Here is a 144179-nt window from a genome sequence, read left to right as displayed (position 1 = left end):
TACACAAACCGAGGAAAGTGTACACTTGATGGACAAACTGAAGCATATTGATGAATGAATGCAGTGGTTGCAGTGGCATACATCGTCAAAGCAGAGCTAACATGTTAACGGCTCAGCGTCTAAGTGAAATAAAATCCTGAGTCACTTTTCCATAAATCAAATCCAACTTAGAAATGGAGGCTTTCATCAGTGACAATCAGCCAAATTTTTTTTTTTTTTTTCCTTTTCCAAATATTTTAATAAATCTTGACCAATGGTTGTTGTGAATTAAACTGTCAGCCTTCAGCTTTCAACAAACTGTTAGAACACCAACATTTGCTCCTTTATAATAGACGAGAGCTTAGAAAAGAGTGGGTTTAGTCAAGTAATCTTTTTATACACATGCATTGCCACAGACATAAGCTGTGACTAATGTTTCTGTTTGTTTACAGTGTACTTGACTGTCACATGCCACCAATGGTTTACTTAAATCACAAAGTGCATATGTGGTATTGAGAAAATCTGAGATTCCCTCATTGTACTCCACTGAAGTTGGCAACCTTAACTTCAACAATGTGCACTGAAATAATTTTGTGACCATTTCAAACATTTCAAGTGGCAAACAAGAAACAAGTGGAGTCTTTGATGCTAATGCTAACCATGCACTAGTCAATAGGCCTCCAACATTTGTAAACACCATTTGATGTTCTGAGCAAAGAGAAATGTAGGGTTATTCCAATGTTTTTGAGACCTTGGTGCTATGTTGTTCCTGGTCTTTGTCAGTGAAGGAGACGCATCCCCTCCTTTCACAAAGCATACAGACACATTTAATGGCCAGCCATAACACAATTCATGCATCTAGAGTCCCACGGCTCAGTAAATGTTAAACAAACTGAGGAATGTGTACACTTGATGGACAAACTGAAGCGAATTTGATGGATGAATGAAAAAGCTTGTGGAAAAAACTACTACAGCTGCAGTGGCGTCCATCGTCAAAACAGTGCTAACATGCTTTATCGCTAATGACCTGAAAATGCTGATACAATCAGGCATCTGCGCCTCAGCGTCTAAATGAAATAAAATCCTGAGTCACTTTTCCATAAATCAAATCCAGCTTAGAAAGGGAGGCTTTCATCAGTGACGATCAGCCAGGCAGAAACAGAATGTAGACATCACTGACAGCTAAACATCTCACTGCCTGCTTTTATAAAGCTGATGTATCCTATAATGTTGTTCTTACTCAACAATAGTGGCCCCCAAGTGGCACGGGCTGTTCAACCAGCCTATGCCTTTCAGTGATTCAGGTCCCATAGCGGGCGTGAAATTCCCCATTACTGTGCCTCTTTCACTGGCCATAGTCAAGCCTGTCTGCTGCATGACTTCCAACCCTCTCCTGCGGACAAAATCAACATTGTGCTCTGTGTGGGACAGTCTTTATGGAGTCCCTCAACCCAGACTCACACGCAGAGAATGAGATTAAGATGGACCCGCATTTAGAGCAAAGGCTGAAGGGAAATCAGCATCACATGACAAGCTGACACCAGGGCTTTAGGAATTATCCTACTTGATTTAAAGAAAGGCAGAGCTTGGTAAATAAGCATTAGGATCGACATTTACTGCTTGCTATGCTGATGAAATGGTTTCTGCTTGGTCTTTGTTTTTTGTTTTACCACCCTGTTACCATTGTTTTTCGATTTCCTAAAATCAGACTTTCTAAAATTTGTGCTGTCAGAGTACAATTCAATAATTGAAATCTTATTCTAAAAAGTATATACTGTACATTTAATCATGTTCGAGGCGTATGTCATAATAAATGTCAGACTAGATAGAGAAGTTCATAAAGCGAGCGGTTCATTCATAAATTTGTATGACCTTACGCTCACGCTGTTATAATACAAACAGAATACCAAAAAAACAACAAATGGAATGCTGAAAAGGGGCGGAGCTACATAAGGTCCATAACTTTCATTAATGTTTGATATATGGGTTCTGATATCTGCCTTCTCTGATCCGCAGTCACAGGACATGTTTTATGATGTTTTTTGTACACAAATGTTCTAAGGAATGCTTTTTGTAACCTTTAAATTTATAAAGTTATAATACTGTTATAATCACAGTAAGAATTGGGACATTTTAATTTTCTTTTCAGAGCTGTTCACTGAAAGGCAAACCAAAAATTATACTATGGCATCACTGCAAAACCCAACTTTGGAACTTTTGTTTTTAAGAGTGTTAATACTGAAATTAAGGGTTACTGTGTTTTTGAGCAAAGGGCACTTGTTAACATTTAATGTTCAGCTATGTTGGAGATTTAGAAGTCTTTTTGTTATGTTAGAGTTTGTTGTTACCAATGTGGTGAAGAATGGTGTTTGTGTTTATGTGTGACTAGACTACAATAGATGTGCTAATATTGGGGCAGTGACAACGTTTACAGTCTACATCTTGGATGGCCTGAGCACATATTAAAAATATTTTTTCAATATTGGGTGAACTATCCCTTTAACTACAATTCTTTGAATTTATTAGTCGAATTAGTTTATTAAATTACAATAGAGGGGACATTTCTAGTTGACACAGAATGTTAGAAAATACGTAACATGCATGAACAAACTCAAAAATTTAGTAGGAAGGGGGCATATAAATCGCCATTCAATAAATCATTGTTTTTATACAGTATGTGCGTTTTTTTTTTTTTTTTTTTTTTTTAATACAGCTTTTCCCAGCTGTGTCTCCCATTGTGGAAACCCCCACCCACTTTCCACTCAGCCTCTTGGGAGCTTTGTATGATAGAGCTGCATTCTTGAGCCTGAGCTGAAGGATTGTTTCCCATAGCAGTGAGTGTTGTGCGCTGTGTTTCTGGCTGGTGTGATTGGGCATGATGGATGAGGTCCTGAAAGCTCTCGCCCTGCTGTGCGTTGGGGCCAGTTAGACGCAGGACTCTCGCTCTCATGCACTCGCGCTCCCCTCCACAGCTGGGCCTGGTTGTAGCGCTCACCAATAGCCATTATTCACAGAGCTAGAGTAATGGCTTCTGTCAGCACTGCCAGCCTGCTCCCACATCACTATCCACAGACTCAGTTACAAACATTTGCATCCTATCAGCTATGCCAGCTTTTCCATACACGCGCATGTGTGTTTGCTGGGATAATGTTGCGTGGAAGGCATGCCACATCACTTGACTTGTTCTCTGGACCAGCGTGATTCCAGAACAAGCAAATGGAAAGGAATCAATTATTGACCCAAGGTGCAATTTGGCTGCTTTGCTTCACTGGCCGCCACGCTCTTTCAGTTCCTGCCTCTGGTTAGTGTCGATGGTGAAAGCTGCCTTTTTCAAATCTATTTACTTTTTTAATTTATTTTTTATTTTTTTGCTGGAAGAGGTGAAAAACCTCCTCTCACGTTCTCTCTCGCTTTCTTTCTTTTCTATGTTTCACGCTTTCCCTCGCGCTCTCTCTCCGGTACGGTCCTAGAAATGTGACTCCATGTACTCCATCCAGTGAAATGAGGTGTTGTTAGCATGCTGTTGCTAGGGAGCCAGCGTTTGAGAGGGAATGTTTTGGAGCTCAACCACAAGGATTCGGAGGATTACTGAGGATTACCCTCACACTGTAAACTCTGCTACCAGGGTTAATCTTGTCTTTTATATATTTTCAGACAGTGAACCTACAACACAGTCTGAGCAATATCTGAGAAGTTCAAAGCCGCACCTAACACACAGCATGTGGCTGTATTAAGCAAACACTGCGTTCTGCCCTTGGGCTAGTAAGGCCCAGATGTGCCTGAATGACTGTTTAATGATGAATGTGGTACTGCTATGAATGTACACAAAAAAAGTTAAAACGGATCATCAGGAGATTTTTGTAATATGAATAATTATGTTGTTAATAATAATAATAATAATAATAATAATAATAATAATAATAATAATATACAAATAAAACATTTATTAATTATTGCATTTAATAATGACAAAATATAAATAAAATAACCTCAAACTACCTTTCCTCAGAACATTTTTGTAATAATAGATTAACATCACCATCATTTTTATTTATTATTATTGTTATTATTACTAATTATTATTATTATTATTATTATTATTATCAGAAGTAGATGTAGTATTTTCCTTTGATGTTCTGTAAATTATTTTTGAGTGTGAAGACTTTTGGCCTTTCTAAAATTGGTTTCAGATTTATTCTTGAATGTTATGTATTAACAAACATATAAATATCCTCTTAATGAATATATAAATATGAATATATTCTTTTCAGTCATGTTTCTATTGTGAAGGACATCATGACATTGTATAGTGTTCAGCTTCATCAAAACTGCTGGAATGATTATGTACAATATATATATATATATATACACTGTAAAAAATAAGTGTAATTTTAACTGTAAAATTTTGTAAAAACGCTACGGAAAAAAACTGATAATAGGTTAATAGTAAGTTCTCGTACTATATACAGGGAAAAACTGTAAAAGATCTAACAAAGCATTTAATGTAAATTTACAGTAAAATTATGTTAATTATACAGCTTTTAGAAGTAAAAAAAGAACAAATCAATGTATAATTTACAGTCTAAAACTGTAAACTGATATTCCCAGAATTCCCTGCGTGACACTCCACGTTTGAAAGTATTTTGTTTAAATAATCATGTTTTTAAATAGTTCTTGTTATCAGTTATGTACATTTGAGCTTTATGTTACATCTTCTGTTGCTTAATGAAAGTTTTTTGCATTATTTAAGTATCACGTGTGTTACCATGATGGTGTTTTGTGTTTCCATAAATGTGCACCTTCTATATGTTAATATATACTTCTGCTTGTGGTGAAGCTACTTGTGATGAGCTTTGATACTTCATGTTGCTTTCTCTTATACAGTACCATCTTTATTATTATGGTGGTTGTCAGTATTTTCAAGGTACAAAACAGATTTAATTTTGTGTGTTGTTGAATTTACTGGTTTATATTCACATTTTCTTGTTTGTAAATTACAGCTTTATATTGTAAAATTAACAGTTTTTGACGTAAATGTGTTTACAGTTTTCTGTATTTTTACAAAATTATTCTGGCAACCACAGCTGCCAAAAAGTTTTTGTAAAAACAACAAGAAATTTTTTACAGTGTATATATACAGTATTGTTCAAAATAATAGCAGTACAATGTGACTAACCAGAATAATCAAGGTTTTTCGTATATTTTTTTATTGCTACGTGGCAAACAAGTTACCAGTAGGTTCAGTAGATTCTCAGAAAACAAATGAGACCCAGCATTCATGATATGCACGCTCTTAAGGCTGTGCAATTGGGCAATTAGTTGAATTAGTTGAAAGGGATGTGTTCAAAAAAATAGCAGTGTGGCATTCAATCACTGAAGTCATCAATTTTGTAAAGAAACAGGTGTGAATCAGGTGGCCCCTATTTAAGGATGAAGCCAACACTTGTTGAACATGCATTTGAAAGCTGAGGAAAATGGGTCGTTCAAGACATTGTTCAGAAGAACAGCGTACTTTGATTAAAAAGTTGATTAGAGAGGGGAAAACCTATAAAGAGGTGCAAAAAATGATAGGCTGTTCAGCTAAAATGATCTCCAATGCCTTAAAATGGAGAGCAAAACCAGAGAGACGTGGAAGAAAACGGAAGACAACCATCAAAATGGATAGAAGAATAACCAGAATGGCAAAGGCTCAGCCAATGATCACCTCCAGGATGATCAAAGACAGTCTGGAGTTACCTGTAAGTACTGTGACAGTTAGAAGACGTCTGTGTGAAGCTAATCTATTTTCAAGAATCCCCCGCAAAGTCCCTCTGTTAAAAAAAAGGCATGTGCAGAAGAGGTTACAATTTGCCAAAGAACACATCAACTGGCCTAAAGAGAAATGGAGGAACATTTTGTGGACTGATGAGAGTAAAATTGTTCTTTTTGGGTCCAAGGGCCACAGGCAGTTTGTGAGACGACCCCCAAACTCTGAATTCAAGCCACAGTACACAGTGAAGACAGTGAAGCATGGAGGTGCAAGCATCATGATATGGGCATGTTTCTCCTACTATGGTGTTGGGCCTATTTATCGCATACCAGGGATCATGGATCAGTTTGCATATGTTAAAATACTTGAAGAGGTCATGTTGCCCTATGCTGAAGAGGACATGCCCTTGAAATGGTTGTTTCAACAAGACAATGACCCAAAACACACTAGTAAACGGGCAAAGTCTTGGTTCCAAACCAACAAAATTAATGTTATGGAGTGGCCAGCCCAATCTCCAGACCTTAATCCAATTGAGAACTTGTGGGGTGATATCAAAAATGCTGTTTCTGAAGCAAAACCAAGAAATGTGAATGAATTGTGGAATGTTGTTAAAGAATCATGGAGTGGAATAACAGCTGAGAGGTGCCACAAGTTGGTTGACTCCATGCCACACAGATGTCAAGCAGTTTTAAAAAACTGTGGTCATACAACTAAACATTAGTTTAGTGATTCACAGGATTGCTAAATCCCAGAAAAAAAAAAAAAAAATGTTTGTACAAAATAGTTTTGAGTTTGTACAGTCAAAGGTAGACACTGCTATTTTTTTGAACACACCCCTTTCAACTAATTCAACTAATTGCCCAATTGCACAGCCTTAAGAGCGTGCATATCATGAATGCTGGGTCTTGTTTGTTTTCTGAGAATCTACTGAACCTACTGGTAACTTGTTTGCCAAGTAGCAATAAAAAATATACTAAAAACCTTGATTATTCTGGCTAGTCACATTGTACTGATATTATTTTGAACAATACTGTATATATATATATATATATATATATATATATATATATATATATATATATATATATATATATATATATATATGTGTGTATATATATATATATATATATATATATATATATATATATATATATATATATATATATATATATATATGTGTGTATATATATATATATATATATATATATATATATATATATATATATATATATATATATATATATATATATATATATATATATATGTGTATATATATATATATATATATATATATATATATATATATATATATATATATATATATATATATATATATATATACAAATGTTGTGGAAATATTTATAATCCAGCACTTATGAGATCTAGAGAATGAAGAAAGAAAACAGGAAATGGGATTGAAAAGGGGACAAAGGGAACAAAGATTATATGGGTAAGATCCTGAAAAGATTCAAAGACTGAAGATAGCATCACTGGCAATGTTTAGACTGTCTGGACTCAAATAAGCTGAAAATATGTTTGCTTTTTCTTACAAACAAGCCCAGTGGACATTTGTATATATCTGCATCTAAAGGGAACATCTATTTGATGCCAATGTCTAAAAACAGACATGAAAGCATTTACAAAAAAAAAAAAAAAAAAACAGAACATCTTGCCTCTACAATCATGTAATGCACTGCATTATGTAGATGGACTAGAAGAAAATAAGGCACAAAGAAGAAAGAAAAGAGCCTGGAGAAGGGAGAATAAATCAGAGCGGGAAGAGGAGACGTGTTAGCAGGAGGGATGATTCTCATTAAGCCGAGCTGAGAAGCTTCATGAATGATGAATGGGCTGAAGAAAGCTTTCTTTTCATCAGGCCTGTCAGATGACTGCTGAGGCTCCTCGAGAGATCACTGTTAAAGTCAGGATCAATCTGGAGAAATTCACTGCCTTCAGGGCTCTCAAACCCATCCTGGAATGGGTGAAGATCTCGGCTGAAAAGCCTCAGAAGGAATGATCAATAAATTATTACCATTGTGTGCTTGAGTAAGACATGTAGCTCCAGGACAGCTGTTGCTTTACAAGTGCTTTAGATAAAAGTGTCACCTAAATGACAAATAAGTTAGTCGTTAGTCATTAGTAATTCTGTCACTTTCATGTTGTTCCAAACCTTTATGAATTTATGTATTTATTTATTTTCTGCAAAAACAGTTTTTAAATCCTATTATTATTTTTATTATTATTATTATTATAATTATTTTATTAAATTATTATTTGAATAGATTTTATGCTTATTAAATAAACGTAGCCTTAAGAAGCTTAAGAGACTTTTTTCAAAAACCTTATAAAATATTATTATTAATAATATAAATATTATTCGCCCTTCCACACGTTCCACACATTCAGAATTGTGAATGTCCTCTAATCCTGCCCTTTGCTGTAATTTCATGAACTGTTTAACACACTGAAGTGTCATCATGTACAGCTTGATTTATGCATGCAAGTTAAAAAAGGAGACACAGGAAATGAGGTCAGCAGCTCTGCCCAGTGACCTCTGGCTAATGTGCTCTCTAATCACCACTAAAACAGAGGCAGTCTGGACAATCTCTGTTCTCCTGCAGTTCTCACTTTCTCAGCACCAAGACATCCTGTCTACAGCCGCAGATGAGACTGCACGAGTAGCACTGATGTATGAGCTGGATGTGTATAGAGAGAGTGCAGTCCATATAAGCTCTGCATACCTGAGCCATTCGGGATGAGTGCAGATTTCATTATTAATTGTGACATTATTATAAACATCCTTGTCATTTAATTTAAAAGTATTCAATGTGTATGGACTAAAATGTTGGAAATATGTATGTTGCTCAAATCATTCCATTGACAAATCAAAAACCAGTCAGTATCTTGTGTGACCGGCATTTTCCTCACAAAGTGCAACACATCTCCTTCGCATATGTTGATCAGATTGTTGATTGTGGCCTGTGGAGTGTTGGTCAACTCCTCTTCAATGGCTGTGTGAAGTTGCTGGATATTGGCAGGAACTGGAACATGCTGTCGTACACGCCAATCCAGAGCATCCTAAACATGCTCAATGGGTGACATGTCCGATGAGTATGCTGGCCATGCAAGAACTGGGATGTTTTGAGCTTTCAAGAATTGTGTACAGATCCTTGCAACATGAGGTGATGGTTCTGGATGAAGGGCACAACAATGGGTCTCAGGATCTTGTCACAGTATTTCTGTGCATTCAAAATGCCATCAATAAAATGAACCTGTGTTCGTTGTCCATGACATATGCCTGACCATACCATAACCCCACTGCCACCAAGAGCCACTTGATCCAACTCGTTGACATCAGCAAACCGCTCACCCACATGACACCATACACACTGTACAGTGAAAACCGGGATTCATCCATGAAGAGAACACCTCGCCAAAATGCCAGATCAAAAACAAAAGTGTTGCATTTATAATTTTGTTCAGTGTATATAGTTGGATATAATGGCCCTCAATCAAGTTGATAATCTCTGATTTCAACATGAAATCTTTGCTAAAGAGAAATCAAAAAATCAAATCCAGCCATTTTGAAATCTGACCAATAATTCTTTACAGTGAAATGTCTATTTAAGAAGCAAGCATTCCCCAGCATTCAACCACCTGTTACAATATACATCTGACAAATGCAAATACTGAATAAGTTCTGTATCAGTTAAAAAAATATTATTACTTACCTTTAAGACCCTAAATGGTTTAGCTCCTGCATACTTAACTATCCTTCTACCATGCTACAATCCATCACGCTCCCTAATTTCACAAAAGGCTGCACTTTTGGTAGTTCGTAGGATAGCACAACAGATATGAATTTATAATAACTTACATTAACAATAACAAACATTACATTATGTAAAGCTTAACAGTTCATTAGATCACTAGTTACATTGTGTTTATACACTGTGTCTGTGTTTGTTTGCACAAGTGTCTATACTGTCAATGCTCTGCAACCTGACCCTCGTCATAAGCCTTTCAATGTGCCGTGAACACTGTGTAAGCATGCAACTGACAAATAAACAAACAAGAGGTGACTAGACTTGACTTGAATACACCGTCCTGCCTTCTCAAACTCACACATGTTTCATTTCATTTGACTTTATGTCCTGTTAAGCACTCTGGGTATGTGAGAGAACCTGACACCGCGCGTGATGACATGGGCTCTGAAGCACAGTTGGCCAGGCAGCGGGCCAGAGTCCCTCCACCCCTGAGCTGGCACCGGCACGACTTGTTAGCAGACAGCAGAGGACAAGCTGGGTTCTGGCCTGACACTCCAACTCAAAGGCTATATGGAGACTTGTGCCGGTATTTGCACACATAACACATGGCATTCAAGCACAGCCACGGATCTCCTCATATTAAATTTAACCAAGACCTAAAAGCATAGTAAACGAATCAAACGAAATTCCTTTGTCTGTGACTATGTTGGATTTCTTTGATATATTTGGATTTCACTTCTTTTCCAATTCATCATGTGAAGCATGTGGACAGTTCAGTTCAAATTCACACATGAACTAAAAGTGATTAATTGTGTATTGTACTGTAAAGATTTCAACATTTTCCTCCAAGACATGAATGCATGACAGAAGACTGATAGCAGTGTTAGGATGGTGAGATTTTAATGGGGTAAGGTTTAGCTACAGCACTCCAGAAGCTAAAGTAGAACACGGGAGACAAACCAGCGAGGATTGATTTATAGCACTGAAGTGAGCAGCCTGGCCAGGTTCTTCTCCAGCAGTACGGAAAAGGCAATCTGCAACAAGCCTGCATAAATCACACCCCAAACAGGGAGCAGCTGTCCTCAAGTGCGGCCCACACCCCACTGCACACCACAGGGTCACTGACCTACTGCACACCCATCCAAAAGCACCCACTTCAGGCTTCATGCAAACACTCACACTGACAGGAAGAAAATTTCACAAGGTATTACAAGATAATGTGGTAATAATGTATGACCCTCTTATGTCTCCTCTTGGCAGTACCGGGTAGATTTCTTACAAATTGTAGTCCGTAACTGATTACATTGCCAAGTTACAGTGCATGACAAAAATTACAGTTAGTAACATAATCCATAACATTACACATATTAGCTAATATTGGTTACACTTTATTTTACAGTATGTGCACTTATATGTACTTACAGTGTACTTAAAGTGTACCTATCTAATATAAGGTAACTACAGTCCATGGGGTAGGGTTAGGTTTATGGGTAGGTTCAGGGTAAGTACCTAGTTATTAACTATTTATTGTAATTACTATAATAAGTACATAGTATGTACACGAGTAATGGGACTGTAAAATAAAGTGCTACCCTAATATTATCAGACTACTTTCTAATTACTTTAGGATTACTTTTTAGCATTAGTGAGCATTTGAATATTTTGTAATAGTTGCAAATTTGACTGAGTAGTTGAGTCCCTCTGTTACGTTTAATCGAAGCAGAGGAGTTAAATGCAGCTAACCATTTATTAAAGCTATAAACAGCTATACAGGAACAAAACTAGACAAAGAACTAGGCAAATACAATGGAATACACATGATATATCAAGGTATCAAGGGGGAGGAAGGAGACGGAGGCAGAGCAAGAGGCCAGGGTAGAGTAAACAACTGCTCTATGTGAAATCACGCACCTGATGGAATTAACCGCTGATTAGATAACCGGCTTTACTGACGAGATGCGCTTAACGATCCGCTGATCGTGATTGGAGCACCCCTAATGAAGCATAGGCAGGTGGTAGACTGACCAAGGCAGAGCCGGAGGGACGAGGGAGCCCGGCGGAGCTGGTAGGCTGATGGGCCATGGTGGAGACAAGGGAACTAGGAGCCATGGTGGAACCAATGGGTCGAAGGGCTGAGGTTGGAGTCCGGGATTAAGAGGCAGAGACCAGGGATCCTCTAACCATGATGTAGCTGGAGACTGGAAGTCAAGTAGAAAATCCAAAAAGAGAGAGTGTGCTCCAGCCCAGTCAGAGCTGGACACAGACAGCCACAGTAAAAAAAAAAAAAAAAAAAAAAAACGAGATTATTTCTGGATCATAAATGTCTATTTAAAAAAAAAATGACTGAGGAAAGATCAAGAGCTTCGGAGATGATGATTTAATAAGTTATAGTGTTGTCTCTCTTGGATAGAGAGGGACATCTTGTATTTTACAAGCCCTGCTCAGTTCAAACAGAAAACTTTTACAGGCCTGTTGTACTGGGCCGAAATCAAAACCAGGAGTGACAGTATTCCTTCTCTATCATATAAAACAGGATTTATGTGAGCTGGGATTCTTAGTGAAGTCTTTATTCTCTGGTATTCTGCAAAATATGTTGAAATTTGATTGTTTGTCCTAGTGCACTCTTTGTGTCCATGTGCATAATAGGTAACACTTTATTTTATTGTGTTCCTGTTACACATTACATGTATTGCTTTTACATATATATTGCATATATATTTAGCAATAACAGTATGATTATATATAACTAACCCTAAACCAAACTCAAATCCTAAGCCAATTCCTAATTAAATGTTGATAATTAATATAATGTAGTACTTAACCTTCAGGAGCTCTTCAGTCATTTTTGAAAAATAAATAAATAAATTAATAATAATAATACATTTAAATAATAATAATAATAATAATAATAATAATAATAATAATAATAATAATAATATATAATATATATATAATATAATATAATATAACTTCATTGGAATGGTAAGAAACTTGGTAAAAGTCTTGACACACACACACACACACACACACACAGCAGGTTTCATCCACATCCATTTAAATGTCAAAATCTGCCAAAAATCTACCAAGTGTTTTCATTTAAAAGAGGCCAAAGCATTCAAGATTTACGATAGTTGAAGCTGTACATTTCAATTTCTGGTCTATGCTTTAAAAAAAAAAAGGTGTTTTCTCAGTTTTTTATTTTCTATTGCTTTGGCTCATTTCTTGATTCAGGCTCTTTTTTTATTGAAACAATAAGTTCGGATCCCTGAACAAGTAGCTTTTTTTCACATCAGACTTGAATTTTTTATTGATTTAAGCAAATTGCATGTGTTTTGGCAATTTTCAACAATTTGCACAATAACTAAAAGCATTTGGCTTGTTGATCAAAACTGATTAGCTGATTCTTAGTAAAACTGTCAATCTCTTCAAAACTTCTAAACATTCTTTCAATGTCTGAGCCATCACATACAAAAGGATCCATTCATTTCACAAAATCTGTCAGGCATGCATGTACTGAGTTATCCCATGAATATCTGTGAAATGGAAAGTTTGAAAAAATCTGCTAAATTGGCCAATGGCCTGCCTTTTGCAACAAGCTAAATCACTAGAATTTTTGAGAATGCAAGGTGCTGGTGTTAGAGGAAGAAAGAATAGAGGGAGAGCTAGAATGAGAAGAGAGTCCCTGATGAAAAAAAGAGCCACACTTGTGGACCACATCATCAACCATGGTCTTACCGGAAGAGGATGGTCGATGAATACAGCCTACAGTAATGTAAACAGGGCCACAGTTTAATCAATTGTGCAAACATTTCACAGGGGAAAAAAGTAAAGATGTACTCATTCTTAAGTTTTGCACAAACTTTGCATATGACAACAGTTTCCACGATTAACTGTGATGGTGAAAAAAACTATGAATAAGCAATGGTGTATTTTCAGTGTACATGCAACTGTCCAGCCACGCACAACTGGATTTCCGGTTCCAGTCCATTGACAGAGCAGACTTCCTTCCTCCAGGCCTTATTTGTTACGTAAGACAGAAACAGGATGTAAATGCAAAGCGTAGTTTATTATATTTCAGCACAAAGATCATATGTGACGAAGCACAGGCGGGCAGACACAAGGCAGGGTGGAATGGTGACGCAGGGACTTCGGTGGACAACAGATGGTGGTGCTCAGTCCAGTGATGATCCCTCTAATGATTCCCGGTAAGTGAATAATCCTCGTGATGGTGCTTGGTGATCCAGTGCTGATTGGAGATCCAGGGAAGAACGACGACAACACGGGGACTCCAGCTGACTAATAAGACACGGGAACAGGTACAGGAACACACTGGGAAGAACAACGATCTGACAACATGAAACACTGGTTACTGAACGAATAAAGGGAACAAACAATTGAAACCAGCTGAGCTGCTGATCATCGCTGATCAGTGACCACGGCCACAGAAACACACACACACAACAGCACGCTAGACGAGAGAGAGAGAGATTGTAATCATCGATCAGAGAGTGATCCAGAATGTCTCTAGCAGGAACTCAACTTCTCTCCTCTGGACCGTAACCTTCCCAGTCCAACAGGTACTGGAATTCGCGTCCCCTCCTTCTCGAGTCCAGAATACGATTTACCAAATAAGTTGGTTCCCCATCTACGAGACGCAACCGGGGGGATGGGGGTGGGGGGTACCGGGACTGGCGGATTAATGCGCGCCCCCACCTTGAGAAGAGTCTCACGGCTCTAGTCCAAGTGTGGTGACACCTCTGGACGAAGGGCGTGAGCGGAGGGGACCACGACTTCGGACTCCTTACTAGCAAAAGCTGGTGACTACATTCCAACGGAGTAAGGCCCATGGATGACACTGGTAATGAATTGTGGGCGTACTCCACCATAGAAAGTTGTTGGCTCCAAGAGGAAGGATTCTTGGGAACCAAACATCACAACACTCTCTCCAGATCTTGGTTGGCCCTCTCAGTTTGACCATTGCTTTGGGGATGAAACCCCGAAGAGAGACTGACAGTCGCCCCCAATAATCTAAAAAATTCTTGCCAAAATTTGGACACAAATTGGGGACCCCTGTTGGAAACCATGTCCATCGGGAGGCCATGTAAACGAAAGACGTGATCTACGACAGCAACCGCTGTTTCCTTGGCTGAAAGTAATTTGGGCAAGGCGATAAAATGAGCCGCCTTCGAGAACCGGTCCACGACAGTCAAAAGGACAGTCTTGCCCTGGGGGGGCGGTAATAAAATCTAGCACAATGTGGGACCAGGGTCTCGAAGGGACTGACAGCGGTTGTAGTAACCCATCAGGGGGTCGGTTGGAAGTCTTACCACTGGCACAAACCAAACAAGCCAAAACAAAACTGCGGATGTCTCGAGCCATTAAAGGCCACCAGAATCGTTGCTTAACCAAAAAACTGGTGCGATTTACTCCTGGATGACACGCTATACTGGAGTAATGATCCCACTGAATGACTTCAGACCGATACTCCTCAGGCACGAATAACCGGTTCTGTGGGCAATCGGGTGGAGGCGTTACCCCTACTAAGGCCTTTGTGACCTTCGATTCGACCTCCCATCTGAGAGTGGAGACCACTAATGTCTCGGGTAAAGTACACTTGGGAGTGGACGGGCATTCGGAATGGTCAAAAATACGAGATAAAGAATCGGGTTTGATGTTTTTGGACCCCGGTGGTACGAAAGAGAACAGTTAAAACGTCCGAAAAAAAGTGCCAACCGAGCCTGCCTAGAGTTGAGTCTTTTAGCGTTTCTAATATATTCTAGGTTCTTTTGATCGGTCCAAACGATAAAAGGTACCCCTGACCCTTCTAACCAGTGACGCCATTCCTCCAGTGCTAACTTGACTGCCAACAAACTCTCTTTTACCAATGTCATAATAACGTTCAGCAGGTGATAAACGATGAGAAAAAAACGTGCAAGGGTGAATCTTATCGTCTGTGGCAGAACGGGAAAGAACCCCCACCTCTGACGCGTCGACCTCCACCACAAACTGACGTGATGGATCAGGGGCAACGAGGATGGGAGCCGAAACGAAGCAGCTCTTAAGTTTGGCAAATACAGCCTCCGCTGTATCAGACCACCTGAAAGTCGTTCGGGGGGAGGTCAAGGCAGTCAGAGGCGCAACTAGTTGGCTGAAGTTACGAATAAAACGTCGATAAAAATTGGGAAACGATCTGCAAATCCCAGAAACCTCTGTAGGGCCTTACGGGAATCTGGACTTGGCAAAACTATTACAGCCTTAACTTTGTCAGGATCCATACACACTGCCTCAGATGAGACGATGTACCCTAGAAAGGGAATGGACTGTGCATGAAAAACGCATTTCTCCGCCTTGACAAAAAGCCCATTCTCTAGCAACCTCGGAAGCACTTGTCTGACGTGCTGAACGTGTTCCTGGAGAGAAGAGTAAAAGATCAATATGTCATCCAGGTAAACATATATGAATTGATTGACCATATCTCTCAGCACGTCATTGACGAGTGCTTGGAAGACCGCGGGCGAGTTGGATAGCCCGAAGGGCATAACCAAGTATTCAAAGTGCCCCCTGGGGGTATTCAATCAGGTCTTCCATTCATCCCCCCCTCCTTATGCGAACCAAATGATAAGCGTTATGTAAATCCAATTTTGTGAAGATGGATGCTCCCTGTAATCGTTCGAAAGCTGAAGACATCAACGGCAAAGGATAAGTATTCTTTACCGTGATGTTCTTCAACCCTCGATAATCAATGCACGGTCACATAGACCCATCCTTCCTCCCCACAAAAAAGAACCCCGCCCCCGCTGGAGATGAGGAAGGTCTAATGAATTTGGATGCTAGAGAATCAGAAATATATTTCTCCATAGCCTCCCTCTCTGGAACAGAAAGTGGATATAACTTGCCCTTAGGCGGAGACTCACCTGGTACTAAGTCTATGGCACAGTCATAGGGACGATGTGGAGGACGAGAAGCAGCACGAGACTTACTGAACACTTCTCTCAGGTCCTGGTACTCTTTGGGCACATTAGATAAATTAGACAAACACGCAGACACTAGACATGACTCATGACACGTATTACTCCACATGGACACAGAATTGTGCCCCCAATCGACTCTAGGATTGTGCTGAGTTAACCAAGGATGACAAAGTATGATAGGTGCCAGGGGTGAGTTCATGAGGAGGAATGTTATAGTCTCGGTGTGGTTGCCAGACGTGATGAGAGAAATGGGTTCTGTGGCGTGTGAAATGCTGGGAAGCTGTTGTCCATTAAGAGCATGGACAGTTATCTTGTATGTGAGGGGGGTGGTAGGAATGTGAAGATGGTGAGCCAGTTCTAAATCCATGAAGTTAACTTCTGCCCCCGATGGTGAGGATGAGGTCTTCTCAGTGGAGATCCCACCCGATAGTAGCCTCATAGTTACTACCGGGCTTGATCTTTTAACAGGCACGAGTGGATGAAGTGGCCCGCCCTCCCGCAGTAAAGGCACAATCCTTGGGATCTCCGCCGTTCTCTCTCCTCCCGGGAAAGCCGAGCTCTACCCAGCTGCATGGGCTCAGGGTCGTAGAATATTCCGACACCGAACCGTGACCTTGGCGGAGATCGGCGAGTAGTCTAGCCGCCTCCCTACCCGCCACCGCCCGATCGAAAACCCTCTTCATCTCCTCGGAGAGTGCCTGGAACGAGGCGCAGCATGGGTCTTGATTCTCCCACACCGCCGTTCCCAAGAGAGCCGCCCTGCCGGATAGCAGCATCAGCACAAACGCCACTTTGGATCGTTCCTGATTAAACGTCTGAGGCTGTAATGCAAAGTGCATAGAACATCTGGTCAGAAAAGCTCTGCAAAACTCTTTTTCACCTGAATATCCTTCTGGTGTCGGCAGTCTCTGTTCTCGCCGCGGCCTCGGCTCTGGTAGAGGGTGCGGAGTTGGCGGTGTGGGTGGCGCAGTGGAAACTCTTAGCTGTTGTATCTGTTGGGTGAGCTCGGACACCTGCGTCACAAGCGCTTGGACCGCCCTTCCTGTGAGAGAGATGTTCTCCTCTTGGGTGTCCATTCTATAGCGATGCTTCGAGCCGCAAACTCGTCCCACGTGGTAGCGCCTGCTACATCCATGATTGGGTCAGATCATTCTGTTACGTAAGACAGAAACAGGATGTAAATGCAAAGCGTAGTTAATTATATTTCAGCACAAAGATCAGATATGACGAAGTAACACAGCAGCACAGGCGGGCGGACACAAGGCAGGGTGGAATGGTGACGCAGGGACTTCGGTGGACAGTTATGGTGATGATCACCATATGAACGGATGGTTGTGCTCAGTCCAGTGATGATCCCTCGAATGATTCCCGGTGAGAGAATAATCCTCATGACGGTGCTCGGTGATCCAGTGCTGAGTGGAGATCCAGGGAAGAAGGACGACAACACGGGGACTCCAGCTGACTAATAAGACACGGGAACAGGTACAGTAACACACCGGGAAGAACAACGATCTGACAACATGAAACACAGGTTACTGAACTTATAAAGGGAACAAACAATTGAAACCAGCTGGTGCTGCTGATCATCGCTGATCAGTGACCACGGCCACAGAAACACACACACACAACAGCACGCTAGACGAGAGAGAGAGAGTGAATTCATGAACCTTGACATTATTGTTACGTGAGCTGTACCCTGACAGATGGACTGACACAGTTACCAAATTTACCATATGTTTTTTTAATCTCAATTCAGTTTTCAGGATTTGGCAATAAAATACTCTTTTGTGCTTCTATAAACCACAGATTAAATATATTTCCTATGGAAACAGCCCAAACTGGAATAGTTCATTCAACAGAACTATATATTTACCATCATTATAAAATTAGTTGACCACAAAAGGCTCAAAATGACCAATAAAAAGAGTATTATATTATATTATATTATATTATATTATAAAATTACTAAATAAGAGGCACTATATAAGAGGTACTATAGTGTCGAAAACAATCTATTTTTGAATATCATTGTGGTCTCATGTTGGAGCATCAGCGTCTGGTCTTTCTCACATTTAGCAGGTTTCATCCAAATCCATTTAAACGTCAAATTCTGCCAAAAATCTACCAAGTGTTTTCATTTAAAAGAGACCAAAGCATTCAAGATTTACAATAGTTGAAGCTGGACATTTCAATTTCTGGTCTATATTTTTGAATATCATTGTGGTCTCATGTTGGAGCATCAGCGTCTGGTCTTTCTCACATTTATACAAGTCATTTAGTTATCTGGCTTTCAACCCTTTTGACAGATGATAGATATTATCACACACACCTGGGGCAGGACACTGGTCTCATAGGGCTTTTGCTCCTTGAGGCCTTCCATAGTTTAGGGCTCTGTTCACTGTAAGGGTAAAAAGCACTGACATCCCATTAGCCTTTGCTCTGGTTACAAAGATAGTGGAGGGGGCAAAGAGAGCAGGAGCACGCGAGAGACTTTTTCAGCACATGGGGTCTGTGCTGTGTCCGGTCAGGCTGAGAGAGCCAACACACTTGCAGGACTGAGGAGCTTCACAAACCAAGATAATCACGAGTTCAAGCGGGAACTACAGTCAAGCTAACATTTTGAAAAAGCAACACTACAAGCTACTAACAAAAATGAGCAGTAAGCATATTAAAGCTCTGTATAAGTTTTTTAAATATATGAGTATATTTAAATATACTCACATTTATTTTACGGTATGTTGTTGTAGCAATCTCACACAATGAAAGTGTAACAAAAATAGACTTTAATTCATTTTGAACAAAGGACAGGAGAATAACCTGGAGAACAAATCCACATCAACAGAAACGAAGAAACTTAGGAGAACACAGGGAGAACACAGGGCTTGGTCAATACTGAACCAAACGAGGGACTAATGAGTAAATTAACAAAGAACTAAGAGGCAACTAACTAATAACGAGAACAGGAACAGAACCAAATGAGGGCAAACAGGAACTAAACAGAAACTACATGTGAAAACATGTAATTTCATCACTTAGTCAACACATCAAAATATCAAAATAAATATCAATCATAAAGATTTAAATTGTATACTTTAATGTAAAACTTTGAATTGAACATTTAAAAAGGTGTCCTTAGTATACTTAAGTCTGTCTCTGAACTCTCTTTAATGATACTTACTCAAGTGGCATATATTTTGAAGTACACTACAAGTGTACATTTAATACAATTAAGCAATGTTTTGGGGTGGACTTGGCACACCTAATTGTGCCCTTCACTCCAGAACCCATACTAAAGCATGCATACCAAACCAACTGATAAATTATGCAAGATGAAACATAAGAACCATGGTACTGAATGTGTAATTAATGAATCATTGGGGAAGTGAACTAACAGCCTCACCCGTGTGCTGGTGGCGCGGTATGCAGACTGCAGTGCTGTGAACAGGGTACATTTCCATGCTCTTGCACTCCTTCAGTTGGACAGTCCGGTACTGTTGCCCCTCTGACAGCTGGAGGAAGAACAGACATGAGCCGCAGAACGCTGCCCTGCCCAACTCAAAACACAGAGACATTAGAGCCCCAGGCAGAGAACCACACAGCTCAATAAATAAGGAGTTATGTGGCAAATATGGGCACGTGTGGACTTTTATAAAATAAACTGTCTTAAAATACACTTATCACAATCATTATTTAACGAGGTTCATTTGATTTGTACAAAGTGCATATATATGAACCAAAGGCAAATTTTGTCATTCTCTAAACGTTCTAAACTTATCTAAACTTTCATCAACCACTTACTTTGGGTCAAAATAGTAATGGTGAAATTACATTTGAAACATTTTAGGTTTAGTCAATTTTATGATATGATAAATGATGTTTACCTTGGTTGCGGAGAATTATAGAGAGCAAACAAGGAAAGAGTAAGACAACATTAATGAAAAAAAGATTGGGTTTTAGAGAGAAAAAGTGATAGAAACAAGGAGGCAGGAGGTGGAGGGTGGGGAATTATCAATGAGATCTCTTTAAAATCTCTGACTTCAGTGAGATTCAATGGACAGCATATGCTTTTTTTTTCCAGCTTATCAGATACTTTTTAGGAGAATTTTCTTTTTACACCCCTCACTAGACATTTAATTTCTGAACTGCTGCAGTCTGAAAAAAAAAAAAATTCTCGAATTGACTTTGAGATGAAGCAGGTCTGGGCAGACATTGGGATGTGGTCGCTACGGCAACTGCCGAACACTTCAAAGAATGAGTCAGCTTGAGACGGTGAAGTTGTCCCTCTCAGCTACTGCTGGCACATCATCCATCACTCACTGAGGCTGATTTAGACCTGCAGCTCAGCTTAGAAACCGGCCTTCGAAGATCAGAGGCTTTGTGCAACCATGGAAACAGAGTGTGTGCTCAGATTAAGGAGCGAATTTGATGTTTACAGTCAGGGCATGACGCATGTTTAATGGGCAGACATGAGGCAGCTATGAACCAAATATATAAACAAAAATAATCTGTGTTGTATTTGTAGGCTGATATGCTAACATTGATTTTGAATTGTATATGTGCATTCCCCAGCATAAATACTACTGTAATCATAGGAAATGCCTCTTTGCACATTTGTCCCAGTGGAACAAGGCCAGAGAACAAAAACCTCTTAATGCATAAATCAGCTTTACAGAAAACTTGTCTTAAAGGGATAACCATGTGACAAAGAAAGTATTGAACTTGCACTCGTAGTGTACTTCAAATTTTCGAAGCATAATATATATATATATATTAATTATAATAAAAACTACTTGTTAAAATATAATATTTAATGGATTTCACTTTTCTTAAATCACTCCCCATTTTTACTTTATGTACATTATAAACCATTATATTTAATAATCTAGTATAATGCTTTAAAGGTGTATACATATTCTGATGGTGACTAAAATACTCGTGAAGTACTTGATTATAATTTTATTATAGAAACAATATATTTATATACATGGAATACAAGTTTAGATAGAAATATCATTAAAGTGTACTTTAGATTTTACTTGAAGTAAATGAAGCCATCCCAGCTAATAGGGAACATTCTCACAACTTTCAGTGATGTTATTCAAAATATATATAAATGTTAGAACCAAACATTCTTAAAGTAATGTTTATGGAACGTTCATATCACTATTAATATTTGATATGCATTGTCATACCATTGAGATAAAACAGTAGAACATTCTAAAAACGTCCCTGTGATGTTGTTATTATGAATGTTCTTATAAGTTGAGAGAAAAGGTTCTTAGAATATTAAAAATAATATCTCAATTTTGGGTGAAAATAAAATTACGTTTCAGGAACATTTCAATAACTTTCTGATCACGACAAGAAAATTTGGACATTGTAATATTCTTGGAATATTAAAGATGAACATATAACATTTGAGGTGAAAACAAAATGTAATAGAATGTTGTGAGAAACGTTTTTGTAACCTTTAAATAACATAATAATAATAATAATAATAATAATATCTAAAATACCTGACAGGTTTTGCAAGATTTACCCATTTACTTCAGCCCCACACTGGTTGATTACATTGCAACATTCAACAATCAAACAAATCAACCATTGTGCACATCCCATAAGCCTTTTGCATTGGAAGGCATGGTATACAAGACTCTAAAATGGGCCTGATTTCTGTACAAGATCCTCTCCAAATAATGACTTCTGACCTGGGCTCTTTCCAATAAGTAGTGTTCCAGATTCACTGTAGGATCACGGACTGTCATTAAAAGGAATTCAAACAAGAACTGACATGGAGTGGTATAGAGAAAGAGAGAGACAGAGGTAGGCAGATGTAGCCGCATTGGTTGTCTTATGGAAACGCCGGGAATAGCATTGTTGCACATCGCCTCTGCCACGCTCGAACATAGAACATCTGTCAGAAATATTCCTCTGCAATGTGGCGTGAAAGAGCGTTAAGGAGGGGGAAGAACGAGGTGGGTTAGCACAATCATCTCAAATGCTTTACAGTACAGTAATCAAATAAATGTGTTTTAAAATTCAATGAGAACATTGGTGAAGAAATGACTCACTGTTTATGGACACAATGGATAAGGATTTAATTAATTTCAACCCTAATTGGGTTTATGTAATCCAGTCACATGTCACGCTGACAGAGCATACTGCTTTTGATGACGCCAATGTCAGAGTAGGTAAACCTATCCCATAATCCTTAGCAAACTATTAGTAATTCTCAGTATCCACATTTTTCTTGTGGTGTCAGTCAAGGTTCCAAAAAAGGTTTTGACAGCAATGCCATAGATTAGGAGAACCAGTTTCGGTTCCAGAATTGTTCATCATTCTGAAAATAAATAAAATGAACCTGAACATACAGTAGATAAATAACAGATGGTCATAGAGGAGAGCTACACCTGAGTCTGTCTGACTGTGAAAGCAATTTCTTTGTTCTCTGTGAAATGTGGTCATCATATAATGTGCTTTTAATCCCCTCAATCTGCTACATATCTGTGTGTGGAGCGTCATGGACTATAAACCCACTGTGAGTATCATATACAATGCAGGACAGAACAAAGCTACATGATATACTACTGGAAAATAAAATAGCTTAACCTAGATTAAGTAATCTCGTGACTCATGAAGGGTTTTATATTTTCTGAAGTAAATGGATTTGTGGGTGGTTGCTAGGGCAGTGCTATGAGGTTTTCTGTAATATTGCTATATTTTTGCTTTTTGTTAGGCCCATGTCTGTTAACTCTACATCCAAGTGTTGTACAGTATACTACTTTTAAAAATTGTCCATGATCTTTAGCAGATAAACAATTTAAACTCTAAAATATTGATGAATCCTAATATCATTCGTGTTTTATACACACATATATATATATATATATATATATATATATATATATATATATATATATATATATATATATATATATATATATTGAATGTAGACCAATTAGAAAACGGCTCCTTTTTAATTATTATTATTTTTTCATAAACTGAAAATCAAAAATTCTGCTTATTAAAATAAAGAAAAAAGGGTAAACAGCTTGAATATTTGATTTCTACATGTGGGCGGGAATTAAACACCCCTTTCTGCTGATTGGTCAGCTGAAGTCAAGCCGTGCCGGTCAAGTGTCCTGGGGGTTGAAAAAAGGAAAAAAGGACATTTTCACATTTTTCTACTTTCAAAATTAAATAAAACCAATGAACGAATGATACATGGATTTAATCATATTGCTCTATACAGATTTTGTTGTTGTTCAGTCAAATACAAGTAGCAAGTAGCAAGTAGCAAATCATGATTGATGGCTGTGACACAACTAAACTTAAAAGTAAGGCTCCTTTGCTAAATCCCACCCAAACTACCTGTTTCAAAAGGAAAAACATCACCTCCTGAAAGAAGAGTTCATTTGTCAATTCTACACATTTTTAAGTGTTATTATTTATAATTAAAGGGATTTTTTTACCCCCCCCCCCCCCAATTTAATTATGTCATAATTTATATTTTATTCACAAATAATGAAATGTGCTTAAAATTAAAAGAACATCCAGCCAACATTTTCGCACATCATAAAGTACAAAAATAAATTGTCAAAGTAATCCATACAGTACAGTATGTATAAAGCAGTTTCATCCAAGTCCTCAGAAGAGATTGATTGAGACATGATTGCTTAATATGATATATATACTTTTTATTTTATGTTTTTCCACATACAAACACTAATCAACACACATATACTGTAGAGCACATCAAATACTGTAAAATGCTGAAACTCAGCTGTGTTTGACTGACACACACACATACACACATGCACACTTTTTTATTATTTTTTTAAATACATGCAGCCTGTGTATTTTTTTTACAACTGGACTCATCCAATCAGAATTTGCAGTTTTATAAAAAATAATCATGTGGTCTGAGTCAGTGGGCTGTCAGAGCTGATCAGCTCAGTTAAGGCTGTTGAGAGAACATGCATTGGTTTATGGGTTCATGCCCATATGTTTGGTTCATTTGGAGTAGACGACAGATAGTGGTACGGATCGTAACTTTGCTCCTAACTCAACACTTATGCTTAACAGGAATTTATCCAACCCTGCTTATGATGCTGCTAAAAGGCAAAGGATCTGCATGCAGGAACAACAACAAGCATGTCGAGATGTTTGCCTACATTTATATACTGTAGATAGCCTGTGAGGTCAGGTTCCCTTTACCAAAATCTTACACTTCTGTACAATGCCCTCATTTTGCTCACAGTCCTGAAATCTGTGCTAAAGAACAACACAGTGGAGAGAATTGAAATGCTCAGTTTGGTTTACAATCATTTTTATTACTGACCTCAGGGAACAGGTTATTATGAAACTATTCCGTCATTCAGTATTTTATGGTTCAGTATCATTGAAATCTCTCTTTTTTGTCTCATTTTGATTTGAAACAGATTTGTTGCACATTGCCCTGCCCAAGGCAACTCGTGTATAATGCAGTGTGTACACTTTGACAGTGATGTATGAGTCTCCGGTGTTCAGGCATATGTTCGTACACACTGCTGCATGTGTGAGTCTGGAATACAAAACACACTCTCACATTGGCTCCCTGGAATTCAACACATCGCTGCTGAGGTATCGTTGACAGCAGATTTTCACATTTCTTCCAATAAACACATAATCACTGTACATAGGTAGCATTTTAAAGGGATATTTCATTCATAAATTAAATATCTCTCATCATAGAATAATAATCCATCTCTGTTAGTCCACATAATGCAACTGAATAGGTTTCAAAATGTTTTATTTTAAGTATAAACCATCTGTTATGTGCACGCTCACAAAACTAGAAGTATTGTGAAGCGCAGCATGACAGTTCAATCCTAATATTTTACACAGATTATACATTTTATGGCCTTAAATTGGACTTTTTAGGGAGTGACGAGAACCCTGGATATGCATATGTTGCGTCATTGACTTACAAACTAACACCAAGCGCTGAAAGTAATTGTGAGTCAAGCCATACATATGGCATGATGAGTGCTAAATGTGTAACACAGACTTTCTGCCAGTGTAGAGCTGCTCATATGAGTCACTTACGACGATCCATTTCTGTTAGTGTGCTGTCTTGGAAATAGAAAGCAAGGCAGCTCAAGTTTTTGAAACTGAGCCAATCGGAGCAGCAGATGTTGAGACCAACCCAATGATAAGAGAGTATATGTGGACGCTGAAGCTTCTATATACTCTAGTGGTTGAAGAGATTGGAAAGACCACATGAAAGATGCTAGAGCAGTTGAAGCCAGTGTTTGGCAGAAAAAAATAATAAATTACTTTCTAAATGTCTAAATGACTAAATGTCGCACTTTTTTTCATAGTTTGACTGGTCCTGCGACTTATAGTCAGGTGCGACTTATTTATCAAAATAAATTTGATATGAACCGAGAGAAATTAACCAAGAGAAATTAACCAAGAGAAAACATTACCGCCTCCAGCCGCGAGAGGGCGCTCTATGCTGCTCAGTTCTCCTGTAGTCTACACTGAAGACATAGAGCGCCCTCTCGTTGCTGTAGACGGTAATGTTCTCTTGGTTCTTGGTTCTAAATAAATGCGACCTATAGTCCAGTGCGAGTATACATGTTTTTTTCCTCATCATGATGTATTTTTGGACTGATGCAACTTATACTCAGGTGCGACTTATAGTCCGAAAAATACGGTATATCTCAGTACTATCCGACTTTTACTAATTACAACCATGTTGTGTTTGAAGACAAACTCGACTTCTCTTCACTGTGTGTCACTATAATAGATGAGACCAACAGACACGAAAACTCATATATGCAGTGAAGCCAGCTGAAATAATACAGCAGAAATACTGACCCTACACAAGAGCCTGAGAGAGTGCCACTTTTCAGAAAAAAAGGAAAAAAATGCTAGAAGCTAGAAGTTGCAGGTTGTATTTTCTGTGTTGATCCATCAATTTTTGAAGCAAGAGTTTAAGATGTCTTGTCATTTCATGCGAGCCGTCAGGGAAGCCACAGAGAACAGCCACATGGCTTGATGTTTCCAAATGCAGCCCTCATAAAACCAGCAGTACAATACTCCAGAAGGACAGGCCTAATTAACGAAATCTGCCAAGGAATCATGTTTACAGGCAATACTGGTTAGTGTAGAGCCTAAAAATATCAGTGCTGTTTTTTTTAAAAAGTATGTTGATTAGTAGACTGTTTGCTTAATATCTGCTAACTCTTTATTCTAATGGTCTCCCAGCAGATATTCAACTGACTAGGTATTTATCAACTTATTCTAACCCTTACCCTACTGGTCTACTAATACTCTACTCTACTGAGAGTTAGTAGACATGTAGGTGCAATGTAACTTATTGTCAACAGAATGTGTTAAAGGGACCATCAAAATAAAGTGAAACCCATTTCCCATTTGTCTGTGATAAATGAACATATAAAATAGAAACTGCAAGAAAATAACATTTGGTGAAGCACGAGGGAGAGAAGAAAAAAAAAACATCTTTGAGAAAAGAAAGGAAGCGCAGTGAAAAAGAAAAAAAAAACAATGCCAGGAGCCTAGGTTTATGGGGTTTGCTTACTTCCTCTTTTTATTTCTGTTCCATTCTTAAATGACAGACTTCAGCTTGCCTGCACCGCAAGCGCAAAATGCTTTTGTGTCCAAAAAATGCACAGCGATAACACTCATGATGCATTGTGGGATGTTACATAAAACTTTTAATGCCTGCTATAGAGCAAGCGCCGCCCGCTGTATAGAGGGAGGAAGAGAGAGATGAGGTATAAGGACAGGAGACGTGTTTAAGATCCTCTCAGTGTAAACCTGTCAGACTTCGTGCTTCCTGCTGATCAATTCTGCAGTCTGTGGCATAAATGTTTAAAGGCAGGTATTTAAAATGTCACATTTTGAAATCTGTGTGTTCTCCCTTGTGTTTTTTAACTGTCAAACATTAAATTCAAGGTGCCCAGCTTTAGGTGTAGCCAACTCTTCTCTTTTCCACAATGTTTTATGCAGTGAAATTTCATATTTCGAGTATGCATTATCTGTTTTATATTCCTTGCTGTGAGGAGGTTATTCTGGCAGGACCTCAGATGTAAAGAGAGCAGCTGAGAAGAGACTTGGCTTGAAGAGAAGACTCGCTGTCGTTAACCCAACCACACCTAGGACAATCTTAAATATCCAGAACATTCCCAGACATATATAGTCAGTCAATTTCACAGTGGCTCACGGTCAGACCTTTCAAAGCCTTCAGAGAAGGGGTGACAACAATATGGATTGCAAAAAGACTGATTCGCCCATTTTCACTATTTCAATGTAGCATATAAAATGCAGTTAATTGCCCTGAATAGCACAAAGTTTATGAAGAAGTGATTTGCTTCAACAATGTCTGTTTTTGCTCAATTTTGCCAACAAAAATATTACATACAGCCATAATTGAACTGTTGTGCTTCTCTTAACAAGACAGCTGTGATTCATTTCTGAATGAATCTGTGTTTTAAATGATTCGGGTGAACCAATGATTCAATGGCACATTCATAAAGAGAGCCGTTTACTTCGAATCAGCCGTTTGAACAAATCGAATGAATGAATGACTCAATGAATTACTCAGAAAGATATCTACCGCCACCTACTCGTAGTCTTATTAAGATTTTGATGTTTGATCTATTATAAAAACTTAATGTAACAGTCAAAAATCTAAACTAGTGAATGTCTTAAGCGCAGGCAAAGGCATCTTTCTCTAATAAAGGCCTTTTAAAAGTAGCTCTGTATACTGACAGAATAAGATTTCTTCTTTTTTTTTTTTTTTTTTATTGTTAAACTTCATTTTTATTGTCCACTTAAAAAATCTACAAACTAAAGTAACTTTGGAAATACGTTAGGATATTCGGCTGATCACTTTGGGTTAGGGTTGGAGTTAGTAGAATAGGTTGACATTTACTTATAAAGTTACTTACATTCAGTAGAATGTCTGTTGAGGGAAAATGTGGATCTGTTTACATTTTGTCCTTCTGAATAAACAAAATGCCCATTCTTAATGTAGACCAACATTCACAATTAAGGACATTCAAAAAGCAAAGCCAATGGAAAGGTATAAACTTTTTTCAGAGAAACCAAAACACAATTTGTTAGCTGTTGTGGAAGCAGCCAGTGCCCATGAGACATCATTCATTACCTGTTACATATCTGCATGGATGTCTAGATTGTAATTTTTGCAAATGATTATGTGCATTATTTTAGCTCTTTTTTTTTTTTGTTACTGCATATGCAAGATTGCTCCAGAAATGTTCAGCCAAGAGCCATCACAGACAGTTATACCCCAACACACTGCAGATGCAAAGAGTCGCAGCCAGACGCTGTCACACTGTGTTCTGCTAAGGTTGGTTGCTCAGATCACTGTAGCAAATGTGATCAACATCTTCGATATGATACTATATGCTCGGTTTTTACACACAACTGGATTTGACTTTAAGTTGACTGTTTATGGTAAGGCAGCCAAATCATTTGCGGATTTGGGCCGATCTCTTTCCACTCCTGCCTTTGGTGGTCTGTGTAATGATGAAGAAAAATGTAACGGTAGTTCTGGTCCTATTACTGGAAACCTGATCAACATCAGATGCCAAACTCACAATTCTTCTCTCCTGACTCCCCTGTTCTTGCTCTCTTTGGGATGTCGTCGGCGCTAAGTTTGCCTAAACTCGTGCACAGCCTGTGGAGGGGGAATGTAAACATGCATACGTCTCAAGACTTCCTGTTAAAACTGCGATCTTGAACTGTTGCTTTAAATAAAGCAATCAAGAGACACTATCAACATCTTAGTGTTACAATATCAACACACCATTGAGGTGACATTGTTATTACGTCAGACCATATGTGAAGCTGACCTGCTAATGTTTGGGTATTGTCCTCCAACGAGACCCTACATGGGTGTTTACAATAAAACAGCCATCCTTCAGTGAGAGAAATGGAAAATAATGCAGTGTTTTCACATTAGCCAGCTTTCCTGTTTATGTTGGGGCACTCTGTGACTGTGAGCAGGGTAAGGATAAGGCTTTGATCAGGGCTTTTGCAGGGATTGGGGTGATAGATGGGGACATTGAAGGGGATCGGGCCCTTGAGGGCCCCACAGTGCAGCTCAAAATCCCTCAGAATTTGGATCATGTTTTGGCCAACATCCTACTGCGTCTTCATTTCCTTTAATGAGAATTTAATTGACTATAAAAGGTATTATAATAATTATGTAATAATTTGTTAAATTTAATTGTGTGTTTAATAGGCTCAATGTTAATTTTGCTCATAATGTTTAGTTCCAAAGATGATGAAGAAGGCTCCAAACGTGCATAAAATAACTAACAGTTATTATTAAAGAAATAACAGAAGGTAATCCAAACAGCAGAAAATTTGGATTTTAAATAAAAAAAAAAATTTCTTCAATTCATCATCTATAATGTTTTTATATTTGGTATATATATATATATATATATATATATATATATATATATATATACCAAATACACTCCTTACTTTATGACCTATAATATGAACTTAATTTGCACTGAAAATAAAAACTAAATGATATGATTAGCCATTCACAGAAGCAAAAAGACACTTGGCTCATTGTGGGAAATATTAATTTAACTGCCATATGGTCAAAAGCAAAAGTCAAGGCATCCTAGATAAATGTAGGATGGCAGTTCTTCCCCTGAGGTAAAGGATATATCAGGCGACAGATGTTTTCTTTTGTAGATGTTAGATGTCTTTGATCTGAAACGCATGCATTGCTAATTACATCACAATGTCAGACTGTCATCCTTTCAGCGTTACTACAAAATAATGTTTATTCATTTTAAACATTATGTTGCAGTTCCCAACAAAGTTCCCGGGCCAATTGGATTGGGACATGTTAATTCTGAACCCTGCATGCACTTTACTGTGATTTCTCTTCTCTCCTCTTCTTTTAAGGGTCACATCTTTAATGTATAAACAGGCCTGCTAGCTTTTTTTCTTCCATTCACCCACTTGTCAAAACTAAAGCCTTGCTGCATAGTGCAATGTGCAAACCAGCTGGGAACAGTTAAATCTAGACATGTTTGTGGTGAAAATTTACACTTTCAAGTTTAAAACAAGGAATAAAATGTTGGCACTGACGTTTGAATTGCCTGGCAGAGGTATGATTGGTTTTTTGGGTGTGTGTGCATTTTTGTGAGAGAAAGTAAAGGCGGAAAAGTATCTGGGAAATGATGAATGACAGCAGTGGTGGTCTATGAAATCTCTTTTAAAAAGCAGAACTTGCTATTAGCATTTTCAAAAACATTATCAATCAGTTTTTTTTTTTTTTTTTTTTTTTCAGATAGCAAACTAATACTGACTTGCAGAGGTTCCTTAACAGAAAATAAACAACTTCCGCCACCTAGTGGCAGCATCTAGCAACAACATGCTATCCGTTTTATCTCTTCACACTAGGTCTGGTTTCTTTCATGTAAAGGAAGGTTGAGGGGGGAGAAAGGCATCCACTTTGGTATGTTCCATTGCATATATCCCAAAAATATTTAGAAGAAAATCATCTATGCCATAGTCAAGAAAGCACCAGAGCTCCCCATGCACCTCTTGCTTCTGCTTCACTTGATAATGAAGATCATCAGGTGGGTCTATTGTTCTGTTTTTTTTTTTGTTTTTTTTTTAATCAGGGATATTACTTTTTACATACCACTGAGCTCCCAGGACGACTGTCTATGGTGTTTTGCCAACTCAAGAGTGGAGAAACCATTTCAAGTGAGCAAACATGTCTCTTTTTAAAGTCACTGACCAGGTCTCAACAATGTGTGAGAGAGTTTCTGTCACGCTGTCTGGCCTCTGTTTCCCTGGGTGTCCACTAGTGGTCTCACTTCCCCATAGGCACCTCACCGCAGGCACTACTAAACACACAAGCCTTGTCCCTTCATCACAGTAATTGCACTCCTGTTAATTGCACTCAGGTGTCTCCACTTGATAGTCATTACCCTGCCTATATATATCTGGTCTGTTTCCATTTGTCTGCATGGAGTCCTTACTTTCCGTCACCAAGTTTCCTTGTGTGCCTAGTTTCGTGTTCCTGTTCCTGTTTGTTTATTTGTTTGTTTCTGTTTGGACTGATGTTTGATTATGACCTCGGCTTGTTTTGACTCTGATTTTGGATAACCCTATTAAACCTACACTGCACTTGGATCTTCCGTCTCCTGTGTTCCCGTACGTGACCGAAGGACTCCATCATGCTAAGATCCATCGGTGTGGGATTTCGTATACGTTCCCCAGGCACCATAGAGGAGCGGATGGGCCCAAGATGCCCACCGGCCCAGCGCCACTGACCAAGATGGCTGTTGCCCCTTCAGAGTCAAGTCAGGTTCCCATTGACCCCCCAGAGTCGGGGCAGGTTCCTAACATTAATATGACATTATCTAGAAGTACAGTTTTTATGAAACACACAAGTGCACATTCAGTACAACTCAGCACACTCCTTTTTCACAAGGACACAATTTTTCCAAGGTTTTTCCAAGTACTGGCACTAAAAGCACTTTTCCTTAATCATAAAAGTAACACCCACTCACATTATTGATATAACTCTTTGAGACAAAAACCGCAGGCCTTGACGTTCCAGAAGCCCTTTGAGGCAGCTTTCTCCCCTTTGTGGCTTTGAGTCCTGAGCTAACAGAAGGTTTCAGCGCTGGTGGTGTTTGATGAAAGCAAGCGTGTGCAGACAGGGAGCGGATTGTTCATTCATATGAGGAGCAGTTGTGTTAAACGCGTGGGCGCCCTGTGAAGCCCACACATTCTTCTACCTTCTCCATAATTCAGAATCCCTCCATCAACACGTCCTTAATGACTCCGCTCTGCCTCGTACCCGTTTATCTGCCCTCCATCTCTGCACCAGCTTATACAGCTCGCATGAAAAGGGTGGGAGCATTTAATACTGGGGGAAGTGGGAGAGATGTGCCAGAGGTTGATTTTTTTTTTGTAAACAAATTGTAAAAAAAATTGCATCATAATAATTGAATCAAATTTATGAATTGATTCATGCAAATCTGAGCTCTTACATGTACAAATAAAAGTGCTTTAAGGAAAAATAACACTTTTTGAACACTAACCAACCTATTATCAAAAGCTATTGTATCTTCACTAATTTATAATATGTGGCCTGAGGACATCCAGTATTTGTCAGTAGGGGTGTTTGAACATTTGGGTCGCTCCTACAGTAAGGAATCCCATCTTACAGAGTTCCCAGAAGGTAATGACAGCATGTAAAATGATTTTACCCCATCACCACAAATGAACACTGATTAGCGTAAAACATAGCAAAGAATTGCTTTTTAATGGGTTTATGAAAACATGGCTAATGAGACCACCATTATACACATTTGTCTGTCAGCACCAGCACACAGATGGTTTACAGCTCCCCAGTGATCCTCTCACCATCACCATACCGAGAGCACCATTAATCAGCTGTCTGCATCAATAAACCACTAACCCAGGCTTGATATTACAGTTTAAGTGGAGGGCAACGGCGCTCAGTGACTGGTGCCACGTTTAGTCTACAGAATTCCTTGAATGTGTGCTGCAAACATCAGCTGCAGACATTGTGGACAGTTGCACTGAAGTCTCACTGTAATGTAACGTCTCACTGCAGCCACTAGAGGGAGGCATTGCAGAGTTAAAAATGGGGGCCAGTGGTTAATAGAAATAATAATAACGGAATGGCCTTTCATGACGTTTTAAAAGTTTCTTAAAAAACAAAAAAGTGTATTTAATAGCATCTATTGTTATATGAAAAACCAATAACATCCATGGAACTTTTCGATTGAAAATTCTTTATAGTGAAAGAAGGTTCTGTAGATTATTAAAATGTTCTTCACACTAAAAAACATCATTCTTATAAAAAGTGTTCATTAAAAGCTTCGTTTTGGCTAAGCAAAACGGTTCTGTAGCATCAAAAATCCCTGCTTGGATCAAAAATATAATATTTATTTTAAGACTGTACATTGTTTGTTTGTGTATTTCTTCAAAGAAAGAAGCATTGTGTCCATGAAATACTTGCTTCGTTAAGTTTAACGCTTGTTTTATTTGTTCTATAAATTAGGCTATGTTGTTTTTCCGTTTCAAAGTATTTTATTATTATTATAAACAAAGTATAGTCTATATATAGTAGTGTTTTGATAGTGATATTCTTTATTTATCTTTATTTTGTGTTTCATATTATTTATATATATATAAAAAAGTAGTTTTTCCGGTTTATTCACGTGAGTCTGCTTTGAAACCATTTCTGTTCTATAAAGCAGTATATAAATAAAGGTGACGTGACTTCATATTTAGTTGATATTAAGAAACACCAAGTAAATAACAGAGCCCTCTGGTGGCTATAATTTACATTACGTCTTAAATTACTTACCAATCCAAGTTTAATTAATTTCTAATGAGAGAAAATAATTACTGAAGGCATTATTCAATATTTACTTGGTTATGGCTAAAGATAATGTAACTATGTCTATTAAATAAATAGTTATATGGATTGAGAACTGAGGGACTATAAGCAAATGTCATTTAATATTTTATAATGCTTAAATTGTTCAATAATTGCTATTATGTTTATATGAGAAATATTATTATTATTTATACACAAGTAATCTTTAATTAATTTATTCAATTACTTTTTTTTTACCTTTTTTATATTATTATACCTGGTGTCTTTTTAATGTACACTATTTAATGTACATTATCATTTAATTTAATTGAAAAAATATTGCTTAAATGTAATCAGTTTGAGTATAACAGATAATTGGTGAATGGATGATGACCTTATGCATCTGTACTCTAGTAGTGGATTGTTAAAATATGTTAAATATTCTATTTAGTATCTCTGACAGAGGAAGCGTATATGTAATTGTTCTTGGATTCATTTGTATTCCCAGCAAAGGTTAAGGTGGGATTTAAACTGGCTTAGGCATGGCCAAACAATGCATTGTTCACATCTGGATAGGGCCATTTGAGAAGTGTGTCAATCTCCCAAAAAGAGACTTGGAAATAATGTCAGGCGGCATCAAGAAGCCGTAATGTATGGGATGACTCACTGCAAGTGTTTAACACTCAATACACTCCTATAGTCATCTGATGAATTAATAATGTCCCGCATATTGGCTGGAGTTTGAGTGATTCATCATCCTTAAAGAGGAGGAAAAACAGCTACTGCACAGAATGAGACCACGGCTTTGGCTTGTGTGTCATGCTCTTCTCTAGCCCAGAAAGAGAGGGAAAACAAAGAGAACGATTTCTCCAGTCCGTATTTCATATTCCCCCAACACCCCCACCCCCTTCAGGAGTGAAAAATAAAGACATCTTTGTCTGCTTTTCTCTTTTTTTTCTGTCTGGAGTGAGAGGTCAGACATTGCCAGGAAGTCATCGTGTGGAGCTATAATGCTGACATTACAGCTCAGCCCCAGATGAACACGTCTCTTTCCCATACACACAATGATAATCTCTCGGAGAAGATTCCAGCATGCTGATTCAAGGGTCCGTCTGGAGGACAATCTTGTCTCTGTCCCGATTCAGTCTGTGACAACGAGTCCTCATATTTACAAAGACAGCAGCAGCAGTCCCACACAGACAGCATCTGTTTGCTCAGCACAATAGTCTGAAACTTTGACATTTCACTGCTTCACCAAAACACTTTTCTGTTTTCTTCTAATTGGTCCAGTGCTGAGTGGCCAGACGACTTGATATTCCAGGCATTGTTACTGGCGCCTTCCATATTTGCTTAATCAAATGAGGAAAATTCTCACATTCCACTTCAGAAGCATTCATAGCTGAAAGAATCTCTCTTGAATCAATGGAATTGTCCATGTGAAATATTTCTTAGCATGTAGAATTTGCAGTCACACTATGACAGTTTAACTATCCATGGTGTAGATTTTCATTAATGCATTGGACCCTGACGCAATGTGCTAAAAACTATAACAGCGGGCACCTGTGGGGCAGATGTCCTTCGACCCCATTTTAATTCTTCCTCTCTGTCTTACAAAACAGCACGGAGTAAGGTCATAATATCATAGTAATCGATAAACACTCTAGCTTAATTTGGTCACTTACAGTATGATCATGCATGTAGTGCATGTACTATGGCAGTATCAGGATGCTTTTCTTGAAAGCATTAATTTTCCATGCTACATACCAAAAATATAATCGTGTTTTTACCACAGTACCTACATTTATTTTGTTTACATACAGTACTGTTTTTGAATTTGAGTTTTTCAAAGAATAACATGACATCTCTATTCACATGGAACAATAATTCCAGGTGGTAATAACATTTCACCGAATGATTTCTATATTCATAAACTGTAGTGTTTACACAACAATGCAAGGTACTTAAAAAGAACATCATAGTATTATGCAAGAAGAAGAAGAAACCAACTGATACATTTACTTCAATTCACTCAAAGTTTTCTCGAATGTATCTTTGCTTTGGTATGACAACTGTATACTTTCCTTGTTTTATTTACTATTTAACTAGACTATAATCTTGGTATCCTATAAGATTAGTATTCAGGTACTTCAGAAGAGAACAATGATATTTGGCAGGATATGAAGATGGTACGATCTATAAACGTTTAGATTTATAAATGCACGTGCAAGGAACAGCATGTCAAATGGGACCTGCAGAAGTGAATACACATTTGTATAAACAAACACAAAAACAAACGAAGACACCTGTTTCATGCGGACAGCAGTGCGCACTGGAGTACTAGATCAGCTGCTGTGTGTGTGAGGTCAGAGCGTGGCCGAGCGTGGCGCAGTGGGTCTCGCGCAGCGGCGAGCGCGGCTCTGCGTCTGAAGGGAAGCTCGCCGTGCCAAAGCAGGCGGAGTCGGAAACGCGAAAGCCCAGCGCTCATTATACTCCCTCCCCCGCCGGAGGTGTAAACGATCGTGGTGGAGCAGCTCAGGGAGCCGCCGTGATCGACTGCCCCAGAAAAGCGCTGCGTTAACCGGACGGAGAATCAGCCGCCAGTCGGTCGCCCGTTGTTCTTGCATTGAAGCGCATTCAGGGGGAGCAGGCGTGACATTACACGAGCTCTTCTCTTTCTTCTTCTCGAACAGAGGACGAATTCCCTCGGTCGCCCCAGGAATAGGCTATTTCCCTGGATATCTACCCCAGAAATGGACGGTTTCGCCGGTAGTTTAGGTGAGTGCGTCTGTCTGTGTGCTGAAATGCTGACTATTAATAGATGCGTCTTCTGCAGACAGGGCGAATATAGACGCAAGAGTGGAATGTGTGTGTGTGTGTGTGTGTGTGCGCGCGCGCGCGCTGGCTCACTGTACATTCGTGTCAGCTGTATAGCCACGCTCCTCTGACACTGCATTCGTGGGCAGAAAGCTATAATGAGAGCAGCGCTGTGTCAAGAAACTCATTCCACGATTCACGATGGCTGTATATCATATCCCTGGTGTTTCTCTCCGTTGTTAAACTCTGCTGTGATTGCTCTGAACACACACCACACCACACCGCACCTCACGCTGGACACCAGATCTGCACTTCTCAGGGAAATAGCAACCAGTGCTTGCTTGCAATGAAGCAAAAGGATAGGGTTAACCTTACAGGTATGCTTAAATGTTCTGGGTCAGAGTGTCTTAACACTCAGCTTGCGTCTTATGCTCTTTTGTCAGTGCACTAGAATCGCATTATTGGCTTGTGCGGCCTTTTGCAATAATGTAACGCCGCATGCATGCATGCTACCATAGTTAATGCATAGCTATAAGACCAGGCCAGTCATAATAGGAAGTCACAATTAAAATGCAAATAAATTCAAGAAGAGACCAATCGCAAGTTTTAATAGTGACGCAGTCGACTGGGTTAGACTCAAACTTTAATCTTAAACAATTTCTTCAAAATTATATGGTTTATAAAACCAACATAGCACACCGAAGCTTAAATTAAGAAAACAAAACATGAAAGTTATATTAACCACAGACCTTGATTTACTAATAATTCAAAAGGGATAATTATAAAAACACAGTGAATTCACAAGGAAACCAGCAGTGAACTGGGTTCCCTTTTAAGTCAATGTCATGATTCAGCTGCACAGAAGTTGTGTTGTACAGAAGAAGAAGAAAAACCCCATCTATGAATAATGAATAGAGCGGCAGTGGAGGCTGTGTGATGGTGGTGGTGGTGGTTTTACAGCTCTGGCTGTCAGTGGAGATTATTTGGTCAGATAACAGTCCATGCCAGAGGCACATGAGGCAGCAGGAATGTATATTGTGTTTATGAAGGGTCCACTCGTGGTTTGTTAATGTGCAGATCTGTTGATGTACTGAGTCAGTCAGACATGTCAGATGGGTTACTGGAGGTAAATCGGTCCGGTCTCTCAGACAGACAAGTGTAATTGCATAATGGACTGAATGTGCTGTAACACAGAGAATGACATGACCAGCTTTTATTGCTCCTCATAAACCACTTGCATGTTTGCTGAAGCAATCTATTTGTGTCACAAGATATTACAAGGCCTTTTCTGTTGCTCAGTTCAGTATGGACTCTTTCACATTTCCGGGTTTGGCAGAAGCAGAAAGTGGGGTCAAATGTATATAGTTGCGAATGGTAGACTGCATCAGGTATGTTTTTTGCATTCCCCTTTGATTATATAGCAAAGAAAAAAAAAAAAAACACTTTACAAGAGTGTTTTCACAACCTTCACAAAGAGGACAAATAGAGAGGGATTGATACTGGCACTTTTTTCTTTTCTTGATTCAAAGGTAATGTAATGCAAAGTATAGTGTTATAAATGTACATGCATTATATATATATATATATATATATATATATATATATATAATAAAATATATATATATATTATAAAATATATATATATATATATATATATATATATATATATATATTATAAAATATATATATATATTATAAAATATATATATATATATTATAAAATATATATATATATTATAAAAAATGTGTATATATATATATATATATATATATATATATATATATATATATATATATATATATATATATATATATATATATGAATTAAATGCTTAATTTTTTATATTTTATTTTATATATTTACTTGTATTTTATTAAATGAAATGAATACAAGCAGATGTATAATAATAAATAAAATCCTGTAATCAACTACTTTTTTTTTTTTGTGTTTTGACCTAACACAGTGTTTTAGTAATTAACAGATAACATAGTTGAAATTGAACTTAAATAAATATTTAAGCAAATCTTAAAAAGTCATATATACTTAGAAGTATTAAAATATGATTTAATTCATGTTTCAAATTCATTGTTTTCTGACGCTGGAGTGCTTCATTTGAATGTAACAGTGTCAGCTTGTGTGGGATTTGCCCTGTAATAGTTTATCTGTTTGAATATCCTGTCATGTAACGGCTGATCAATGAAATTCTGTGCTGATTATATAACTTGATTCTGTTGCTTGGTTACGCTCGGAGGAGGCTTGAGCACTCAATTGGTCCTGCTCTGAGTTACCTTGGTGATGTTGCATTCTCTGGCAGGGATGCGGTATAAAGTAAAGGGCCAGTGACCGACAGAGAGAAAAGATTCAGACTTTTCTGCAGGTGTAGCCTATATGATGGAAAACTTTATTTTGGGCCTGTTTTGAAATGGCAGTACAGTTTTATGCATATGGAGATTATGTGGTGGTCTGAATTATTGGACATGACTGCTGCTGAACTGCAATGTGTGTGTGTGTGTGTGTGTGTGTGTGTTAAAGTCTCTGCAATATCTTACATAGCTCAGCAAAACCCCCCTTCAACTTTTACCAATAATTTCAAATTTCTCCTTTTTCCCCCTAAATAAACTATTTATTTTTTTAGCTATAAATAAGCTAATTGTTATCAAAGCACATCATCTAAATGTATTTAATTATTCCGTTGAGTTATCAGTCAAATAGTAAGCTTCCTTTATTTTGTACCGGCTTTGATTTCCCCGAAACTGCTTTTCTAATGCGAGAGGTAAAGGTTTCACACACAGAAGTGCACCAAGTGTGTAGAAAGCCAGATCTAGTGTCAGTTTTGCACGACAGGTACATCCGTCAGAGAACGACCGCACGCAACCCTGGCATAAACCCTGGCGCTTACCCTCTTGTCACCTCCGTGTCTGCGTCACACATGGCACCGGCCGAGATTAAACCCACTCTTTCAAAGTTTTCAGTATGACGTGCAGGTCCGTTTGACTCACTTTAGTTCTTGGAAGATCTGAATGTGGTTTTTGACAATGTATGATGTGGTTTTGGTCATGACGACAGAAAAGCAAAACTTGCACAGCTAAACTCAAAAGATGTGTGCATGTAGCGGACTGATTGCCTTTCATGACACCTGTGATATGGGTGTGATAAAAGGAAAATTCTTTAAAAAAAAATCTGTTTTGTAATGCAAGTTCATAGAAATGTACTTTGTATTAATGTTGGTTTTGGAAAACTTGTTGAAAACCATTTTCAAGAAAAGTTTATTTTAGTGACCCTAAAAATGTGCTGTGACCCTCAAGTAGAAAACATAAATTATTCAATTCAAGTTTATTTTTATAGCACTTTTCATGATACAAATCGTTGCAAAGCAACTTTACAGAAAATTCAGTTTCTACAATATTTAGTATTTAGTAGTAGCTTATCAGTGGTGACTGTCACAAATGATGATATTTCAGTTATGATCCAACAGAACTTGAATTTGGCTGTGTGTTGTTTATTGTTATTGATTAACAGTGAAGCTGATTAAATAATAATAATAATAATAATACTTAATAATAATAAATACCAAAAGTTGTTTGTCAAGATTTTATTTTTTTTCATAAAAAAATTGATCATTATTTATTTTATTTAAATTATGATCAAACATAACTTTCACTTTTTTTATTGTCATTAATCAACAGTGGAACACAAAATAAAGAAAAAAATAAAATATTGATACCAAAATAAGTTGTTTGTCAATTATTTTTTATATTTTAATGCATTTTTCCTTGATATTATGTTTTTTTTTTTCTTTTAGAAATTTGAAGCGTACTTCGAGAAGAGCTGTATTTTAGTCATTGTATTACTGAAACACATATTTAGTGAATTTTTGAATAAATAAATAGAAACAATTTATTTACCCTTGTGTTTTCGATCCTTGCCCCTTAACTGCTTCAGAACCCAGATTTTAGATCAGTGTTGGACTTAACTTGTTAAGATTAAAAGATTATTGTTAGTTATTTGCAGGTCATTTATTACTATTATTATTATTATCTTGCAGTTTTCGTTGTATTCAGCTGTACACAATCAAAACGGACATGAATCACAATTTTGAGCTGTGACCCAGTAGTTGAGAACTAGTGTCGTCGAGCGTGCTTCTTAGGGCTCTGAGGAATGTGCTCTTATGAGTGTATGTCAGAAGGTTAGCCTGTGAATGGGGTGCTGTCTTTTAAGGCATGTGCGTGTGTTATGCTGATTTGTAAAAGGCGCTGAAGCAGGGTGCCTGATGGAGGTTTAGGGTCTTGCTCATGGCTCCACCTTTTAAAGGTCTCCATGTAGGCTTCAAGCGTTCAGTGTGCTGAGATGGCCTCAGTTTTTGCTCTGCACCCAGTTAGCCACCTAACTGTCACACTCAACATAAAAATAGCTGCCGCCCCCGCTCTTTCCACCTCCAGGTGCATTCCCCACCTCCATTCAGTCCCAAGCTTCTGTGGGGCCGTGTGTGGGTTACTCCACTGTACCAGGCCGGTGTGACCATAAGCTCAGGTAGGATAAACAGATGGTTGCTGGTTTAGCTCCTATAAGGTTCGTTTTCCACAGGGGCATTCACACTTAATGCAATTTGAAGTGAAAACGCAACCAGAAGCTATTTGTTTTTAGTTACAGTTGGTGACAGTTGGTGTCAGTTGATTCATCACATTTTTAATGCAAATTAGCATCAACGGAATGAGACAACTACCTGCATGAGTGTGGAATAAAAAAAGATAATTGGCATGTCATAGTTCACACTTTTTTTCCTTAAGCTGATGATACACAGGACAAGTTTTTGAGCAATATTGCCGCTAACGTGCAACCAGATGAGACACAGATGAGAGTATCCAGTTCTCAATGTGAAAGTGCCCAATAGTGATGTCACGGTACTAAAATTTCAGTGTTCGGTACCAATACCAGAGAAAATCCACGGTTCTCTGCACCAATTTCGGTACCAAAGAAAAACACCCAAATATGCTAATAAAAAAAGAAAACACACTTTTTAATCACTAAAAATAAAACCAATGCCATTCTTTATACTTATTTACAATTGTGTTTACAGTTTTTCTACAAGTAATATAATTATAAAAAACAAGTTTCACCCACATTGAATTTGTGTTTTGATTAATGGAATGTAAACATTTTATTTTTTTGGTAAATAAAGGGGGTTTGCTATGAAAGTTAAAACATGGAAGAAATATTGTGTGATTTATTTCTTTAAAAAAAATAATGTTTTATTAATTTTTTCAACAGTAGAAACAGTATCACTTACATTCTACTAAATAATATTAATATTTCTAGCACAATGCCTTTATGTAAAAATGAACTTTTATTTTGACGGGTTAGATTTATTTTGACACTGGTTTTACTCAAATGTAAAATGCTTGTGAACAGTTCTGGTGATGCTGTTTATGTATTTATGTCCTCACTGAGACAGCAGATGCTGAAATTACTGAAAGCGTCCTGCGCTTCAATCTACGTAGTAAACAAACCATTCATTCATTCACACATATATGGCAGATTTCAACCAACTTTTGTGGCTTAGAAATCTGTTAAAATGGTGCACATTGAGTTCCCAGATGAACGTTACAATAAACCCGAACTCACAACAGATGGGGTCTGACTGAGACGCTCCACACATGTAAATTATAACTGTATGTACTGTGAACGGAGCCGCTCTGAGACGCATGCACATAACCAACACACATGTACATAACTAGAGCACATGTATTAAACCTGCATTGCATTTATTTATTTATTTGAATAGTAGTGCTTGTGAATTCACAAAAGCATTATGCTTTATTATGATTTTAAAATGGGTTTTATATATCATGCAGTCTTGGAAGACGTTCTGATAATGTGTTTCATGGATTCTCATCCTTGGAATGCGCCACTTCCGGTATTTTGCCGGTTACTCGACACGGCAAAATGCAATCAAGGATTTTTTTTTTTAATTGAGTACTCTAGTTGAATCAAGGAGTCGTGACGGCCCTAGCGCTGTGCTAAGTTGCTAAATGAAAGCTAGCAAAGAAAATGTTTTAGTTTGAACATTAGCTCCAGTTTGTAATAGAAAAACATCTACTTATTTTCATTATTAAGCATTAAAGAACAACCACTATGTCTAAAGTCCAGATTCAGAGACCTCCAGTGATAAAACTGTGTATCCACAATAAGGACACTGCAATGTCTTTGGACAGAAGCATCTTCTAAATGACTGTTGACTTATTTATTGGAACTAGCTAGTTGCACCAGTGCGCTGGCTTAGGTTTCTTATTCAAGGAAACATTACAGCGTGTCTTTTGTGTGCTCAGTCTTCCTCAGTGTTTGTGAAAACCCCAAAAGAGTCCGATGCAAATAAATTCTACTGTCACCAGATAAACACAATGTGACCTCTGTAAAGGCTGTAACTGTATGTGAAGACCATATCATTGTTGAAAACCCCGACTTATGTTGGTTTGTGATGAATGGGTCTCCAGCATCGCTCACGGTTCATTTGTAATGTGTCATACCGGGTTTTCTGCGTCAGTTTCTTTTGGAAGTATCTGATTGTTTTTATTCTGTATGACATGTGATGTGGTTTTGGTGTGTTTGTGATTGCATATGGCAGTTGTTATTGTTAAAGTGTGTGTGCGCTGAGTTGCACTTGGAAAGACAAGTTAAGGATCATATTTCAAAATTCCTTTTTTTTTTAAAGAAAGAAAAAAAAGATGGAGGGAAGCAGGACACAGACAGACAGAGAGAGAAAGCAAAGGGAGGGAGAGATCCGGAAAGGGACACGTGTGCCCAAATGCTTCCAGATGCTGGCCTCCCAACTTTTTGCATTCCTCATTCCCTTCGTCCCTCATAACAATGGATGAGATTACAGCTGAAGCATGAAGAGTAATATGTGTATGTGAGTGTGGAGAGGACGGATAGATGAAGTGTGATGAATTGCAGAGCTGCTGATGTCCACAGATTCCAGTATATATGCACGTCCTTATTTTGTGCTGCACACTGGGTCCAAAACCCTCACCTAGTGCCAAATGTGAGTAAAAGCTGCCTTTGAGTAGGTACACTTAATCAGTCGACAGGTATCTGTTTAGCTGCACAAACACACACACACACACACTCACACGAGTAGAGAAATAATGCAAAATACAGTTCAGTCAGATAGAGTTTGTGAGTTTGTAGGTAAGGGTGGATCTTGGGTCACTGGCTACCGTATGTAAACATCCGTACAGTCCAGTGTCACATCCTTTAATTTTAGTAGTTTCTCATCACAGGACACTCGTATGGTCCAGAGTCCAGAGATAGTGAAGGACTGTCTGGAACTTCTCCCAGAAGCCCACTTTGTATCTCTATTTCTTTTTCGGTCTGTCATACATGTTTGTTTCATTTCTGATGAAAATTGCCTGAATACTCCGTTGACTTTCTTCTAGGGTTCTCAGGGCAAAACAGGAAGTAGTATGATTAGTCAGCAACAACCTCTGTTGTCTGTCTTTTTTTTGTTTAGTTTTTTTCAAGAAACACACATGCAGATGAGCTTGTAGTATTTGAATGTTGCCATTATGGGTGGGCAGTATTATATTTTGATTATTAATTGAATATTGAAAATAAATGGATAAAACTTAGTTTTTGTTATATTTTTTCAGTAATAGGAAGCGTAGCAATCATTTCAACCAAACTCACATTCTTAGCACATTCACAAAATGTTTAAAGCTGCAGTCGGTAACTTTTGGCGCTCTAGCGGTTAATAAACAGAACTGCTTGCGTCTTGCGGAAGAACATCGTAGCCGGAACTACTTCTCTCTGTTTATGTCTATGAAGAATCACAAAGGTACTGGGTTACTCCGCCGCGGTACCCCCGAAGCAATCTAAAATAGTCTGAATATAAACACTTATTATAGGTGCACCCTAGTGATTCAGGACAAGCTAAAAACACGGTTTGGAAAATGGATTCATGGTGTACTCGCTTATTATATACATTTTTCTACATTTTGAACACAAACAAAGTTACGGACCGCAGCTCTGATTGGTTGTTTCTTTATCGGGAGCGGTGTATTTTCTGCAAATGGCAATAGGACACTGGGAGGAGCCAGAGGAGCTTGATTTTTTCACAGATTATCTGTCTCATATTCTACTGTCAGGACATAATGACAGGTTTAACAAATATGTAAAAAATATATTTTTTCAAAAGTTACCTACTGCAGCTTTAACTAAATATAGCAAACATGACTAAATTAACTTTTTCACAAAATATTTTCATTTACACTAACGTTCATACATGGGTGGTTGGTATGATTTTGTTTCAAAATGTTTTCTTATGCCCCATAAGACAGTTTTTTTTTTTTTTTAAACAAAAATACATTTAAAAAAAAGTAATATTGTGACATTATTACAGTTTAATATAGTTGTTTTCTAATTTTAAAGGTAATTTATTCCTGTGATGGCAAAGCTGAAGGCTTTTTATTATTATCAACATTACAATATATTCTTAATATTTTTGTGTAAACGAAACAGTGATACTTTTTTGAGGATTCTCTGATTTAATAGAAAGTTCAAATGAACGTCATTTATTTCTGTCACTTTTAATGCACCCTTAAATATATCTTTTATCTATCTGACCTTAAACTTTTGAGCGATATATGTGCATCAATATAAAATTTGAAGCTTTATATATAATTAATTGAAACATATTAATACATTAAACATTATAAAAATATTTTTGAGTAATGATGCTAATAAATAATTGCAAATCAATGTATTAAAACTGATTAAAGAGAAATCCATCCTCCTTAACAAATAACATACTGATTTATCTTATATTAATTATGTTACTTATTTTTTAATAACAACATATTTGTAAATAAATGAGAGTATTTAAAATATCATGCAACCCTAGTTTCCATGTTTACTCTGGAAGCTCGTGCACAGAAAGTCTATTAAACACACAATGCTTGAGTGATTTATTAGTCCTGGGCCTTGGAGCATGCAGCCATGGAACTGAGAATTGAATCAAGTCAGTTCATCTAATTTGAGATCTGTTTTTCTCTGTTTCTGGACCGTGCTGGTGAACATAAGGGGCCAGATTTTGGTTGTGGTTGTATTATAACCTTAATCAGGGATTAATCAGGATGTGCTGCCATCCCTCACAAGTGTGTGTGTGTGTGTGTGATGGGGTTGTAATCTCAGGGTGGAGATAAGTCCATATGTACAGTAGAACAGCCTGTTGTCTGAAGTGGTACAGGATGGATTAAGCTAATGGTTCGGTTTGGACACAGATATTGGAGGAGGTTTCAGGCAATCTTTCTCCACTCACCGAACCCAGTCAGAGTTTTTAGACACACGTATTGAGTTCAAGATGTACATGGTCATGAAAAATACCATCTGGGTCATGTGTGTTATGGTTATGACTCTATAAAGGGTCCATGAGGTGCACTAAAATGTGTGTTAGGAGAAACAGCAAGTTGTGCTTTTAAAGTACTAGTTGTTTACAGTGTTGTTTTTCTTTACAAACCCATCTAGGCACACACACACACACACACACACACACACACAGGTCCTGTGTTGCAAAGGACAGGTGTGCGCTCAGCGGGAGCTAGGTCAGTATTAAATGTACTTCTATAGATGTGCCAGATTATCTGCTTTTCAATTAGCTTGCCTTCTAAAGTCAATGGCTTAGTGTTTTCATTTGTGCTGCTCTGGTTTTTATATATTAAAACAATATTTATTCAGTCACTTAGCCCACCACCTGCTCCAGATTCAACCCAAATAGTCTTGTTTGTTTTTTGCTTCTTTTGTGCCTGTAATATTTTTGTTTGTGCTGCTTTGGTTTTTAAAACATTAGACATTACGTTATTTGCAATGAAGTCAGCCCTCCCACATGCTCCAGAGTCACCCAGAGACCTATAAAGAAATTAGTCAAAATTAAATAAGATTAATATATTGATATATAAATGACCTGAAATAGCAACATTAAAGGCCATAATATGATCTTGCTTCAGTTCATAAAGTATATCCTATAGATGGGATTTACAGTAAACGAATGATTAAGGTGAACACACACACACACACACACAAACACACACATATATATGATGAAATAGGCTACAAACAATGTTATTATAAAAAAAAAAAGAAGCTAAAATCAGCATTGCTGGTATCATATTTTCTTGTTTTAAATCACATAAAAACCAAATGGTGTTTTATTAATGTCATCTCTGATTTGAAAATCATCTTTAAACATGCAGCAGCCGTGAAAACAATTGTATTTTATTTTTTGTAAGCGTCCCACAGTACATGACAAGGCCACAGGATTCTTATGAACAAGCTTGAATTGAGTTTGTGGTTGTACAGAAGACTGGGGAGAATTGACTTATCAGATGAAAAGGGTTTCAGGGTTGCCCACAAATGTGAAACGAATATTAAATCATAAACACATTTTTCCATATGAGTTTCTTAAAAATAAATAAAATAACAAAAAATCGCATCAATCACATTATTTTTTTATTTTCTCTTTACTTTATAGAAAAATCTAATTTCCTAACCAGAAAGTACACCGACAGTTGTCCTTATGTGTTTTTCATTTTGGTTTTGTGTATAAGTAATGAAATGTTTTATTTGTGCACATAATCTAAAATATGACTATCAAGTTTATTGATTTATTTATTTTTCGCTTTGGTTTTGTAAAGACATAATGAAATGTTTTTATTTTATTTTTTTAATTAGCCTAATTGAATAAATGATACCAATAATTAAGTGAATGTGACTATTTCATGTGATTTGGTTTGCCCTTTAGATTTTACCTTGTTACTTCAATTGTATTGTTAAAAAATACAGTCATAAAAATGTCAATATTACTGGCAAAACAACAACAACAAAAAAAAAAAACAGCACAAATGAAGCACAAACAATCTAAACTATTTGAGAGTGACCTCAGAATGTCCATTAAATATTACTTTAATATAAAAAAATATAAGTGGCACAATTGAAACATTTTACGGCACAAACGATTTGTTTTGTAAATTTACATTATAACCTTAGAATATCATGGAATCATCACAATGTTTACTCAAAATTCGCTGCAAACTATTTTAGTATGTGCACAACTGACAAGACTCGTCTTGTCTAGATTGTGACACTTCTGCGAATGACCACTTCTCTTTATGGACAGGAAGTGAACTGTACTTGACTGAGGTCTTTTTTGTGTGTGATGTGCTGACGGATACAGTAGCTCGCTCTACTGCTGTGGGTACTGTGTCTCTGTCTCTCTCTGCCATGCTGTGCAGCTTATTTTTAGCCGTTTTGTCACTTATAAATCACAAATGTGCTGCGTCAGTCACTTTCTGCCATCAGACGCCTCCAATGCTATTCTCCTGAAATGCTAAACTGTACCACACGCCAGCCACAGTCACTGCCCTACACACACAAATGGGTTACACATAAAATACTGAGTACAGCTGCCTAGTAAACACACAAGGTTGGACTTCATAATTGAGCTAACGTAAGCTAGCATACTTGGATCATGATATGGCTCATGAGTTTGCATTTCTTTCAGTTTCGTAATTCACAGTTTAAATCACAATTGCAATATTTGGTCAATTTTAGCAGTAAACTCATCCTCGCCAAACAGTTATATTTCTTTCTCTTTGTTGATATTTTCTCTATTACTATTAGGGGTGTAACTGTACGCAAAAATCACGGTTCGTTACGTACCTCGGTTTTAAAGTCACGGTTCGGTTCATTTTCGGTACAGTAAGGGAAAGAAATGCAAACATTTAACTGCAGGTTGTTTATTACTATAATCTTTTTTTTTTTTACAATTTGTCTACTTTTTAATAAAATGTATATAAAATAAAAAAAAGAATAAGAAATAAAATACTGCTGCAAAGTTCTCCACTAAATAAAATAGTCTCAGTCTCAAACCAATATCATATAATAAAATATAATGAAAAATATAAATAAATAACTATGATTACAGTGCAACATTACCAATCCCAGCTTGTACGCCTGCTCATATTTAAAACATGTATATAACTTTTCAAAAAAGTGTAAAGTGCAGCATCAACAGTTTCAGTTTTTTGACCTGCTCAGATTTCGTTATAGCGTTGGACCGATCGGAGTAAGAGCAAAAGTCTGTTTAAATGCAGACGGGAGCTACGTTTGAATTACAGTTGTTTTTTTCCTAGTTGTAGTGATGTTCAGACTCGCGTGATGCCTTTTGAAAACCTTAGGCCGGTGACACACTGGCATATTGCACCTGTCAAACATAGTCTATTTTGTCGTCAATACTGTTGACGGTGTCCTTTATCAGTAGGCTTTATATTTATGCTCAACATGAAGTATAGATATTGTTGTCGTGAAGACAAGATCCTGGTCTGTCAGCGGTCTCCCTCTATGTCACCCTCAGTAGCAGCAGCGCACCAGCGCCGCGTCAGGCACGATTCTGGTGTGTAAAGGCACAGAAAACGCGAAGCAGCCGTCACGCAGCAGAAACGCCACGCTCACGCCACGCAGCCAGTGTGTCACCGGCCTTAGAATCAGCTGCAGGGCGGAATTTGCGCTGAGCGCGGAGACTTCCACCACTTAATATGTTCGTTTGGAAACACGAAAATGTACCTATGTTCCGCACACAAATTATTGCATTCGGTCATTCGGTACACGTATACCGTACTGAAAGCCCTGTACCGAAATGGTCCGGTACGAATACACGTATCGTTACACCCCTAATTACTATACAGATATACATGGTTGTTTTACTGTGTCACGGAGCTGCCCTCCATTCCTAGCATGCCCTGTCTTTAACCACCTCTTTATTTACCTTGAAGTGGCAGGGAGGTGGAGAGCGGTTGGGCGTGCACACACACACACACACACACACACAAGCATGTATCCACAATTAGAGTGTGGTGTCTCAGACTGGCCACCCGAGCACTAAATTTGTGGACATTTAATTTACTTTATATTGCTTTAACCAACTGTGGACTTTCATTTGGATCGACACACATGGGGGTGGCCGTCTTGAGCTGTTAAAAGACCTGAAAGGGTTTTTAGGCCTTTTTCTTTTATAACTTTATGCATTATTAGAGTACTTATTGATGTTCATGCTCTTGAATTTCAATAATTGTAGCTGAAATGAAGCTATTATGTGTTTGAGAAAATGCTGTTACTCACCAACTAGGGTGGCAAGTTAGTCTGTGAGTAATGTGTCGTGAGTGAAGATGCTATTGTAGGGTATGGTTATTGAGTCCATGGTAGTACCAGTAGAGCCAATGTCTACATCATGTGGTTTATTTTCTCCTATTTTCTTTGTCCTCATGAGTTTCGAAGTTGGACTTTTGTATGCCTTTCAGTTTTTTCCCCCTTTTTGAATTTTTCATGTTTTTACATGAGTGGTATATTGCAACATTTATGCTGGCTTGGGAGCAAAAGAAACACTGGCATTTAATGTCCTTCAGTCATTTTTAATATCTTTTTCTTCTAACGGAATCCCCAGATGATCACTGACATATGGTGTCAGAAGTGGGAAGTTTCTGATTAGTTGGAGGATTCCCGAAGGTGCTGTGCCAGAAAAACAGCCAGGGTTAAGTCAGGAGGCACCCAGTTCTACAGAGGTTCCAGGAGCAGTTGCTTAGGGTGGGGGTGATGCTATTACACCTACTCCAGCTGTGCGCTCAACAGAAGGAGTAGTGTCAGAAGAACTGGCTAGCTTGTTTAAAACTCTCTTGGAGTCAAAAGCGGCTTGGGATGACCAAGTGGTGCAAGAGATGATGAAGCAAGAGTAGTGCTGGAGAAGTATTCAGCACCAACTCCAGCAAATTTGTCAACAGGTCATAGAGATCCAGGCTGGATCATCTTCGCTCAGTTGTAGATAAGGGATATTATACAGTCTTATTATGCCGCTTTCATCGTCGCTCAGATCGTCTTCAGAATCAGTGAGCGCTTGTTCATAAGCATCCGGCTTGTCGAAGAAGTCCTTCAAAGCATTTTCGGTGTAACGGCCACATTTCAGCTCATTTGCGTTAATCTTTGCGGCGTCCATCTTCATTGAATTTTGATATCAGCTAGAGCCGGCCAGAGCGCTGCATACTAAGTAGCCACGCTTCCCTCGGAGGGCGGGGGCAATAACAAAAGAAACAAAAGCCGGCTTATCCAGTATGGAAATACACAGACAATGAAACGCCCCTACTGCGTGCTAGAATCTCTGACAAACAAGCTGATTTCAACCTCAAAATGTACGCTTTTAAATATACCAATACTGCTATCTCAAACACGGAGAGGCTTCTTTGTGATATCAACTAACAGATTCTGCAAAAAAACGAAAATCACCAATTTTGAAAAAAAAAACAAAAACGCTTCTTTCTCATTTTGCTCGAAAGTTGTGCTGCCGACTTGTGTCACTGGTTTCCGTGCCGGGTCACATATTTTTATTAAATTGTCACAACGTTAAATACAAATTTAGTCATATTAAAAATATTTTATGACATGACATCCATATCCTACTTGACTAAAATGTATAGGCCTAGTTTGTAGTTAATAGATTAGACTAACATTAGGCTGCTTTAACCTTACCCTGAAGATAGTTCACTCTCCGGTCATGAAACCAAATAATTCAATAAACTAGCATGATAATATTGTGTATCTGTGATCTCAAAGGCTGACAATAAGACAATATGATTATGGAGCATATCGCCCAACACTATTCAAATTCTTGAGCTGTGTTGTGTTTTGCTCTCTCCTATGCACTTCTGTGTTTGTCACCACGTTCACCGCTCATCACGATAAGCCCTGACATGGCATTGTGGATTAAAGAGCATGATCAGGCCACGGCAAAAGAAACAGCTAATCTTGCAGAGACATGCATGGCCACTGGTTCCCAGTGCAAAGCGAGTTTAAGTGGTAAGCAAGGAACTAACAAGCTGGACGTTAGATGCTGTTATTGTTATTGTGAGTTAGGACATACTAATCCCTTTTGTCCATCTAGGAAAATTAAGCAATTTGCTGTATCTTATCTACATAATTAGGGATGAGAGGAGAGGACATTTGTTCTGTGAGGTCAGCCAACACAATGAAACTGCAGATTTTATGCTCCACGTAAACGTGGGTCTGTCCGGAAGCCAGGGGGACTGAGCGATGGCCTCATTCTGTCCCCCAGTGCAGCAGAACACAGTGATGACTCTGCATTTTCACACAGGAGAGTTGGATATTTAAAGGCAGGCCACTGCAGTCCGTCCAACTTTCTCTTTGGTAGTTTTCCATAGCATCCAGCTCAAACATGGCTGGTAAAAGGATTTCCAAGTTCACCAGGTGCGCAGCAGCAGTGGGCGCTCACAATTTGTCCCAACAGGGGGCGCTGCAGACACTTTAGAGAACTGGTTCTGAGGCTGAGGCTGTTTCCTTTTTGTTCGTTAAACATAACATTTCAAGACTTCATTTTGAGTTTTTTCATTCTTAAATTAGCATTTTTCATCAATAATTAAAGGTGCAACAGATAACACAGTGACACCTAATGATTAGTGCTTTTGACAGATGTTTAAACTAAAGGACAAAGATCCAGTCTTAGAAGTGACCTAGAAAATGTTTTTTTTTTTTTTTTTTGGGCACCATGTTGACATAAATGACCAGTCATATATACACTAAACTGTAAAATAAACAACAACAACAAAAACTAATAAAGAAATTAGCTGGAAATGTTCTGCCTAGACATCCCATAATTTTTTCATAAACTCTAAAACACAACACAATGCAGTGCAAAAATCTAAATATAGGTAAAACACTTATTTTCTCTCTCTTTTTTCAGTTGCAAAGTTTGGGTCAGTATTTTTCATATATATGAAAATATATATATTTCATATACTTAAAAAGTCTTACAGTTGAACCGTAGTGTACACACTAGTGTAACTGAAAAGCTTTTTTGTGAAATTCCATCCTTGTGATAGGTGTCAGTATAACACAGAGGAACCACTGTTTTACCAGCTGTGAATAAAACTAAAAAAAATGTTTAGTGCACCTTGCATCTAGTAAACACCATGAGTGCATTCAGTTTTCTGCTCTAGAGACAAATCTTTAGTACCTAGAATTACCCTCTTAAGGGTTTTTAACTAATCCAAATCATTTGTAATTAAGTATTTGGAAGAAGGATACACTGTTATTGCTGTGGTGAATGTACATCTCCAGTTAGCTACAGACTGAGTATTGTGAGACTTTGCACGGACCGTTTAGATCTGTGTGCTTTGGTTTTGCCATTGGAACCATTTCACTCCCGATAGTGTGCATTAATTCCTGTAAGTGCCACACTGGGGTCTGAGTGTGTGTACTTCCCCTAACATTTCATTTTGATCTTGCTTGAATAAATTTGCAAGCTTGCATAAGCACTTCAAACTAAATAGCAACAGAGACAGACAGAAAATAAGTGAAAGTGGAGAAACCAATGTAAAAAGAGAGTAAATAAGACATATGTGAAAAGATATAGACAAAGAAAGTCCAAAGCAAGATGAATAGCAACAGAAGCAGTTATTTTTACGTTTCATTATCTGTATCTAAATTGCTGTTCTCTTCTGTGAAACACCAAATAATATTACTTACAGATTGTAATACCAATGTATACTACCAATGTATCACTGGATATGAAAAATGGATGAAACATTCTTCACGACATCTGATGATCTGATTCTGGTTTGCACATTTGATGGACACTTTAGTATCCCATGAGTCCATTGGTAAGGAGTCATGAACGGCAGGTAAGCGACCCAAATCAGTCACATGACAAAACCAGCATGTCATGGGTGTGAGCTGTGAGGCGTGTGGCTCAAACGTATTCTTTGAGCTCAGTTTCGGTTGGACTTATCGATGTCAATTGTGATAAAACTAACCTCAATTTGTTTTTTAGGTAAAATGTTTCAATAAATCATTGAAAGATTAATGGCATAATTTATGGTTATCATTTATATACTGTTAACAAGGATGAATAGAGTAATCAAAGAAAAAAAAATCTATACATTTATTGAGGACAAAGAATAATCGCTAGATTAGTCTGAAAACTTTTAGAAAAGTTTATATGCTACTCACATTTGAACTATAGCCTATAGAAAATACGTTTTTACTGGTTACAAAGTAAGTTCATGAGTTTGGATGCTAGCTGATGATCTGTCACTTATGTTTTTTCTGAGAATTAATGGGTGGTTAAAAAAGTGCTTTAAACTGATCACATTACTCAAGATTAATGCTACAGTGCCTCCCAAGTCATTGTGATATTGTGAGCTCTTGTAACATAAGGACGGACATTTTTCTCACGGATAGCGAAATTAAATGCGATTAAATCTGAGATACCGTTTGGAAAAGAGAGAAGGGGGATTGGCAGAGACTGCCAGAGAAATTACTGACAGCGGTTCTCCAGTCAGACGAGTGTCAGCTTGTCAGTAAGTGTCAGGTTTGCAGTTTCAATTCTCCAGCAGCCCTGCAGCGCTCCAGCTACGTGCTTCATTTGATTACACTCCTCAATGCCAAAACTAGACACGCACCGATTGACACTGTGGACTGCGTGCTGCAATTCAAAGACAGTTTTTTTTTTTTCATACAAGTCTGAATGGGCATGAGCAAAGATGCTAATTATACGTCTTAAGGTGCAGTCAAATTTTTGACCTTTCAAGAGAGTAAGGTGTTTCTTCAGGGTGTTGCTAAATGATTTAAGGTGTTTGGAGTGATTGTTAATGATTAGCCAATGCCTTGCCAGTTGCAAACTTGTCATGCATGAAACTTTGCCCGGATCAATGTATAGTCCTCTATTCTAGTTCAGTTACTGCACACCCAATCCATCTGCTATTATTTAACTGATAATGTGGCTTTCATTAGTGCAGATTATTTGAACTGTGTCCTGCCATCTGTATGCTCTACTCAGGCGTGAGTACTGTGCATTTCCTTCATTTAATGTGCATTGAAGCATGAGCTGTATGTTTGTGTGTCTGTGAGCAAGAGATGAAACTGTACATGAGAAGGTTTTTATTACCCTCAGTTGTAGTAGATGATTAACTTCCTCATGTAGTAGAAAGAAGATTCATTCATCACATAACATACTTCCATATTGCTCTGATTTCATGCTGTTGACCTGGTTGTATGGCAAGATTAGCATTAACATTCATCCAGTTTCTGGGTGGGCAGATAAACTGCAGCAGATTGTTGCTGTTGCTGAATGTATTTGGGGACTTTCAAACACTATTCTTTCATTTTTTATGTTGGGCCCCCTGTGCTTTATGGAGGCATCTGAACTGCCACAGACCAAACCACTCCTTGAATCAGACTGAAGCATTGATGGCAATATATTTTAAAGCTTAATTTTCTTCCTCGCCACTAGGACTAGGTCGATGCAGTCTTTATATCCCACAGGAAAATCCATTAACATTTAAGACATGTTGTTTGCATTCTCCTTATGTTTACACCCCCTCCTCACACACACACACACACACAGTGTAAGACGGCTACACACCTGTGATTTCGCTCAGGCAGTGGCGTCTGTAAATGCTGCCGGCAGCAGAAAGCTGAGCGAGCTCTCATCTGTGGCATGCTGCTTGTGTGTGAGTGTGTGTGTTGAGCAGAATTGGTGGCAAAAGACTTGTTTAAATGCAACTCTTTCAGGTTCGTCAAGTCTTGCATTACCATACCAAAGATTTAATGACATGTTCAGAAACATATTTGTGGGATTTAATGTGTTGTATGATTGCACACAGCTTTTTTGAGTCTGTACACAGAGATGGTTTGCCCAGAATACAACAGAGATTGGTTTCTGATGTTTTTGGGGCATTTCACTAGATTAACTGTTGGGTTACGCCATTAGACATTCGTTGTTCTCTACATGTACGCGTTTTGGAAGGCAAGATTCAGTTGAATGTCAAAACATCAACGCCTAATTTGCATGTAAATTGTCTTTTGGTTTTGGCACCGCCAGCAATGATCCTTTGGTGCATTTGAAAAGCGCAAGAATGCAGAAGCTAATAACAGCGTCTGGTAGCAGTAGTTGTTTCTTTTGCAGGGTGGATGGAGAACAAGAAATACCAGCAAGAAATGTACAGCCAACTTTTTCCGGTCCACAACCGATCCAGGTGAAACACGAATGTTGCACAGAACGTTGCGGCTTAGTATTGTTTCCACTCCATTCTCATGGCCCCTCAGTACTGCAGCTCTCTTCCAGGCTAATTGGAAACAGGGATGCAAGGAATGCAGGCGATGCTGCTGAAGGGTTCAGCGGTGGGCGGCCAAATCTGCACCCACACACACTCTTGACACACACCCATTTGCTGGGGCATGGTAGGAGGGCAGGAATCATGGCTCTCTGTGCATGCATTCTTCAATCAGACAGACACACACACTGTAAGCTTTGATGTACAACGTGTGTGGATTAGAGAACAAATTGGCTTAGTTGCTACTGTAGGCCATACCTGTTGATATAATGGCTCCGATCCAACACATTTGTTTGGGGTTTGGGAATTGCAAACTCATTCTAACCTTGAAGATCGAACCAGTTTATATATATATATATATATATATATATATACAAAAGTACAAAATGTTTTCATAACGGTTTTGTTAAAAAGGTTATTGAACATCTGCATTCTTTTGGTTATTCAGATCCAGATGCAATGTAATAAAATACTCTGATGTTTTCTGCATCACGGATGAATCTACAGAGGCATTGTTTAACAAATGGTGCAACATGATGTAAAATAATAGATTGAAATCAGAAACTAACACAGCCTTCCTCTTAACAGTCTGCAGCTGAAAAGCCATAAAAGTGTTTTGTGACCAAGTTAGGCAACAAAAAAGCTTCAGACTGCATTGCTGTGTTGTACAATGCAATTTATGATGCCACCATGTTGCCGGATGTTTATTTAACGCTTTTGTTAGCATCTTAATCACAACCGCAAAAAGGCCCTCTCATGGACCATATGATGCAAAGTACACAGAAGAATGACAAACACTTAGTTTGATTAGTTTGCTTTGTTTAATTTCTGGGCGTCAGAATGCAACTTTTAGTAAGTGTGCAGTATTAGATTTTAGGGAGGTGACGAGATTGCATAAAAACATGGACGTAGTGTCTGTGATGTCACCCATAGGTTTCCGAAAAGCATTTTTGAAGCCAAAAGTGGGCGGAGGCAGCCCTCGCCATCTTGGCAGCACGTCACCGAGCGTCACTCCCATATAATCGAAAATGGGCAAAAAGTCGGGAGCTAGTTGCTGAAACCACGCCCACCTAGCTCGACGGCGGTGACAGCAGCAGAAATCAAGTGGCTGAGCCCTTATTTATGCAGAACTTTAAGCCTTAATATAATTTAAACGGATGAGTTATAAAACTATTGTCACGTAGGGCAAAGTTAACATGGAGAGTCGATGGGATTGACTCCTTTATTGAGCCAGCCTTTAGCAGCCAGTCAATGAATTACAGTTATAGTCACTTCTGTGTTGGTTTCACGAGAGGGAGCGGAAGGTTGCCGCTTGGTCAAGATCTCGTGTCGGATCTCGCGACAATGTGACTATATCCTCGCAGAGCAATTTGCAGTTTTTACATTAGAGCTACACAATTAACCGTTTAAAGATGGCGAACACCAACGCAATCTTATTCCAGAATGACCACGATTCAGCTATGTCTATTATAGCTGTTTCACATCGCGAGTGTCAGTGGAGCGTGAGAAGCGTGATTTGTTGCCGTCCATGTTAATAAATCATTCATGCTACAGCTGATCCAGAAAGAGCAACACAAACAGTTTTTTCAACCACACATCATTATTTCTGTGTTTCAGACATTTAGATAACAGAAGTACTGATATAAAAGTTTATAGTTTGGGTATAAACACTTATAAAGTAGCGATCAAAATGAAAATATCTTGACACATGTATGTATTGTAATGCCTATCCTCTTCGCCACGAGGTGGTGTCAACTGTCAGTTAAAAAAAATGTCATTCAATCGTTCATTTAAAAGATTCTAATTGAGAAACAGGTCTTCATGAATTGAGACACTGACCCCTTCATTTAATTATTATTATATTTTTTGTTTTTTTGTTGTTCAAATGAATATATTTTTTTAAAAGCCTTAAGCAATGAACATTTTGTCGGAACCACTATTGTTATTTTGTTTAGTTTTGTAATGTTTTTTTTTTTTTTTCAGTCGTGAGAGAATCATGATTTCCATTTATATATATATATATATATATATATATATAAACATGATCCTCAACTTATACAGAATCGTGCAACTCTAGATTTCATGTTTTTTATTGCTCCATATAATTCAGTAAAATAGAACTTTAATTTCATAAAGCACAAGTTGATTTCAAAATGCACCTTCATTTTTTGCAATTTTGTGTTTTTCAGTTGAATAAAAGAAAAATTTTCCCTATATGTTCATCATCATTGATGATTTCTTTAAAAAAGTCTAAAAATCTCGTCTCCTCTCATTCTCGTGAACCCAGTCTCGTGTCTCGTCTCATGGGATAAGTGTCTCGTCACACCCATATTAGATTTAGATATTTACAGTTACAGAGTCACTTACCAAGTAAGCAAGAATAGTTGCCAATAAACCTCCAAATCCGTAGCTGGTCACTATACATGTCGGTCAAACAGCCCTTTCTTATTTAAGTGGGCAGTTTTTGACCAACATAAACTGCAATGTGGACCAGACTACATGCTGATTCTCGAAAGTCTTACTACATGAGACTAACTGATGTGGGAGGCATTTCCCTAAATGCTAGTTTGCGTGTGACTGCTGTATGTCGAACATGCCTTGTTTTGTCAGGCTCACCCCAGTGTGGTTTATTTCTGTCTGTGAATGTCTCTTTTTCTGTCATTCCTCACTATGCCTGTGTGTGTGTCAGTCCTATAACTCATGACAGTCATTCTCTCAGTAGCCCGTTAGACCTCAAATGCCCTTATCACGGTAGGGACCAGCTGTGCATATGAATGCATGTGCGTTGGTGTATTTCTGGCTCTCTGTCTTTCTTGTTCTAATTTAGCGAGGCTAAACAAACCACGTTCATCACAGGAAGGAGTGGTGGAGCTCTGTAAACGATATTACAGAATCTCTGAAGCTGAAGTGTGATGTTAAAATACTTTACCCTAGATAAATATTAACCTTTTGAGTAGTACGGTCCCACATGTGGGATTTCAAATGCTCTGTGATGTCACATAACTGCCAAATTGAAAGGCTGCTTTCACGTGTTGGCTGGTGCAGACGTACTGTAGACGCTCTGCGCTTGTCATTAAATCACAATTATGCAATATTTATTTTAAGTTTCAGACATTTAAATAACATGTTAGTGCCTTGTTCTACTGTTAATCATTTTTTTTTATATTATTTATTTTTTGCTATTTCATTGTGGTGCAAATTTACAAAAAAAATACACACACTTGACACTTCACATTTTACTTAATGAAAAAAAAAATATTTTTTTTACCTGCTTTAAAATGAAATGCATTATAGCAGCTAAAGATGTACAAAACCACATTTACTATATATATATATATATATATATATATATATATATTTATACATCACAATAATTTATCATTAGTACACATTAGTATATTTTTTAAACTATCTAGTCACTTTTTTACTTTACATTCCCATGATCAGGTGTTCAGATGGGGCGTGTTCTTACGTTCAAAGCCTGACAGAGCACAATTGAATGTAAGGGAATTCAGAGGTATTTGAGTTTTTTTGTTTTGAACCGTTTTCAACCTGACATGCCTTGGCACATTACGCAAGATGCTAAAAAAACAACACAAGATTCAAAGCAGCGGCCAAAGATGCTTGTAATTGCTTTCAGGAGAATGCATTTAAAGATGCAACTTTCTAAAAGTGTTTTACCGTGCAAACTGTCCCAACAGCTGAAGCAAAGCATGTGGTCACAGGACACGCTAAATAAAGCAGAAATATCAGAACTAAAAATAAAAAAAATCAAATAGAATCACCCCCACTAATCAGACTTAAGACAGGGCTTTCCTAGTCTTACAGGGCTGGACCTTTTACTATTTGTAAAATGTATAGTGAACTTTGTAACTAAGAATTGCCCACTTATAAGGAAGGGGATTCTTTACATGATAGTAAAGGGTTTTTAGGATCCCCTGATTTCGGCCTCTCAAACTCTAAGTGCACTCTAGTCTCTGACGTTAACACCTCTCTCTTTCAGCAAGAGAGAAAGAGCCAAACTGATCATACTGGTATCAGAGTGCATTACTCTTAAATATTGTGTAAGCCTAAACACCACCGTTCAGACATGCCCAAAATGTGTCATGTCAAAAACCATTAGCCTTATTATGATCTACGCAGGACAAAGATGGAGAGATATGGAGCAATTAAAAAATATGAATAGTGAAGAGGAATAATAATGCAGTTAATCAAATTGGAGATCTTCAGCTGGGTTTGACACCACAGAATGGATATGCTTGTCTTTACCTTCTCAAGTGTGAGCTTGCTTGATCTGTACCTTCCCTCTTTATCACTTTTAAAATGAAGAATCATTGGAAACGTGCCCTTGAAAATGTTTTTTTTTTTTTTTTTTTAGTTTTGTCTGGCCTCAGTGGGTGTTGTGAGTCACCGGTAAAGAGTTTTGATTGAAGCACTGAGAATTTCAGCTCTTTCGCAACACATTTTATAATTTTTTTACATTTACTGCAGAGTTTATGCACTCAAATGCTGTTTCATCACTCAAATGCTGATTGCCTGAAGTTAGTCTCCCATAGCCAGAATTTCCGACATTAGATAAGGTCTTCTTTACAGCTTATTCTGATCAAAAATGGCATATTTAGGAAAGTTCTAGTAATATTCATAAAGTAGTGGACTGCTAGTAAAGCCAAATCGGACTGGAACTGCTGATTTGTTGCAAGTTCTTCACAGTTTTATGTGCGACATGCAGCAGTTGGTCCATGGGTGTTGCATCTGAGGATGAAAGTGACTCTTTCTTGACTCCACAGAGTGATGTGGTGTGTTGGTTAACAGTTTGGGTTGGTCATAGGTTCAGACCCCAGAGCTTTTTGAGCATTACTCTTAACCTCTGTTTCCTCAAAGAGGACCGTCCCTAATATAGTAATAAAGTGTAAAAGTGTCTGCTAAATGACTACCCACTCTCATAAACTGCTGGGGTGTTTGATATTGCTGTAGAAGTGCGTTTAGTGGTCACAGTGTTTCTGGGAAGGCGTCGGGTGTTCGTGCAGATGCTTCACTGAAAGTATGATCAGCCCTTCTGCTTTCACCCCTCGCACACTCTCTCTTTCCTGTGTGCCACCGGCTGCTTTCCTGTCATCTCTATTTTAGTGTGAGGTCTGTGGGCCTCTGACGAGCCTCGGTTTCCTTTCTCGAGATGACTGTGTCCACCGCCAGGCCACACTACAGCGGGTCCCGCTCCTCAGGCATGCTGGGACATGGGGAGTGGCACATGCCTCGTGTCTGCAGCAAAGTTATTTTGCAGGTCTCATTCCGGGATTTGTGCAGTCTGCCAACATGTTTGTGTCTGTGGTCCAGGCCTTTCATTTGGCAAGAATTGAGACAGGTGAATGAAATATTATAAAGGGAGCGAGGCGGGGGGTTTATTTTACAGACATACAAGGTTGGAAGAATGAATCTTGCATGTTTTACCTGTTTAACACCAGCACTTATGTTACATGTCAACATTTAGAATTAGTGAATCTGCACACCTGTGTAAATCCGTTTCAACAGTGTTAAATTTGCCTAAAGGTCTCACATGCCAACATGCCCAGTTTGACCTGAATCACAAAATGAGTCGACCTACTGATGAAAAATTAATTGATGGATCAAAAGTCTAATTTCACGAAATTTTCCAGTTGTGCAAGTGTGCCCTTTCCTTATAAAATGATACTGATCACTTCTTATGCATCTTATGCATGCATACTCTTAAAAAAAATATAGAAGATTTTAAAAAAAATTATAATATATTGTACATAAATGGAAGTGGATGGGATTTATTATTTTTTTTTTTTTAATTAAAGAGATTTCTAGATTTCATGCGTTCCTCCAGCCTATGAAAGCGATCCAAGTTCCTCAAAGAAATGTAGTAAAATGAGACAGGATATTTTTGTATATCGCTAGCTGCGCAATATCCACTTTTGTGATTGTGGTATTGTGATTACTTGAATATACAGTCAAAACCGGATCCCTTAAGTTATCACGCTAAAAACCTGTCACTCATGAATCATCACTTCTGACTGCTGATCCCTCGTGATTGGCTAAAAGTGCGGCTGGCGATGTCAACGTCAGTATCAGCCGAATCTGCAGTGGTCGTGTGTGTTTAGTAACGTCATGATGACTGATTGGATGCTGTACATGCACACTTTGGTTTTCTTAGTTTACCAATTAGCCTATACTGTTTAGATGTTTGAAAACCACTAAACTGACCCTACACCAGCCCAAATTTATTCTATTTTTAAAGTTTATAATTAAAACAATCTCATAATACTGTTAAATAAATGCATTCATGCCACTTCTGAGCCTCTTGAGCAGTTTATGGTTCAATTTAATATAATGTTTTCAATATATCTCTTTTTTAATAAATATAAATGTATGAATTTGACATAAAATATGACACATTTAATACGGTTTCAAAAAATTCTATTATAAAGATGCCCCTGCAAATCACTTTGAGTCAAATATCCCCTAAATGTTTGTCATTGATTAGAAGGTGCTGTTTTTAAATCATTCTCACATTTTATTATTTTATTATTATTTATGATAGGTAAAAATTTATAGCCTGAATGCACTGTAAGTCCCTTTGGAAAAAAGCGTCTGCTAAATGCATAAATGTAAATTTTAAATGTAATTTAAATTTATTAAACACAAGGTTTCATAAATTATGCTTAAATTATTAGCCCCCCTCCGCCCCCCACCTCTTCCAAGATAGGGGTCCACCCAGTGAAGTTTGTGTGTGTGTGTGTGTGTGTGTGTACATGAATTGAAAAAAATACATAAAAATAAAATGATAATAACTCTTTCTAATCCAGGTAATTAATGGGGAGTGGTTAAGTCAATAGAATTTGTCATGTTTTTACAGAGGTGGAGCAAGTCATTATATTTTAATAATAGATTACACTTTACACAACAATTATATGATCATTATATTATTTATTGATTTTATTTGAACCCTTACGACTTTTGTCTACACCAGCAGGGAGATGCAGTTCAACAGACATTTTGTCTTAATAAACAAAAATGCCATACTGGGCATTAGGGGGTCAAATCTTGATGTTTAATACTGTATTTAAATGGTCAAATAGTAACATTTTGTACATTTTCATGATGATATCCTTAATGGTTCAAATATATTATTTTTCTCTATCAAAAAAATAGTGGTGAACATTTGCAAATCTAAATGGATAACACTACTTAGGTCTCTGAGTGTTCAGTGCATACATTTTCCATTCATCATGGCAATATTAGTTCTGAAATGATGTAGCGATATGGTCTCAGTAAAGTCTGCCAGATTGTGTTGGTCTGCTGCGTCCTCTAGAAACTAGTGCCTTTGCATTCGACCCATGAAAAATTGTGAGAAACAATACTGCAATGGATACGTTTGCAACATTCCTCGATTTGCAGAATTGCTTTAGCGCTCAAGCAAATGAACTGCTCTTTGGTGCGATTCATATTCTGTGAATTCCCCTAAAGTATTCTAGCAAATATTGCTGCAGATTTGCAGTTAATATGCAATTGAACAGTTTGTGCAAGTGAATAAACGTGAAGACTTCCTCAAAAGAGAGTTATCCAATTTGTGATTCTAGAAACTGTGTGATTTTACCAACCAGATATAGACAACGTCCTTCAACAGCTTTGACTACAGATGACATATGGTGTGTATATAAGACTGCTGCTGCGGTTTTAATACCTTTGTATGAGTTGCTACTGTTATCTCAGTGCTGGACCAAGATTCACTTAGTTTTACTGGTAGAACAAGCGCCAGTAACAGCAAGATATTTATTTAGTAAAAAAAAAAAAAAAAAGTTTTATTCATTATCTGTATGATCCACAAAGCTCTGCACTTTGTAGAGTTTCCTGGGTTCAAACTGTTTTCAAGGTTTGAAATGTGCTTGAATTTTGATCAGTTGCATTTCAAATCAAAGTTCCATTTCAATTGGGATATAGCCATCAATGAAAACTGCCTAATGTAGGTAGTAGGCTAATGTAGCTTAGCAGGTTTTGGAAGAGAGCTAATATGTCTTTTTAGATCTTTCAGATGTAGGCGTACTCCCGGTTTGTGGTTTGTAATTACATTGTAAGATGAAATAAGTTTGGTTGAATGCAGACGTTTAGTGTGGAAGTGCATGCATATGCGTATGAGAGAGTTTGACAGTTCCTATGATTGGCCTTTGACCTACTTTCTTTTCATTCCTCGTCTGTAATTGTGTCAGTATGACACTCATATCCCAGTGCGAGATGACGTTTCCACCTCGTATGCTGTCTCTTGCACTGCGATTATCTTCTCAATCTCCTGTTGTTGGGTTTATGGCCTTTTTTACGCTGAAGGATTGTGGTGTACGTGGCCACGGTATTTCTTCTCTCCTCTGTTCTCCTCTTTCTGGCTCTAATTCTGGCTTCTAACTAGTCGCTTTTTGTTGTTGGATTTCCTTCCAACTTGGCAGCTGTGCGCTGAAGGAATGCTCTCTCTCACTTGCTCTCCTTCTCATTGTTGCATAGCTCTCTTCAGCGACAGGCTGGCCCCTTCACAAACGTGGGTTAATTAAATGTTTCATTCTTTTTTAAACAGTGCTGCTATGCTCCACTCCTTCTCCTCAGGTCTAAGATTGATGATGAATAGCCATGTTGTTTTTTGAACGATGGCCCACCAAGGCACCCTTACCATTATAACTAATTAAACTCTGAGGGATATAAACTGCAAATATATGAAAAGCACATACGTTGTATAGAAATTGACACTAAGACTTGGATGATGTTCAGGTAATGACATGAGATCCTAATAAACAAGCATGCACAGTCATTTAGTCACATTGTTTTTCCAAGCATTATGGTCATGGATTGAATATAAGATTAGCGTTAGGGCATATATTTTGTGTATCAATCTGTGAAATAGTACTCTGTATAGTTTGTAATTTTTGATTGTAGGATTTTACACTTCATAAAATACTATCCAGATACACCAACCGCTTTGTTGTGTATTATTTGCACTTACGACACCACACCACATTTTGATGAATACTAACTCTAAATTCTTTTGTGAGTAGGATGAATTAATACACATTCACATTTAGTCTAGAACTTAATCATGTTCACACAGTGCACACAACGCCTCTGTACTTCTGATTTCTCTCAGTATGGGGACTGGAGACTTGTCAGTCAATAAATGGAAAAACAAAGAAACTGGCGTTACTTTTTTGAAAAAGTAACTCAGATATTTTCTTGTAAATTAAAAAGTAATGCGTTACTTTACTAGTTACTTGAAAAAAGTAATCTGATTACGTAACTCGAGTTACTTGTAATGCGTTACCCCCAACACTGCTTAGGAGTCATTCTTGTCTAAATCTGTTCCAGCGGTGGACAGAGCCGTAGATCACTGACAAGCGACGCAATATTGCATTCATTATTGAAGGCTATTCAAATGCAATAATGAACGCAATATTGCATAGCTTGTCAGTGATCTGTCTATTAAATGCCGCTCCATTTGAAAGCAGGTGTTGGATATTTACCGCTAATCAGGGAACCGGCTTTACTGACAGAATGCGTCTGACAATTGCATGCAATATATCGCCCATCTCTACTCACTCAGGGCGGGTCTAGGGTAAGACACCCGTCCAGTCTGTGCTGAAACTCTACTGTCAATCAAACTATTGTGGGAGCGAATGTGTTGAAATCAGCTTGTGTATTTCTGAAGCCTCATGCTCCAGCCTAGCAACTGTTATTGAGCTTATCACTATTTATACTCTTGCATACTAAATGCTGTAGTATGCAAACTAGGATGCTTGAGTTGTTATTTATCCTGGAATAGTCTCAACAGTTATTTGGAATAGCAATTTACAGCTTTGTTTTGCATCTTGATCTCTTAAATCATATGATGTGACACATTGCAGCATGTGCACTTCCAGCAGCCAGTGCACGGTCATTTGAACGAGAATTTCAGAGCTGTTGTAATTCGCTGTAGTGTGTGTAGCCAGTTTCTGGAAGCTTTGACACCTCCACGTGGTCTCCTCCCCTCTCCTGGTTCTCCCTTCCCCCCGTCTCAGCACACATTAAAACAACATACACTGTGTGTGTGTCTGTCTGGCTCCATCAGAACGGCAGAGGTTAAAGATGTGCAAGCTTTAGCCACTCCCTTAGCCAACCAAGATTTTCTTTTTTTATCCCTTTATCTCCTCCTCCTCTAGTTTCCCTTGTTCTCTCTCAACCTCGTGCTCACTCGCTCGCTCTGGCTTTTGTGTGAGCGGGTGTATCTGTGTGCAGCACTGTCTGCGAAAAAAAGAATGTGTGTGTGAGACAGAGAAAGATAGAAACAACCGGCAAAGAAAGAGACCAGGAAGGAGGACACGAGGGGAAGCGTAGAAGCGAAGAAGCGGACGTGCAGCAGTGAATATTGCAGACATACGCGCGAGTGGAGAATGGAAGACAACACAACAGGTTTAGCTCCAGTGTGCAACTCTGCAGCCACGCTGAACCACCACTGCACCGGTAATGCAGCGCTGCGGGATTGTGGGGAGGGCTGTGTGTGTGACTGAATTTATGAAGAGGGTGCACTGAGATGCATGCGTGTCTGCGTGTCTGTGTGCGTGTGCAGTGTATTAACACAAGTCTTCCTTTTTGTCATTTGGAGGTTCCCTTCTGTACGCCACACAGAGAGGAAGTGTGTAACTCTCTAACCTCTCTACATTGATGCACCTCTCTGTGTGTGTGTTTAGTGAGTAAAGATGTTTATTTGAATGCTTTTCTTGAATGCTGGTCACTACACCAATAGAGAGTTGTGTGTGGTTAGTTGTACTTCAAATATAAAACAATTTATATGTACAGTCGTCGCATAGTGTTTCTGCAAATTTGCTCATTTGCTGTATAGTTTCGAACTGATTCAGCTTATGGTTTTCTGAGAATAGATGATCAGATATCACCCTCCAAAATCCATTTTGCTTTGAATGTTCGACATCCATTGAAAGCAGACTCGGCACAGACCTGCAGTTTGTTCTGACGTAGCGTGCCGTATCTCTCCTAACTAACTGAATATGCGGTTTTCCCACAGCAGATGATCCATCTTTGCAAAAACCATGTATTTACACTGAACGTTTCTCACTGTGTTCAAACTAAACGCAACAAACTTGGCACAGCCCTTCTTGCTATTACACTTTTTGAACTTGCACATTTACTCGTAGCAGATCCTTGGACTTTTGTTGGTAGAATAGGTACACTGTGGATGATTTCTCATTTAAGATTTTTGTTAGAAATGATATATAGAGAAGTGTTGAAAACTTCGTTCTAAGGGTTAAATAATGATTCAAATTCAGAGCTTTCAGTTTGGTGAGAAATTTCAGGTCTAAACTACCATCAAAAAAGTTTGAGGTCAGTAAGATTTTGAAAGAAATTTACGATTTTATTCAGCAAAGAAACATTAAATTGGTCAAAAGTGACATTAAAGAGATTCATATTGTTACAAAAGGTTTCTATATATAAAAAAATTTTCACAGTTTCCACAAAAATATGAAGAAGCACTTTTTTCAACCGTGATAATATTCAGAAATGTTTCTTGAGCAGCATATTAGACAGTCCCTCCAGAAAAACGTGGATTTTTTTTTTGTGATTGTTGCGGGCAAAAATCCTTGATTTTGCGGCACATTTTCTTAAAAAATGCGATGGAATATGCAGGATATTTTTGCAATTTTATGTGATGGAATTGCGTGAACTTGCAAAAACTGCGATTTAATGAAAAAGAGAATATTTAAGTTGCAATCTCTTAATGCAACGTAAATTATTTTACATACTACTAATATAATTACAACTGTAAGTTTTTGGTAATGTTCTGTAACAAAAAAAGTGCAATCTTACAACTGTAAAGTTGCATCAACTTCTGAATGAAACTACAACAGTGTTAGTAGCCTAGTGAGAAGGGGGTGTTGGGGAATCACCTTTTTTTTTCTCTATTTCATCAAACCGCAGTTTTCGCAAGTTGTCGCAATATAATTTGGCTCCACTGTCATGTAACAAATTGGGAAACTGCTTCGCGCGTTCATTTGCGCTTATTTTTGTTGGCAAATAAGAAGTTTCACCCTGGTTTCACCGCAGGGTTTGCAGATGATGTTCAGGTCACGTAATTACGTCACTTCATAAGGTTCCCATGGCAATAGGGGGAAAATGGCGCTTTACTTGTGTGAAGTAAACGCAACATTTTTCAACTTTCTGCTAATATATATGTGAGTTTTTTGCAACGAAAATACAGGGATTATGAAATCATGCTAGCCCCGCATATTTTGCTTTCTGAAATCGGCAATTTATGCGTCAAAAGAGTGGCGTATTTGAAAAAATGTGACCCCCGCATAAATATGCGGCCTTTGGCTGATTATGCATTAAATCAGGCGATCGCATAATCGTGTTTTTCTGGAGGGACTGATTAGAATGGTTTATAAAGGATCGTGTGACACTGAAGACTGAAGCGATGATGCTGAAAATCCAGCTTTTATCACAGTAAAAAAAAATAAAAAATTGAAGAAAAAAAAAATCTAATTGTATTTCTAATTATAATTTTTGTTAAAAATAAATATATCCTTGGTGAGCATAGGAGGTTTCTTTCAAAAACATTATTGACCCCAGAATTATGAATAGTAGTTTTTAATTTATTTTTTGGTTATATGTCTCATAGTACTTTCCTCTTCTAGTCAGATTCGTGAGATACAGTAATATTCATCGCTGAACAACAAAGACTGTAAAAATGTTTCTGTGCAAGCTGTTTGTTTTAACAGTGGTAGATATCTCTCCGTCTGACTTTATCTCAGTCAGTGTCAGTGTATATAACCTTCAGTCCTCAAGACATTTAAAACATTTTGACCTTCCAGATAAGGCTTTCTCAAAGCAACATTCAAGGATTATCTTGACACACTGTCTTTTTCTAAGTTGTTGTTTTTGTCTAGCGTGTGTGTGTAGATGCTCGTATCTGTGTCTTGTGGCTTTTTATTGGGATGCCACGTCTGTACAGAGTCTGTTTGTGGTGTCTCATTCATGGTGAACTGGCTTGGGGGAAGTATAAGCAATTCTCTTTGTTATAGAGTGTGTGTGTTTGTGTGTGTGTGTGTGTGTGTGTGTGTGTGTGTGTGTGTGTGTGTGTGTGTGTGTGTGTGTGAAGGGTTAGGGTTAGAGTATTACTGCTGGGGTGGTGAAACAGAAATACTCAAGTTCAGTGTGGGCAGAATACTGCCTCTGGTCAGGGTGTTTCTTCCTTTCATTGTAATAAATGCTGGTTAAAGAAACAATATACATGTGAACGATTAACTAGTGTGTGTGTGTGTGAGTGAGAGAGAGAGAGAGAGAGAGAGAGAGAGAGAGAGAGAGAGAGAGAGAGAGAGAGAGAGTGTGTGTGTGTGAGTGTGTATTTTTGTTTGCACACACCATTTGTTTATCTACCTTTATGTGTTCAGCTGGTGTACGGAGTGTGTTTGCAGATTGTACACAAGCTTTTATGTTTACTTCCTCCTCTGTCTCACTTTTCCTTCTGTTTTTTATTTTATTTTCTCATCTTCTTTAATGAAAGCCAAAGTTTGTCTTTTTTTTTTTTTAAATGGTAAAACATTTTCTCCCATCTGGGTTTGTGTGCAGAGACAACTGTAAGCAAACCATTACAGGTTTATTTCCTCTAAGTGTAAACACTGTGTGTCTGTGGCCCCTTAAAACATGTGTTTGTTTAAGCATCCAGACCAGCCCAGCATGACAACAAAGGCTCGACCAAGGGGTTTGTCTGAACAATATGGCAGATGATGAAAACATGTTTGAAAATATTACTTTCACATGCTGGAGTAAAGTCAGTTTTTTTTTAAAGGCAATTAAAATGGGAAAATGAAATGATGTTGCGTGACAGTTGCGTAACAATGATATTACAAAAGTTAATCTCTCTCTTTAATATCTCTTTTATCTTTTCGCGTCTCTCATAAGCATGCTTGAGGACCATATACATACTTTTATGGTTTTATACACAGCGCTTAGGGCTGTGCGATATTGAAATTATTGAAATATCGCAAATGTACAAATCATCATATGCATATTGTGAGGACTTGCAATAACCGTATGGTTGCTGATTGCTTATTTTAATAGTTAAAAAGGTCTGAAAAGTCAAAGTTTTAAATGGCAATAAAATTATTCAAATAGGAAAGTCAGAGCTTTAAATTCAACACAAATAGCAGATAATAGACTGCATGCAACTGTATAAATATGAATGAAATGGATTAAGTGGATAATTTAATGAAACAAACATTATTTACATTATATTTGTACTGTATTTTTACAAATGAGGATGTTGCTAAAATGAGGATTCCGCTCACTTCTGAGTACAAATGTGTCCTCAAAATATAGTTAGTTAGGTAGATACACACACACACACACACAGACACACACACACACACACACACACACATGCAGGTTCTATTAAAGCCCATCTGCTTGTATTTGGTGCTGGAAATGGTGTAGGATAGCTCAGACAGTTTTCACAGATGGACAACTGCTGTCTGCTGTGTGTGTGTGTGTGTGTGTGTGTGTGTGTAGGATGTGTTAGTGTGTTTAAGTTTATCTAGCGGTCGGAGGCTAGTTTGAAATTGTGCAATTGATATCTAAACCTTGAGAGCATGCGAACAGTAACTACTCGCTGCTGCGCTTATATTTCCCACGACCTCTACACAGATAGAAATGATTTTAAAATAGTCATATACCATGAGGAAATCACCTTTAGTTGCTGTTAACAACAAAATATCACCAAAAAGCTACCATGGTATTACCATTAGGATTTTGGCCAAAGTAAAGTCTGTTTTGGGACATCCATTCCTTAGTTAATTCGTTAATTCTGTAGCTTTCTTTGAAGGACTTTGGATTACCATGGTATTGTGAAGATGGTATTACCATCTGATACCATCATTGTGACGTGATTCTGCCTAATTATTTGCTGATAAAGTGCTGATAGCTATATCTAGAGATCAGGGTGTCTAAAGGTCAGTATAATAGTGATATGAGTATTAAACCGGGTAACACTTTATTTTAAGATGTCCTTGTTACACGTTACATGGATTAGTACATGTATTGTATTGAAGTACATGTATTCAATTAATATTACTCTGTACTTAAATGCAAGAACACCTTAAAATAAAGTGTAACCTTAGTGAAAGCAAGATGATGTATACTTATTAAGTAACACAGGCTGAATCAATGTGTGGTTTTATGAAGGGGATGTGGCATTCTCTGTGCATCTCTGTGATAATCCTGCTCATCCATTAGTGAGCAGGTCACAGTGTAAACCCGTCTCTCCACTTGCTTGCTGCATACAGTTGGCCCGGCTGCATAGCCTAATGTCTTTAAACAAACATGTCACCACAAGAACTAAACAATATTAACTCCACTGCGAGGCAGGCAGCAGATCACACTGCAATGCAATAATTAGCACTTCATACAGACGCATATTTTATCATTTCTGTGCACGGGATTTCATTGTTGTAAACATGTTGGCTGTGGAATGCTAGCGTACTGCATGCTGTGCAGTGTGCATTGTATACTGCCTACTGTTATTTACAAATAATAAGGGGTAGTGGTAGTGCCGATAAACTGTAGTGCACACATTTTAAGACTAGTATGTTAGCATGCTATTTAAACACACTCAAAACACACTTTCAAATTACTTATGGATTATTAGTCATAAGGTCAAGTTAAGCACATTGAATAGTGGGATAAAGCATTACTGTGCAGTGTGTACTGCTATTTTGTGCAAGTGCAGCAGGGTCATCTGTGCATTGCAATTCAGTAAGTTGCATGGTATGCTTAGTATAAGGCTTACTGCAAAAATGGTCTAATATGCTGTTCTGAACAGCCAGATGTTAATGGGCAGATGACTGTGCTGCCTTTGTGTGCTGTGGATTGGCTTAACATAGTCTGTTTTGTCTTTTGGCAGCAACGCAGCTCAATCTGTCCATAATCTTAAAAGGAGAAAAGGTGGTAAAAATGCATGTCACAACGTTGTTCTGTGCCACTTATCATTATCTTATCTTACATGGGCCCCACAGATGTGTGTGTGTGTGTGTGTGTGTGTGTGTGGTTTTGTCTGGAGGGCGTATGTCACACCCCGGGCCATTACAGTGAATCATTAGCATGAAGCTTCAGTGCTGTGTAGTTAATTATGTCTGTTACATGCCTGCTTGTCTGCTGAAGGCAGAGGAATCCCATTCATAAAGCTGTGCTGAACCACTCTAACTACAGCTCACCGCAGGCTGGAATAAAACAAAAAGGGATTGATTAAAATGTTTGGTTTAAAGAGGTAGTTAAGTCTAGAGTCGCTGTATGCAAATGTGAGCTTTCGTGTCTGTTACACTTGTATGAGTATGTAATCCCCTGTGTTGGAACAAGCGGAATTATAACGTTTAATTCATATTGTGTCACTGGTACTTTTACAGTAGGACTTTCTTTTTTGCCTTGGGCTAATAAGCATCCTCCAGTGGTATATTCATGGCAATGACTTTCAAAAGGGCAACACCACTCTGCTTTCTTCTGAAGTGTTAAATGTCTAGTTAGGGTTATGAATATCTACTATTGGCATAAGTTTTGGGTTCAGTTGTGTAGCGTGAATCTTTGCATGTTAGCTGAGAGTTGTTCTTACAGATGTAGTTGAGATTTCAACCCTCAGCAGAGATGCATCACTGCTTGAAAGCGAAGTGTCAGTTTATTTTGGTATTTTCACTCTTATGCCCCATATCTTTAAGGTCACTTCCTGCATGAGCTCACCTCCACAGATGGCTAAAAACAGTATCACAGAAGCCTTGCACACCTTCCCTTGTGTGACTTTCTTGCCTTGCACAGTCACATGTTGAGAATTTACGATTTCAAATATGTCAAAGCCATTGTCACGGTGCCGTGTATGGGATTGCAACTATTTTGTAAGTGTATAAGTGTATAAAAAGGTATAACCAAGATAAAGTACAAAAAGACACACACACACACACACACAAAAGAGTAGTGTATATATATTTTACAAAAGTTGGTTTGGTAATACCATCTGTCATTTGACACATTCCTAAAAAGTACCATAGTACTACAACACTTTTAACAGTACTGCGGTGGTTTTTGGTGTATCACAGTATCCTTGAAAGTACCACAGTACGACACAGTTATTTATTTTACAGTCCCGTTCTAAATGTACTTATTACAGTGCAATACCTGGGAAATAACTTGGTACTAACCCTGAATCTACCCCTAAACCTATTTCATAACTCAGTACTTTCCTGAGTAAGTACAATGTATGTGCATGTGTAAAATAAAGTGAAAGCAATAACATGATAATACTATAGTATGATGTCCAAAAAAGGGTGTTACAATGGTACTGTGTACAAAAAGAATGTGGTATGTGTCTAATAAAACATAATTCTATAGCACTTTTTGCAAGCGTTCAGTGAACATTTAATTATGGAATGCATGTGTGAGCGTATAATAACACTACTTCAGTTAAATGTTTTGTTCTCTAAACCATATATAAGACTTTCGCACACACACATAACCAGTTCAGACGTGCAGCCTTGTGCTCTACTCAGGTTTACAAGTGTGCCAAGTTTTTTAGTGATCTCCTTACCCTGCCAGCATGACTTGATTATTTTACTTGCCAGGTACACAAGATACATCTCTATTGCTTTATGAGGGTCAAGTCTAACCCAGTTTTGTTTGCGACCAGTCGATGCTTCCATCTAATCCTTATCTCATACCTAGGAAGCTCACAACTAAACACCACAACAGATTACCGGGGCTATCTGTTAACAATATATGTTTCAAATGGTGAACATTAACAAGACCCATCCATCAATGCTAGTGAATATTGTGTTTGTTTGCGACTAGCGCATGAATGTGGCTGATTGCACCACTGAGTCTTATCTCGGCTGTAAATCTGCCATCAAATCCTGAGGACTTCCTCCATAGACCTCCAGTCAAAATGAAGCATGACAAAATCAAGTCTTACGAGCATGCAGTCTGGCCATGTGCCATGGGATTGTCCCGTACCGAGTCTAGGATCTCACTGGAGTTGTGCGAATAAGCGTATGTTGGGCTGTGGTCCGAGGTTTGCACATCCTGTATGCCAAATAAATTGGTTGTTGTATTAGGTGATGTGTGTTAGGTTGGAAGTGTGTGTGCATTTAGGTGTACGTGCTGAAGGGGTGAGGGAGAAAACTAAGGAATGTGACGAGCTATTGTGAAATTTGACATGTACGTAGGCCTTCCTTCCTCTTAGCCTGCAAGGAATCATGGGTAGAAATGTAGAAAAGGGCACTTTTATACTCCGTTTAGGAGTACCCCATTCACAGCTCTGATATGTTTGGTGGAGGTTACCTGGGGATACTCCGTCACCTTCCAGCCCTCCCTTTCTCCTTCTATTTAGCGCGCTCCCTCTGCCTTCGTTTTTTCCATATGCACTGCCAGTATCAAACAACCTCCCAAAATGATTTCCTCTAAAAGAAATGCATTGTATTCTAAACGTTTGCCCTCTCCATATTTCTGTGGGCTGCTGAGATAAGATGGTTTGAGAGGAAGGACCTGCAAACAGGGAGGAAACCACGGACATTGAAAGCGAATTAAATATTGCGTCGTTGCGCAGGACTCCTAACTTTGGATTTTATTGACTACTTCCTGCAATTTTGAGATGTTTGCTTTTAGTTTCTTGGTCAATTTTTGACTAAGATAAAAAAAAGTTGAGCAACGGTAGCGTGAGTGGACTTGTGTCTGGTGGATATATCTTCACACCAGTGGTGTATTTGTAGTAACTTGAGAATGTTTGCTTATGTTCAGGTTCCTTAGTTCAGTGGTTCACAACTGGTTTTATTCCTTTAAAGATAATGGGCTTCACATTATCAAAAGTTTGGTGGAATTTTGCAGGCAAAAAAAGCTCAATTTTTGAGCGAATGCAAACCTTTTGGGAGAAAACTTGACTTAACTGGTTTAAAATGGTTCATTCTCAGTTGTAGCATGAAAGTAGCAATAGTATTAACAATCTTCTGATTCCATATTAGTGCCTCAGGTATAATCTTCTAATGTAAGATTTCATCAAACTAGAAACTCTACGTTTGGCTACTTTGCCTCAAAATCCACCCAATTTATAGAAAGCATTAGTTATTACTATGGAGAGAGGAATTCAATAATTCTGCTTGCTGATTACATTGATTATTTGCACATGCTGTCTTCTTTGATTTGGCATCACTTAAGGATATGTAAATGCAGGTATTGCTATGAACATAACCACAAAATTATTGCATGCTCATCCCAATTGGCATCTATCGTTTAATTAATTACTACTGCCATGATCAGTCTACAATATACCAACACATAATTTCTACTAGGGATGCACCGAAATTAAAATTCTTGGCCTAAACCAAACAAAATGAAAGACTGGGCTGAAAGCAGAATACCAAACACAGTTTGTCAATTTTTCCCCCATGTATTTTGCCCATTTTATTTTATTTTTTCACCATTGCATACATTAAATAGCCAGAATGTGCTTCTTTTTGTTGATAAAAGCTGATTTATAAATGAGTTTCATTATGAATACGTTGCACGTATTGCATTGTCACATGCCTTGTAAAAATTTATAAAAATGTAACTGAGCTGTTGACGATTAACACTGTTTCAGCTAAGATTTTCCTAGCGCTTTGGACGTTGGACCCTGGTTAACAAGGAGATAGCACTGTGAGTGTGTGCAACAGAATACATGCAATTTGTGTGTGTATTAGAATACATAATGGTCTGCAGTTTATTAACTAATTGTTTAAGGCCATTTCACAATTTCAGCCATCGTACAGTGACCATCAACCATCAACCCTTCCTCTTCTCATCGAAGACATGTGATGCAGTACTAATAGTGTTTTGCTGTAGCTGTTTGTAATGAATTTTGCCTCTTTCTCAGACAGCTTTAAATGCTTCCACACGGCTGACATGTTGCATTATAAATTGTGCGCGCTGCAGTTGCCAGATTGGACCGATTGATCTTTCTGCTAACAGCTAACTGTAAAGCGAGTTAGCTCAGCTGTTGACCTAGTACCTAGCTAATGCACTTGGTTTCATGTCTAATAATAGACTCTGGGTTACAGTGCACAAGAGGGTCCCTTTGTTGGCTTGTTTGACGTGTTTTGTTTGGGTATTTACCCACTGACTTCCAGTTAGGAGGTTGTGGGTCGGTCTGTGTGAGTGTGTGCCAGGACATTCCCGAACCTCCTCCCCGTCTCCACATGGAGCTCTGCAGTGACCTAAAGACTCCAGGCACCCTTATCATTAGCCTTATGTGGGAATTTGCCGGTTTTTCAAGAGTTGAACGTGTGGTGTGGTAATAAGCTTCCCGTATTTGTACCCATGTTGTGAGATTGTAAGTACTTTCAGTGATTTATAAGTGGTGTAAAAATGTCCTATGGTTTGGTTTAAAGCTTGGAAGGGAGATGTGTTGGTGTATGAGAGTTTGAGTTGTTATATGGTATTTTATGCCCCTTAAGCTAGCTAACCGCAGCTCAGAATGCAGGGCCCCTTCGATCAGGGAACCAGTCCAGCAAACAAAATCCCAACCACAGTAACGTCTGGCAGCCGCCTGCAGTCCTGCAACACCATCCAATGCCCCCCATCCAGAACCCAACACTAATGTTCTCTAAAGCACTGCAGCACCAGTAATACTGCTAAACTTCTTCTGCAAAGAAATGCACTTAGAGTGAAAGTTCAGCCAAAAATGAAAAATCTCCCCTTATGTTGTTCCAAATAACATTATTTCTTGAAACCTCAAATAAGATACTTTAAGAAATATCTAGTATTATATATATATATATATATATATATATATATATATATATATATATATATATATATATATAATTTTTTTTTTTTTTGTCCATACAGAAAGTCAAAACTGTTTGGTTACTAAGATTCCTCAAAATATTCCACAGGAGAAAGGTTCGAAAAACATGAGAGTGAGTAAATAGGTTTGGGTAAGAAATGGTTTTGGTTTTAGAATTGGTTCCACATTTCAAAGAACAGTGGATTCAGTAAGACACACATTGATTCTGCTTATTGTTTCGTGTGTGCATTTTAATGTGATTTTTAAACAATCCACGCACACATCCAAACATACATGCAAAACGCTCTCTTGTATAGTGTGAAAATATTTATTGCATTTACCAGAAACAAAAAAAAAAACTTTCTTTTCTAAAGTGAACATAAACAGTTGAGGGGGAAAAAAGTGCATCAAAAGCCTTGCATTATAATAGGTCCTAAAGTAACAGCAGCCTATATACCTGCTGCTGTTTGTGCCACTCGTGTTAATCTAAGAACAAAATAAAATAATTTACTGATTTTGATTTGTAACTTTTAAAGGGACAAAACACAGTTTCTGCCAATCTCATGTTAATCTTGAGTATACCTATAAAGTAGTATTGAAGCCTTCATATCTTCGAAGAGTCTTCAGTTTTATCTGATTTACAGAAGAAAGATACAGCTTTGCGCTTCTCTTTGAAAACAGTCAAGCTCATGGAGGCATGCTGCGTGCGGAGCCAAATAGTCACGAGATCACTTCCAACTTTTGCATAGCAATCGTCTGCAAGCTGAACTGCAGCCTACCTGTGTTTAGATGCATCAAAAGCCAAAGAGCATGAATATCAGCAGCCATTGAAATCACTAGAGGAAAGCGCCAAGATGGAATGCTAACTGATAAGCTGTGCTGCTCATATCTCCCACTGTCTCGTTCATATTTTTGCCTCTTTCTTTCTTTTTCCATTTTGTGTATAAACAGCCGCAAGCCCATTCTCCATGTATATCGTGCATCTGTACTATATGATGAGAAAGGCATCCTTCTCTTTCTTTCTCTGCCAGATGACAGTATTTCAGCAGCGAGCACGTCAGATGTGCAGGATCGCCTGTCGTCTCTTGAGCTGCGGGTGCAGCAGCAGGAAGATGAGCTGACGGTGATGAAGGCCGCGCTGGCAGAAGTGCTCAGACGTCTGGCTCAGTCGGAGGACTCAGCCGCCGCTGCCAAAAAACAGCAGAGCAGCAAAGGTAACCTAGCACTGCTGTGTGTGTACGTGTGTGTGCGTGTGTGTGTGCGTCTTCGCCTCTAGTGATCCTCGCACTGTTTACATGGAGGAAGTGTAGGAGCGCAGCCAGACCAGGATCTGTTAACAGTTTCAATCCAGCCTTGACCCACAGCACTGAACGTTTCCATTTGAATAGCAGCTGTGTGTGTGTGTGTGTGTGTGTGTGTGTGTGTGAGAGAGAGAGAGAGAGAGAGAGAGAGAGAGAGAGAGATCTTGGGTGCTGCTTGAGGGAAGGCATTTTAATGTTTGACCATTAAAACTGACTTCACTTTGTTCTCTGTTTAATACGCCATATAAAACACACTGGCTGCCTCCTGCCCCGGTTCTCTCGCTCTCTCACACACACGAGTATACAACTAATGTATACTTTATGCAGCTTAAAGTTTTTTGATGTTAAAATATTTTTTTATATGTTAAGACTAAGGATGACTTATGAAGGGTGTAAACAGTGTGGCCTTGGCAAAACATTGCCCTGTTTGTATGACAGCTTGCTTGGCCAATGATGTTTTGGGCAGACTAAGTATTATGGTACATAGTTGTCCCAACTGGCAGCTGTGGTTGCCAGAATAATTCTGTAAAAATAAATATTTACAAAGGAACTTTTAAATTTAGCAATTTACAAATAATACTTTATAGAACAGTCTAAAGATTTTGGATGTATACTAAGACAGTGGGTATATTTTAGTATATTTGCAGCCTGAAATGAAGACAAACACAGTTGTCATATCCAGCTGTATTTGCTCAGAGTATTTACTAAGATTCTTTTCTATACCCACTGTATATAGAAGGTGTACAGTAGGGATGCCCCTGAAATTAAAATTCTTGGCCGAAGCTGAACAAAATAAAACACAGAATACTGAACACGGTTTTTCACATTTCCCCCCGTATGCATACTTTACGTTTTGTTTTTTTAATCATTGCATTAATTAAATTGCCAAAATGTGCTTTTTACTTTTTTTTTTTTTCCTGCTTTTCAAGTAAAAATCAATTACAAAACAACAATTTTAAAATATTTACTTAACACTGAACATTCGTTTTAACATTCGTTTTAACATTCTAGCAGACATTATACCAACAAAGCACAAATTAACACAATTTAGGTAAAAAAAAAAATATTTTATACACCTTCTATATAACAAATGAAGTACAATTCTGTGTATTCGTTGTATGCTTTGTGTTAAATCTTTATTCTCATCAGCATCAGCAAATCAGCATCTTAATTTAGCACAAGACTGCTGAGTTGGATTTCCACTCGTATGTCAGATGAAAGGCTTTGGAAAATAGACTTGAATAATTATACGTATTAGTGTGCAAATGTCTCCTATTAGACCAATTAAAAGACTAATGAATGTTTTACTCAACACAAGCAATAACAAAGAGCAGTTTCATCACAATTACATTTTGTACAGCAGAACAAACCTAGAAAGATGATTATTCATTCTAAAAATGTCCATGAATTGGGAAGATTTTACTCGGACTTTTCCAGGCCTGAAATTCACTGTTATTTTCAGGTTTCTGCCTAGTAAACTTACATACTTTGAATAAACAGTATTATTGTTTTATTTTACATTTGTATACATATTGTTTTAAATCTGGTGTTCCGCAGCTATTGTTTAGCTTTAAGTCGAGTGTGACGCAGTATTAGTGTGTGTATAGAAGAGAGAATTGTGTGTTCAACTCCCAGACAACCATCAGATAGAAGGCCAACCTCTGACTCAACACAGAACATAGCTTGGACAGCTACACGGCTCATTCTTCATCATGACTGTTTTCCACATTTTACAGTAATAGTCATCAAAACTCGAAGCTAATAGCCAAAGCAAATTTCAAAATAGTGATATAATGTATTATAAGCATGCAGTCCTTACTAAAAACACTTGTCATAAAAGGTATTTTATTTTTTTATTTTTTAAAACATGAAATGAATCAATAGCAAATTGAATCTTTATTGTGAACATAATGAAAACAAAAGGGTGCATTCCTTCAAAAAACGAATTATTAGATTAAATTTGATTTGTCTGGGATTCAGGCTGCATCTGTTTGAATTCAACACAATTCTTTGGATCTCAAAATAAAAGAAATTACATTTTATTCAGATTTTTTTTTTTTTTTTTTTTTTTTGGGTTACGGTTCATTCATTTTCATTATAAATTGTGTCATATGGTGGTTGCTCGTTCTCATTTTTCACATTCTCAGTCCATGAATGAACCACATTTTCTTTCCACTGCCCATATTTACTCACTGCACCCATTATGACCCATTTTTCTCACTTTTACTCCTCCGTTTCTCTTTCTTTCTCGCCATGCTGACTCAGTGCTCCTATCACATTCAATCCCTCTATCTATTCCCCCTCATTTCCCATAATCCCCCACACATTAGTGTCTTTCCCCAAACTCTCAGTCTTTCCACTCAAGTCCTCTCCTAAACCTCAGTGGATCCTTAACCAGCTGTGATATCTGTACAATATCTGTGAAACGGCTCAATTCACAAACTGCTTTTCCCAGTTACAGATGAATGCTATACTTTGATTTGTTGTTTTTGTGAATAATCTGATCGCTTACTTGGCTTACCATGAAATAAATTAGAATAGATTTTCGCAAGCTGTCTGGGGTCAGTAAGACAGGGTGTTATAGAGTGGTTTTTAATGATAATAAGACAGTCTTCTATCATATGAAGTACACTGAATGTGATTAAGAGTGACTATATACGTAAATCCAGCAAACTCCTGTATTTTGAGCATGAAAGTGATGGAGATTACCAGTGGTTTTGGTGAAGAACAGCTAGTGACAGCCAGGCTTCTGATGGAAGGCAGATAATTCCTTGGTTTCCTGTTGGAGTGAGGTCACATGAGGACTTCCTGTGCGGCTGTGCTGACTAGACACACACACACACACACACACACACCCATACAGAACCATACACAGGAAAAGATCATCTTATGCTTGACTGCTCAATCTCTGTCCATGAAAGCCAACTCTCTGAACACACACATATTAAATATTTCTTTGACCCAAACAGCATGATCTGTTGTGATGGCAGCGGGAGATTCCAGTAAAGTCACATATTACTGACACACAGTCTGAACGATTACGTTTCCTTAACTATAACAGTATGATGTCAAAAATAAAAGACTGTGTATAGTTTGTTTGACTTTAACTGTTAAACATGGAAAAACACAGAATTCCTTTATCGACTGCCCAACGTCCACAGAATCACAGCATCTGTAATTCGAAAGTACGACCTTTCTCCTACCCCATGCATGTTTGTTTATGAAATATTGCTGATTAAATACGCAGATTCTGTTTTGTTTTATTTTAAAAACAAACCAAGAGAGCTAGATCATTAATATATTGTTAATTTTGCATTAAACATGAAAAAGAAAAATCCTTTGATTTCGGAATACTGTAGAGAAAAGAAGTGGTTGGTGTTTTTTTGTTTTTGTTTTTCCAAGCACGCACACGTCACACTCTCAGCAGTCTGATGAGGTCAGACACACACTGTGTGTTTTTGTTGTGGGCTAATGGAGTGTGAAACGGAGCCATGTGGTACTGACATCGCATCGCTGGCTCCTGAGATAATATACACGCGTACACGTGCCCTGGAGAGAAACGATTAATCAAATCCACCACGCAAGGGCGGCAGGGTGCCGTAACACAATAGCTACACAGACCTCAGTCTCCCTCACTAAACTAAGAAGAGGTCAAAGTGAAGCGACCGGTGAGGTAAATCAGATATTTCCACATGCAGGCCATTCAGAGAGAGTTTTAAATAGCATGGCTGATGCAAACCATTGCAATCATGTTTAGCATGAGAATGCCAAGCTCAAATGGACACCTCCGTCTGTTCTGTGGTGTTTCAACACAACCACAGTAAGGTCAAATGCTAGTTCAACACGAGTCTGTGTATCTCCGCTAGGATCCAGACATCCGAGACTGCTTCTGTTGTTTATTATGTTTCTTTCTATATATTTATATATGTATATTCACAAATCTGCAGTTTTCAGTGTCGCATGATCCTTCAGAAATCTTTATAATATGCTGATTTGATGCTCAAAAAAAAAAAAAAATAAATAAATAAAAAAAATATATATATATATATATATATATATATATATATATATAATTATCAGTGTAGAAAATGCTTGGTGATGTTGCTATGGTGACTTTTATGTCATGTTATTTGAAATATTTTGTATACAGTGGCACCAAGTTTTGAACACTTAAGCCACACTTATTACAATTTACAGTATGAATGTCATTGCATCTTTTTATGTCAGTGGTACTGTAATTAAGTTGACTAGAATATCAGGTGACTGATCCAGTTAGCATGTCTGGATTCCTGCCCTATTTAAGTCCTCCCTTTACAGTCTGTCCCGTCTCTCTCTATATTTCCTGACTGTTGATTGTGTTTAATTGTATGATTTCCAAGTCATAGAAATCAGTAGAATCTTAAGTCACAGAAGAGTCTGGAAATGTCTTTAGTTAATCGAAATCTTTTATTGAATATTGAAATATAATATAAAAAAGGTATTTGCCTCTTTTTATCTGACAATTGCCAGTTTTATCTCAAAAAAGAGAGGAAGAAGTTCCAATTACCTTTTTATTTATTATTTCAAAGGGAACCTTATTGCAAAGTGTTACTATTAATATAAAAAGACCATAAAAAAAAAAATATATATATATATATATATATATATATATATATATATATATATATATATATATATATATATATATATATATATATATATATATTAACTTATTAAATTAGAAAATTCATGGAACTTTAAAAGTGAAAGGGTGTGGTAATCCTAAAAGAAGGTCTGTACAGTAAATGTGTTGCAGTGCTGAGATTTCAGCCATTGTTTTGAGGTATAAGATGGACTAAAACTGATGTGTGACATGTCTCCTGCAGGTCAGACCCCGCTGCGTGAGTCCTATTCAATGTCCTGTATTGCCAATGGCAGTTCCAGTGGCCGCAAATCTCACAGAGATACTTCCACAGTGTCTATAGCCAAGAAAGAGACCTTCTCTTCTGCTGCTAAGAGGTAATGTGTGCGCACACACACACACACACACACAGAGACACACCCACACACACACACTGGTTTATATTGAGGACATTCCATAGATGTATTGGTTTTTATACTGTATTGTACCTTCACTTAACCCTGCCCCTCGCACACAAAAAACAGGCTATTTTTATAATTTCTAAAAACTTCATTCTGTATGATTTATAAGCTTGTTTCCTCTTGGGGACTTAAACAATGTCCCACAAGGTCAAAATGTACTAGTATTACTATGCTTGTGGGAACATGTGGTCCTCAAAATATAGGGAATACCAGGTACATACACACACAACAGAAATATGCAAATGATCTCATAGCCTCCTCTACACATTTTGGATGATTTCCCTTCTCTGACCCATTTCAGCTCTCCACTAATGAGCTGATGATTTGAAGCAGGTGTATTAGATTAGGAAGACAATCTGAGTTGTAGCGGCAAGCCTCCATGACCGGTTCGGGAAACACTGTACTAGGACACTCTTAATTCATTTTTAACAGACGACAACAGTCGTATGCAAAAATGCTCCAAAAAATATGGACAACTCGTCTTTTGCTGACATATTCAAATGTTGGTCCAATTAGATGTTCTCTGTTTAATGTGTGATGTTCTTTCAGCCTGAAGAAATATATTCATCTGAAAGTCTGTGAGTGTTTCACCTCAGTGTTGAGATGCTCTGCTCTCCTTTTCATGTGTGTCAGATCTTCCTCTGTTGACCTGCATGTTGTTTTTGCAGTGGTGGCGAGCGTAAAAAAGACAAGCCTCCGATGGAGGGGATCAGGGAGAAAGAGGAGCCTCCACCAGCTAACGATAAAACCCCCTCAGCACCCAGCACCCCTCAGGCACCGTCCCCTTCCAGCAACCCTCCCTCCCCTCATCCCCCACAGCCTCAAAGACAGCTCTCGGAGAACAAGGGGTCAACCCCGGCCAAAAGGTTCCTCCCAACAGCCGTGCGATTTCTGGCTGTGTTCGAGCAGCATTTGGAAATCTGCTTGCAGCGCTTTCGCAACCTATTGACGTAAAGCCAAGGGGCAGGGCTGACATGCTTCCTCAATCAATATCAAGATCAATAGAGCACAGCAGTTGTTATTCACAACAGTCAAAACTTTTTATCTGCCTTGGTTCCAGAAGTATCTTTCCCATTCATGTTCTCCATTAGGATTAGTATCTCTCTGTCTGTCTGTCTGTCTGTCTATCTATTATACATGTATAGGAAAAGTTATTTGTGGTTGGTAAAAAGGACAGATATAATGTATAAGTAGTTTTATAATTCAGGGAGAACAATTCACTTCCATCATTTGTAAATAATAGCCACACATTAGTTTCTCAGACATGAAGAAACAACTCCTATCAGTACTCATTATAGAAACCTCATTTTTAGGCTCTTAAATTAATTATATCAAAACAAACGTGTCAGTGTCAGTTTTACGTTATCTGAAACCTGATAAAAAAAAAAAAAGCTTTCAATTGATGTATGGTTAATTAAGATCGGACAATATTTGGCAGAGATACAACTTTTCGAAAATCTGGAATCTGAGGGTGCAAAAAACTCTATATATTGAGAAAATCGCCTTTGAAGTTGTCCAAATTAGTTCTTAATTTTGACCCATACAGTGTTTTTTGGGCTATTGCTAAAAACATACCCCAGCAACTTAAGACTGGTTTTGTGGTCCAGGGTGACAAATTATTGCTTTCTCATAATTTAACATTGTTTGTCCCTCATTTTCTGCTAAATGTCCTGCTAGCATCCGGCTGACAGTATGCTCTGGATCACTCCGAGCAGTCCACCCTGAAATGGACAGTTAATGGAAAGCAGATGTGATGTCCTCTCAGTGCGCAAACCATTGGTTCTCATTTAATAATGTGCAGAGTAATCAGGCTAACACATTAGACCAGCCATGCTTCAACACCATTAGCAAACCTTCTAGTCTCTACTTAATAACCAAAGAGCCCACCTGCTGAGTTATTCATATTGACTCTGCAAGCTGTGCCATCCAATTAGCTAAAGAGAAGTGGAAAACCAATTAGCTGACTCTGTAATGTCATTTCAGGGCCCGATCCATGCTTGTTAGATGATGCAGCAAGAAGATCATTAGCTGGGATTTGTCCACAGTCACATTACTTAACCTCTGCAGTCGATGGGGATTTAACTCACACTAGCAAAGACTTGAGCTTTCTTATAAGTAATTGGTATCAGAGATGCTAAATTTGTGATTGTTGTGATTAGCACAATGTTTTTTACAAATCCTGTAGAGATTGTACATAGTAGTGATGCAATATATGTGACCCTGGACCACCTAACCATTCTTAAGTCGCTGGTGTATATTTTTAGCAATAGCCAAAAAACATTGTATGGATCAAAATGATTGATCTTTCTTTTATGTCAAAAATCATTAGGATATTAAGTAAAGATCATGTTCCATGAAGATATTTAGTAAATTTCCTTCCGTAAATATATAAAAACTTACATTTTGATTAGTAGGATACATTGCTAAGAATTCATTTGGACAATTTCAAAGGTCATTTTCTCAGTATTTAGATTTTTTTTTTTTTTTTTCACCCTCAGATTCCAGATATTCAAATAGTTGTCTCTCGGCCAAATATTGTCACATCCTAATAAACCGTACATCAATGGAAAGCTTATTTATTCAGCTTTCAGATAATGTATAAATCTTTTGACTCTTAACACTGTTTGTGTGGTCCAGGGTCACATACTGTATGTTGTTATGAAGTCTACTTCCTTGTTAAAGAAGAACTCTTTAATAGAAACTTCAGCAAATGCAGGAGGGCTATGGTTTATTTGGTGTTTTTTGCTTATAAGACAAAAACGAGCATAGAGAGTCTAGGTATCTGCTAGTAATGCAATTCAACTGGTGAAGCTAGTAGACCAAATTAGTTATTACCATGGTATTACATGGTCATTTTATGATAGTATTTTACTATACAGTCATATGGAGCACTCACACAGCTATTATCACACATATACTAGGGATCGACACTGTTAGACCTGTATACCTCACAGGTGGCCCCATGAGTAGAACTCAAGCCAGTTTTTCACATGTGGAAGTGTGTCCGCTCTGCCCTGGAGTGCTATCCATTCCCTTCCCTTCCCTCCTCTCTTACTCCCATGTTTGGTGAGGTTGGAGGTACTTTGCTACACCTCTGACCTGTTTAATGGCCTCAAGCCCAAAGTATACTTCAGTTTGAACTTGAATTCTTTGCATATGTGGCATTTGCATACAGCTGATTACACAGCCTTTCAAAGAATACACCGTTTCAACACAGGCGTTCGACACTTGCACTCTAGAATGTTTCATCCTTGTCCAGTGCCTGCGCTATTTCTCTATAGAAATTATGACCGATAAAAATGTATTCGTTCTCGTTACCTAACCCTTAAACTAGAATTTTGAGTATTTCTTAACTCCCTCTCACGAGAGCTTGTAACATGGATGTCTATGTGCACTCTTGACGAGTTTGTTGTTGTTGTTGTCGTCGTTGTACCAATTCCTCGGTTTCATTTTCAACTGCGAAGCAACGTCCAAACCAACTTAATTTGTGCGATACTTCAAGTGGCATTCAAGGAGCGAGTACATGCGTATAAAGAATTCTACTTAAAAACCGAGTGTAAAAAGTGAAGTATACTTTTGGCTTTAATGTTTGTGTTTACATTTGTGAGTTTCTGGATCACTTCTAATTAAAATGTCTTCCCATGCACCCCTGCCTTGAACTTCATATTCTCTGCTAAGGTTGAGAGATCTGGTGTAAATGGCTGTATGGCTATACGTTTAGGGCTGGTGATGACCAGAAGTTTGTTGGTTCAGGCTTCAAGATGAGCCATCATTAATCAAAGTTCAGATCCTCCCATCATTTTTGTTGCACCTCCCTCTTTTCTGTCAAAATGAGCCTTTGGGTTAGCTCTCATATCGAATAAATTGGAAATTGGGTTGGTGAATATTAGTCTAGAAGCTTTGGTCCAGAAAACAAGTTTGTTTTTAACGATTTCTCCTTACACAAAGCTTGGCGTGAGGATAACGCTCCTCTGTTTTCCCTTTCTAAACCTCTAATGGGTTTCCTTCTCTACCTTCCTTTAGCTATGCTGTTTGGCGTCTTTTCCCTGAACAATCTCATGCAATTTACTACAAGACTGGGTTTCAGGGTTTTCAGCTCATCTGTGTGTACTAACTATCGAGGGGATTATGCTTTGGCATATGCATGATCTTTTACCTGATGGATGCATCTTTGACTTTCAAGGGCTGTTGCTTGTTTTCTGGCTTCCAGTTGGAAATTAACCAAAGAGGAGGAATGGTTATTGGAGTTTGGAGGACCTGGTTAGAGTTAGCATCTAGACTTTGCAGTCCATCCTAAGTAAAATTATCTGAATGAACCTGTGACCCATGTTGGTGGGTCTGTGTAAGATATATTTAGATCTATTTAGATTTAATGGATTGTTTTCCTCCAAGCTTACAATACCGCTCCTCTAAATTTGTAACTTCTCCCCTGGACTCGTTTTTCAGCCTCTCTGCTCTCGCTTTCTTTTCCAGTGAAACCCTTACATGCTTTTTCTGTGTATTTGTTTGTGCCTGCAGCAGGGGTGGCAGTGGGAAGCGTGGAGGAATTGAGCGTTCTCAAAGTAGCACATGGGACAGCGGAGAGGAGAACAGGAATAAGCTGGTGAAAGCAGCCTCCACCTCCAAACTGCTGTCCAAAGTGGTGAAGAATGCAGAGAAGTAAGTGTTAGGTTCCTTCCATCCCCTTTGCCCTACTAAGACTCACCCTGTAGATTTGAGTCCTCATTAGTCATCCAATTGGGGAAGTAGAAGTATAAAAAACTTTTTGTAAACAATACTTCAGGCTTTTTAAAGTCATTTTTCTTAACCTTGAAAAAATATATTCCTTGAAAGTCCACTGAATTGGATTTATGAAGTTACATCAAAACCATTCAGTTCCATTCAGTTTTGGTAATATAAATATGATTTTAGTTACCAGTATTTAGTTAGGTACTTGCTGTTCAACACTTTTTGTATTAGTTTAAATTAAACCACAAAAATTCATTAAATTCCAACATATATCATGCAAAAAAGTCCACAGTGAGCAAATGATGACAATAAAAGGAACGTTCATTTTGGAACTGTTCTTTTTAGACATTCCTGTAGTTGAACAAACATGCCATTCATGGAACTCACGTTTTGTCTCGTGTTAACAGTATTTGATTTTCTTCCCTTTTCCTCTTTAGACACAGAGATCCAGTCATCAGCCAAGGTAAAGTCTAATTTTGCCTCAACGTGGTCTATTGTGTTTCAACTTCATCTTTTTCTCATGTGCTCCTCTCATTTCCTGTATCACAGTGGTTAAAGCAAACGGCTGCCTCGTGCAATATGTCAGACCTTGTGTGCATTTTAGATCAATACAAATTCTCATTTGTAAAAACATTTAAGCTGTGGCCTGCAGTCAGCTCGCATTTCATAAGAATCAATAAAAGCTAGCATATTGCCACTTCTTAGTACTTGGCTTTGCCCCAGGGCAAGATTATAGATGACACCGAAAAATACAGTTAGCACGGGTCTCATACCAGTTGTCACAGGCTGAGTGTGCCCGGGAAAAACCTTATCCCGAATCTGGATTTAGTCCTGGGCTGAGAACAGTGCAGGTGTGAGCACCACCTCCATCTCTCAAGTCACTTTAATCTTGGCAAAGACACACACAAACTGCATTCCTGTGTCTTGTGGTTCCTTATTTGTTCTTCCAGATTTTTCTAATGATCACACCCATCTTAAAAACTGTTGACAGGCCTCTCTTAGCATACATCAATAAAACTGTTCCTCGTCTGTCATTCTGTTTTTGTTTTTTGAGATATTATTATTTCTGTCCCATACCCAGCTAAAATGTCAACCCGTGAAAAAAACAGTCAAGGTAAGGCCGTCCTCTCTACAGGGCCGAAAGCCGCCGAAAGTGTTTTTTTTAACCCCTCCTTTGCCCTGCTTCAGGCTGAATCTCAACATTTCTGGCTCTAATCCCGCTTAAATTCTCTTAACATGTTGATTGATCTGTTGGAAAGATCAATGGTCAGTCAGTTCTTCCTCTTTTCTTCTCTGTCTCCGCTGCTCTTGCTCATTCAAATCTTAAATTACATTTCTGGAGGAATCAACAGTGAGTGGATTTCCTCCCTGCTTGTCGACAGGCATGTCGATAAACACACATCTCGCTTGTTCATTTCTTCTCTCAATTCAGTTGGTGTAAATAGATGACTTACTGTAGATTAACCACCAGTTACTAATTAGAAGAGGAATGTGTTTGTCCTAAAGGAAAAATACCAGAACAGCTTTATGGCTGAATCTCACTAAACCAGTCATGAACATATCTAGCTCAGATATCACTGCAAAATCAAAAGAAAGAAACAAACAAGAAAGTGCATTTTGAAATTCATATTTATTATGAATATACATTGTAACAAAAATTTTCTGACATCTAAGCTTTTTGTACGATAATGCTAAATAGTCTCATTCTCATCACTTTAGAGTATGGGATTTACAGTATATTAAAACAATACTTAATTTTCATTGAAATAATGAGAAAATACAAAAGGTCAAAATTGTCCTAAAATGTTTTTTTCTTTTTTCTTTTCATAAAATAATATAATTTTTACTGGCCTGGATAAGTTTGCGTAAGATTCACCTTTATACCTTAATTAATTCAGTAAGCATATTATTGGGATAGTTCTCCCAAAAATTTTTATTTGCTTATCCTCATTTTATCCCAAACATGATGACTTATTTTCTGCTGTGAAACATAAATATTTTAATATTAAAACACCCCCCCCCCCCCACACACACACACACACCCCCCACACACATACACACAGAAATTTTCTCAAAAATTTTTTTCAGGTTTGGAACAACATTAGCATGAGTAAATGATGACAGAGTTTCCATTTTTGGCTGAACTTTTCCTTTAAGGATATCGGTATCAGTGAGGAATGTTCTGGTGATTCTCGGCCAACTAAACCGTTTTTAAAGGTTACCTGTGGTCAATGTTAAATACTTTATAGAATTATACGATGCTATTATAAAATGTGCTACTTCACAAAATGATTCTGGAGATCAGAGAAAATATGTTTTTTTTTTTCCTGCCTCGCTCTGTCTCTATCCATTTTAAGGTTTCTTCTTGCACTTTTCTTTTCTTTATTGAATCATAGTCAGATTTGGGCATTGTCATTGCTCTGGCCCTTCTGCACACCGCTCAAAGCTTCACTTTTGATTTGCTTGGGTTTATGAATGAGTTCAAAGCACGAGCTTAACTAACTCCATTAAAAAGCTTCATTTAGAAATGTATAGTATTTAAAAACTAACTATTTTAAGTATATAAGAAGGAGCAATGCTAGAAGATAATATATATGCTATGTGTTTGTTAAATGTTACTAAAATTAACAAACTCAACACGATCTGTTCTGAATGACCAAATTTCAGTTAACGTCTTGTAGTATTTTTTTCTTATATATTTCCTTCATCAAATCTCTCCACAGAGGGAGAATATATTAAAATGTTCATGCGAGGACGACCCATCACAATGTTTATCCCATCGGACGTGGAGAATTACGACGATGTCCGAACCGAACTTCCCCCAGAGAGACTCAAACTGGAGTGGGTGTATCCTTTCTAGCATGCTTTGCGCGTATCATATTTTACAATGGTGGTTTTAAAATGGATTAAAACTTTTATGGCAAGAAAATAATCAAATATTAACTAGGGTTGTCAAATTTCATTAATAGACTATAATTAATAATAATAATAATTAATTTAATTTCAATTAACTTGCTGCGATTCTGTAAAGTAAACATTACAACATTAGGATGGTTTATGTTAAGCATTGCAAAAAATTATATATATATATATATTGTTTTTGGTATATTGTTGTTTTCCCTTGACTCCTTGATAGATATGGCTACAGGGGACGTGACTGCCGTGCAAATGTGTACTTGCTTCCTACCGGGGAGATTGTGTATTTCATCGCCTCGGTGGTTGTGCTCTTCAACTATGAGGAGAGGACACAGAGGCACTATTTAGGACACACTGACTGTGTCAAATGGTGAGATTGATGGGACATGCAGTTATTTATTAGTCTTATCATTCACAGACAGTGATTAAATAACCAACTCTCATTGAAAATTTAATTGAAAGATTTTCTTTGTGAACAAACGGCTGTCATTGTGAATTCCCGATTAGTATTGTCTTCCTGAGGCTCTGTAATGCAGGATGGAGATGACAGAAAATGTCTTCTGTGAGCCCTGAACTAAAGAAATGAGCGGATGTGATCTTCAGCAGTGTTGTTCAGTGAATGTTCAGCTTTCTCCGTCTGTTTCTCGTGTAGTCTTGCTGTTCATCCAGATAAGATCCGTATCGCCACAGGACAGTTGGCAGGCGTGGATAAAGATGGCAGGGTGAGTTTCATCAGTGCAGCTACTCTGATAAAGCACAAACCTAATGTACACTACCGTTTCAAAGTTTGGGATAGATTTTTTTTAAAGAAATTAATACTTTTATTTAGTAGGGATGCATTGAATTGAGCAAAGGTGAAAGGAAAGACTTTTATATTGTTACAATACATGCATACACATTGTGAAGTATTTCTATTACTGTATGTCCTGTCAGTATTTTATTTAATTGTTTCATAAAATGTACTCATTGCACATGTTTTTATTTCCATGGCACTGTTCAACTACTGCACTTAATTAAAAAAAAAAAAAAAATTGGCTTTAGTTATGCAAAACAGGAGAACAGGTTTATAATGAACTGGCTTTAGCAATGAACATTCAAGACAAACCGTATGCCTTGAAAGTGCAAAAACAAACACGTTTAGCTGGCAAGTATTCAAAAGGATCCCTAAAGAGCATCATCCTTCATGCACTGTAAAAACACTTTTATTTTTCTGTGTTACTCAGTTGTTCTTGTCCATGTCATCAGAATGAGCTCTCCTGAATCCCTCTCTGTATTGTGATCTGTGTTTGACCTGCAGCCGCTTCAGCCTCACGTCAGAGTTTGGGACTCGGTCAGTCTGTCCACGCTGCAGATCATCGGCCTCGGCACCTTTGAGAGAGGAGTCGGATCCCTCGCTTTCTCTAAAGCCGTGAGTCGAACAGCAGCCATCTCATTGGATTTCATTTCATTATTCTTCTGTCAGTAAATTCTAACCTAAAATCAGATTTTGCCATAAAATAATATCAATTGTGTGAAAATCAAATGAGTATTGATCACGTTTGTAATATTTGTAATATTTATTCATATTTGCAACTTGGCTCTTGATAATGTTTTGTAATATTTGTAACTTGGCTCAGAGGAAGTTAGAATTTTTCTTAATTTTTTTTGCCTTTGTGACAGTTTTTCTGGTGATCTTTTGGATAAAACAAGAGCTCCTCACTTTACAAATGGTGCACATTTTTATGAACCTGCTTGTTTCAACATCAAACGCTGCACTTTTTGGTCGTTCTCAATGACTAGATTTGAATAAAGTCCTAATAGAAACAGCTCTTTTCTGAGGTGACTGAAGAAACCGAAAGTGTTGTGATTGAGTGTTTGTTTATACACAGTAATTTAATCTAAAATATTAGATTATGGAATTGTAATGCTCAATCTGTGTGTGTGTGTGTGTGTGTGTGTGTGTGTGTAGGACTCGGGCATTCATCTCAGTGTGATTGATGACTCTAATGAGCACATGCTCACTGTGTGGGACTGGCAGAAGAAATCAAAAATCGCTGAGCTTAAGGTTAGAGACACTTTTTTTATTCATTTGGTTCTCTTGTCACCACTCCCTTCCTCCGTTCCTTTCCTTTAGATTTCTTAGCCCTTATCTCATTTCCTTCTACTCCATTCTTCTCAGTCCATTTCATCTAGTTTCAGATTGCTGTCTTCCTTCTTGTCTTTTTATGTTTTGCGATGTCTGTACCTGTTTGCTGCACATTCCTCTGTTGCCTCCTCTCATCTCTTTGTTCCACATATAATGATTTTGCGAGTGTGCTGTTTTATTAGACAACCAATGAAGTGGTCTTAGCGGTGGAGTTTCACCCGACTGACGCCAACACCATTGTCACTTGTGGGAAATCCCATATCTTCTTCTGGACCTGGAGCGGTCCCTCACTCGCCCGCAAACAAGGCATCTTTGGCGTAAGGACACACAAACGTATATTCCTCATGGGGATTTGAAAGGGGTAGTTCATCCAAGATGTTGAAGAAATGCATGCTATGTAGATAGCGTATCTACATCACTTGTTCACCAATGGATCCTCTGCAGTGAATGGGTGCCGTCAGAATGAGAGTCCAAACAGCTGATAAAAACATCACAATAATCCATAAGAAATCTGATTCTGGTCTATCAGTTAACAGCTCGTGAAAAAAAGCCTGTTTTTAAGAAATAAACCCATGATTAAAGCATTTTAACCTTACATGTCAATTCTGTCTAAAATATGAATGCATAATCCATAATAACGCTTCGTCAAGTGAAAAATCCATCCCTTGTTGTCCTATCATATTATGAAAGCAATATTAAAGCTAGAAGATTTGTATTTTAGGCAACAGTTTGAAGTTAAAATTGTCTTAATGACGGTTTTCTTATATAATGTTTCATAAATTTGTGATCATTTAATGATTAACAATGTGAAAAACATAACATGAATATTATAAATAGATTTTTACTGACTGGGAGAAAAAAAAATCACTATTTCAGTCAGAGAAAATGCAATAAATATTGAGCTTTGTATGAAATAGAGTGAAAAGGAAAAAATATATCAAGCTAAATTTTAGTCAAGCAACATTTCCCAGACGAAAAAAAAAAATAAATTAAAGACTAATGCTACAGTCAGCTTGATATACAAAGCAAAGACTAGTACTTAGTACATAGAGTTACTTTTGTTTTTCTGTCTGTCACAGAAATACGAGAAGCCCAAATTTGTGCAGTGTTTGGCCTTCCTTAATAATGGAGACATCCTGACCGGAGACTCTGGAGGAATCATGCTGATATGGACCCGCAGCACCGCTGAACCAGCACCAGGGAAAGGGCCCAAAGGTAGACACTCGTCTCTCACACACACATCCACATTATTAACTCCTCCGGCCTTCATATTAACATTTTCCATCACTTGTATTTCCTTACATAAAAATACTGTGGTGGCAAGTGATGGTATCCTCCTCCAAACGCAGTCTGATCCGGCTCTGCTGCACGCTCTCAAACCAAACAGACAAGAGAAGTTCCTGCTCACCATAAAAGAAAATAAAGGAAGTAGAATGAGGCCAGGTGCATGTAGGGTCAATGCATAACCACATTCTGTTCTACCAAAAGACACATGCCATATTAACAGTAACAGGTCAGGAAAGGCTGTAGGATTTACCTCTCTGACAACACTGCTGTAGGAAATCTTTGTTCATTTCTCATGTGAAAATGACATGAAAAGCTCAGTTTATGATTGCCATTCCATAGTTTTTCACTTCAGTAGTAAAATACATTCAGTTAAAAAAAGGAATTTATTACACTTTGGTAAATGCATCAAGTAAAACCTCACTGAACCACACATTTGACCCACACATTTGTCCCATGTGTCCCCCATCAGAAATGTTAGTACCCTGGCGCATGGAGGTATACCTTAATGTTGTATTTTGTTTCTACAAGTTCTATAATGTCCATCAGTTGAGAGTTATGCTAATGAGGCCAACAGTCATTTCAGGAAAGGAGAAACTTCTAGAAACCCGTGACAGAGAGTAGCTTCAATGGAAGAAGGCTTTCATTGGAAGTCGACAGCTGGTGATATGTGACTGAAGCTGCACGCATGCTAGTGTCTGTGTGCACAGGTTGACAGATTGTTTTCTCTGTGCTGATCCTGGAGTTGTAATGGTTTTCACTGGCATGTTGTGGAACTGGAATGGCTGCAGCACAGGCTGAAACACTGCCAGCTCCTGCTCATTTATCACTTCTTTATTTACCCCTCAATCTTACAGCTCGGTGACATAGCGCCCCCTAAAGGACAGAAACTACTACTACTGCTTTATAGCAACTTTCAAAACTCAAACTCTTTCCTGGTTCTACAGAAGTCTGCCTGTAGCTCATCTCAAACTTCTACATAAACAAATTAATACATGAGCACAAGACCGTCTATATTTATATATCTATGACTCCTGATCAGAAGCTTGGTTCACATGGTCACAGTCTTCAATATTATTAGATATCGGTCAAAAGTTTGGGGTCAGTAAGATTTTTTTTTTTTGTTTATATTCAATGAAATTAACATTAATATTCTGCAAGGATGCATTAAATCAATCAAAAGTGACCGCAAGAAATTTAAAATGTTACAAAATATGTCTTATTTGTCAAAGAATCCTGAAAGAAACAGTTTCCACAAAAATATTTTTTGCACCTTGATAATAATCAGATTTTTTTTTTCTTGAGCAGCAAATCTGCATATGAGAATGATTTCTTCATTCAGTAATTCAGCTTTGCATCACTGAAATACATTACATTTAAAAAAAATATTCAATTAGAAAACGGTTATTTTAAAACGTAATAATATTTAAGAATAGTAGTTTTTGCTGTATTTTCTGATCAAAATTGTTGTTGTCAGCTTACTTTACCTCATTCTCCTCCAACTGTTGCTCCACCGCAATCTACAAAAGAAAACGTGTTGTGTTATGATTTACATTTTGACTTGTTCAGAGAAATGGCACTTAAAAATTCAACTTGCATAGACTGTTCTTGTAGGTTTTGTGGATTAGTATTATGCTAAATGAGTTTGTCATCCTGCAAAAACAGCAGACAGACAAGCACACACTTTATGAAAATGAGTTTCTGCTTGAGCCGTGTTACATCCTCCTGTTATGAAGCCTTACAGCACATGTGTTGCATCGGCTGCTGAAATTCATTTCTTCTTTTGCCTCTTAAGTCATTTTTCATATGTCATGCGCTGATCTGTCCTCGTCTAGCTGATTTCCTGTCTCTCTGTCTGTATGCTTGCAGATAACATGTAACTGTACAAATGTGGTAGTGTAGGTGTGATACAGTGTGTAATGTCAGTCTGTTCAGAATCACACTCGGTTTCAGATAAGTGAGCGTGTGTGTGGAGTTGTGTGTATTGACAGGGCCGGTTCAGCACTCCAGGGGTCTACATTTCTCTTGGTTTGGCTCTTTATGTAGAAAGCTGAGCCATCAGTATTATTACAGGGAGGAGTGATAATCTACTGGAATTTCCAGAATGCAACATCTCACACACACACACACACACACACACACGTTCTCCCGGCCTCACTGGCAAGCATATCTATGAGCTCCTCTTTCTAAAAGCCCTATCACATCCCCAATAGCAAAACAGTCTGGCACTTAAAACCGCATTAGCCAGCAGAGATATTTGTGGTGTTCTATTCCCAGAAATTGTGCACGAGTGGGTCTCCATCTGTCTTACTAACCCGCCCCGTCCCCACAGGAGCGTTTCAGATCACGCGTCAGATCAAGGCTCACGACGGCAGCGTCTTCACTCTGTGTCAGATGAGGAACGGCACTCTGCTCACAGGGGGCGGCAAAGACCACAAGATCATCCTGTGGGACCACGACCTCAATCCAGAGAGAGACATCGAGGTACGAGACCAAGCTGAGCTGAAGCTCACACGCACACATGCATGTCTTTAAAGAGATACATATCTGACATACCATACCAGTCAACAGTTTGGAATAATGAAACCTTTTTGTTAATGTTTTTGAAGGAAGCCTTATACAGACTGATCATTAAAAAAAAAATTTTGAACAGTAGTATGTATGATTCTGATAAATATAGATAAGTTACACTTTGGAGACAGTGTTACAGTGAATTTGGGTCAAAGATGAAAAGGGGTTGTCAAGCATCAAAACAATAAAAGTTTAATATACTGTATTTTCCAGACTATAAGTCACACTTTTTTTTCATAGTTTGGCTGGTCCTGCGACTTATAGTCAGGTGCGACTTATTTATCAAAATTAATTTGACATGAACCAAGAGAAATGAACCAAGAGAAAACATTACCATCTACAGCCACGAGAGGGCGCTCTATGCTGCTCATTGCTCCTGTAGTCTACACTGAACAGCATAGCGCCCTCTCGCGGCTGGAGACGGTAATGTTTTCTCTTGGTTCTTGGTTCTCTAAATAAATGCGACTTATAGTCCAGTGCGACTTATACAGTTTTGTTCAAAATAATAGCAGTACAATGTGACTAACCAGAATAATCAAGGTTTTTCGTATATTTTTTTATTGCTACGTGGCAAACAAGTTACCAGTAGGTTCAGTAGATTCTCAGAAAACAAATGAGACCCAGCATTCATGATATGCACGCTCTTAAGGCTGTGCAATTGGGCAATTAGTTGAATTAGTTGAAAGGGGTGTGTTCAAAAAAATAGCAGTGTGGCATTCAATCACTGAGGTCATCAATTTTGTGAAGAAACAGGTGTGAATCAGGTGGCCCCTATTTAAGGATGAAGCCAACACTTGTTGAACATGCATTTGAAAGCTGAGGAAAATGGGTCGTTCAAGACATTGTTCAGAAGAACAGCGTACTTTGATTAAAAAGTTGATTAGAGAGGGGAAAACCTATAAAGAGGTGCAAAAAATGATAGGCTGTTCAGCTAAAATGATCTCATAACGCCTTAAAATGGAGAGCAAAACCAGAGAGACGTGGAAGAAAACGGAAGACAACCATCAAAATGGATAGAAGAATAACCAGAATGGCAAAGGCTCAGCCAATGATCACCTCCAGAATGATCAAAGACAGTCTGGAGTTACCTGTAAGTACTGTGACAGTTAGAAGACGTCTGTGTGAAGCTAATCTATTTTCAAGAATCTCCCGCAAAGTCCCTCTGTTAAAAAAAGGCATGTGCAGAAGAGGTTACAATTTGCCAAAGAACACATCAACTGGCCTAAAGAGAAATGGAGGAACATTTTGTGGACTGATGAGAGTAAAATTGTTCTTTTTGGGTCCAAGGGCCACAGGCAGTTTGTGAGACGACCCCCAAACTCTGAATTCAAGCCACAGTACACAGTGAAGACAGTGAAGCATGGAGGTGCAAGCATCATGATATGGGCATGTTTCTCCTACTATGGTGTTGGGCCTATTTATCGCATACCAGGGATCATGGATCAGTTTGCATATGTTAAAATACTTGAAGAGGTCATGTTGCCCTATGCTGAAGAGGACATGCCCTTGAAATGGTTGTTTCAACAAGACAATGACCCAAAACACACTAGTAAACGGGCAAAGTCTTGGTTCCAAACCAACAAAATTAATGTTATGGAGTGGCCAGCCCAATCTCCAGACCTTAATCCAATTGAGAACTTATGGGGTGATATCAAAAATGCTGTTTCTGAAGCAAAACCAAGAAATGTGAATGAATTGTGGAATGTTGTTAAAGAATCATGGAGTGGAATAACAGCTGAGAGGTGCCACAAGTTGGTTGACTCCATGCCACCCAGATGTCAAGCAGTTTTAAAAAACTGTGGTCATACAACTAAATATTAGTTTAGTGATTCACAGGATTGCTAAATCCCAGAAAAAAAAAATGTTTGTACAAAATAGTTTTGAGTTTGTACAGTCAAAGGTAGACACTGCTATTTTTTTGAACACACCCCTTTCAACTAATTGCCCAATTGCACAGCCTTAAGAGCGTGCATATCATGAATGCTGGGTCTTGTTTGTTTTCTGACAATCTACTGAACCTACTGGTAACTTGTTTGCCACGTAGCAATAAAAAATATACTAAAAACCTTGATTATTCTGGTTAGTCACATTGTACTGCTATTATTTTGAACAATACTGTATATGTTTTTTTTCCTCATCATGACATATTTTTGGACTGATGCGACTTATACTAAAATGCGACTTATAGTCCGGAAAATATGGTAGCTTTACTTTTTCTTTATTTATTGTTTTCCATACATTCGAATGTGTCCTGTATATTGTGTATATATATATATATATTATAAATTCTGAAAAAATAATGATGACTATCAAAAATCACTTAAATGTCATTCTTTGTAACAATAGTTAATATTCCAAATAATTTTGTCAGTCATATATAGAACAAGAATCATTAAATGGCATTAAAAGACTCAACTTAGGTTTTGCCTATTTAAAATATAATAATCTTCCATATATACTGTATTTAGATGTACAGGTCAGAATAAGTATGTTGTTTCAATTTTGCATTAAAGTATCTGCTGCACCGAATGACGATGAAACATAATTTCGCCCATATTTCAACATTTTATTTTCACAAGTTATTTGAAATATGGAAGTAGTCGCTTTGCGTACATTTTTTTATGTATTCTGTGTGTATACAATTGCTGTAACACAGTTCTTAGTATGGGAAGAAGGAGACGGGAACCGGCGGACATTTATATCAAAACTTTAATGATAAAATAAACAAAAAAGCGCGACAGCCCCTCACGGACGACTGCCGCACACAAACAAAACCAAAACACAAAATAAAGCCCAGGCCTGGTCCTCTCTCGTCCTTCCTTTCATAACCCCTCCTCTTTATCTTTCCGATCTCCTCCGTGGGACTCGAGACCGGTGAGGGGTGCAGGTGTCCCTCATTTCCAATCACTCCACCGGCGTCGCCCCGTTCCTACGGCTCTCTGCCCCTCCCCAGCCCCCCGAAATTAAAATTGATGCAGACACCATAATGAGACCTTTCATCTTTTAGCCAATTACACAAATAAGAACGAGAGTGTAATATTAAATAACTACATAAACTCACTTTAGGGTTTGGTTTAGAATTAGTTGTAATTATGCATAATTTACTGTTAGACTAGTATGTGTAACTATATCACCTTAACATACAGTGTTACCAGTAAATCAAAGGATATAATAAGAGAAACATAACAAGCTCTTATAAGAACATAAGATAAATTAGAGTATCTATAATGTCTGTTTGCTTTTCTTCAGGTCCCAGATCAGTATGGCACTATTCGTGCAGTAGCCGAGGGCAAGGGGGAGCAGTTTCTGGTGGGCACCTCACGCAACTTCATTCTGAGAGGCACCTTCAATGACGGATTCCAGGTGGAAGTGCAGGTAAACCAGATCTTTAAGTCACACTGTGTGCATTTAATGTACAGCCTTATATCTTAAAAAATACCAGCTTGTACCTGCAGTCGTAGTTGTGGAGTGAGTCTGATGGGGGTTGCTATTTCTAGGGACACACGGATGAGCTGTGGGGTCTGGCCGCCCACCCGTTCAAAGACCTGTTCCTCACCTGTGCTCAGGACAGACAGGTGTGTCTGTGGAGCTCAGTGGACCACACACTGGAGTGGACCAGACTGCTGGACGTAAGACACTCCTACAAACACACATTTACATACAGTACACATGCTCTGACGGTTGGTCTCCTGTCAAATATAACATATGTTAATAATAATAATATTAATAATAGACACAATATGCTGCCTTTTCTCAAGGTAATATAGTTCATCAGCCTCAAGGGTTATGTTAGAGATGACCTTAAAAGGCATAACTGTTTTTTTAACAGTCAAAACCATCCAGTGCTGCAGTTATCTTCTATACTTTAGAGTTTATTGCACTGGTTACTGGCAAAGTATACAATATCTGTGTTTTCTGTCATATTCTGTAAACAAAGTTTAGACCGGTTAAATTAAGGCCCAGTGTTTTGTTCTTCTGAAAACACCAAAGAAATTACACTTGTTTGTGGAAACTTTCTCTTTATCCAGATGTCATACATACTGAAAATGTAATATGCATCTCAGAAAACAAAGCAGAATATGCAGATGTGCTATGGCAGTTTGTCTGCAAGCATTATGACACATGCTCTGACATTAGGGGTTCCCGAAAAACCCTTTTATTAAGACATCAGTAAAAAGTCGGCTTGCACAGTTTGCTAAATACAGATTTTTGTTTTCTTTCTTTCCATGGGAGCACTTAATGTAAGAGCTGGTATTGTTTTTGGACAGTCTTGTCTCTGAGCTAAGATTATGGTCAGCTGCATCAAAGACTGAAAGTTACCCCGAATAACCACTAAATACCCCTTGTCATCTTAACTGTAGGAGGTTTACATTTTAATTGATGCAGTAAAACAGTATTTAGTTTGTATATCAGGTTTTGTTTTCTTTTTTGTCACCTCATCCACACATTTAGAGCAGTGGTTCTCAACCAGGTGGCTGGGACCCACTGAAGGGCCTCGACATTTCAAAGAAGGACATAAAATGTAGTAATACAGTAGAATATAGTGGAAAATGTATTAAAGTTATAATTTCTTTCTTGCTTGCTTTTTTTCTGTCTTTGAAGACCAGGATACTGTATGTGTTTTTTTTTAAACATGGAAATTCTCGTCATGAAAAACTGGAAATGTCATGCAGATGCATTGCTCATAAAAAGTGTGAATTTGAGTTGCATTCGAGTCTTAAAAAAACACTTACAATTCTAAAAATTATTCATTCTAATTATATATAAATCGAATTATTTTAATGCATTGCAACTTTTAGTGTATGTAAATGTTTAAAAGCACCTTTAATTTCGGCATTAAGATTTTAATAACATCTGCTCTTTGAACACATCTCAAAGGGTCCCGTACTATGAGCGTGACAATATTGATGGTGTTTGTGTGTTTTTAGGAGCACGGGCACTGCGCAGATTTCCATCCTAGCGGTTCGGTTGTTGCTATTGGTACTCACTCAGGGAAGTAAGTGCATCATCTCTATATCAAGTTTACATGAATAACTATCACATTTAAATAACACATTTAGCATAAAAATGGTTGGATGGCTGGTTCAGACATTGTTTTGTTTGCGTCTCAGGTGGTATGCTCTGGACGCAGAGACCCGAGACCTGGTGGCCATTCACACAGACGGCAATGAGCAGCTGTCATTACTGCGCTACTCTGTCGGTGAGCAGGAGTGCTGTTTGTTTTCTTTCTTCTTGCATTTCTGTGTTGAGCAGACAGACAAACGTCTCTCTGTCTGTCCTCAGATGGCACCCTGCTGGCAGTGGGATCACATGATAACTTCATTTACCTCTACACGGTGTCGGATAAGGGACGCAAGTACAGCAGATACGGGAAATGCACTGTGAGTATCTGGCATTTAAGTGACTGTGTTCTAGAATAAAAAAAAAAAAGAAGGTTTTTTAAAGGTTGCAAGAGTTTGCAACATGCATTTTAAATGTATTTGTCATGAAGCCATGAATAAAGATTTATTTTACAATTCATATAATTGTATTATGGCTGTAGCATTGTTTATTTTCACTATTCCCTTTTCTGCTGGATTCAAGGGATCAGGGCAGAGTGGAGAATAAAACTTTACTGTGCGTGACCGTTTGCCCATGTCTGACCTGGGTCTCGTTTCGCTCGACTGTACTCCATCAACACACTCTGAATCACACCACTGTTCGTCTGATTCTTCACGTTTTCTTGCTTTTTTTGTTTTGTATTTTTCTGTGCAGTTTTTCATCAGTTGAGAAGTTTAATGTCATTAACATCTGTGCTCGGTCACAGCAATAATAGTGAATACATTTTCAAGAATATATCACAAAAACTACAAATCAGCAAAACATCAGCTTATTAAAAGTACTTGAAAATAGTTAGTTCTGAGAAAGCTCCAACAGCGATTGAGTGCAGATGACATGGTTTAATAGTTTATCTAAGCAATTCATAAGAGATTCATACACTTTTAAATGTGACTTAAATGTGCAAAAGTGTCCGGATACTGTTGAGGTCAGTTTGGCTTCTACTGACCTCTTTCGACAGCCATAGAAAAGATTTTCAGGATCTAGGATAGTGGAAACAAAAAGCACGTCAATCTGTGTTAAAAGCGGGAAATAGAGAGACGAGTGCAAGTCTACTGTGGACTCTGTGTGCAGATAAATTCAATTGTCATTATATGTTTTTTTAAACCTGTAAGATTTACCATCATGAAGAAAAAAATTAGATATTTTGCAGAAAGTCCAATCAACTGTTTTCCATACAATGAACATGGATATTCAAGTTTCAGAAAGGACAACATAAATGTATCATAAAGTATCAGAACATTTCTTTAATGCATATTGATTGCAGTTAGCAGGACTTTGTGAAATTACAATTTATTACAATTAAGATATAGTAGCTTGAAATACATGATCAAATAATACACATTAGATAATTATTATGAAATACTTTACATGTGCTGTTACATGTACGTTTTTAGTGCTTTTTGGAACTAAACCATATGAATCACTGTCAAAGTCATGATATTCCACACAATTTCTACATTTGTGTTCAGCTGATCCATTGCAGTTCAATTCTGATTATTGAAAATGCTGTTACAGAACTGTTTTCTTTCTCTTTTTTCATTGTCTAATCTTTTAATCTCCGTCCTTAGGGACATTCCAGCTACATTACACATCTTGACTGGTCCCCCGACAACAAGTTCATCATGTCCAACTCAGGGGACTACGAAATCCTTTACTGTAAGTGGACCACCGCAAGGAGCTCTCTCTGGCTCGGTTCCTCTGAAAAACATTCATCTCCAATCATATTTGATTTTTGTCTCATTGGGTTGGTTGAAAACATCATTATTGATTCAGCTTGTGGTTTGCGTTCGCACATTTTTTGGACCGAAATCTGTTGAAACTTCCATTCTGCACCATATTCCAGATTTCCCTGACAAGTTGTTTTCCCTCTTCCACAGGGGACATTCCAAACGGTTGTAAGTTGATTCCTAACCGTTCTGAGTGCAAGGACATCGACTGGGCCACATATACCTGCGTGCTAGGATTCCAAGTCTTTGGTCAGTATCTGCAGAGTGATGCATTGTGGGTATTGTTGCCAGTAGGGGTTTGTTACCCACCGCTGAAATCTTTCCACCTTCTAAGGATCTGTTGCAAACTTTTGACTGAAAATTGGCTTTCTTTATATATTATGAGTATGTGTGCGTGCCTCGATGGTATTTTTTTTTGTTTTTTTATAAATGTGTGACTGGTATTTGAACTCTTTGGTCTATTCACACTCATTTCCTGTCAGTGGTTTAGTTTAGTCATTCTCTTCCTCACACACACACACCAACACACATTTGCTTGGCCGTCTAAATGAGGGGACATACCTTACTTCTATATCTACTATCTATATTTAGTATCTGGTTTTTGCAAAATAATGCTTTATCATATTTAGCTAATCTCTGGGGACACATTTTGCGCATCACCTTTATTTATAGTCTGATTGTCAGTCATCTGTTCTCCCTTTGCAGCATTTTTCATCTCACTTATTTTCAGTCTTTGTATGCACAATTATAGTCTGTCTTTCTAATTTCGCTCACATTCTGAGTGACTTCATGTCTGAACAGGGTGATTGCAAAAACCAAAAGTAGTTCAGCCCACACAGACTCACTTTATCACTTTATCTGTCAGCATAGTGAGTGCAGGTCTGTAAAGCTGAAGAGGGTGTGTGTGTGTGTGTGTGAGAGAGAGAGAGAGAGAGAGAGAGAGAGATTCTTGTACCTGGTGTTCTTCTGCCTCCTGCTGGTAATCTTTTTGTAGGCTGCTAATCCATTCATGATCATAGATTTTATTATAGTGATGAGGTCTAAAATACCTTCCGTTGTTACAGTTAGGATTTTAGGTTTCTTACTTCTTTCTACCAGTTTAAGCTGGATTTTAATAGAAATGATATTGACAGAAGAGTGATTACTTTTTGTATGAAACATCTTCATTATGTAAAAAATAAATAAATACCTGTAATATAAATAATGTTCTGATTTACCAAACTGACTCCCTACATGATACCAAAATACAGTATACATGCATTTTATGTGACTCTACACTTCACATTGGGAAACATTACTTGTTTTTGGAAAAGCTACAGCCTGAGATACTGACAAGCTGCTGATGAATGTGGAAATTACGTGTGTAGTGTTGCTTCTAGCTGTTTACTCCCCATTGCTGTACATTGATTTGTCTCTGTGTTTGTTTGCTGTGTAACAGGTGTTTGGCCGGAAGGTTCAGATGGGACAGATATCAATGCCCTTGTGCGTTCTCACAACAGGAAGGTGATCGCTCTGGCTGATGACTTCTGTAAAGTGCACCTTTTCCAGTACCCCTGCTCAAGACCGAAGGTCTGTCACATCACCTTACTGTCATATTTAAAAGAGGATCTTTACTTTTACATTTTAGAACATGATGTGTATTTGTTGATGGTTAAATATCTAAAGGCAGACCTAAGTGTGTGAAACAGTAAGTCAGTTTGATTCATGATTAATTGGTTTTGTTTCAGTTTGTTTAAAAGGGGTCATAAGATGCGATTTCAAGTTTCCCTTTCTCTTTCTCAAAAGCTGTTTGTGAATAGATAAAATTTCTAAAGTTTCAAAGACTAAAGTCTCGAACCCAAAGAGATATTCTATTTAAAAGTAAAGAGTCATCTACGCCCTTCAAAAATTTCTCGTTCAAGCATGCTCCCACGTGTGCGTCACTGTGTGGGAAGATTTGCATAACACCGCCAAAATGTTCACGAAAAGAAAGAAGACGTAACTTTGATTCTCGCTGTAGTGTTGTTGCTTCCAGTGCGGCCATGTCATGGAGATGCTGTGTTTCATTGCGAACGCAAAAATGCTTTGTTTGGCCTTCCAAAACACAACTAGAAATCAGTTGAAAACAGTTCAAAACAAATATTTGTGTGTGTGCAATGCATTTTATGGACTGTTTCCTGATCTTGGCAGAGTAGGTTACAATGCCAGCTGTTCACACTCACACTCTGGAAGTATGTTTACATATGTAAAGGATCTGCCACTGATGATTCAAACGTGAGTTTTGAGCAGTGTAGAGTAGCACTTGTGGTTTGTCCTTTCTTGGATCACAACTGCAGACATTGTTTTTTGTTTACGCGACATGATGCAACGCATAAAAATACACTAAGTCATCTTAATAAGTAATTATGTCCCCACTGGATGCAATAAATGGCTCATTTGTAATGGGTTTTATTGTTTTTGTTTCGTAATGCTGGGACACATCACAATATGTTAAGGGGTGTTACATGTCCTTCACACTCATGAGGTTATTCGGCCAATCACAACGCAATAGATAGCTGGCCAATTAGAGCTCACCTCACTTTTCAGAACGACGAGCTTCGTAAAAATCAATGCATTTCTTTAACTGAAATATCACTAATTAAATTTTTTAATTGCAGGCCCCAAGCCACAAGTACAGCGCCCACAGCAGTCACGTGACAAACGTGAGCTTCATGCACAGTGACAGTCACCTGATTTCAACAGGCGGCAAGGACATGAGCATCATGCAGTGGCGTCTGGTGGAGAAAACCTCACCCTTGGTGCACAGCGACTCCAGCCTGGGCCTGGGCGATTCCCTGCTGCACAACTCCACACCTCGCACCCTGGCGTCGGTACCCAGTGTTCCCCACACACCTACTGAGCCCATGCCGGTGCCAGCCTCGCTACCCATCAGCACCCAACCCAACACTCCCCCTCCCACTCCCACCGAACCACTGCACACGGTTACTCCTAATGGACAGCAGGACGGCTCCCCTGAAACCCCGCCCCCTTCGGATGAGGCCACGCCCACATCCGACAGCACCCTGAGCCCCAAGGACAGCCTAGAGCCTAGCGACGATACAGCCACACCCAGTGATGAGGGCACGACCTTTAACCCGCCCTTATAAGGCAGTCCGCCCCTTCTCTCGCCTGCTTAATAGCCCGCCCAAAGGCACCAGCATGTCACTGGAGCCTCCCTGTCGGATTACAAAAGCAGGGTCTCCTCGGTTTTTATCCTTTCAAGAATTTATTTTCATTTTGTGTCTTAGTTTGTTTGACATTCAGTAGATGTGGTTGTGGAGGCATTGGTTTGGGTTGGATGGTTGGATTTTTGGAATGTGTAGTTAAAAACCTTTGGAAAGATTTAGCACACCTACAAGTTTACACTGACACACACACACACACACAGACACACTACCACACAAACACTAATACACTCTTGCATAGACACATCAATAACTGTGATACATAAAAAAAAAGAAAAGAAAACAAATTATTTACCAGTTTTAGATACAAAGTGCACGTTCATGTAAGCAGTTAAATTGAAAAGTACAACATAAAATGGACACATGGTTTCAATTTATTGGCGTTTGGCATATACATCACTAACTAAGGATGAATTAAGTTAAATTACCAAACTTCTCCTCACTTTCCTCACTTTCCTCACCCCAATGAACTTTCGGTATTTATTTACTCATCCTATTCGTTCCAAACCTGTATGACTGTCTTTCTTTTGTTTGACACATAGATGTTTCGTAAATGTTTCAAGGATCTTTCTAAGATCTGTCGAAAATCTTTCAAAGCTCTTTCTCGGATCTTTCCAAGATGTTTCGAGGATCTTTCGATCTTTTTTGTCCATACAATGGAAATCAGTTGGGTCCAAATCAACATTGGACCACTTTGACTTTCATTCTTCAAAATATCTTTTTATCTTTTTTGCAAAAGGCAAGTCATATAGATTTGGAGCAACATGAAGTTGAGTAAATGATGTTCATTTTTTGGGTAAACTATCCCTTTTAAATGAGTCAACCTCTCGCTCTCTGTGAATATTGGTGGAGGGCTGCATGTAAAGCTGATTTGCATGCTTGCATAGCATCTGTCCCTGAGCCAAAACTGCAGCACGTATATACCTGGTAATGCCAGGCAGGTGCTGCTAGCTCATTGGTCTGACTCAAGGACCTCAATAATTCAAGCTGCTTCTGCCGGTCACCATTGTCACGGACACCTTGAATTTCAACTCGGCACAATTATCGCCACTTTACAGAATAATAGCCATAAACAGCAAAGCACTTCATTCAGCACAAACAAGAGTAACACACACTCACACACAAGCCTGACCTGTCTAAAAATGGGGTCTGCATGGTGATAGCCAAGCTTTTTTATAAAAATCCACCTGTCTAAAGATGCCGTATGAGCCTCACATCTCCCTCAGTTTCATCTGTTGGACTGGAGAACCTCCTCTGTACTCATACCATCCATTTTAACCTTGCATCCAAATGACTCTCTTCTCACTGAGACTGAATTGATTTTAGGTTTCATTTTGGGACTGTTTTTCTTGTCATTTTTGTTCATTGGACTGAGATGTTCTTGTTTTTTATCATATGAGAGAAGCGATAGATTAAACGAGTCTTAAATGTGCATGCGTGAGTGTTTATGTGCACACAGGTTGTCCCTTCTTTCATTCCGCTGAAGGGTGATCGCCCTCCCCCTCTCTCTCTCACATGTCTCAGGAGCACTCTTTTTGGAGAGAGTCCAAAAGAGAAAGGTAGTCAAAGGATGAAATGTTTTTTTCCCACTCCTTTTTGTGAAACTTACAAAAACTGTACCAGAATGTACCAATATTATACCACGGTATTATTTGTACCATATATGGCTAATTTAGGTTTAATTCAATGCTTTTGCATTCTCATGATATGTATTGCGTTCCTCTGAGAAATGTAGCAATTACTTGCAAAAGTAGTGCATTCCCCTGAGAAATGTTGCACTCATTCACAAAACAATTGCGTTTTCTCGCAAAACTGTTGTGTTCCCCTGAGAAACTCTGCATTGTCTTGTGAGACATTTGTATTCTTCTGTAAAAGTATTGTGTTCTCCCGAGAAAGTTTGCATTCATTCACAAAACAATTGCGTTTTCTTCCAAAACTACTGCATCCCCCTGAGAAACTTTGTGTTTGCTCTTAAAAAGCACTAACATATAGCTTTTCTTCCCATCTTATATTATTTCCATCACAAAAGATTTGTGAGAGAACACAAGAGAATGCAAAAGCATTGAAATATAATTTGGTTTTACCATATGATACCATTGTACTGCCACAGTAGTTTTCTGTAAGAGGATGCTCTCCCAAGCCTTTGTATGTGTCCCTCAACAATGCATGAAGATATGGATGAAAAAGAAGATGAAACAGCATTCGGAAGTGCCGATATCGAGTTGAAGCGAATCTTTTCTCTGAAATGAATCAATATCAGAGAAACAAAAGAGCACAGCTGCTGAGAGAGATTCCCTCCAGTTCTCCTTGATGAATGTGAACCTAAATCATCAATATTACACCAGAAAAAAAGAAATACAGATCTCAAACCAGCTTTGGAGGCAACCTCTAGATGTTAAAGCATTGCAGAGTATTAAAACACATTGTATGTGCAGTCTCTGTGCACAAAGGCTTGAAAAAGCATGGTTTACATGCTCAGGTTTAAGGATGTAATGCTGTATTGATGCATGGAATTGAAAAGTCTGGTTCAAATACACATTTACAGCAACTTGGGTTTGAATTTTTGATTGTGAAAGAATGACAATCTCCTGTAATGTGTATAACACAATACACATCAGCTTTCAGATGCTAAGTATTTTACCCAACTGCCTCAAATTCATATGTCTGATCCAGTTGTTTTAGTTGATTTTTAAGTGCATAGAATGGATGTAGTAGTGGACTTTGTGGCTTTAGCAATGTTTAGATACTGTAGATAGATGGAATGATACCTGATTGTTCTCGTGGTGTTGGTGTTTTTATGCAATGGTGCGCTGTAGATGGTGATAAGTTGAATGCTTCTCAGCTGGTCTGCAGTTTCCTTTTTATAACTTTTTATGAATGCTCTATGGGCTTTTCCTGTTTTTATTTTTTAAGCAAGCTAGAAGGTTTTCACTGAGATTGCCTAGGTCAGGATTTTAGTTAGATTTTCTTGTCCTATACAGTGGAAATTTAAGCCACACTTAAAAATGTATGAATGTCCTAGCATTAGATGTCAGTGTCAAGTTAATGCAAGTAGGGTATATTGCATATATTACATAAGACATTTTTATAAGGCCATTATATAGGCTCTCCTGAACATCTGGCCTCTTAAAACTTCAGGACACCATTGATATCAAAAGGGCAACTCTCAGAAGCTTTACACAAGTTGCAAACGAGGATGTTGATCTCTCACAGACCTTTATTGTTGCATTCAGGGCTGGCTTTATTGTGTATATATTGGTGTACCTGTATGTATATAACTTTTGTGGGTTGGTAGGTTCTCTGAAAGGGCTATGATTCCATGTTTGTCTTCATCCACGAAAAAGCTGGGGGACTGTTCTTCTCCAGATGCAGGTATCGTGGCCTTGTGGCATGAGTTCAGATTTTAGGATTTGTTGCACTGTGGCTGTGTTTTCTCCACCTGGGTATTTCTCAGTTTGAAGACTCCAGTGTTTTTTCTATAGACCTGTAACTTCCAAGAACATACTTGTTTATCTGAAACCTGTTAGCCGAATGAAGCATTGCTTACAGAACTGTTTCTTGAATGTCACAGATTATTTGCCTTTGTATTTTGATATTGAAAAGAATGGTGAGTGTGTTGGTAGTAGTAATGGTTAATGGTTTGGGTATTTTGAGAGTCTTCAAAAACACGAGTGAAAGTGTTCAGAAGCCATTGATATAAATGTATTGGTGTTCATCATTGAGGAGACTGCTGTTTTGTGATTTTTTTATCCGCTAATATCTAAGAGCTAATTTCCAAAGCACACACAGGGAGAGAAAGGGGGAATGGAAAAGTCCGGATGGTGATTGTATCTATATTTGGAGGAAATGTTGGGCTTGAGAACAACTCTGGACTTCCAAATGCTTTGCTGTTTTCAGGGCATCTGACTACAGTATATCTTCATCGAATAAAGGTGCGGAGATAAAGCTAAGCTTTTTTGATAAACAGAATGACAGTTATTAAAACCACAGTGATGATCTAAAAATGATTCAATGATGTTAAAAAAATCTGAAAATTTTGCAAAGTTTTTTTTTTTTTTTTTTTTTTTTTTTGTGACAAAGTTTGAGCCAATCTGTCTCTTATGCATTCCTGCCAATGGGCAGAAAATACTGAAGAATTTAGAAAATAAAGAAACATTTTTAAAAACAGTTGTGTTGTCTCTTGAAGAAGCCTGGAGTCATTTGTGCATATACAATTCAAAAAGTTTCTCTATAGTGAACACCTGAATGAATAGTACTGATAGTGGCAAATATCATTAAAGTGGTGTCTACACACATGACCAGCTGAATACTACTTACTTTATCTCTTTATAGGAATAGTTCGGCCAAAACTTGATTAATTTGATGAAAATGCCTTTTATCCTGAGCCATTTGAAGATATAGAGTTCATTTCTTTATTGGAACAAAATAGTAGTTTCATCTGAATGAGGAGAGAAATATTCACAGATGTAATGCTAAATTTCTCCTAATATATTTGGATGAAGAAACAAACAAAGGTAGAGTAAATATTCAGCAAATGTAAATCTTTAAATTATCAATTCCTTTCTCGCCTCATAAAATTCAACACTTGGTCGATATTAGCAATATGTTGCTTCCAAGTAACTTTTGTCAGTATACTGTACACCGCTAATTCTGAATGACTTGTCAGTGAAGAAAGTTTCGTTTTTGCTGGCAGATGGTGTGGTCATGAACTAGCGATATCTACCAGCAGGGGCTAATGGAGTCATGCCCAGCAAACCTTGACCCCTCAGGCCTGGTACATCTGTAAACACTGAAGTTTGGATCTGTAAACAAGAAAAACTGCAGGCCTTGAGTGTTGTTTATGTTCTTTATTGGTTTCTTCTGTCGGTGTTAGAGAACGAGGTTATGTTGTGATGAAACCTACAGAGCACCGCATTGAGAGAGACGCTTCTTGACTCAGCAAAACTGTCCATTCTCTGCTATGCAAATAAATAAATAAACTGACCGGGCCAAAGTTTGGTGTGTGTGTGTGTAATGTGCTGTCTGCAAAACCTTGGGCAACATGGCCAAGTGAGAGCACAAAACTGCTTATTGGAAATTACTTATTTTTATTTGAAGTCAATACTGTCATAATATAAAATTGCATTGGTGTCAGAGTATAAAATGAAAACAAATGACGGAGGCATAACTCAAGCTGGCGGTTAGCAGACTCTATGTGAGGATCAGGCGTTGCACCGGCTTTCATAACAACACGTCCAGCCTTTCCTTTGACAGAACTCCACGCTGACGCAGCCTTTCTCTCCAGATTCTGTGGAAGAGATATCAGATCAGGAACAGAACATGGAAGATGTGTTCAAATCACTTATTGTAGGATTATCTTTTGTAGTAGGACGTACGTAAATCTTTATATATCATGTCATAATTCTGTTGTCTTTTAAATATGGATCAAGTTTTCTGATGAATGTACTGACAGTCATTTATTGTAAATTACAATATGCTTTAACGTAATTTCTACTGAAACTTGCATGCATTTAAAAAATTATACTATAATTAAAAAAATTACACATTTGCACTGATGAAGTTACGACTTGGCACATTTAAAATATATTAACTTTAAATGTTATGTAATAATATAAAACATTGTAATATACTGCAGTTAAAATTAAAGCACTTTACATTTGCTTTAGTATCTTAGTAAAAAAAAAAGATTTTAAGAAAAAATTGTAAATATGCTTTAAAGCAAAATTTTAATTATTCATTTTAATTGAAGTGATTCAATTAAATTAAATTCGATCTTGTATAGGTTTTTATTTTTTTATTTTTTACAATACAAATAAAACCAAATGAATGGACTTTTATCCACAAGGGTTGTTATGAAATAAAATTGTATGAATAAATCCATCTTTAAAATGTCTAATAAGGATTAAAGAATCTATCATACAATACTTAAATAAACAATACAAGTAAATGTTAAATTAAAAAAGTATATTTTCTATATCTGTTATTATATTATACTGTTATTACCCATATTATCCTGACAGCTACAATGCTAGTAAGGCGTATCATTACTTTAAGGTGTGTTTTTATTTAAAATACTGCTGCTTTTCTGTGGTTGTCGTTGTTTTTAACATTCATTCATGACTTCTACCTTTCCACTATGACTTCGTGTTATTACTGTTTATACGTGTAAATATTTCTTATTAGATGATGACGGGTTGTTACAAAAACATCCTGATCGTCCCCACAGCTTTGTTGTGTCAACAACTTATCACTGTTATGAAATCCACTGTTCTTAGAAATCTGATCTGATCTGATTCCCCTGATTGTGTAGTGCAGAAACATGCAGTGTTTATAGTGCCCTGGAGCTGCCCTTGAGTCTCACTCATTTACCTCTGGTATAGCAGGCCTGAGCAACTTTACTCCTGCACTGCAGAATCATGTTTCTCACCATCAGGAAATCTTCCCCATAGCACTCAATGTAGTGATCCGCTGCACCACAAACACAAAAGGACCTTTAGTTTGTTCAGTTAAGAATGAAACAGCATTATGAAGGATTTCAGAAAATTGCTTTTTTCAGCATGGATTATAACAAGAAATGTTTCTTAGCACCTAATTATCATATTAAGATGATGCTGAAAATCCAGCTTTGAATCACAGTAAACTTACAAATTAAAATATATTCAAATAGAAAATATTTATTTTAAAATGTAATAATAGTTCACAATATTTGTTTGATTAGTAGTGTTTATCTCATATTACTTTATCTCAATTGTGATTTGTATCACTTTATCTATTAATTACATTGCATTTCCACTCTTAATATTCACATTTATGTCCATGTTACTGTGTATTCACAAATGCTGAGTAATACTAATGAACTAAATTACTAGCAAAACTCGAATTGAATTTAGACATAGCTTTTTATTACTTTTATTTATTTTACTTTTTTGCAATAACCCCCAACCATTGTCCACACTGGCTTGTCCTCTAAATTGCCCATAGGAATATTAGGAATAAGCAAGTCTATTCCAGCATATCTGGACGGATGTATAGTCCATCACAGAGCCAACACACACACACACACACACACACACACACACACACACACACACATTCACTCACTCCTATGGGCAATTTAGGGTCTCTAATTCACCTGACCTGCATGTCTATGGATTGTGGGGGAAACCAGAGAACCCGGAGGAACCCCACCCAAACATGGGGAGAACATGCAAACTCCCGGGTCAGCATGGACCTCAAATGAGTCACCGTGCCCCCCTGTTGTAGTAACATGTTATATTTACAAAAAGTTTTTTTTTTTAATTAAAATAGCTGTTTAGAGAAAAATACTCTTCTTTGAAAGCAAACATAAAAATAAGTTGTAGAAATCAACCCCATTTCAGCTGTTCTCGGCAAGGATTCACAACAATAAAGTAACATCCTTCAACAGTGATGGCAAACGATCTGAACTGACTCACCCATGCAGAGAGGCAGCAGCAGTAACACAACGAACCAGGCTTTCATCTTGGGTCTGTGGTTTTGGAATAACTGCTGGAATCTGAACTTTTGCTCTTTTATAGGGGTGGAGACGCAGGATCACGTGTTTCAAACACACACCAAAACACAGAGTGTGCAAAGCGTAAACAGCCTTATCTCCACGGATACTTCTAGGAACACATGATGAAAGAGTATTCTCTGTATATTTGATGCTGACCTCATTCATTCAGACAAACCCTGCTTTACTGGATATTGTAGTGTTTTGATTACAAAGTGTACTCAAGTGTGTTAAGAAACATGAAAGTGTCTCTCATTTTATGGCCTTTTATTTAAATAATATATATTATACTATATATATATATATATATCTATATCTATATATATATATATATATATATATATATATATATATATATATATATATATATATATATATATATATATATATATATATATATATGCATACATACATACATACATGCATACATACTAAATATATAAAATACACCTTTAAGATATGACAGCCTATACTACAAGCCCATATGGAAATGTAATAGTATGTGATGCATATTGCCTTTTATAAAGAGTGATATTGCCATAAAATCTGTATAATTTAAACAAACATACATTCTCTGGGTAGATGAAGATATATAAGCTGATAAAATCCCTAAATTGTTATATGTACAGTACAATACAGTTTGTTTGTTTTTTTGTACCAACCATATGTCAACATATATATATATATATATATATATATATATATATATATATATATATATATATATATATATATATATATATATATATATATATATATATATATATATATATGGAATGCGCGCACATTTTTTTTTTTTATGTTTTATGTTCCTTTATTATATCAACATGTATTGATTGAGTTTTAGGGTGGATATATATCTACATGTCACCTAAGTCCAAAAGTTACATATTTGTAGGGCTAGATATGTAGTTCATGTAAAAAAAAATCTAATTTCTTATAGATTTCATATATTATGATTCATATATAATTTATATAATATATTATATAATTTACATATTATATAATTATTATGATTCATAATAATTCATATATTATTTTCATATAAACAATATCTGCAAAGTGTAGTGCAGTGTTGAAAGTTCAATGCAAACGGAGATATCGTCTTTTAAAATTCTGCCAGTTTAATGCCTACAATAGCGTCTGGTAAGGGACTACAACAAGCTTCTTCCCTGGTCTGTTATGTCACAAACCCAGATAAACCTCACCCCCGGGAACACACTAAAAGGGGTCGGGCCATGCTGCGCTGCTTTAGAGAAGAGGAAGAGAAAACTAGGGGTGCATGTAAAAATCTGTGCTTATATGTATCACGATTCTATCTTCTAACGATTCTAATGGATTCACAAGTTTCAAAACCAATGTTCTAAAGCAGCGGTTCTCAATCCTGTTTCTCGCGTCTCCCTGCTCTACATCTCTCTCTCTCTCTCTCTCTCTCTCTCATTCCGATCACAGTGGTGGTCAGTAACGGAGTAGCTTTACTTTGTTACTGTACTTAAGTACATTTTTTTCAAGTATCTGTACTATACTGGAGAAGTATTATTTTGAGTAACTTTTACTTCACTATATTCCAAAAGCATAAGATCGTACTTTTTATTTCACTACATTTCATAAAACATGTCATTACTCATTATATATCACGAGCTCCGACACACAGAAGCGGTTTCTGATTCACGAACGAACTGAGTCTTTTTCAATGAACCTTTTAAATCGGATTGTAAATCACGCCAAACGGTTCGTTTACGAATTAGAATGATCTGATTGCAGCTGTTCTAGAGTCGACAACTCACTGATTCAAATGAACCGTTTAGTGCGAGTCTCCAGTGAACTGAATTCACAAATAAGAAGAACCGGGACAAACTGCTCCAACAAACTGTTCCATTAATACACTTATTTTCAAATCTTTAGACGCGCTCAAGGCGGTTTAGCGAATCACAACACACTGAGCCAGCTGACCAGTCTCAGCCCATCGTGTATTTTTGAGGGGAGGGGCTTCATAATAACAGGAAATAAATTGAGGCGTTAGTCAGAAAAGGGACAGATTGGTGTGGAATGAAGGTAAATTATGTGAAAATTAAGATTTTTTTTTTTTTTAATAAAGCATGAACACATGTTAGACTGCACCCAATAAACACAATCAAGCCTAGAAAAAATCTAAACAAACAAACAGTAAACCCGCCCCTTTATCTTTTTCATCGGTCAGGCATCTCAAGCTCAGTTCCTAGAAAGCAGTTTAGATTCAACCCTGATTAAAAGCACCTGATCCAGCTAATCAAGTCCTTCAAGCTTATTTGAAAGCCAAGGTATTGGTTTTGGATTTCTGCAGGGCTGCAGCCTAAAGCTTTCCAGGAACTGAATTTGACACCCCTGATCTACTGTATGCGAACACCACCACTCCCACTGCTGACACTTTAATGATGCATGAAGCATACAAAGACAGCTGCCGTTCACTACCTCTGTCACACTTCATTTCCCACCAGTTCACATTCCTGAGATCAACACTACGTGTGAGAACATTGTGTTTATCTGTAAACAGAACTCTTTAATGCTGTGTCATCTGGGAACGCTTCTGTTGTGGGTAATCCTGTGCTGTGAGTGATATCAGTGCATCAGTGTAAGTGAATCCAGCACATGATGATCAGATAATGAGCTGGTTGTAACTGGAAGTTAAGAAGGATATGATGTGCCTGCTGTGCTTGACATACAGACAGATGTAATGAATAATAAACATTTTCCTATGGTTATGAGAATAACAAAGCAGAACACATACCTGATACAACACAGAAAACAAGCAGCCTCTTTGAGTAAATGCCTCTGAGAAACTGCCTCTATAAAATAATATAATATAGACAGATCACCATGTGCTCTCATTTCCATATTATATGAGTCGAAAAAAGGGTAAAATGACATTCCTAATAAGTAAATTAACACTATTTACATGAATATTTAAATTTTAAATATAATAGCAATGATTATAATAAAGATTAAATAAGATTATCAGAGTGTCAAAAGAAACCTTTCTCTCCCATGCTGTTGCATTGCTGTGAATCTTTACTTGATACATATATTTAACAGTATGTATGGTATTTACTTAATGAAACTGTATCTAAATGTATTATAGATCTTTGGCATCACACAAACACACAAAAACAAATAAATATAAAGCAATATAAATATAAGCCAATTCATAGTTTTCAAGTGACATTACACCTTTACAGGAATCCCCACTGCTGATTTTTATGAGGTTTGCATTAAGTAATAATGTAGTAAATTCAGTATACACTTTATTGATGATACATACTTTACACAGACAAGCAGATGAACATAGTGATGTGCAATTTTCTTACTCATACCAAACAGTTATAAAGAAAACATTTAGCCATGTAGCGCATTGCGTTCATATTCCAGGCTCATCTGCTTGTACACAGCACGCACCATCAATAAGGCCTGTACTGAATATGATCTTTTAATATCACTGCTTTAAAGGCACTTTAAGTGTTTTCACATTAATCATTTTAGAATGGCATGCTGTTTAAATAGAATGTTTGCCATTGGTGTTTTTTATGAATTGCAAATGGCCAAAACAAGCATTTTCTTCACATATCTTTGTTTTATTCTTCGGAGACATGATCTAAATATTAGTGGATTGGAAACAGATTGAAAATTGACAGACTTCTGATGCAGTTATGGATGTTTTGCCCGCCAGGTCTTTGAAAACTATGAATAGGCTTATGAAAAGATGCTTCATATTTATGCCAGAAGTCCAAAAACAATACATTAAAGCCATGGTCATTTTGGTACTTTGTTGTATGTGACATGTATAATGTAAAGTCTATGGGATATCTTGAGAATGTTGGTATGTTCAGTCAGTTGGTTCTGGAGTGATGGTTACTGCCACCTTCACTGGCACAACTCTCAACGGCTCAGTATTACTGCCCTGCTCGCTCACACATGGAGAGAAGAAAGGAATGAGCTTTTTGGTGGGCAGACTTGAGAAGGTGTAGATATGAGTCATGTCAAGTGGGTCATAAAAGGAGATTTCCTTTTTGTTGTTGTTCAAGCAGACACGGATCCTATGTGGTTTTCTTTTCAAGCAGAGTCTAGTCCACGGTTTTGTACTGGCACTGTATTGGCCACCCTCTCTTAAAGCCAGAGTCCAAAATCCACATTCGGAGTTGACATTAAGAATGCCCTGATGGCTCACAGACTCCATCACAACACCCAAGTCCCATTTAGTCTTATTCGCCACCTCCACCTCCCAGCAGTGTACCCCTGCGTCGAGAGTTTCGTTACCCAGAACGCAAACACAGAGGTCAAAGCGCTCTGGGTTATCTGGGATGTCTGACTGTAACTCTCCGTAATGTACACTGGTCAAGTCCTCAGACAGTTTTAGCCATTTCGCTGCAGTGTTTGGATCCATTATTATGGGACCTGAAATGTGCAACAGTTTAAGTCCATGTAGAAAGGGTTGAAAATGCTCTTTTTCTCACAGAGTTCAATGAATCTAAGAGTGTGTTTACACTTCTTTTACTTGGTTTCTTAACTCAGAATCTAAATATACATAACAAAAGCATATGGATACTGTCATAACTCATATCATGCCTTGACAGCTTTTATAATGAATATTTCAAATGGCAGCGCTCACACTTCTTCAAATTAACTGTACAAACAGAGCTATTGCTATTGTTTTAATCAAACCAAACCTGCTAAGTGTGAACACACCTTAAATGATCCTAACACTTACTGTACTGCACTTGTCCCAACATCTTCTCCCACACTTTAAACTTCAGGTTTCCCAGGTGTTTAGCGACATCTACAAGAGAATCTGGCACTAAAACTTTGGAGTCTTGAGGATTGTAAGGAACACTGCAACATAAAATTGATCTAATAATTTACATTGATGATATACCTTAACATATTCATAACAGAAGAGAACATACTGGTTTATTTAAATAACATGGATGAATATATGAGTGAATCTTAGAAAACTGTCAAGAACATTTCCAGGTTGTGTTCTCAGTAAAAAATAAAATAAAATCAAAATTATTGATTCGAAACAATGTACTATTAGGGGCGTCCTTTTTTTTCAGGAATATCACAATTCTTGATTTTATCTTTTTCATGTTGGTTTTACTGTTTTGCAAGTTGTCTGAGCAGTACAGCCAAACCAAATTCCCTATTTTTAAAACAAAGGTACAAAGGTACCTTACAAGGTAACAAAATATTGAATAATATTAATGAAGAATGGTAGATATTTAGGCCAAAGTGGGTGAAGATAAGAATATTTGTCATTAAAATTAGAATAAAGATACACACTACAAATACACATAATATACTGTATACAAATAAAACAGTCCTTTATTTTTCAGGTACGTACATTACGTGTAATTAGCAGCAGAATTCAATAAATCGTATGTGTGTGTGTGTGTGTGTGTGCGAGCGCAAATGTTTTCAGATACACTCTCATATTACCTGTCGGTGTAGCTTTTATAAGCCTATAAGGAATGGAGGAAACAAAAATTACAATAAATATTGCAAACTTAAATAGCATAAATTACTGAAAATATTTTTTAGAGGTAAGTGTCTCACAAGAAGCACTGCATGTTTTATCCATTATTGTCTGGTTACCTGGAGGAACTGGATATCTTCCCTTTCTAGATCTGTCTCTTTGTTTTGGATGGTGTCCGAGAAGCTGACTATTTTATTGCTGAGATCCTCCAGTTTCTCCTGCATGATTTCACCTTTCATCTCTGCTTCATCTTCCAGCATTGAGATCCGTGCCGATTCCTCCAACCGCAGGAAGTGATGCATCTGCTCAAAATCCTTTTTGATCAAATTCCTAGTGAGTTTGGTTTGTTCCTGTGGGAAAAAATTTCAGTCAGTGTATCTCATTTAATGTGACAGAAGTTACACTATGTCTCTGGTGATTGTGGTCAGTACCTTGATGAGCCGTGTTGTCCTAAGACACTCTTCCTTTTGTGTCTGGAAGGTCATTAGATCCTCCTTAAGTGGCCTTAATGAGAGCCTCACCTTTTTCTGAAGTTGGAAACTTATTTATTAAGGTTCAGGTGTGAGAACAATGCCGTATCCTACCCCTCATCTAAAATCTACATTCCTTGGACCCCAAGGTAGTCATTTGTAATGGATAAAAAATTATATTTTTTCTCTATTTTTCATGTGTGCTTGTTTTTGTTTACAGATATCAAGTTTTTTTTTATTTGTATCACATTTTCTCTCTATTTACATCGTCCTCATTCTCCTGTAGTCTGCCAGATTGTGTTTCCCAGCTATTACCAGCACCAGTCCTGCTGCACTGTTTGTTAAGTCTTATCCTATTTGTTTTGTCTAGGATTACATTGCTTTTCTGATGGATTATGTGTTTCTGCCTGCCAATTTATTGTAAGTGAGTCAGTATTGCTTTCATAGTTTTTAAACCCTAGTTCTCTTTCAAACATTCGTTTGGAATATCACTATGGGAATTGCCTCGGACGTGACCAATCCTGGAAGCACCTATTCACCACATCTCTCGGTTGACTCTCCAATATATACCACTGCATAACGGTCCCCAACTCATTCTCGTTCTCTTCCCCATGAAGATCTTTTGGAAGCTATCCTCAGCAGGGACGAGCCGACTTTTAGATACGTCACCGCGTTGGCTGCTATTTGGATGGGAAAATCTCTCTGTTAAAGTGAATATTTTCTTTCTGCTGTTTTTTATTTTGCATTGGGGACCAGCACGTCAAGACAGGTTCTCATTTTCTTTATTGAGAGGTTACAGCTTTTTCTCTTAATATTCCCTCACGTTAAGTGGTGTATGGATTGTCACGATGTCGGAGCATTTACTGTAATAATTTGCGGTAAGACCCATTATCAAGAGGCACGTTGTGGTGAAATTTACTGCTCCTCTGCCCTGGCTGTCAGAGCCCTAAATGCCACGTCACTGCTCACAGCATACCAAGCTGAGCTCAAGAAGGAGATGGGGAGGCAGATAGATGCTGGGTCACCCGGGAAGAGATCTACGTCATTGCAGATCTCAACCTGTGTTCATCAAGGGCTCTGTGGTTGGGCCTGATCGGCTTATCAGAAAGGGAGAAGGCAGATTTTCTCAATGCCCCAGCAGAGCCGAAAGCCCTTTTTAGAACTGCAATGACAAATATGTGTCAGCTGTACGACTTGCACAAGAAGGATGGGGAAGTCTTTGAATCATGCCTTACCAGGAAGCCTACTGCTGGGCCACTTCAACCCATCCGTCCAGGGTTTACCTCTCCTTCCAGGGGGGTCAGTCAGGGTACAGAAATCCTGACTCAAGATGGTGCTGCTGAGTCTGGTCGCCGTCCAGGTCGCTCTGCTTAGATTGTATTTTTACTTTTTTAACTACTTTTGCTTTCTCTTTTTACACACATAAACTCTGCACTGATCATTTATGACAAAGAAACACTTTTGTACATTGGATACCGCTTCACTGACTTGTTTCAGGACACTTTATTCTCCAACCCATCATGGCCAAGCCAAGCTCGGGCAAGTTATTCCTAATTTTTATCAACATGTATCCTGTCCAACCAGTGGGCCAAATACACTGGATCATTGCTACACTCAGTTTAAGAATGCCTACAAAGCTCGCTCACTACCGGCTTTCGGCAAATCGGACTATGCCACCGCTCATTCAAGATCCCCCGGTGGAGGGGGTGGTGACGTGATGGTCCGCCCACTCAGAAGCCATGCTACAGGCAGCTCTTGATGACGTAGACTGGGACATGTTCTGGGCAAGTTCATCTGATGTCAGCGAGTTCACGGATGTAGCATTAAGCTTTATAAACATGCTAGGATACAATAACTATAAGGACCTTCTCTAATCAGAAACCGTGGGTGGACAGAACAATCCGTGCAGCAGTAAACAAATGCACTGCTGCTTATAACACCAATCTTCTGTCAGGAAACATGAGCGAGTATAAAGCATCGCATTTGTTTACATCCATTTTTAATGAGTCTCTTGCTACATTGGTGGTTCCCACCTCCTTCAAAAAATCTTTCATCATTCCTGTGACTAAGAACAATAAACCCTCTTGTCTGAATGACTATCGTCCAGTTGCCCTCACATCAATAGTCATGAAGGTCTTCGAGGGACTGGTTAAAAACGTCATCTGCTCCTCCATCCCAGATACTTTAGACCCTCTTCAGTTTGCCTATCGCCCAAACAGATCCACTGATGATGCCATCTCTCACATCCTGCACTCTTCTCTCACACACATTGACAGCAATAACGGGAACTGTGTAAGGCTGCTATTTATAGTCTATAGCTCAGCTTTTAATACTATAGTCCCCATAAAGCTAGCTTCTAAACTCATGGACCTCGGCCTGAATTCTTCACTCTGCAACTGGATTCTTGATTTCCTCACTGGAAGACCTCAAGTGGTGAAAGTAGGCCAGTACACCTCCAACTCCATTAGGCCTCTCCCGTTGTTTCATCATCCCTGTGACTGAATTGTGGTGTGCGCAAAGGCAAACTGTACCTTTTCAATGTTCAGTGGCAGAGGTGTTGTGTTTTCTGCAAGAACTTTTACATAAGGGGAGAGCCTTCTCTACCATTAAGGTTTATCTTGCTACAATTTCTGCTTGCCATGTGGGGATTGACAGGAATACTATAGGCCAACACCCGCTTGTGTGCAGGTTTATGAGGGGTGCGTGGCATCTGAACAGGATTTCTCGGGAGTATCTCTCAAGACAAACCCAGCGTCTGTGCCTAAGGTGAGCAAGTCAACTTTCGCCTGTAGACAGGTGGATTTACTGGCTTTTCATCGTCCCCTATGTCCTCGCCGGAAGACGAGCAGCTTCATTGTTTGTGCCCTGTCTGTGCGTTGTGTCACTATGTTGACAGGATGTATGGATTAAGCAAAAGTAATCAGTTATTTGTTTCATGGGCTGATTCTAATAAAAGTAAACCTATTTCTCATCAGCGCCTGTCCCACTGGCTGGTGGAAGCTAATATATGTTGTTATAATAGCATGGGTCTAAGTCCTACAGAGGGGCTGAAGGCTCATAGTGCCCGTGGGTTAGCCACCTCGTGGAGTGCAAGGTCACCACCAATCTCACCACACTGCCCTCCTTGCAGTAGCACGGGAAAGAGATAAGCTGAGAATGAAGTGGGGACCGTCATGCAGTGGTCTATACTAGGGAGGCGAGGGTCGTGATTGGTCTGTCAACTGACAGACGTGGTGTAATTGGTGCTTCCAGGATTGGTAACACCTGAGGCGATTCCCATTGTGAGATACCTTACTAATTTTATCAGAGAACCGGGGTTACATAAGTAACCTAAAGTTTCCGGTCCTGCCTGCATTTGTTTATTGGCTGGAAGAACCTTTTTTTCTGTTTTACCTGCCTTTCCTGCCATTCACTGTTTTGTTAAACATATGTCTGCAAATTTTTCACATTTATTTTTCAATATATAGTCATTTTTTATACTTTTGAAGTTTTAAGTTACAGCATAATACAATTAACTACAAAAACGGTAACCCTTTAGAATACTTTTCCATTTGATAACGTAGGTAAGTAATATGAACTAAGTTTACCTAATATCTATTAGCTGAGTAAACCCGCCTCTATTTCGTGAACTTGAACGCCATTGGCGGGCAAATTGTCTCCAGCAAGATTTCATAAGGCTTCAGTAGATTTGAGAAAGGAGGGGATAACCCCAAAGTGTCTCATCCCCTTCTCTCAGGGAACAGAGGTTATATTATGTAGGTCGCAAGAGACATTTCATGTTTCAAACAGAGATGGCGATAGAGAGGCAAAAGTGACATACCTCAGCTTTAACTAATAGGACATTATTTTAAAGTGACAATAATAAATGAATAAATAAAATCCTCATGCTTTGACCCTTTAAACAGTTTTGAGGATGCAAAATACACAAATACACTTGTTTTTACTACAGAACCGTTGCAGCTTGATTTAGTGTACTTACAATAATAATCACTGCATAAGCATCTATATGCTTGAAATTTAATATTTTACAAGACCTTAAGTTCTTGGACAGCTTCCTCCAGTGGAATAATTTGATGGTCCTTGTGCTTCTTAGATCGCTGACAAACCATACACAAAGCCTCCTGGTCATCCTCGCAAAAGAAGAAGAATCTCTTTTTATGCACACTACAGCGCTCCTCAGGACTCTGTGTTGATTCCGTCTCTTGACTCTCTTCCATGGATTGTTCTGTCCTTTCTAAACTAGACTGTTGCCTGACTCGAAAACTCTCCACTATGTTCCTCAGAACCAAACTAGCCGGAGGCCTTTCACTGAGACATGGCGTCCTACAAACAGGGCATACTCTTTTGAACTGACCGTTCCAGCAGTTGTCAATGCATGTCTTGCAGAAACTATGGCTGCATTCCAGAACCACAGGGTTGGTGAAGAGCTCAAAGCACACAGGGCAGTGCAGATCTTCTTCTGTAAATGAAGCTTGGTAGGCCATCTCAGTAGGTTTTCTTTTCAAAATCTTTCCAAGGTTGGGTTGAGGTCTCTGGTGTGCGCTGCGGAATAATATTACTTTCATTTTCTCCCAAGTCGTTGAAACCTCAGTGGTTTAAGAATGCTGTTTAGCAGGTAAAACTAAATAAACAAGTAGATCCCAAACAAAAGTGATAACCTGAGTAACACTGATTGTTGCTAAAATATATTTCCCTTTTTTTGTTCTGAATATGGTATACTGTAAAACATGAACATGTTTTATAAACATAAATGTGCAATTAAATTCAGCCTGGTATATTTTGTTCGTTTGAAGGTTATTAATATATAAAAAGGAGAGGACCATATCCTCATTTGTTTGTGATTATTAAGGCCCTTTATATATTCTCATATGTGATCTAGAAGTTAGTACAATGTTTTTCTAGTCCTGAATGCATGAAGATCTCTCCTCATACTAAAATGACTTCCTGTGTGTCAACATGTTTTGTGACAGGTTCCATTTTAGCTGTTCCCTTAGTGTTTGTCATTTCATTTATTACCACTAGAGAGTGCACATTCCACAAAAGTGGGCGATCAAAACAGTCTTTATTTATTTTTTTTATTTTTTTATTTATTTTTTTTTTTTATGAAAACACATAAGCTTTTATCATATACCATGACTGATAAATGTATATCACCACAATGCATACTTTAAGCAATAATGTATCTAAGTGGCCCTGGAAAAGAATGTTTACTGTTATGTGTTATTATTATTATTATTATAAAAAAAATACATTTCTATTTTGCTACCTTTTTTCATTTTAATGACATTTTGTATTGACTACTGTTCCAGAATAGAAGCACGGTCCATTTAATACGTGCTGCTGCGTGTCTTTGTGTCAATCATTCACCCCTCTAATTTTGAAAAATACATTCTCAAAAACACCCACACTCAAAATTACAGTGTCTAGCCAAACTAAAATCCATACGAGTTCCTTATTCCTTCAGTATAATATAATTCATTTTTAGTTGTTCACTCTTGAAACATTTCTCCAATAATCTGCAGTTACACTGATCATTTTGCAGTGTGAAATTAGTAAAATGGAAGACTCATAATTTATACCAGATGATTATCTCTGAGTCTGGCCCGAGAGTATAAAAATAGGCCACATTTTGACAGTGGAGTTAAGGTCATTCCTGTCATCTGTTCAATTTCATCTGAAAAGCTGAATCCATCCTGCTCTACTTTCCACTGAGTGGAAACGTATGTGTGCACCCCTATGTGTGTGTGTCTGAATTTCTGATAGCCAGCAGGTATTTGAGTGATGATTGTGTGAGGAGATGTCTGATTAGAAGAATGTTGCAATCAGTAAAATGCTGCAGAAGTAGTTTAGTCCAGCTTCTATCACAGAGGGAACTAAACAAGTATGTGCTTCAGTGTGTAGAGCCAGCTGTCAATCATGTACGAGTGCCGATGCAGTCTTTCACTCCTCAGCAGGATGAGGGACAGATTAAGTGTGCCCAATGCATACTGACACCATGTGCTCACACCTCCATTACCACTAGAAAAAATAAAATAAAATAAATCTGCCACCACATAAATTGCAGCTTGCATCAAACCCAAACAATTTCTGCAAAATACCAATTAAAATGTTAATATCAGCTGCTCATTACAAAGGGACGACATGTGCAGGCAGTGTATTAAAATAATGCTAGCTCTTTTTTATGAAGTGTAGGGTTAGCAAAGAAACAAATTGTTATTATTATTAATATTTATTTATTTTTGTGAATTTGCTCTTCAGAGTTGTTTTCTATAGGTGGTTATTATTCATTTTGGCAATGACCCTATAATGGGATCTTATGCCTCATTAAACAAACTCAAGCTCAATTCAGTCCTTTTGATGATTATGGCACACTATGGCTCATCTTTAAAAAACAAAAAACAAGGTTTTCTTATTGTGTGATTTAGTCCCACATTAGGCCCATTACAATGTCTGTAAACAATTTGACGCCTCACCCCTGTACCCTTACAAAGAGAGTTTCAATTCAAGCGAAGCAGAAGTGGGGAATCTGAAAATAAGGCTGATGGCTTTTTGTCATGCTTTTCCACTTATATGAGTCACAGGATTTTAATGGCAGGGACTCATTGGAACGAAGCTCTTGTGTTCCCCACAGGGGAGATATTTTCAATACTTTGAGTCCAGGAAATACAATCATCTTGGAGCTGTAGTGTATCAGACCCGAACCAGACAAATTAAAGAGTCGATCAGGACTGTGGTTGAAGCACGAGCCGAATTCCTCAGAAAGGCAACAGGATGTTGTAATTCATTCCTAGTGCCACAAGTAAGAAACAAGTTAACCATCCAACCAACTCTTTCACAGAACAGCTTTCGACATTAACACCATTAGAACAATTACTGACAATTTCAATTCGGAGAAGAGATTGTCAAATTTGGGGCAAGTAATCAAGATGCAACGCCGGACATCACATGTAAACCCATGCGAGTAATACACAAGATGCTTGGATTGACTTCCCCCCACCTAGCAGAACCAGACTGAAATTCCTAAGGGGACCTCTTAACCTCTGGTCTCCACAGAAATCTTTATATCAGAGAATGGCACAGTCTTTTCTAGATATAAAGGGACCAAAATGAACTCAAAATGACTTATAAATGAATATCAGTCCATCGCTTAACTCCATATTCATTTATATGTAACCCACACATTTGACTATCATGTTATAATCACTTATTGTGTATGTCTTTTAATAACTATTGGATAGCTTAAGGATACATATTCATGTTTAGTGTGTACGTGTTTGAATCTGTTAGCTTGAAACAGTCCTGACCATCAGTTATTTGTAAAATGTATCATATTCTTGTTATAGGAATCATGTCCAAAATTAGACCCTGCAAGAGCGAGAAAATGCAGACCACATGCTTAAGAGATAACATATGATTTATGATACCCCAGAGCAAAGAAAATATCTGATTGGTCAAGACAACATTTGAGGTGTGGCCAACAGGCCAGTTTAAATACTCAGGACACCATCAAATTTAGCTTTTAGCTTTGCTTCTGCTATTAGTCATGCCTGCTTTTAGTTTGCTTTTAGTCATCACTGTTAGCGTTCTTGGAGCGCGGTTCTATCGTGCTTCGGCCTGCACGACTGCTGCTATTTAGCCACGATGAGAAGAAACACCACCTAGTCTCGTCAAACTATACTTCTGTTCTTTTACTTTAGTTTATTTTCCGTTTGAGAATTTGTGTTCTGAGTTAAGTTTTGTAATGCAGTGTTTTCAAGTCTGACCTTGTGTGTCCGTTCAGCTTCAACCAGCCCACACAACTCCGCGTCTTCAGCCAATGGCCAACCACGGGCTTCTCAATGATCAGCCGTGAAACAGTGATTCTGTTCAAATTCCCTTTAAAATCTTAAATGATTCCCTTTGAGCTAAATTGACCTGTTTCCCTTACTGAGAAACCACCATCCTCCCACAAATCTTAAAGAGTGCTTATCTGATCAAAAGCCATTTTCCCTAAAAAGTGGACAAACTCATTTAGATCAGAGGTTCATTTATAAAAACACATTTCAACTTTTACAGTTTTGTTCACATGAAAACATTACACATTAATAGGTGTTTTACTGTCATTTGTGTGTAGATTTAATTTATTGTTCTACTAGATCCAGACCTTCAATCTTAAAATATGAAAATACTGACATGAATAAAAACTGTAAAACTGTAAATAAAGCACAATATGTCACACTCAACATTCTTTCTAATAATAATTTAAAAAAGTTACCATATATTTACCAAAAACGTGTCAGTGAAGTAAATGAAAATGTTAAGAAAACAAAGAAAAACTGAGGTAAATATCATTTATGAACATAATATTTTCATAGTGTATCATATCCAGTTAAACTGAAAATTAGTCAACTCTTGTTAATGGTTGACAATGTTAATGTTTTTGGTTTTGGCAGACTAGATCTGCTATGCATTTTGCATACATAAGATCCTGTAGCAGATTTAGACAGGTGGAGCTGGGGGAGGTGGATGATTTCATATAATGACTGAATTTGCCTGCAATATATTGTATAATGTTAGTGGAAAACTTGATAAGCTGGTTAGATTGTGGAATTATTATTATTTTTTGTAATTTTTTTTTTTTTTATTATAAAGTGTTCATAGTAGAAACGGCCAGTTAAAATTTTGTGAGTACACACTTTCCACTGCTATCTCAATAATTCAGTAAGTGGGCGATATCAAATGTTACCTGTGTGGCATCTCCAAGAGGCCTTGCAGTGAAAACACTCAGATGAAAGTGTGTATTATGATAGGACATTTTGTGTTTCTCTCCCTTTAGCTTAAATAAAACTGGTGGTATGAGAGAACAGACCACATTGAAAGAGAGGAGTGAGTCAGTCAGAAAGCTAGGGAACTATCTGAGCCAAGCAATACTCTTGATTTCATAAAATCTTTTGAATTATTTCCCATTTCACCTTTCAAAGGAATGCATTTTTGCCTGGTTCTTTGATTTTTAGGTGCTGCAAAGGTCAGATATGTCATATAATAGTTTAATGATAAATTTCTCAACACTCCAGAATTCTTTTCATGATTGAACTCTATGATAAGGCCCAGTAGAGAAAGCTATCCTTTCATCTCAATAGCAGTTTCTTGGCCTGATGAATAGCTGAATGGCAGTAGCACCTCTGCAGGAGCCATTGTTGTTGTGTTAGACTTTAATGGAAATTCTCGACATTCTCTTTTTGCTAAAGCACGGACTGACCCACCTGCCACATCAATCAGAATACCCTAAAGTTTTACCTAACACTTCCAATTTACAGAGTTTTATATTTTTATTTATTTATTTTTCGTAATAACGCATCCTGCCAAGAAATTGAGTTTGCATGATTATCTGCAAAACGACTTTCTGTACGAGAGATGAAAACATGGCTAAATTAACTTTGTGGACTTCTTCCCACTTCTGCAAGCAGCAGCATTTTGCAAATGGCTCTTATTTGAGTATGACCGGTAAAAGTCATTAACTCCTGGTAAGTGGATAGATGAAGGGGAAAGAGTGACATTTTTCCTTACTAAATGCAACAAACAGCAGCACAGCAGGTGCCGGACTGACTGGTGAAGTCCAAATTAACCAGATCAGTATTTTTAAAATCATTCAGGTCCTAAAGCTGGCCAATTAACATTCTTCAACCGTATTACAGATATTACATGTGTCTACACGTGGTGTTGGAGTTTACATTGCAAAGCTACTAAATTTGAAATTTGAAGATGCTAATGCTGAGTTTACTGGAAAGCGAGACTATGATTAGGCAGTACCAGTTCTCTCATTCTTTATCTCTCTCTGTGTCTCTTATCTTTCACTGTGTCTCGTCCAGTGGAGTTTGTCAGTTGAATGATTAAGAAAGATTATTAGAGACTGGCTGCTGCCGGTCACTGGGCAGGTGCATGAGGAAGATCTTGACTCGACAGGAGAGTGGATTTGCATTTAGATCGAACACTCACAGATTCCTGTAAACACATGCATACAGAGGGCTTGTTTCAATATCAGCTGCTTGTGTTATTGATCAACTCTGCTTTGGACCAAAAACTTCCTGTGACAAGGCAAGACAGTTTACAGCTAGGGGTTGGCCATATTATAAGTTTGATTTTCACACCATGTTATGTTTCCTTAAAAAAGCTATCTACTCTAATAACATCTTATTCCATAATATTAAAGATTGACATTAAATCAACAGATACTTAAACTGTGTTATTATCTTTAACAAAAGGCTATTGACTGAATAACAGAGAGAAATACTGGATGAAAGTGGAAAAAAACAAGATATATATATATTGAATGTGCTGAAATAGTAAAATTACCAAAATTAAAAACACACAAAAATTCAAAAGCACATAAATTAAAAATGTAACAAAAAATGAAAACAGAAAATGTAAAAATATAATAGAAATTCAAAATATGAATAAATATAATAGTATGTAAATAAATTATACTATTGTATATAAATAAATATCATAATAATATATAAATAACACTTTTAAACACATGCTAAAATAACAATTGTAGAGTTGTTGGTTGAATATTGAATATTAAATCATGTAACTATTAGAGTCTGCTATAGGTTAATCAACTCATTTTTTTCTCCAAATTAAATATTTATTGAAAATAATAATAAAAACTAACTCTTTGAATATTGCGTCTTTTCCTGTTGTAATCAAATTAACAGCAATGCACTATACACAGACTCTAAGGCACCTTCGAAAATATTCGATGAGTGACTTTTCAACATAAATGCAAATGCATTCTGTATCCCTTTTATTTTTTTCTGATAGCTCTGATGAGTATGTCATGTTTCTATTTGTAAAAAAAAAAAAAAAAAAAAATACAAACAAAGAAACAAATAATCCATTGTGCTTTCTTTTAAATGTTCCTAAAAGCTAAAATAAGCTGTCAGTTCTCTTTAATGAAAGGAAGCTTTCATCAAAGGACCATTTACTCCTTGATCAGGTCACAGACGTTATGCTGGGCATGAAGTCTAAAGGGCAGTACTTGATGTTGTGAGAAATTAATTGTATGACACCTGAAAGCACGTGGCAATTATCACCACAGAGTGTAATTGCAGATGCATTTTTTCTCACTTCACAGAGCTTCCCTGGCTCTGAACTATGAAAATGACATTACTGAAAGCTGAAGTATTTGTCTTGTGACTTTACCTCCAGATTTCCCATTATGAACTCATTTTCATTTTTATTGATTGGCTACTGTTTGGTAATTTCAAATCAATCATTTTGACATCTCCCACATATCAAAGCAGTGACTCAACCTCATGTAGTTCCAAACCCATACTCTTTTAATTCAGTCTTTGTTCTAAAAGCAGAAAATAACTGTCCAGGTTGACTATTGTTAAAGTTAGAGTTTAGGGTTAAAGTATATTGACTTTAACTTGATAAGCAGTATTCTCTTCAACTGTTGCTCCGCCATAATGGTAGAGAAACTCATCCTAAAGGACGAGTTATTTCAAAACTATTCTTGAAATGCAGCAAATGCTTATATTTAATTTTGACTTGCAGACTGACTCAACAAAAAGGCACAAAATCAATTCTTGAAGCAAATGTTTCAGTTGTTATAGGACATACAACACATATTTTAATACATGTGTTCCCTGAATCAAACCCATGACCTTGGTGTTTTTACCGGTTGAGCTACAGGAACATACTGTGGGTAATCAATGCTGTTTTAAAGGGAAGAGGCCCATGAGAGTATTCACACTGAGTTGATGTGATAACTGATGGGCACACTCAGCATGAAGAAAACTGAGAAATGAAGTCTCAAACCCACTGGAATGAGACAGCTCCCAAAAGCCTATAATCACACATTCATCTGCTTTCTGAAAAAGCCTGACTGCTCAAACACACACACACACACACACACACACACACACACACACACATACACACACACACACACACACACGCACACACCCACGCACACACACACACACACACACACACACGTAATTATAATTCGTAACTGGGACATGATGCTAATTCTTAACAGAATCGTCCCAGAGGTAGGTGAATATATTAGCAGTAAGTAAAGTGTCCTGAACTGCCCTGTTAAGTAAAGATCCCTGAAAAGACAAAAACATAAAACAGCTGTGCAACATACAATAATTCCAACTTACAAATATCCCTAATGCAAATGTCCTGTGCATTATACAAGTGATATAATAATAAATGTATAGAAATGTTTTGTGAACAATTTACATGGTATGTAAGTTTATTTGAATAAAATTGCCTGCCAAACATAAACTTTGAGTACCATACAGCTTTGATTGGCATTTATTAATTTCCAAATAATTTCAATAATAATTATCTCAGTTTCCTATTATTCATAAATAAAGTATCTTTATTGCTAAAGAACATTTAAAATGCCATTTAAACTACCAACACTCTCAGAAAAGAAAGGTGCAAAAACTATGCACCCTTTAGGGTTAATAGGGTACAAAGATGCTTTTGTACCCATTTTTCTAAGAGTGTACTACCTACCCATCATTCCATAAAATATGGCCATTCTGCCAAAACTGCCTCAAAATTTTTGGCTGTGCTTGCTCTGAAAGTTTAAAATCTTTAATGCTTCTATATAATATAGAAGGGCAATCTCCAGAAATCAATAAATTAAACGGACCGTGACCAAATACAGGTCAATGTCTTGTTTTATTTGATCTGCCTAGACATCTGAAATATGAACCACATGGCTGTGAATGACTTATAACTGATATCACTTTTAATTGAATATTGTGTAACTTCGTGTCTTGCATTGAGAATTGATGAAACTCAAAGCTAACTGTGACTGTGTTAAGCAGGTTGAGAGGGACTTAAAGTAATTTAATCTTGAACAAATTAGTTTGGATTAAAACAGATTGGACGCCCGTACAGCAAGAAGAAAAGGGATTGATGGGACTTTAAAGAGATGAAAGATACAAGAGGAGAGAACTTCTGTTCTGCTAACATCCTGTCATTGTATTATTCGTCAAGGGGAGCTATGTGGCAGTTCCAGGGATTTTGAAAGAATTTTAAATTTAAAGTGAAAGTGGCTCATGGATAGGTGCCACACAAAGAATCTGAATAACACTGGAACCAAGCACAAGTAAATGCTTTCAAGGTTTTCATGCATCTACAACAATTTAAGTTATATGTATTGCAGAATTCTTACAGCAGAGGTTTTGCTTTTCCAATTCCACTATGAAAGAGAGAGCTGGAGATTTTACTTTACCATTTGAAATGTGGTCACATAAGTGAAATGTCTGTGACATTTTGTGAGCAAAAATTGTCTATCTTCGACAGTGATAGACAATTAATAGATGGTGTAGCACAGCACACACAAAAATAACTTTCATACCAATCAGCTTTTTGTCGACCAACTTGAACCCGATGCATAAACTTTTTCACTCTCATGCCAAACTCCAGATTGCACTGAGCCCTATTGAAATTACTGGATTTCACCTGCAAAATTTAGCTCAACAACAGTAAATGTGACCGGTTTTAATAAACTGGTTTTAGTCCCTTTCAGGCAAGTCAGCAGCCATCTTTATAATGCTCCAATGCTCCTTAATGATCCAATGATCTTAATTTTTATTTTATTTTATTTTATTTTTTATATTATTTTATTTTTATCTTTAAAGGTTATACATCATGTGAATTCGTCTGTACTCTGAACATTTCTGCTTCCAAAATGTCTGTGTTCACCTGAGTCTGTGCATGTCCTAGTCCATTTAAAATTGCAGTCCGAGTCCAAGTCCAAGTCCCAAATTCAAGTACGCCAAATCTATGCCTCAGTGGGCCAATTGGTTTTTTAAACAGAATTCCTTTTGCCTGATGCATTTTTTTTTTTGTCTTAAAAGCACTTGCTATACAAAGTGACTACATAGGTTGTTGATGATGTTAAAGGTGGGGTGAAATGCTCGTTTTCACTCAATATCCTGTTAATCTTGAGTACCTATAGAGTAGTACTGCATCCTTCATAACTCCAAAAAGTCTTTAGTTTTATTATATTCATAAGAGAAAGATAGTCTGTACCGATTTTTCCTGGAAAAACACGACCGGCTGGAGGCGTTACATGTGGGCGGAGCTAAAGAATCACGAGTGCCAGTAGGCTTTTGCGTTGAGAGCGTTTGGAAGCTGTGACATTACCGAGAGGACAAAACCATCCAAAACAAACCATGGCTAACAGTCAGATTCAGACGTATATTTATGATCCAGAATCAGATCCAGAGGCTGAAATTTAACAAGAGCAGCATCAGCAACAACGTCTGTGGTATGTACTGAAACTGTATATATGTGCTTAGCGGTTTTGGAAAATGACTAAGTTCCACTTTGTTGTCTTTTTTTTTTTTTTTTTTTTTAAGCTGTAAATGTGGAAAGTGCAGTTTTATGCCAACATCGCATGTTGTTTACTTGATGTGCTTACGCGCCGATAGATAAGTTGACAACACAGAGATATTTGAAGCAGTTTTACTCAGCGCCTGCGGTTCCAACACACGATCGTGACCCTTTTCGTTGGGACTGCATTATCCTTAAGAAATAAATGATGTGCAAATCCGGCGTCAAACTGGGCCTTGTTTGTAAAACAAGCATCTTCGAAATGCAGGGAACAAACAAAAACACTTGCACAACTCCGTTGATGCTCTGTAAAAATAAACTCCATCCACTGGTCCCTTAATGCTGTTTCTCTTTTGGTAATCTGTGCAGGGTTGTCTTGCCCTGGCAACCAAAATCACACTCCTTTTGTGACATTTCGCTCTCGCTCTGATCAGTGAATGTCTGTGCTCTGCTATACGGGAGCGCGCGCTCTTCCGGCAGACGTGCCCTTAGGACCCATATAAGGAAATTCCGCTCCATCTAACGTCACAGAGCCATACTCGAAAAAAACTTTCCGAAACTTGTGACAAACCGGAAGGACTATTTTTGGAACAAAAATACTCCTTCAAACGTACAACTTAATTTTTGAAACTTTGTCCATGTTTAGCATGGGAATCCAACTCTTTAACAGTGTAAAAAACTCAGTATGCATGAAATAGCATTTCACCCCCCATTTAAATGTCACACTGAACACCTCATCTGGTTCACTATAACAGAGCTTTTTTCCTGCAATAATTCAACAGCCAATGGAACCAAGATAATGCTAACTTCCAGGTTGGCCTACAAAAGTACATCATTAATGCGATGCACTATTCCACATGTATTCCAAGAATCAACTTCAAGGATGAACAGTAATACCAGTTTAGCCTTTACTTGATCGAACTCTTTCAGTCTCCACATACTCTCCTCAGCAGCCAACTCTTTTTCCACCATTGTCTACTTCCTTTTATCCACAAAACAAACCCACCACCATTCAACTGTGTGCTCATTAATATTTCCATATAAATATGCAAAGAGGCTTGGAGGAAATAAGGTTCGCTCCCCATCCTGCCATCACGACTAGCTCAATCAGGCATGGGAAAAGGAGCGGATTAACTTTGCTATGTCCTCATTAGATCAGCCCTCTGCAAATTAGCTCCTGTAAGGCAGCACACAGCAAGCGTCTTGTTAGGGAACATTGCTCCTGACTAGTTAACACAGAGACTGCAAGAGACAGAGTGGAAGGTGTCCACTGAAATCATAGCGAAATACAATGCACTTGGTAGATGAAGCCCTTTAGATTGAGACTGATCGTAAGGGCAGCCTGAAAATGAGGGGGCACTGCTGGGGGTAATTGTTTTGTTTACATTGCACGAGGCAATGTGATATTAACCTCCAATATCATAGAAAAAGCATGGGGCACGAGGTCATGGATGTGAAGGGCATAGAAATGGAGGTGGGGATGGGAAAAGGAGCAATTGCTTGGAGTTTCCCATGGGAAATGTGGGACATCAGAGACTTTGGACACCTGATGGAGAAGGTCAAAGGCTCTGAGATGTTCCTTCCATCAATCAGCTACCTGAACCTCAGAATGTCCACGCACATTCACATCAGCTTAATTGGATTTCTTCATCATCTATCTTTTATGCAAAACAACAAGTGGAAGAGACTTGATTGAAGGGAAGGTGAGCCCTTTATTTTCTTGCTAACTTGCCAGTTGCTTCAGTACGAGTGGTACTCCGTCTAAATGCCAACTGGGAAGCAGACACTTAGAGAATGGGTGAAGCTAAATGGGTTCTTAACAAACAATGTGTTACGTGTAGCCTAATTAACATCCTCTGACGTCTTCGATTAATTGCTTTATTCAAGTCATAAAGAATCATGTCATCAAAATAGGCTTGTTGATTACCTCCAATAAGATGCCATTTGATCCCTGTTCCAATGTGTAGACTAAGTGTGTGCTGTTTGAATTGGATTATAACTGTGTTCTTTCCACTTTGTGTGAATGAATAACCTGCTATTACATGACAACAGCAACACTAACTCACATGTATGTCTGTGGTCACATGGGCTTTGACCATCACATCCTCTCTTTGTGAATCACTTGGGGATGCCGGCGCCGGTCTACGATTATCCAACCTCTCTTGTTGTTCATCCATTATGTCTTAGCCAGATGGAACATGAGCTACAAACCATTAACATAAACACTAGAGACACATAGAATTCACTCAAATTCTGTAGTTAAAATTATGATAGTTAAAGTCATCTTTATAACACTAGATAAAATTCAAATCATTTTTGGTCTCATTTAAGAGTGGTGGCGGTGACAGTGCGTTGTGCTGACTACAGGTAATCTTGCCTCATGTTGATGATGGCAATAGCTTATAAAACTGTTGATCTGCCATTTATTAACATTATACCTAAAATCATAACAGAACATTTAGTAAGGGATAGTGTACATCCAGCCAGTTATCGCAGAATAACCCCCAACAGGGTGATCAGGACCCCAACATGAAGCAATGGGTTTTGTATCACCCTGAAGGGGGTTATTCTGCGACAACTTGCCTCATAAGTAAATAATTAGACATAAAATATTTATATGAGTTCAAACATTTAAAACAAATCTTCGTGAAGACAGCAGTTGCGAGCAAGAAGCAAATTAAAGATTTTAAGGGACACTGTGCAGTCAAACCACTTATTACACAACATTTCACCATATAAATAATTAAGTCGATAAAATATATTGATTTAAGAAAATCTTAAAAAGCTTACCAGTCTGTTAGTTATTTTATAATCCATTAGTGTACAAAACAATCATCACAAAATGGGAGCAGCTGCATTTGTACGAAAAGATAGAGCCAGTCTGCGATACCAGGATGACATAATTAATAAAAATGTACACATAATATTGAATAAAGTTTTAATATTTTATTAGCTAACCAAATGCAAAACTTCCACAAAGAGAAAAATGTTTCTAGCAAGAGTACAGCGCCAACTTCAATTAACTTGTGTTATTCATTTTTTGGCAGAATCTTTATCTATACCTTGGAAAGTTGCATCTGACCAATTAGAATCAAGTATCCCACAGAGCTGTGTAATAATTTATTATAACTTAACAAACTGTTTATAATATACCTTAACATTACTTACTGTTCACCTTGGAAGTGTAATGCTGAAGAATTCCTCACCCCATCCACACAGTGACACGTTTAGCTGTATATGAATACATTTTGTATCGTAAAGGTGTTTCATGGATTTTCATGTGGACAGCAAATCTGTAAATTTTCTAAAATTATGATGTCATCAGCCCACGTCTTGCCCCCTGGTCAGAAACCGTTACGTCACGTGACAGCAACCAAAACATGAACAAACACTAAACTATTGTCTTTTTATTAACTAACATTAACACAGATTAATAAATATATTGTTTCATGTTCGTTTGTATACCGCGCGCAATGTTTATTCCCCGGGAACACATGATAGGTAAAAATGTATAGCCTGAATGCACTGTAAGTCGCTTTGGATAAAAGTGTCTGCTAAATGCATAAATGTAATATTTCGTTTTAATTTAATTTAATTTTAAATTTTTATGCGCATATTTCAAGTCTTCTTATCCATCTCTGTGACAGGATTACAGCGCCACATACTGGTCTGAAATGCATACTAAAAATTTTAGTGAGTTTTTGTCTCATTTTTACATCTTATGATGTAAATAGTTAAGCAATATCACAACGAGTGCTGTTTCTGTCCCCAATGGCATGAGTTCAAATGTGATACAGATTTTATACAACAGTTCAGTAAATAAGTGTTAACAACTTAATATTGTGTTATAATTTAGACACAATATTTTCTGTTTTACTGAGTTTTGCAATGAAAATATTACCTATAAAGTCCCATCAGAACTGTTGTGTGTCTGCGTGCAACACAGTGATGTTATTTCCCTATAGCGGCTAATGCACCAGAAGTCTCACCCATAGGCTTAGTTCCGCATTGAAGAATAAGTTAGATAGGAAGAAGTAAATCAATTAAAAAAACATCCTTCTAAATCTTCTAAAACTTTTTTTTTTTCCTATGTGATTAAATGATAACGATATGATATGATAACGATGTCTTTTTCTCTCCTCCTTATTCCAAACTTCTTGCCATCTCATTTTTGTTGCTGTTCTAATTTAAGCCGTAACTTCTTCTTTGCTTACTGGGATAATAATTTCTATATGTGATAATTTCAGAGCCTGTTTTGCTAAATTATCCTCATTTCCATCCACTCTCATGTGTGCTGAGTTAAACATATCTTAATTCCTTTCTTATTCAATCTATACATACATAAAATAATTTCATACAAAATGTTTTGTCTTAAAGATCTTCCACTGAACAAGAACATATCACCGCATTCATTGGCCGAGTATTGTCCATCCACCTGATAGCTAAAAATATTGCTACCATCTCTTTAGTATAAAATCCTGTTTGTTCAGAAACTCTTTCACCAGTTTTGATTTGATAAACTGGGACAAATGCAGCAGCTGGTGCTCATCCTGTCTTGTGATGCTTGGAACCATGTGGAGTTGTAATTCTCTTCTAGATACAGTTTAACCATAACGTCTTTTGCTATTACTCTATTTTTGTCATGAATCGTTTCTTGCTAATTAAAGTCTACTAATGGTAAAGGGAATAACCAGGGTGAAACGTGTGACACACTGTAGGTCGCATTTTTAAATGTATTATTCCACATGACTGGGCTTCTTCTTCTGTTGTCCTTCAGAAACTTCTAAACTTATCTGATTCATGTTCCCAACATTTTCCCAATACTTTTTTAATTGGATGAGTTTCATTATGTCCCTTTACTGAAATCCAATAAGTCAATATCAACTTTAATCTTCTAATATCAAGTGGCAGCTTTATCATTTCTACCTGTAAGGCAGGAATAGGAGGAGATCTAATTGCTCCTCAACATTTTTGTAATGCTTGTGACTGTATCATTTCTACTTTATGTTCTATTCTCCTGCCTGTCGCTGGAAGCGGCAAAATCACATTTGTAACGAGTGCGTTAGTCAGCGAGGGCTTTGCTATTTACGGTCACTGGACTCACTGCTTGGGATGGAGATTAAAGGTCCCCTTCTTTGTGATTCCATGTTTTAAACTTTTGTTAGTGTGTAATGTTGTTAGAGTATAAATAATATCTGTAAAATTCTAAAGCTCAAAGTTCAATGCCAAGCGAGATATTTGATTTAACAGAATTCGCCTACAAAAAACGACCCGTTTGGACTACAGCCCTCTAGTTCCTGTAGTAATGACATCACTAAAACAGTTTTTTTGACTAACCACCGCCCACATGAATTCACAAACAGGGGGCGTGGCCTTGTTGCGCTCCGACGGAGAAGAAGGAAGAGCGGTTTGTTTTTGTCGCCATGTTGTTTAAACGCTGTTTTTTTCATCTCTGAGTCCAATCATCTTTGTTTGGGCTTCCCAGGAATACTGTACTTTGAGATTAATGGTTACAATTTATGTTTAACTCGGTTCCCGAAAATTATAATGCACATGTAAAACTATGTGCAGCTCATGAAAGTGAAAAAGTGAAAGTGGGAGCAGTTCCCTCTTTGTCTGGAGAAGGCGTTGTTTATGGACCACAACCGGTAAGTGTATTTTATTATTTAAGTTGGTGCGTTTAACAGTTTCTGTAACTTATTACACAAAGGGCAACGCTGTTTAGCTTTGTTAACTAGATGTTAGGGCTGTGCAAAAAAACGAATGCGGTTTTCATGCGCATCTCGTCAGTAAAAACGCTCCTGTGACTATAAATACATCTCCAGCACGTGCGTTCTAGCCCAATCGCGTTTCCAGGAGGGCAGCCTGCTCTCAGCTGCTGTCGAATCACAACACAGGAGCCGCTGGCCCAATCAGAACACGTTACGTATTTCTGAAGGAGAGGCTTCATAGAACAAGGAAGTCATCAGCCTGTTTTTGTGACAGTGAAAACAGCAGTATACCGATAGGTGAATTGTGTGAAAAATACTGTGTTTTTTTACACGCGAAACATGAACACATGTTATATTGCACATTGTAAACACAATCAAAGCTTCAAAAAAGCGCATAAAACGGGACCTTTAAAATCGCATAATAAAGGCTTGGATTTGGGTCTGTTCTTCGCATTTGAATGGATTCGAAAGATTTGGATTACAGCGCACATATAAAATAGTTTCATTTCGTAATTATGCTGCGTTTTTTTTATTTTTATATTTTATAGTTTTATATTCTATCATAGCATTTCAGTGAAAACACTTTTGTGGCCCATATCAAACAAGTAAATGTTACATGACAAGTAAAGGTTAAATGACTGCAGAAATATAATCTTGTTTTCACATTATGTAGGTCTATTCTTGGACACGAGCTGGTAGCAGAAATCACACAACAAAATAAAATGTTATTTCATATTAAGTAAACGAGTAAACAATTTAATAATGCAGTTGAAAACAAGGTAATACTGTATGACAACTATAAACAACTAATTATAAAATGAATGCCATGATTTCATTATTAATAAGGATTCCTTTTTCTGTGTTGTCAATACATCAGTTTTATACATTTAGATTCTGAAAAATACTGTGAAAATATGTCAGTATTGTACGCTTTAGTGCCTGTAAAAACGTCATTTTACAGAACCACATTTTATGTAAAATACATATGAATTATCATGAGATCAGTAGTGGAGTCGGATGTTATTTGGTTTTGGGGAAAGTAGCTTCAGCTCTTTCAGGCTAATCAATGGCTGAAGAATGCACTGATGAGGCTTTCATTTAGTTATTAGTGCTGTCCAGACGGCCAGTAAAATGACTTCCTGTGGGATTTCTTTCATGTTGTTCTGTTTAGCTGTGCCCGTCATGACATGGAGATACAGGAAATGATAAATAACCACTTGCCAGTTCATAATGCATTAGTGCAATTACAGTATTGTGTTATCCAATTTATGATTATAAACCAGAAGATATTATTTGAATTGAGGGACATTATACCCCCTCGGTCCCTGTTCTTAAGTATTTGGGTTACTAACTTCACAGTGAATACCCTAAAAAAATAAATAAAAAAGTGAAACAGTATTTTGGTAATTGAATTGCATGCCCACATGTAGTATATTTCAAATTGTATTTGTAATATTTTAAGTACTTGCAGATAATAAAATATAAATTAAATAAAATGTGTACTGAATGAAATTTCAACACACTTTAAAAAGTGAATTTTTTTATAATTTTAAAATATGTTTTAAATAGCTACTTTCAATAACATTTTGTCATGCTTCAAAGTACTTATTTTGTGGTGTTGATTAACATACTAAAGCACATGTAAAGATATATATATATTTATATATATATATATATATATATATATATATATATATATATATATATATATATATATATATATATATATATATATACTATTAATATATTTAAGTTAATACATAAAAAAAAAAAATCAAAAATTAACTAAATCCTGTCAGTTCATTCAGCAGTACACTTTAACCATATTTCAAAGACAATGTAAGTGGTTATGAATTCACATATAAAGATGTCTGTCAAAAAACACTCATAATTTCAAATGATTATATTTAATTTAAATGTCAATTATAATACATTTTCATTCCATTAAAAGCCAATTTTTTGTGAAAAATAATATATTATCAGTTTTTACACTGTTTTATATAGAGAGATTTTTTTTTTTTTTTCATGTCTGACATGCTGTGTTTAAGATTGTGGTAAAAAGAAAAGAAAAGAAAAGAAAAGAAAAGAAAAGAAAAGAAAAGAAAAGAAAAGAAAGATCCATGATTTTGGTATGGGGTAAGCTTAAAAATGTAAGCATTTAGAAATGTATTAATTTACTGAATATTGTGTGAAAACAACACAAATTGTGTTAATGTTATGGTCACAGAAGATGGATGTTGTGCTAATTGTGTATAGTGTTTTGAAAATGTGACTACAGATTGGACAAAGGGATGTTAGCAATTATAAAAAAAAAAAAAAAAAAAAGAAACTGTAGTTTATTAGCAGTGATACACACACACAAACATTTGGAATAATTAAGAATTGTAATGTTTTTGAAGGAAGTATCTTGTGTTCTCCAAGGCAATTAAGGGTAATATTTTATGCATAACAAGGTTAAAACAAAGTTCACTATGGCCATAGGTTCATTGCAATGTGAGGACAGCAGCAGCTAACATCTGTGCTCTTCATTCTTATTGTATCCAGTGCGGACAACATAAAACCCACTTCAACCATTTTAAGCTGGAATGTAGTGACTGAATTGATGCCAGATGAATATTACATTTGCCAACATTCTTCGGAAAGTGTGTCAGCTTAATGACATCACTTCTTCACTCTCATTTAGGATGATACTGATTGGTGCTGTTCATGTGTTGCAGCCTCTCTCTGAAAAGATCTGGGTCAAGGGTTTGAGAAGATGCACAATTCTCAGGCACTATTTTTGCAAAAAAAATAAAATAAAATAAATAAATAAAATATGTGCCTGAAAGTGTCTCTCTTTTCTGGTGTTCTTCTCCTCACATTTCAGGCCAAATCTTTAATTTAATGGAATGGATAGAGAAAAGCCCTGCTTCTACTTTTAGGTCATTATATTGATATGGCCTAAAAACAGAGTACGAAAGAAGGAGATGAGTGGAATGAGAAAGAAAAAAAGCAGACTTCTATCAGTCTGTCTGTCTGAGGTGATTAATGTATTCAGTTAGACATTTTCAATACTCTGTACAAGTGCTCTCAGTTTGTAAAGCACCTGAACAAATGGAAGCATAATGCCAGATCATGCTGATATTCAATCAGTCACTCAGACGTGACCAATCACCAAGACATCAATGTAGCAAAGTGATTTATTTGAGGGGAAATGCTCTCAGTCACTAGTAAGTAACTCAATCAGTGGCATTTGTAAAGGATTTACTTTGTTTGTATCCTTCCCTTGTTCCTGAACAAATGAGATTTTCCCAGCAGGGAAAAAGGTTTCCATGGGCCATGCAGCTGCATGCAAACTTAGAATCACCATGCATGAGGCTGAGGATCAGCTGGAGTTGCATACAACTAGAAATGCGATTGGTGCACTGATGATCAAGGCTCGCCATCTGGCAGTCAAAGGACAGATTTGGTTTCAGCAGTTGCCAAGAAAGTGCCTGTCCACGTGCATGGTGCCAACTGTTTGGCGAGGATGGAAAAGTGGTCTAAGACTGCCAAAGGCTCTGAAATTGAGTGCCCAACTCAGTAGAAACATGACCCCCTGCACAAAGCGAGATTCATACGGTACATTGTTTGGATGGGGGAGAAAGAAGAAGAAATATCTAGTTTTTAAGCTTTAGCTGAAGAATAAGAGTATTTATGTGCTTTCTCCTCAATACCTCACCGACACTGAGCAGACCAAGTTTATGGTTACTCAGCAGACATCACTGATGTACATATGTAGTTAATCATCTGTTGATGTACTCATCTTTAACAAATGGTCTTTTTGGAAGTTTTGAGTTCTAAAAGTTATTATATATTGAGCTCTTCCAC

General features: G+C 37.7%; 2 protein-coding genes across 7 annotated transcripts; one reads left to right on the top strand and one right to left on the bottom strand.

Annotated features, from left to right (window-relative positions):
- The first annotated feature begins 36314 nt into the window (after positions 1 to 36314).
- On the top strand, positions 36315 to 110927 carry LOC113113043 (echinoderm microtubule-associated protein-like 4). Of its 6 annotated transcripts, none has more exons than XM_026279159.1 (24): positions 36315 to 36675; positions 77755 to 77937; positions 82890 to 83022; positions 83775 to 83972; positions 87625 to 87765; positions 88272 to 88297; positions 88916 to 88948; positions 90558 to 90681; positions 90971 to 91120; positions 91403 to 91472; positions 92048 to 92158; positions 92699 to 92794; positions 93058 to 93192; positions 93955 to 94090; positions 96492 to 96643; positions 99980 to 100105; positions 100228 to 100359; positions 101659 to 101726; positions 101842 to 101930; positions 102014 to 102111; positions 103399 to 103486; positions 103708 to 103806; positions 104996 to 105126; positions 106194 to 110927. In XM_026279159.1, exons 1-24 carry the CDS (start codon positions 36651 to 36653, stop codon positions 106680 to 106682), a joined length of 3033 nt encoding a protein of 1010 aa, XP_026134944.1. In that variant the 5' UTR covers positions 36315 to 36650; the 3' UTR covers positions 106683 to 110927. The 6 variants fall into 6 exon arrangements, with proteins under 6 accessions (XP_026134944.1, XP_026134942.1, XP_026134943.1 ...); XM_026279157.1 differs by lacking the exon at positions 36315 to 36675 and adding an exon at positions 66050 to 66378 and having other exon boundaries at positions 87628 to 87765; XM_026279156.1 differs by lacking the exon at positions 36315 to 36675 and adding an exon at positions 66054 to 66378.
- A 6610-nt stretch (positions 110928 to 117537) lies between these two features.
- On the bottom strand, positions 117538 to 124814 carry LOC113113042 (zinc-binding protein A33-like). Its single transcript, XM_026279155.1, has 6 exons — positions 124302 to 124814; positions 120229 to 120324; positions 119917 to 120147; positions 119761 to 119783; positions 119033 to 119154; positions 117538 to 118719 (listed from the first exon to the last, which is right to left on the bottom strand). Exons 1-6 carry the CDS (start codon positions 124749 to 124751, stop codon positions 118151 to 118153), a joined length of 1491 nt encoding a protein of 496 aa, XP_026134940.1. The 5' UTR covers positions 124752 to 124814; the 3' UTR covers positions 117538 to 118150.
- Positions 124815 to 144179: the final 19365 nt, after the last annotated feature.

This window comes from Carassius auratus, chromosome 13, assembly GCF_003368295.1.
Source record: "Carassius auratus strain Wakin chromosome 13, ASM336829v1, whole genome shotgun sequence".
NCBI classification, from domain to species: Eukaryota; Metazoa; Chordata; class Actinopteri; order Cypriniformes; family Cyprinidae; genus Carassius; species Carassius auratus.
The sequence above is the reverse complement of the archived record's forward strand: the minus strand, read 5'-3'. Positions and strand labels throughout refer to the sequence as shown.

Bases quoted from the DNA above. Each gene is read 5' to 3' on its own strand.
- LOC113113043 (XM_026279156.1), top strand. From the start codon at position 66,309: ATGGAAGACAACACAACAGGTTTAGCTCCAGTGTGCAACTCTGCAGCC. The intron at 91,121-91,402 runs GTGAGATTGATG...TTTCTCGTGTAG, and splicing joins CACACTGACTGTGTCAAATG to TCTTGCTGTTCATCCAGATA. The intron at 103,807-104,995 runs GTCAGTATCTGC...GCTGTGTAACAG, and splicing joins GCTAGGATTCCAAGTCTTTG to GTGTTTGGCCGGAAGGTTCA.
- LOC113113042 (XM_026279155.1), bottom strand. From the start codon at position 124,751: ATGGCCTACCAAGCTTCATTTACAGAAGAAGATCTGCACTGCCCTGTG. The intron at 120,148-120,228 runs GTACTGACCACA...TTTTTCCCACAG, and splicing joins GGACAACACGGCTCATCAAG to GAACAAACCAAACTCACTAG. The intron at 118,720-119,032 runs GTAAGTGTTAGG...TGCACATTTCAG, and splicing joins GTTGGGACAAGTGCAGTACA to GTCCCATAATAATGGATCCA.